This window comes from Lynx rufus, unplaced genomic scaffold (assembly GCF_022079265.1).
Source record: "Lynx rufus isolate CCGP_SWC_20201006 ecotype Redwood Valley unplaced genomic scaffold, mLynRuf1.p SCAF_4, whole genome shotgun sequence".
Taxonomy (NCBI): Eukaryota; Metazoa; Chordata; class Mammalia; order Carnivora; family Felidae; genus Lynx; species Lynx rufus.
The window spans coordinates 15,296,149-15,408,713 of record NW_025814856.1 but is presented as its reverse complement, the minus strand read 5'-3'; the positions used below and the strand labels follow the sequence as shown (position 1 = coordinate 15,408,713).

Below are 112,565 nucleotides of genomic sequence, written 5' to 3'. Positions count from 1 at the left end.
ATATGCAGGTATGGTCAAATAACTTTTGACAAGGGTACCAAGTCCATTCAGTATAGACAGGTCAGTATTTTCAACATGGTGTTGGGAAAACTGGATCTCCACATGCAAAAGAATAAATTGGGACCTTTATCTTACACCATATACAAAAATTAACTCAAAATGGATCAAAGACTTAAGTGTAAGAGCTAAAATCATAAAACTGTTAGAAGAAAACATGGGGAAAAAACTTCATGACATTGGACTTGGCAGTGACTTCTTGGATCTGACACAAAGCAAAAATTGATGAATTTGACTTCATCAAAATGAAAATCTTTGTTCCTCAAAGGACACCATGAACAGAATGAAAAGGCAACCCCCTAAGTGGGAGAAAATTTGTAAGTTGTATACCTGATAAGAGATTAATATCCAAAATATATGAAGAACTCCTATAATTCAACAACAAAAACCAAACAACCCAATTCAAAACAAGGCAAAGGACTTGAAAAGACATTTCTCCAGAAAAGAAAATGTCCAGTAAGTACCTGAAAAGATGTTCCACGTCACTAATAACTAGGGAAATGCAAATCAAAACCACAATGAGATACCACTCTATACCCATTAGGATGGTTTCATCAAAAAAAAAAACAAACAAACAAAAAAAAAAAACCAGAAAGGAGCACCTGGGTGGCTCCGTAGGTTAAGCGTCTGACTCTTGACTTCCGCTCAGGTCATGATCTCACAGTTCATGGGTTCAAGCCCTGCATTGAGCTCTGTGCTAACAGTGAAGAGCCTACTTAGGATTCTCTCTCTCCCTCTCTCTCTCTGCCCCTCCCTTGCTTGTGCTCTCTCTCTCACTCAAAATAAATAAATAAAACATTAAAAAAAAAACCCAGAAAATAGCTTGCGTTGATAAAGATGTAGAGAAATTGGAATCCTCGTGCATTGCTGCTGGGAATGTAAGATGCTCCAACCACTGCAGAAAACAATATGGTGGCTCCTTAAAAAGTTGAATATAGAATTACCATATGATCCAGCAATTCCACGTCTAGGTGTATACTCAAAAGAATTGAGAGTAGAACTCGCCCAAACAGATGTTTTACACCCATGTTCATAGCAGCGTCATTCACAGTAGCCAAGGGAGGAAGCAACCAAAGTGTTCATCAGTAGATGAATGGATAAGCAAAATGCGGTATATACATACAGTGGAATATCATTCGGTCTTAATAAGGAAGGAAATTCTGGGGCGCCCGCGTGGCTCAGTCGGGGAGGCATCTGACTCTTGGTTTTGGCTCAGGTCATGATCTCGAGGTTTTGTGAGTTCAAGCCTTGTGTCGGGCTCTGTGCTGGCAGTGTGGAGCCTGCTTGGGATTCTCTCTCTCCCTCTCTCTCTGCCCCTGCCCCGCTCACACTGTCTCTGTATCTCTCAAAGTAAATAAACGAACTTTTTTTTAAAAAAAAAAAAGGAAGGAAATTCTATAACATGGATGCTATGAGACGGATGAACCTTGAAGTCTTTATATTATGCAATAAGCCCGTTACAAAAGGACAGATACTATATGATTCTACTTCATATGAGTTACCCAGAGTAGTCAGATTCCTAGAGACAGGAAGTAGAAAGGTGGGTGCCAGGGGGGCAGGAGAAGCAGGGAATGGGGACTTGGTGCTTCGTGGGGACAGATTGGCAGTTTGGGAAGATGAGAAAGTTCTGGAGATGGATGGTGGGGATGGCTATACAGCAGCGTGAATGTACTTGTGCCCCTGAACTGTGCACTTAGAAATGGCTAACACGGTAAATTTTACAGTATGTCTATTTTACCACACACACACACATACACACACACACAAGTGTCTCTCAGACTGAATTTCACCACATTGTGGCCCAGGAGAGCTGGGAGTGACCTCTCCGGTTCCATGATGTAACCCGCCGGGTTACAGCGAAAGAGACCGAGGTCCTGAGAAATGGCACCGCTAGATCCAGGCTATGGAGCCACTGGTGACAGAGCCAGGTCGTGATGGCTTTCCTTCTGTTACACTGCACTGAACTCCCATGTGACTTCTCCAATCAGCCTCTTTGCACTTGACTCCCCTCTTACCTCACGTCCTCTGCAAAACCTCCAGGCGGCTCCTTTGATACCAGAGTTCAGATCCATATTCCCCAGATTAAAATCTTCTCATCCTCCCATGCCCTCCCATGCCCTCCCAGGCCCTCCCATCCCCTCCCATGCCCTCCCATGCCCTCCCATGCCCTATTATGTGTTTAAAATCAAATTCTCCAGTGTGGCGTAGCAGACCTTCTGAGATCAGCCCCTCTGCCTCCCCACCCTCTCTTCTTGCCGCTACACGACATGCGCCCCGGCCACACCAAGTCCATTCTAGGTCCCTGAAGCGATTATGCAGCCTCGCACTGTGTCTCCTGCCTGAGTGTTTTCCGCCCCTCATCTACCCACAAAACACCATTGCAGGTGTCCTCTCCTCCAGGAGGCTGCCCTGGTTCAGCCCCACCCAGGCTGATGTCAACACTGTGCTGAGTGACACGTCCCCCACCTTCCTGTATCTCTGCTGGGCCTCGAGGATCCAAAAGACAGGGGTCAAGTCTCTGATCTTGTGAACAAGGGACACAGATGGTTGGTGTGGGGTGGTATGTGCTATGAACTTGGAGGATAAGAAGCTGCGGGCAGAGGGTTGAGTGAGGATCCGGAACGTTGTTTCACATTTGTATTTCTGGAGCCTAGTGTACGTTTTTGCCTGGTACAGAATAGGCACTCAATGAATGAGTGAGTGAATGAACGAACCAAAGTCATGGTAGCAGGAAGGGAGCAGAGAGTTTTGTCCCGGGTGTCATCTCAACAGCAGACAGTGTGCTTTAGGGTCAGTATGACATTTTCTTCAGCATCTTTTAGAAGTTTGAGTTTTTTAAAACATCCAAGACTGTTCTCCTTACACTCTGGCTCAATGGTGCCCTGACGGAAAAGGAACATGCACATATGCGCGCGCGCGCGCACACACACACACACACACACACACACACACGCGCACACACGCGCACGCACACACACACAAAACGGTGATTGGAGCTGACCTCAGCAGATTTCTACCCCACCACCCCTGCTTCTCTGAGTCAACTACAGGGAGAGAGAGTCATGCCTTTTCCTGGACACACATACGTTTCGTGTAGGGCAGAGAGGATTGGAGTTTCGAGGTTAAGGGTGTTAAAAGGAGTGCTTCTCCATCTTGGATGTGCACATGAATCATCAGGAGATGTTGTCGGAATGCGGGTTCCGCTTCAGCGAGTCTGGGGGAGAGCCCGAGATTCACATTTGTAACAAGCTCTTGGCTGAAGCTGCTGGTCCCCAACCACTGCTTGAGTATCAAGGTCTATGATGGTACTTCATGGAAAAGGTCGAGAAGCATTGCGCAAAAGCATTGGTTCTCCACTGCGGGTAGGTACTAGAATCACCTGCGGAACTTGGTAAGACTACAATGGCCCAGGCCCTATCCTGCTTCAAAGAACCTGATAGACCTGAATTCTGATAGACACCAAAGTTTGAGAGCCACTGCACTAATAGATGACTTTAGATGCTCCAGGGGTTGAGCTCTGGCCCGTAAGAAAATAGCAAAACAACTATCTACTGGTTAGAAATAAGGTGGCTCATTACCCCCACCCCAGCTTTATTGAGGTATAATTGACAAAATTTAGGGAAGCTCATTATTGTTCATTGGTTCACTCATGCTTCCAGTCATTCAACAAACACGTACTGAGTACTTACCATGTATCAGGCATGATCTTGAATACAAGGAGCATGGGGGTACATAGATTCTGCTCTCAAGTTCATAGTTTAGTGGGGGAGACAGATGCTAAACAGGTCCTTGGAATATTGTTAACAATACCTGGAGCTCATACTGTGGAAGAAATGAGGTAAGACATGCATGTTTATAATTCACCAAACCTTCAGGGAACAGCTATTCTGAATCACGTGTTAAGTTGACAAAGCTGAGTAGGACAGACTCCTGCCCTCTAGAAACTCCCAGGCTATTGGCAAAAAAAAAAAGGAATATGAAAACGTTAGCCTGTGGGGTCCCCTGGAGTCCCCGCGGATAACTCAGAGAAGACAAGAACTCGTCTGGCCCATGGATTGCTGGAATCAATGCCTAGGGGGTCACTGTGGAAATAGGATAGGTTTTCATTCAAAGAAGCTAGCTCTCACAGATATTTCGAAATGCCTACTTAATAACAGTTTCTCCAGCTCCGTCCCAGTTATGGCCATCTATGACCATAATCCACATCCCACAGGGAACTGGAGGAGGGGAGGGTTTTGATGTTTAATCTTAGCAGGGTTTCACTTTCTTGTGACATTCCGTGGCCAACGATGCCACCAGCATTGTCCCCAAGTACTCCAGCTCCAATGCTTGATTATGGATTTCAAATCCTTACAGATCCTAAGTCCTAAGTTAAATTGACTCTACACACCAGAGCAGGGAGATGTGCATTTTGCTTTTCCTCTTTAGAAGGTTGCAACTCACTTCAAGCAGAAATGAATCACTTCCTGTGGCTCCCCTCTGCTTTGGGGTTAAGGACCTGAACTACATGGTCAAAGTCAAGGTTGTGAGCAGAGTTCTGGTGGTAGGACTCTGGTGCCTTCAGCTGCAGTCTCTCGTGTGACAGGCCCAGTTGTAAGCTCACACACCTGAAATAGCACGTGTTTCAATCTCAGTCTTTGATTGTTTCACCAAACATAACCGAATGGAAAGAGGAAGTCATCATCTCCAACCTCAGGGATGAGGAACCAGTGTATGTTACACATTCAATACAGATTGAATACCAAGCCCTGGAATAGTTGTCATTTTTAAAAGAGAATGAAATCATTTTTATATGTGAGGTACCAAAGACACCATTTTACACATTCTTTCTTTTCATACTATAATTTTCCCTTGGCCCTTTCTGTACAAAGCCCGCAAGAATGCCGTCCCTCTTCTCCCGTAAATTTTTTTTTCCTCTTCTTACTTTTTCTCTAACATAATTCATGAAATTATTCTACGTTGTATCTATGTAGCGATGGGTCAGCAAGTGCTGAGGACTGAGGGAGAAGCAGTGGGGAGAGACATATTGAAGTCCTGTGTCCTCAAGAAGGATGTCTTCCAATGAAAGAGGCAGGACTTAACATACCGGGAAGGGTATCCAACAATGTTGACTTGCTTGCATTTCGTAGAAGAGTAAAGTCCCAAACTATGCATGGTGCTAGATCGTTTTTTTTATTTACACTCATGAAAAAATATTAATGGGCCATTTTCTTTTGCTATCTCTGTATGGGTTTGGTCTCAGAGTAATGTTAGTCTCGTAGAATGAATTGGGAAGTACTGCTTCCTCTTCAGTTTTATGGAGGAGTTTATTAAGAATTGTTATTATTTTTTTCTTTAATTGTCTAGTAGATTTGAAGTCGTCTGGGTCCAGAGTTTTCTTTTCTTTTCTTTTCTTTTTTAATGTGTATTTATTTTTGAGAGAGAGAGAGAGAGAAAGCATGAGCAGGGAAGGGGCAGAGAGAGAGGGAGGCACAGAATCCAAAGCAGGCTCCGGGCTCTGAGCTCTCAGCACAGAGCCCGATGAGGGGCTTGAACCCATGAGCCGTGAGATCGTGACCTCATCTGAAGCTGGGTGCTTAACCGCCTGAGTCCCAGGTGCCCCTGGGTCTAGAGTTTTCTTTATTGGGTGGGGATTAACTACAGTTTCAATTCCTCTCATAGTTATGGGGATATTCAGTCTATCTGTTTCTTTTGGATGATCTCCAATTGTCTGTGTCTTTCAAGCAATTTTTTTCATTTAATTTGTTTAATTTACTGCCATAAAATTGTTCATAATATTCCCTTATTATCTGTGGGATCTGTAGTGATATTGCCTCTCTCATTCTAGATATTGGTAATTTGTGTCTTCTTTCTTTTTTTCTTAATCAGTCTGGCTAGTTTTATTAATCTTGTTGATCTTCTCAAAGAACTAGATTTTCATTGATGTTTTGGTTTTCTAGTACAATGATTTAGGTTCTTATCTTTATTTTCTTTCTTATGTTTACTTTGGGTTTAGCTTGTTCAACTTTTTCTAGCTTCTTAAGGTGTAGGCTGAGGTCATTGATTGTAGTCCTTTCTTCTTTTCTTTTCTATTCTTTTTCTAAAGTTTATTTTGAGAGAGAGAGAGAGAGAAAGAGAGAGAGAGAGAGAGAGGGAACAGACCTGCATGAGTGGGGGAGGGGCAGAGAGAGAGGGAAAGAGAGAATCCCAAGCAGGCTCTGTGCTGTCAGTGCAGAGCCCAACGTGGGGCTTGATCTCAAGGAACCATGAGATCGTGACCTGAGCTGAAATCAAGAGTTGGACACTGAACTGACTGAGCCATCCAGGTGCCCCTTTTTTCTTTTCTAATGTGAGAGTTTCATGCTATCAATTTCCCTCTAAGCACTACTTTAGCTGCATCCCACAGATAGAGTGCAATGTAGAATAAGACCAAAACTAAACAAAAGTGAAGAAACGTTATCTTTGAAAATCCTCGGGAAGACTAAAAGAAAAATTGTTTTTCCTGTACCCCGCTCACAACACTTCATATAAAGGAAAACCTTATTTCCTCTTCCCACAGAATACTTTTCACACCAAATGTGTGGGAGTTTTCCCCACACCAGCCAATTCTCCAGTACTCTCCAGACACCAGTCCGGTGTCCTACAATCCAATTCTGACACTATCTACCTGGAGTGAGCACAGACCCCACAGGTGAAGTGCTCAGTCTATTGGATTGCTCCCACTTCAAGCACCAACTGCAAATTGGGTTCAATAATTTGCTAGAACAGCTCACAAAACTTTGGAAAATGAATTAGTTACTAGATTACTGGTTCATTATAAAAGGATACAACTCAGGAACAGCCAGATGGAAGAGACGCATGGGGCAAGGTAGGGGGAAAGGGTGTGGAGATGCCACGCCCTCTTGGGGTGCGCCATCCTCCAGGCAACTCAATGTATTCACCAATGGAAGCTCTCCGAACCCCTTTGGTTAGGGTTTTTATGGAGTCTGTCTTACACAGGCATGATTCATTAGATTGTTGGCTCTTGGTGACTGAACTCAATCTCCAGCCCGTCTCCTTCCAAAAGTTGAAATGTGAAGAACAGAGAGGTACGGTACGTGGAAGGTTGGGCAAAAAGTTCCAACCTTCTGATCCAGGGAATCATGGTTGGTTCCCTGGCAACCATCACCCCACCCTCAGAGGCTTTCCAAAAGTCACCTCATCACCATAAACTCAGGTGTGGGCAAAAGGGGTTTGTCATGAATAACGAAAGACGCTCCTTTCAGCTTTATCCTGCCTGTGCTATTTCAGAACCTGCGAACAAAAACCCAGTGTTATAGCAAAAGGTACTTTCTTCAGTCTTATCACTTAGGAAATTACAAGGGTTTTAGGACCTGTGGCCAGAAGTCGGGAGGAAGCCCAAGTATCTATATTCTTATTATGTCACAGTATCGCAGAAGACAAACAGAACGATTTATTGGTAAATACAACGTCGTCATTCAGGACCTTCGAGGATGGTTGTGTGGCCGTGGTGCTACTGGATGGAGGCTGAGATACAGCCCGAACTCTGCTCATCGAACGCAATGCCAACCATGGCTCCTTAGAAGAAATACGTTTTTCTGACTGGCCGGAAGTTGCCCTAAGGATGCTCCATCAATGTTTTCCTTTTCCTTCGCTATCGGAACAGATTTTTTTTTTTTTAATTTTGCTTAAAACTTGCTTTCATTTTGCAAAATTTGCTTTCATTTTGCGAAGTAATCGGCTTGCTCTGAGTAGCCATGTGGGACAAAATTAAAGAGGCATCTTTATGCTGACGTGTTCTTTTTTTTTTTTTTTAATTTTTTTTTTTCAAAGTTTATTTATTTTTTTGGGACAGAGAGAGACGGAGCATGAACGGGGGAAGGGCAGAGAGAGAGGGAGACACAGAATCGGAAACAGGCTCCAGGCTCTGAGCCATCAGCACAGAGCCTGACGCGGGGCTCGAACTCGCGGACCGCGAGATCGTGACCTGGCTGAAGTCGGACGCTCAACCGACTGCGCCACCCAGGCGCCCCAATGCTGACGTGTTCTTATCCTATGAGGCTGGATAAGAGTCTTCGGTCTGTTAAATATAAATATTTCCTTCTGCTCTGTTGCCTTTTAAATTGGTTTATTGTGTTTCACTGTCTTCCTTTATTGCTATGATTTTACGTTTTACTTACGAGGGCTCTCCCTCCTCCAAAGGAATGAAAACATTCTTCTATGTTTTTCCTAGTGTTTGTAGAGTTTTATTTTATACATTTCGATATTTAAGCCATCTGGAATTTGTTTCTTCTATATGGTACGGATAGTTGAACTTTATTTCTTTCCGAGGTATAACCAACTTTCCCAGCACCATTTGTTGAATAACCTATCCTTTCTCAACTGATTCGAAATACTGCTTTTATTATGTACTAGATCCCTATACGCACATGAGTTTGTTTAGACTATTTCATTTCATTCATTCGCCTACTTCTGCACCTGCATCCCATCTTAAATAAAATCATTTCCATCTCATTTGCCGCGAGCGCACTATAAAGGCACGTACCCGAGTTGTGTCTTTCCGCATCGTCAGCTTTATTCAGTCATGAAGCAAGGTTAACATAATTGTCAAGCAGGTTCACGATTCCAAACTCAATGACATTTCACTGCGCATTTACCTTGCCTTCCTACACGTCACGCAAAACAAAGCACAAGACAAAGTCACACAACGAACAAGATACAATGAGGGGTAAAAAGGTAACCAACAAACGCAAAGTCAGTCGGTGAGCGCGCCCTTATGATGAGGCCTCGTTTGTGCCCGCAGCTTATCACGTTCAAGCAGTGCAGGACCTCTGTTATGTTTAGAGATTAGTCAGGCAGAGGCCTCATGGCAGTTGCCTTCTCCTTCTTCTTCTTCTTCTTCTTCTTCTTCTCCTTCTTCTTTTTTTTAAGTAGGCTTTGCGCCCAGCGCAGGATCCCAAGATCAAGACCTAAGCTGAGATCAAGAGTTGGTTGCTTAACTGACTGAGCCACCCAGGTGCCCCATGCGAGTGGCCTTTTTAGGTGGTCAGGCCTGGGAGTGTCAGTGGCTGACGAGTCTGACAGTTGGCTCCAAAATCCTTCCTTTTTATTTACTTTTTTAATTATTTTTTAAATGCTTGTTTATTTTTGAAAGAGAGAGAGAGAGAGCGAGTGGGGGAGGAGCAGAGAGAGAGGGAGACACAGAATTGGAAACAGGTTCTGGGCTCTGAGCTGTCAGCACAGATCCTGGTGCGGGGCTCGAACTCATGAACTGCAAGATCATGACCTGAGCCGAAGTTGGACGCTTAACCGACTGAGCCAGCCAGGCGCCCCCAAATCCTTCCTTTTTAAAGTGGTTTAATCAGTCTTCGGACTTAACAGGACCCCTTTGGTTCTAGTGATTATCAGCTCCTGGTTTTCCCAGGTTCACATGGCCTTGCTGATGATCAGTGCTTAGCATTGCCAGTCTGTGCTGGTTTGGGTGATATCTGGTCTTGGCTGCAATGCCCTTGGCTGCTGGCGTCACTGCTTGACGTGAGTGACTCTGTCTTGCTCTGTACCCTGTTGCTTCCGTGTATGTTTTGATCTCCGGAAAGGTGAGACTTGATTCTTCTGTTTCAAATATAGTTTGGTGTGTCATATTTTATTTTCTATGGGAACTTGGGATCATTTTCTCCAGTTAAAATAAAACTATTACGGGGCGCCTGGATGGCTCAGTCCGTTGAACATCTGACTTCAGCTCCGGTCACCATCTCACGGTTTGTGAGTTCGAGCCCCGCGTCGGGCTCTGTGCTGACGGCTCAGAGCCGGGAGCCTGCTTTGGATTCCGTGTCTCCCTTTCTCTCTGCCCCACCCCTGCTTGTGCTCTGTCTCTCAAAGAATGAATAAACATTAAAAAAAATTCAAATGCCACTATTACGAATACTGTATTGATTTATAGTTCAACTTGAGGAGAATGGGCATCTTAACAACAGTAGTCTCTTTATCCAGAAACATGGTAGGGCTGTACATTTATTCAGGTCCTATATTCTGCCCTTCATATAATAAGCATTTCAGATAAATTGTGACATTTTGACTTTTTGCAACAACCCCCTGAGGTGAGTGATGCTATTCTCATTTTAAGTACGAGGAACCAAAGGCTCAGATAGTTTTTGTGATTTTTCTGAGGCCACATACTACCAGAAGCAAGCTCTATCAGAAACCAGTACCTTTTCCACTGTACCTTGTTATTAGCCATGCGTCCTTCACATTACAAATATTAATCAGACACTTTCCTGAATATTGATTTTGACCTGGGGAGAAAGAAGAGAACGTGACCTCGTTCGAGACTTGGGGAGAAAAGAAGATATATAATTGATGGGGTCGAAAGAACATTTATTAATATGGCTTCCTCTTTCCCTTTTCAGAAATAACTCAGATCCCACTCGGGAAGCCAAAGCGGGGAGAAATGTCGTCCTCTTACTTTCCGACACCTTGTGGATGAGCATGTCATCTAGGCTGAACCGTAGGCTGCCATCTGGACGCTTCCATCTGCAGGGAGTGGGGGTTGGGTGGCGCCCACTGAGGAGCCGGTGCTGGGCAGCAGCAGAAATAGAGTATTCATGTCACCAGGATAATGGGTGAGCCCTGGCTACTGCCCAAGTCTGGATCCCCAGTCCCCTCGTATTATGGCAGCCGCTGCTAGCCTTTCAGTGACATTCCTCGTCCCTATGTCAATTACCGTTGTTCCTGTTGCTGGCAAGTAAGACCCTTGACTAGTATAGACATTGGTGTCTGGAAAGGCACGGGCCACAGACCCTCAGGGCAATGGGGAGACTGGGATTGGTTGGTTTCCTGGCCTGGCTGGGGCCAAAGCTGGTGAGAAGCCAGCTGGCGGTAAGGGATGGGTGTCTGAAACAGCTAATGAAAGTATCCCCTGTGGTCACTGGTAATAAAATGCTGTGATGTCATCTGGAATTCACTTCATAACACTTTGGCTTTAAGACATGTAATACAGAGGCGTGTGATTTCGCTTTAAGCCCCGGTATCCTGGGGGCATCAGCTAACTTTTGAAATACCCCAATCAGAAATGCACCCTCCTGGGGTTAGTTAACTTTGGAAGAATTTAGTGAAGAGCCTTACTCCAAAAAATTATGCGCTTTCCCTCCACTGATTTCCAAGGCCACACTTACCAGGTAGTAAATGACTTTATTTTTGTGCATCTATTACAATCCTTTGTATTTTATTTTATTGGTGTATTCATTTACTTTTGTACCAATACTGCAGTTCTGTTTTTGTTTTTTTTTTAATGACTAGTGTTTTTTTTTTGTTTTTCTTTTAATTTTTTTTTTAATGTTTATTTATTTATTTATTTTTGAGACAGAGAGAGACAGAGCATGAACAGGGGAGGGGCAGAGAGAGAGGGAGACACAGAATCTGAAACAGGCTCCAGGCTCTGAGCAGTCAGCACAGAGCCCGACGCGGGGCTCGAACTCACGGACCGTGAGATCATGACTTGAGCCGAAGTAGGACGCTTAACCGACCGAGCCACCCAGGCGCCCCTAAATGACTAGTGTTTTGATATATAGTAGGAGAATACCCTTGTATTGTTTTAATTTGGGGGTGGACTGAACTGGTTCTGGAAGTCAGATTCTGATTCCAGAGTGGGCAGAAGGGAGAAACCACACGTCTTACAGAGTGTCATCAAGGGTCAGCCCTGCAGAGATGTTCTGCATTTGATGATGGCCCCTAGAGTCGCACACAGTGTTCTACACATGACCAAGGCAAAGTAGGAGACTTTTTACCTTATTTGCTTCGGGCTCTCTTTGCATAGAAGTCTATCAGAGTAATTCCTATCTTTAGGGATCGACTCTTCTTCCAACTAAACATGCACTTTGCAGCCAATGAAGGGTGTTGGGTATTTCACAAGCATAAACGGATGCAAGGTTAGATCTCCCCCATCTTGCCTTGTGCAGTTAAAAATCGTTAATTCAGGGGCGCCTGGGTGGCTCAGTCGGTTGAGCGTCCGACTTCGGCTCAGGTCATGATCTCGAGGTCTGTGAGTTCGAGATCCACGTCGGGCTCTGTGCTGACAGCTCGGAGCCTGCTTTGCATTCTGTGTCTCCCTCTCTCTTTGACCCTTCCCCATTCATGCTCTGTCTCTCTCTGTCTCAAAAATAAACACAAATTAAAAAAAAATTTTTTTAAATCGTTAATTTATACTTTACTGTAATAATAGGTATTAGGCAAGAAAAATCACACAATATTCTAACAGGGAGATTTCTGTCATTTTTCTGTATTTGTGCAATTCTCGTTTGTAATTCCTGTTCAAAATATACATAAGCACGTCTAACTTTACGATTGTACTCAGACTAGGAAACAATTATTTTTATGTTTTTATCGCATACCATGAGATCTTTTTCTCTTGCTATGTTGTCTTTAGAATAACACCAAATTTCCTCCCTTTTTAAAAGCTGCATAACGTAGTTGATATATATATCAAATTACTAAATATTATCACTATTTAGTGATAGTGATAGTGATAGTGATAGTGATTTTGTCTCCAGATTTTTGCTATTATAAACAGTGCTCTCATGAGCCTCTTTTTGCATTTGGCATTTTTCTCTTTTTAGATTTTCTTCCCCCAGAATAAAGCCATAGGAATGGAATTACTATGTCAAAGAGGAAAAATCATTTGTGACTGTTGAAACATTTGTCCATTAACTTTCTAACAGTGTTATGCCAATTTGTGAAATACCGATGGGTCATGTTCACTACAAACTTATAAACATTAGCTATTATCATCACGTAACATTTTTGAGAGATTCGTTCTTTTTTAAAATATTTATTTATTTTGAAAGAGAGAGGGTGCACACGCGAGTGTGTGTGAGCGAGGGAGGGGGAGAGAGACTTCCAAGCGGGCTCGGCGCTCTCACTGCAGAGCTTGATCTCACGAACTGTGAGATCATGACCTGAGCCAAAATCGAGAGTTGGACCCTTAACCAACTGAGCCACTCAGGTGCCCTGAGAGGTTAGTTCTTATGCCTCTAAAACAAAATTTTATACTTATTTCTATTAAATTTTATCCTCTTATCCTGAAATAACTAGGTTAGTTATTTCAGTCTGTCAAGATGTTTTTGAATCTGGTTCTGTTCTTTATTTATTTTTTTAAAAAATGTTTTAAAATGTTTATTTTTGAGAGAGAGAGAGAGTTGGGGAGGAGCAGCGAGAGAGAGAGAGACACAGAATCCAAAGCAGGCTCCAGGCCCCAAGCTGTCCGCACAGAGCCCGACGCGGGGCTCGAACTCACAAACCACGAGATCGTGACCTGAGCTGAAGTCGACGCTTAACCGACTGAGCTCCCCAGGCGCCCCAGAAATCTGATTCTGTTATTTAACTCATTAGCTGTCATTCCCAACTTTGTGCCAATTACTTCTCCAAATAAGGCATAGCTTCAGTGTTCTCATTCAAGGAACTAACAAATCATTGACTAGAAAATAGTTCAATATGATGCATTTTAACTTACCCCTAAACACCTTCTTCGACGGTAAGGTTAGCCTATTAATCACCTATTGTTAGATACCGGTGTTGACCCAGTCAGTCTTCTTTTCTCCTGTAAGCTATTCCATAGCCTCTACTCAACCCAATCCAATTAAATTTATTTCTCGGGGTGCCTGGGTGGCTCAGTCGGTCGAGCGTCCGACTTCGGCTCGGGTCACGATCTCGCGGTCCGTGGGTTCGAGCCCCGCGTCGGGCTCTGGGCTGACGGCTCGGAGCCTGGAGCCTGCTTCGGATTCTGTGTCTCCCTCTCTCTCTGCCCCTCCCCGCTCACGCCCTGTCTCTCTCTGTCTGAAAAATAAAATAAAACGTTAAAAAAAATTTTTAAAAAATGATGTCTCGTGAGCCTCCAGATGCCAAGATACATGGTCGGCAGCAGAAAGTTTACCAGATACCTTGTTGTCATGGAGGTGCGTCAGGCATTCCTGGATTTAACAATTGAGTAACTTCGCTGAAAAAGGGAAATGGGGCTGGTGTGGCGTGAATTGTCGTTAGTGGATTTGCATCGTCTTGTAGTAGAACAGCTGGCTGCTCTGCCAGAGGAGGGGGGTGGCGACGGGCCAAGGGATTAAGCAATGACAAAACCAGGGGTGGGCAAGTGGGGTGGAACTGAGAAGTTATTGCCTAAGCATGCACAAGAGGGGCTAAACCAGAAGTTTATAAGCATGGTGAACTCATTGCAGGGAGATTAGGTCAGAGGGTAGGGGCAGAAATGAAAAAGTCTACAAAAACTTACAGTCTAGCCTTACAGTCTAGCCGTGGGAAAGAGGCGTAAAAGTAAACAAGCAGAAAGTTCCAAGGAGATGAAGAAAAAGTCTTGTTCCCTGTTCCTCCCCCTAAGTACGAGGAAAACCCCAATCGTCATATATTAAACAAGCATCGGGAAACTCCGAAAGGTGGAGAGAAGACAGCGGGCCAGCCTGAGACCTTCGAACTTGCAAGGAATAATACAGTGGAGAGTTCTCTGGCTTTTCTTTGTGTCTCCTGTGTCCCCGGGTGCTGAGGAAGCTAGAAACCTGGAGATGACAACAGATGCAGACAAAAAATAGCTCCAACAAAAGCTGGCTCTCTCGAGCCAAAGGACTAGAAAGACAAAAAACGTTTAGACATTTAAATGCTCTACTCCAGCCAAACACCACAGAAAAGGCTGCGGTCTCAACCCCAGCCGTACCCTCCAAGGCCGGTGGGGACCATACACTTTCACCCTCCACAGGTTGTAACAAGACTGGCCAAACCTCTTCCCATAGTGGTATGGTGACAGAGAAGGTCAGGTAGAAAGCAGGGACTTCCACCACCACCACGTGGTAATGAAGTTCACCCCCTCCTCCCTGCAGTGTCAATGGAGACTATGTGAAAAGCCTGGACTTCAGCTCCCACCCAGCAGTGAAAAAGCACACCTCCCACTCCCCGCTGGGGTGGTGTCAGAGGAAAGCTAGTGGGAAGGCAGTACGTTTACCACCATCCATCACTAACAAGGTCCAGCGATAATGTGATGTCAGTGGGAGAACAGTACCGAGGCACACCCACCCCTCCCATCTAGAACAGTATTAGCAGAAACCTAGTAGGAACTCCCAGTTCCACCTAGAAGTACAAGAGTCCCCCTTCCCCCTTGTGTGTCAATGGAGACCAACCAAGTGGAAAATTTAGATTTCTACCTTGTCAGTAGATCTTACCTTTAGATCTTACCTTGTCAGTAACAAGGCAGCCCTCTTTCCTACCAGAGCAGTGTCAAAGGAAGATAGCGAACACACATGGTTGAAATAAGATTCAGCGTCTGATATTACACGACTTAAAATGTCCAGCTTTCAATAGGCAGTCCCTTGTACCACAAAGCGGTAAAACCTCTGCTTGAATGAAAAGAAGATAGTCAATAGCTTCCAACACCAAAATGGCAGTGATGTTAGAAATGCAAATATTGGGGCGCCTGGGTGGCGCAGTCGGTTGAGCGTCCGACTTCAGCCAGGTCACGATCTCGCGGTCCGTGAGTTTGAGCCCCGCGTCGGGCTCTGGGCTGATGGCTCGGAGCCTGGAGCCTGTTTCTGATTCTGTGTCTCCCTCTCTCTCTGCCCCTCCCCCGTTCATGCTCTGTCTCTCTCTGTCCCCAAAAAAATAAACGTTGAAAAAAAAAAAGAAATGCAAATATTTACAAGCAGCCATCATATAAAGGCTTCAATAAATAAGCAATGATGAACACACTTGAAGCGTATGAATAAGTCAAATAACTCAGGAAAGAAACAGCAGATACAGAGAAGAGCCACAAGAAAATTTTAGAACTGAGAAATACAACAACAATGAAATCTTGCTGGGAGGGCTCAACAGCATAATGGAAGGAACAAGGCAGGTCGGGGGTGGGGGGGGATCAGTGAATCTGAAGAATTAGCAATAGAAATAACCTATACTGAACAACAAAAAGAAAAAAATATTTAGAAAAAAGGAAAAAAGAACCAAGCTTCGGGAACCTGTGGGGCAAAAAAAAAAAAAAAAGAAAAAGAAAAGAAAAAAAATCTAACTTTCATGTCATCAGAGTCCCAAAAGGAGAGGACAAAGAGGATGAGGCTGAAAAAGTACTCAAAGACATAATGGGTGAAAGCTTTATAAACTTGGCAAGAGGCCTAGTTTGAAACCCACAGATTCAGGAAGCTGAGAAAATTGCAAACAAGATAAACTCCCCCAAGTCCACACTAAACCACATTATTGTCAAACTTCTGAAAATTAAAGACAATGAAAATATCTTGAAAACAGCTGTGAGACTTATTAACCTATAAGAGGCAAACAATTAGAATGATAGTGAAGTTTTCATCAGAAATCAGAAAAGCCCAAGTTAGTGGCACGACATTTTCACGCGCTAAACACACATGCCCACACACACACCACCACCACCACCACCAACAACAACAACAACAACTATTACTCCAGAATTCTATACCCAGTGGAAATAGCCTTCAGGCATGAAGGAAAAATCAAGACATTATCAGATGAGAGTAAAGAGAGATTCTGTTACCAGCAAACCACCTAAACAGAAAGGAAATAATAAAATAAATCTTAGAATGTCAAAAAGGGCAAGAACAATGAAGAGTAAAAATATGGGTAAAAGAAATACATTTTCCTTTCGATCTTGAGTTTCCTAAATGTTTGATGCTTGCAGCAGACATTGAACCACTGTTTGATGTGGCTTGAAATAATATGTAGAGGAAATATTTAAGACAATTTAAATATAAATGGGGAAGGATAAAGGGAAGTAGAAGGAAGTTTCTACATGTCATTTAAATTGCTGAAATGTCAGTACCAGTAAACTCTGCTGTTATGCATATAACGGGTAATAACTAGAATGACTACCAAAAAACAAAAAAAAAGAAACTATACAAAAAGAGATCTCTTCGGGGCACCTGGGTGGCTCAGTCAGTTGGGCGTCCGACTTCAGCTCAGGTCATGATTTTACGGTTTGTGGGTTTGAGTCCCACGTCGGGCTCTGTGCTGACAGCTCAGAGCCTGGAGCCTGCTTCAGATTCTGTGTCTGCCTCTCTCTGCCCCACCCCCACTTGCAATCTGTCTCTCAAAAACGAATAAACGTTAAAAAAAAAAAAGAGAGATCTCATCAGAAACGCTATGGCTAAATCAGAATGGAATTCTAAAAAAAAAAAAATGTACAAATGTCTCACAGAAAGGCAGATTAAAAAATAGAGAAATGACAAAGAGGAAAATCCAGAAAATAAAAATAAATGGTAGATGTAACACGTTAATAATTACATTAAATGTAAATGGTGTAAACACACCTATTAAAACACAACGATAGACATGATTTAAAAAATATGATCCAACTATCTGCTCTCATAAGAATCTCACTTTAAATACAACAATACATGTATATTGAAAGTAAAAGGATGGAAATGTATATATCGTGCAAACATTAGTCAAAAGAAACAATAATGGCTATCTTAATCAGTCAAAGCCGAGTTCAGAGAAAGAAAATTAACCAGGACAGAGGAGGACGTTAACAGACCAAGAGGGACAGAGAGGACAGAATGATAAAAGGGACACTACACCAAGAAGACACAGAAGTCCTAAATGTGTATGTGCTAAATCAGAGCCACAAAATAAGTGAAGCAAAGACTGATAGAACTGAAAGGAGAAATAGGTCAATTCACAGTTATAGGTGGAGATTTCAACATCCTTCTTTCAACACTTGATAGAGCAACCAGACAGAAAATCAGCAAGTTTATGGAAGAACTTAATAACACCACTCACTACTAGGAGATAATTGACATTTAGAGAACTGATGGGATACAATTTTTTTAAAGCATCGACACGACACATACGAAGGTAGACTACGTCCTAGGCCGTAGGACAAATTTAAAAGAGTTGAAATAATGTAGAATGTGTTTTTCAGACCACAGTGGAATCAAAATAGGAAGATAACAGGAAAATCAACGAATATTTGGAAACTAAGCAATGTACTTCCACAAAATCCATGCATCAAAAAGGAAGTCTCAAGGAAAATAAAAAATATACTGAGCTCAATGAAAAAGAAACACAACATATCAAAATCTGTGGGACGCTGCTAAAGGAGGGTCAAGAGAGAAATCTACAGCACTAAATGCTTATCTTAGAAAAGAGGAGTGGGGCGCCTGGGTGGCGCAGTCGGTTGAGCGTCCGACTTCAGCCAGGTCACGATCTCGCGGTCCGTGAGTTCGAGCCCCGCGTCGGGCTCTGGGCTGATGGCTCAGAGCCTGGAGCCTGTTTCCGATTCTGTGTCTCCCTCTCTCTCTGCCCCTCGCCCGTTCATGCTCTGTCTCTCTCTGTCCCAAAAATAAATAAACGTTGTAAAAAAGAAAAGAAAAGAGGAGAAATCTCGTATCACTTGTCTAAGCTTCCACTACAGGAAGCTAGAAAAAGAGCTAAGTAAACCCAAAGCAAGAAGAAACAAGAAAATAGTCGAAATAAGAGTAGAAATCAGAGAAATTGAAAAGAGAAACACAATAAAGAAAATCTTTGAGACAAAAGCTAGTTCTTCTAAAAGATCAATAACATTGACAGCCTCCAGTAAGACTAACAAAAAGCAAAAATAGCACAGAAGATTCTACAAACATCAATTTCATAGCTTAAATAAAATGGACTAGTTCTTTCAAAAGCACAAACTATGACAACTCACCCAGGGTGAACATGATAATTTGAATTTCCCTATAACTATGAAGGAAATCGAATGAATAATTTTAAAACTTCCCCAGAAAAGAAACTTCTGGGTCCATATGACTTCAGTGGAGAATTAAAACCAATTCTATGCATTCTCTGTCAAAAAATAGAAAGGGAGGGAACACCTATAATCTTATATTGCTAGAATTACCTTTATACCCAAACCGGGGAAAAGTCAATACAATAAAAGATAACTATGGACCAATATCTCTAATGATTATAGACGTAAAAAATCCTTAACAAAATATTAACAAATAGAATTCAGCAATATTTAAAAACAATTCTACATTTTCTAACCTGTTAACATAGTGGATTGCACTGATTGATTTTCAAAGATTAAGCCAGCCTTGCATCCCTGGAATAAACCCCACAGGACTAAGTGGGGTTTATTCCAGGGATGCAAGGCTGGCTTAATCTTTGAAAATCAATCAGTGCAATCCACTATGTTAACAGGTTAGAAAAAGAAAAAGCACATGACCATATCAATAGATTCACAAAAGCACTTAACAAAATTCAACACACATATGTGGAAAAAAATTCTCAGAAAAGCAGGAATAGGGTAAAACTTTCTCAACTAACGAAGGGCTGCTACAAAAGACCTACAGTTCGCATCATACTTAATGGTGGATAGCTTAATGCTTTTCCAATAAAGTCAGGAACAAAAGGCATTCTTGAGAAGCCCACTCATACCACTCCTACTCAGCACTGCACTGTATCTTTTTACCCAGTGCAATAAAGCAAGAAAAGGAAATAAAAAATATACAGATCCAAAAGTAAGAAATAAACTGTCCCTATTTGCCGACGATTTGATTGTCTACTAGGAAATCTCAAGGAACCTATTAAAGAAACTCCTGGAAGTAATGAGTGAGTTCAGCAAGGTTGCAGGATACCGGATAAGCAAATAAATTTCAATTGTGTTTCTATATACTAACAACGAACATGTGGACACAAAAGTTAAAAGCACCATACCATTTTACAATTGTTCAAAAGTGAGATGTTTAGGTGGAAGTAACCAAACGTGTACAGGGTGTATATGCTGAAAACAAGAAGATGCTGATGAAAGAGATCAAAAAAAGATCTTTATAAATGAACTGGGTTCATGGATTAGAAGATTCAACATAGTAATGACCTCGATCAGCCCCAAAATGACTTACAGGGTTAATGCAATTCCTTTCGAAATCCCAGTCAGGTTATTTGTAGATATAAACAAGATTATCCTATACCTTATATGAAAAGATTAAAGACCTGGACTAACTGGGAAGCTTTTGCAAATGAAAAATAAAGAGGGAGGAATCAGTCTCCTAGATTCAAGGCTAATTATACACCTACAGTATCACTGCCGTATGGAATTAGCAAAAACGTAGTCACCTAGATAAATGACACAACAGGGAATCCAGGAATAGACCCCATAAATATGACCAACTAATTGTTGACAAAGGCATGAGAGCAATTCAATGGAGGAAGAACAAACTTTTCAAGAAATAATGCTCAAAAAGTCCAAAAATAAATAAATAAAAGACCTTCCTACCTTATGCAAAAATCAACTCAAAATGGATCATAGACTTAAATGTTAAACATAAAACAATGCGGCTTCTATTAAACACATCTTTGGGATCTAGGGTTAGGCAGAGTTCTTAGACTTGACACTGAAAGCATAATCCATAGAAGAAGAAAAACTTGGTAAATTGAACTTTATTGAAATTAAAAACTTTTGGTCTGCAAAAGACTCTCTTAAGGGGATGAAAAGTCAAGTTACAGGGTGGAGAAAATATTTGCAGCTCACGTACCTGACAAAGGACTAGCATCTAGAATATGCAAAGAATTTTCAAAAGTCAGTGGTAGAAAACCAAACAATCCAATTTGAAAAAGAACAGAAGTTGGGGCGCCTGGGTGGCTCAGTCCGTTGGGTGTCCGACCTCAGCTCAGGTCATGATCTCACAGCCCGTGAGTTCGAGCCCCGTGTCGGGCTCCGTGCTGACAGCTCAGAGCCTGGAGCCTGCTTTGGATTCTGTGTCTCCCTCTCTCTCTGCCCCTCCCCTGCTCATACTCTGTCTCTCTCTGTCTCAAAAATAAAATAAAAACATTTAAAAAAAGAAAAAAGAAAAAAGAACAGAAGGTATTAATGGACATTTCACCGAAGAGGATATTCAGATGGCAAAAAAAAAAAAAGCACATGGAAAGATGTTCAATATTGCTTCCCATTAGGGAAATGCAAATTAAGTCACAATGAGCTACCATTAAATACCTATCAGATCGGCCCAAATCAAATGCTGGTGACACTACAGTAAAATGTCACAGCCATCCTGAAAAAAGTTTGGAAGTTTCTTAACAAAGAAACAAAGAAAACCCAACAAAGGGTTGATGGAGGGGAGGTGGGGGGGGATGGGCTAAATGGGTGATGGGAATTAAAGAAGGCACTTGTTGGGATGAGCACTGGGTGTTGTATGTAAGTGATGAATCACTGGGTTCTACTCCTGAAACTATACTGCTCTGTGTGTTAACTAACTTGAATTACAAAAAAAAATAAATTTAAAATAAAAAAATAGGTGGTTTTACTGCAAAAAAATAGAAACATAAGAGGAACTGCAAAGAGAATTAAGTATCGTATCTAGCTTCCAAAAACATCAGAGGAGAAAGAAACAAACTCTAAAGATGGGGAAGGGGATTTAAGAATGAGCTAAAAGGGAAAAGCTGGCGAACGGGAACAAAATAGGATGGGTAGAGTCAGTCTGATCATATCAATACTCATAAAAAAATGGCAAAAAGTAAATAGGTTGGCATCACTATCAAAAGACATAAATTAGGATACCTGGGTAGCTCAGTTGGTTGAGCGTCTGATTCTTGACCTCAGTTCGGGTCTCGGTCTCAGGGTCGTGAGTTCAAGCCCCAAGCGGAGCTCCGTGCTGGGTGGGAAGCCTACTTAAAAAAAAAAAAAAAAAAAGAGTCATAAATTATCAGGCACTGCTTACCCTGGAAAAAAAGTAACCAGAAGAAAAGAAAAAACGCTGAGGTAGAAGATCAAAATAGAATTTAAGGCAAAATCATTAAGAAAAGAAGAACACTAAATAATATTACAGGAATGACCCATTAAGAAAGCAATTTTCATTTTGTTGATATTAGAGTTACAATGAGCAATGTAAAATTCACAATTATATAATTGATTAGAAGGTATTCTTCTAATTTTATTTTATAATTTTTATTACTTGATTTCTACACTGTAAAAATGATCTTATTATAATCATTGGGTGTAAGTATTATGAAGTATTAAATATTAACTTTTTATAAGTTTTATAAACAAAGTATCTTCCCATTTTTATTTTTTTTTTTCAGATAAGTATATGAAAATGAATTTATTTAGTGAAACCTTATACTAAAGCACCCCAACATGATGCAAATTCAGTAAATTGATTGGTGATTGGCTATCTCACAGTAGGATCACATGATTGTTTCATTAACCCACAATAACATGACTCTTACCTTGTTTTTTTTACAGGATTGTTTTCTATTCCATCCATACACTAAATGAGAAATGAGGTTGCTCCCATAGACATAAGCTTTTCTCATCATTTCTGCTTGAGGCTGCTAGACGCATTGCAGAGCAGGATTTTTGATGACAATAATCACAAATTCTTATCATCACCATCAGTGAGAAACTTTCTTCACTCGAGCAGGTAAGAAGAATGAAAGCAGGGGCGCCTGGGTGGCTCAATCGGTTGGGTGTTCGACTTCGGCTCAGGTCATGATCTCGCGGTCCGTGAGTTCGAGCCCCACGTGGGGCTCCGTGCTGACAGCTAGGAGCCTGGAGCCTGCTTCGGATTCTGTGTCTCCCTCTCTCTCTATGCCCCTCCCCTGCCCACCCTCTGTCTCTCTGTCTCTCTCAAAAAAATATTAAAAAAGAACGAAAGCAAAATGTTCACAACGATGCAAACTTTTGCAACAGCTGAAATTATACCTGAGGACTCTAGTCGTTCTTTGGCTTTCGTTAACAAATGTCATGTTGACATTTCTTGTCATACTGAGATACACACAACTGTCAAAGGCAGCCAGATGCTTTATACTACGAGTTTAAAACCTGGTGCAACTCCGCTTTACGAATCACGCATTCGCTGTCAGAACAGTCACCCCTGCAGCCGGTTCGGATGCCACAAATAAGCAGATGGAGCCTGCCTGGCCCCTGACCTCTACCAACCAGAGGCCTTGGCTGTTCCCCATATCCTGGGCTGTCCTGCAATTCCACAGACCCCCATGCCCTTGATGGGGAGCCAGGAGCTCTGCAGCTGGCTGGAGTCGTGGATGGCCCCCAGAGATGTCTCCTGGCGGGGGCCCAGCCCATGACCACAGAATGCAAAGGCTGTGCGGAGGTCGTGTTCTTGCTGCCCATGGGGGTTACCAGGCGAGCTTCCTGGATGAGGGGCTGTCTGCCAGGAACCCCAGGGGAGATTGCTCATGATAAGGCCCCACCCATCTGTGTCGAGCACTGAAGAAATCCACGTGTTGAGACACATACACAACCCATTCATGGTTCACCGGCTGGGGAGCTCTGAAGCTGAGAATATAACAGGGAACTTTGATAAAAGTTGACCACATACAAGTTCATAATAGAGTTATTAGCAAATATGAACAAAATGGTATCGCACAGACCGCATTCCCTGACTGCAGTTTATTAAATTAATTTTAATTATTAAATCTTGGGGCACCTGGGTGGCTCAGTCGGTTAAGCATCCGACTTCAGCTCAGATCTCATGGTTCGTGAGTTCAAGTCCTGCCTCGGGCTCTGTGCTGACAACTCAGAGCCTGGAGTCTGCTTTAGATTCTGTCTCCCTCTCTCTCTGCCCCTCTCCCCCCGCCTCTCTCTCTCAAAAATAAACAAACATTTAAAAAAAAATTTAAAGGGGGCACCTGGGTGGTTCAGCAGGTTAAGCGTCTGACTCTCGATTTTGGCTCAGGTCATGATCTCATGGTTCATGAGTTCAAGCCCCACATCGGGCTCTGTGCTGACAGTGCAGAGCCTGCTTGGGATCCTCTCTCTCTCTCTCTCTCTCTCTCCTTCTCTGCCCCTCCTGCACTCTCTCTCTCAAATAAATACACTTAAAAAATTTTTTTAATCTTTATATAAATTCAAAAAAAACACACAAAAGCAGGTTTTTGGAACCCCCAAAATATGTTTCTAAATGTACCATGATTTAAAAATAAAAGCAGAACAAAAGTCACCAAGTAATAAGAGTTGCATGAAAATGAAAGCAACCATGAGGTCTCCAATTCTGAAATCCAAAAGATTCTGAAAACTGAAACTTGAGTTCATAACTCATTTGGTGGCAAATCTGACCTGAGGCTATTTGGTTTTAATTTTCCGACCTCTAGCAAGACAATGAAGTGGGGTGGGGGGGGGAGAAGAAAAGGCACAAATTAGCAATATTAGCAACCACCACGAAATATATAACTACATAGAACAGAGAAAAACCATCATAAGACAATAACCTGGAGTGCCTTTATGCCAATACATTTGGAAATATGGACAAAACGGATGGTTTCCTAGAAAATCATAGCATTGCCAGAATTAACTCCTGAAAAATATAAAAACAGAATAATCTTTTTAAGAAACGGAATTATTAAAATATCCCCTCTACCCAGTGGATTTCCAGACTGATATATAAATGGTCAATAAACACGCAACTATGCTAAGTTTCCATCATAGTCAAGAAAATATAAACTGAAACAGTATTGGGCTGACATTTCCCACCCATCTGATTAGTAAAGATTAAAAATCCTCTTAAAAATTTTTTTTTGGTTTATTTGTTTTTTGAGAGAGAGAGAGAGAGAGGGAGAGAGAGAACCCCAAGCGGACTCCGTGCTGCCAGTGCAGAGCCCGGTGTGGGGATCAAACCCACAAACTGTGAAATCATGACCTGAGCCAAAGTCACACGTCTAACTAACTGAGCCACCCAGGCGCCCCGGGACTGATGTTTTGATGGCGTCGCTCTGGCAACCGCATTGGGCATAGCCTGTTAAGGCACACAGAAGTGGAGAAACAAGTTAGGGGAAAGTAACAACGGAGGTGGGGTGAAGGGGTCAAATCCCGGATGCCGCAGGCCACATGACTGATATTAACTAAGCAGGTGCATAGCCCTGGCCTCACCCCCACGCACTGCCAATGGGGTAGGTGAGAGATTTTCCAACAGCAAACAGGTCGCCTCCCTTCAGTGTGTACTTGTGGGAAACCAACTTCTCCCGGGGCCAGCAGCCTTCCTTCCCTGTCCCTTGTGGAAGTGAGGAGGCCGCTTTTTCTGTTTGCTTAATTTTTTTTTAATGTTTGTATTTATTTTTGAGAGAGAGACACACACCCAGAGCACAAGCGAGGGAGGAGCAGAGAGAGAGGGAGACACAGAATCCTAAACAGGTTCTAGGTTCTGGGCTGTCAGCACAGAGCCTGATGTGGGGCTCGAACTCACGAGCCGTGAGATCATGACCTGAGCTGAAGTTGGGCACTTAACCGGCTGAGCCACCCAGGGGCCCCTGAGAAGGATTTCTAAGAGTGAAGTGGTCTGACCATACCGCATCACGTAGAGCTTGGAGGTATCTTGGAATGAGGTTAAAAGAAAAAAAAAAAAAAGCAAATCCAGAGATCTTGAGAATATTAGTTGCAGAAATAAACAAGATGAAATTTAAAAATATCTTTTTTATTAATGCCTATTTATTTTTGAGAGACAGAGAGAGACACACAGAGAGAGAGAGAGAGAGAGAGAGAGACAGAGTGCAAGCAGGGGTGGGGCACAGAGGGAGACACAGAATCTGAAGCAGGCTCCAGGCTCAGAGCTGTCAACACAAAGCCTGATGTGGGACTCAAACTCATGAACTGTGAGATCATGACCCGAGCCGAAGTCGGACGCTTCACCAACGGAGCCACCCAGTCACCCCAACAAAATGAAATTTTTAAAAATCATAATAATAGTAAGGAGAGTTTTGACTCCAGCTCCAGAAGTAGAAAAATGCTGCCGTATAGTTGGTACCTCTTCCTGAGAGCAGATCTGGTCACTCACAATGTTCTATCACTTCCTGGCAGCAAGATAGTGAGTCTAAATGGTTGGTTGTATCTCCTAAGTTAAGGACTTTATAAAGAAAATACAGGAATTATTTGGAAAGAACCCAAGTCATTTTTTTTAAATAAAAGAGGTGCCAGGTAGTTACAATAAACATATACACCAAGTTCCAGCATTGCTCAGGGCACAACCTGTGCAACTGTCCTTGCCCACCCCTTTTCCTCTGCTAAAACCCAGAGCTGAGAGCAGCCAAAGATGTCTTTGCTTCGGTTCAGTCTGCTTCCTCTTTTATCCTTGTTAAACTTTTTTGTTTGTTTTTTGTTTGTTCACCTCTTTCTGCACCCCACACAGGCCACATTGAGCCACCCTAATTCAAGCTTGACTTGCTATTTCCTTTTACTGAGGCTGACACATTAACTGCTGAGAATATTTTTCTTTCTGCAGTTTCACAAAGGTCAGCCTGTAAAGCAGATCATTTTGACATCTCTCTCTGCAGCGTTTTAGCTATTTTCCTCCGTTGGATATTTTACAGATCCATTTAAATCGAAAAGCTTCGGGGCTGCCGTTTTCTTTGGCTGTGGCTCTGCAAAATGCCTCCTTCTCTCCTTCCCTTTCTCATCAAAGCCTTATGAATATTCTAATCTTGAGGTCGCCATGGGTTTAGGCTCGCCCGTGGATCTTGTGCATGAAAAGCCCTTAATAATTATAACGGTGGGATCTAAGGCTTGAGAGTGGATGTCGGTTGACAATTCTGGTTGGGGATTCCACATAATGACACGGTAGACACAACCCTCATGCTAACGCCACTGGCTGCTTCTGTATCGCTCTCTATTCTTCGCACAGGCCTCGCGAGGGCTGGCTTCTTCTGATCTACCTTCTCAGTGACTTCTCTCGTTGACCGAGAAAAGTTCCATTTTTCACCAAGAGAAGTTGAAGCCCGGAGGCCTGAGCTTCGGCCCTGCCTCTGTCACAATGAATGCGAGACATCGGCCATGGCCTGTGACCCCTGGGGGCCTCGGTTTCCCCGAAAGTGCAGAGGAAAGATCAGGCTCTATCCCAGCCCTGCTGGTCGGAGGGTGGAATTGGGAAGTCGGCTCGTGCTTTGCACACGGCGTTAAGGCGAGAAAAGTGAAGGGGGAGTCACCACCCGGGATGTTTTTTCTTCTGGTTTCTCTTCTGCCAATTTCGTTATGACTCTAAGGAAGTGGGGTGAAAGATGGACAAGGTTATAGAAATGATTCGTCTCTCTCATCCACGGGGGTTTTTGCACCTTTTCTGAGCCCGCTCTGACAGCGGTTCTCTGACTTGTCTTTGCTGTAAAGCACAACCCGGCAGGCCCACTGGAGAGTTTCTGGTTCCGTGGGTCTGGGGTGGGGCAGGGGGGAGGCCCAGACTGGTTTTCTAACAGCATGTGGCTGATACCCCTGCTCGGTAGCACTGGGCGCAAAGCCTGTAACTCCTAAATTTCCCTCCCTCGCCTTGACCTCTTCCCCATGCACCTGCCTGGCATTCCCAGCACCGGAGACCCCGTGGACTCACACTTACTCCCATCCACTTGGGTGGGGGGTGGGGAGTGGGGAAGGGGCACTGTGCTCGGATCCAGTGCCTCAGTCGGCCTCTGGCGGGGCCGGTGAGGTGTTTCCATAGTGACCTAGAACCCCAGGCTAAGCGGTGAGCCTCTTTCAGCCTGGCCGCTCTGTGTGGCAGAAACCCTCAGCCGGTGGAAGGAGACACACAGGATCCTCCTTTGCAGCTACAGGAGGAGTGGAGTGGAGGGTGAGAGGAGAGCGGAGGTGCCTGTTGCCCTGGGCTCCCGTCTTGGCTACCCGTTTTATTTTAAGTTTATTTTGAGAGAGACAGAGAGAGCGTGAGTGGGGGAGGAGCAGAGAGAGAGGGAGAGAGAGAATCCAAAGCTCGATGTGGGGCTCGAACCCACGAACCGAGAGATCATGACCTGAGCGGAAATCAAGAGTCGGACGCCTAACCGGCTGGGCCACCCAGGCGCCCCTTCGAGGTCCTGTTTTACCTCTGCCCTCGGATCCCCCGAAGGGCCCCCCCATATCCTTAAAATCTATTCCTCTGTTGGCTCAAACCAGCAGGTTTCAAGTTCTGAGCGCACCTCAGTTTCCCCGGAGGGCTGATTAAAATACACTACCGGGTGCTGCCTCTAAAATTTCTGACTCAGTAGGTCTGGGGTGGGAGCCCGAGAATCTGCGTCTCTGAACAAGCCCCCTGTTATCAGGGGGCTGCTGCTGTGGGAACCTAACTTTGAGAACCACTGGCTTAAATGGCCACGTCCTCAGTATTTCTGCTTGTACGATCATCAGTGAGGCCAATGCTGTTCCAGGCATCTATGCACTGCTCTACAGATTATAACTACTTGATCCCCACAAGAACCCCTTGGGGACAAGGGGACGCGCCGGAGACCGGCTCCAGCAACCAGGGGTTCCCGAAGGAAGAACGGCGTCGGTGAAAATAAAACAAAAGTAAAATAAAAAAACTAAAAATCAAAAAACTAAAATCAAAAACCAAAACTAAAATAGAAATGAACACAGACCACAGCAGTGTGTTGAACTGGCCGATTTCTTGTAGCGAACGTGGCATTACATTTGCCAGTGATTTCCTCGTCGCATACGTCATCTATGTTTTTCTAACATTACCTGATTTTAAAAACGTTCCTGTGGGTCATCAACCTTTAAGAGGTAACATGGCGATTTACTCCTAATGTTCCCGCATGCCCTTTGATTATTGATTAATTTCTCTCATTATTCCATTATGCATCTGCGTGTATCTGTAATTATCTACAGTCTATAAAGCACTTGCTTTGCGGTTCGCAGGAAAGGCCCTCCATTTCTCAGGTCAGTTACAGGGACATGACCTCCTAACCACATGAGGCCAGAAGAACAATGTGTTTGCCTCGGTCCGAGGTGCCAGGAAGGGGCCGAAAAAGCCTTAGAAACCCATGCCTCATACATTCTCAGAGAGACAGTGCACCTAGGAATTAATGAACCATTCTGTACCTTAACCGACTGGGTTCAGTCATCATCTGGAATGCCTCCGGGGGGGCCAGGTGGGTCTAGGGGTTGAAGTCACCTGTGCCCAGAGATACACTCCTTAGTTGCCGGAGTGAGGCTTTCAAAATCCATACGTCTCTCCGGCCCTCTTTGCTGGCAAATGCATGAGGCTATCCTTCCTGTAAGTAGAGGAGTGTCCATAGGGGATGGCAAGGGCTAAACGTAAGGCCGCACAATTTCTTGCGGAACCTTCTTTTCTTTCCTAATGGTTCTTCTCCCAGGGGGTCTGTCGAGGGCGATTCCCCAACAGACAATACCCCAGGTAGTTTTAAGGCCAAATTACCTAAAAGCGGGACTACAAGAAGCTTCACTGTCAGCGGACCACCCTGCAGTCACCAATCCATCCACAGCCCGGGCCTTGCCCTCAGGCTGGGATGGCTCGGCTTCCAGCAGGGACGTGTCCTTGCTATTTTGCAGATGACAGAGTCGTGGTCGTCAGAAGTAAGTAACCCTCCCCATGTCCCTCTCTCAGAGGCCGCAGAGCTGGGAGGCGAGCCCCCCGGCCGTCTGACTCAGAAGCTCGTGTTCTTAACTGGTGCTCAATTTCACTTCCCACTCTGGCCCGACTGGATCTGTCGCCACCCTCCGGGCACGGCCCTGTCTGGAGTGCTGTTCTGCCCTGTCTTCCTCCGATGCCGTTTCCAAGGCTCCCTCCCCCGTGAAGCACCTCCCGATTTCCTAATCCCTGTCCCCGCACAGTCCACACTGGCGATAACACCTTCCCCAGAGCGTCCGCCGGACCTTATGTTTGTCCTACGGTGTTTTGTGTGGTATCTTTCCCGCATGTTTTCGCAGCCCCGTTGCATGAGCTTGAGCCTGTGGGCTCCTTGAGTGGGAAGAGGGGGTGGTGACACTTGGTGTTTGTATCCGCCCACCCCCTGCACTCCCAGCACCAGCTCGGGGCCTCAGAAATGTGCCCTGACTTCGGCAGAGAGGCCTGTTAGGTTGAATGAAAAGGAAAGACGTGGCTTGTTCCTGGTTCAGGCTGTGCCTCCCCTCCCGCTCCCCAGGGCTAACCTGGGGGGAAGGAAGGGCAGGAAGCAGGACTGGGAGGAGGGAGAGCCTGGGCTGCCGGAGGGGTCTCAGAAACACCCCTGAAGAGCAAAGGCAGTGGATGAGCTCTGTCCTGGGAAGGGGGCGTGACTCTTTACGGCCAAGGAGATGTGCCAAGAAGTCTGACAGCTGAGGCTGTGTCGGCAGCTCCGCCTAACCCTTGGGCTCTGCCACCCTCTGGGCCCTGCTGCTCCCCTTCCTGTCCGTCCACCTGCTTTCTGCATCTTGGACTCAACTCGGGCATTAGAGGCGGTCCCTGATACGGCAGATCTCCCACCCCAGCTGACTGCCCAAACCCACCGTCCTTCCTGGCTAACCGTGATTCTGGTCAGGACGCGGCCATAACCAGTCAAGCCACCCCTTGTGGCTGGGATTCTGTCGTGTACAGGTGGGAGGGACTCAGGTGGAGCAGGGCGGGGTGCTTGGTCCCGTTGTGGCCGGTGTCTGGCCCCCAACGTTCTGGGCATTGTTCTGGTACATCTTGGTTATCTAGAAACAAAGGCCTGGAGCTGTGAGTCACAGATTATGGGGCCCGGGCTTGCGGTGCTGTCGTTTTCTGGTGCGTGTTGTGTTTGCAAAAAGAGCTGAGGTGACCTGCGGATCACAGAGGGTATTTGCGGGCCACAGAGGGTGTGTGCTCCGAGGTTCCACACCCTTGCTAGCGGTGCTCTGACAGTTTGGGTCCCGGTCCTGCAGCCAAGAGAAACGAGCGAAATGCCTCTGGTTTCAGATTCTCAGGACTCACCAATATCAGGCAAGGTTGTACCGGATTCAAGGCGAGGAATGTCTCCACGGGTTTTCTTTGAGAAGATGTGGGCATGGGGAAGTAGGTTTCGAAGTACTTTACAGAAGAACGTCGTTACAAAAAAATGAGGCTAAGTAAGCTTGGGAAGCCCCGTCCACCAGCCCTCCTCCTCGGAGAGTCCCCCATCAACGTACTGAAGGCTCCGTAAATCTCACGGCAAACCACTGGCTTCCAGAGCTTCTAGGGTACCGGAGAGTCCCTTTGTCTTCCTCCTGTTCTGCTTTTCTTGCAGCACCTGTTAACTACTGCCTCATGGCGCCCACCACAGGAGCTACTGGGGCAATGTCAACGTCATCAACCCCCTCAAACAAAATCTACGGAGGACCTAACGGCCATGAGCCGGAAGGAGCCATTCTAGAATGAAACACTCCTCCGCGTAGGTTGGCCATGCCCCGTGGACGCACAATTCAGGACTGGGTGTTCCGAGTGGGGGAGGTGGGGAAGGAGGGCAGCACCCACCTCACCTGCCTCGTTCAATGTGTGCAGATTAATCTCCCCTTTCTGGACCCAGAGGACCGTCCCCTGCTAAGGGAGTAGGGCTGTTCTTAGTGTATGTGTGGAAGGCAACTTCTTTCAGAATTACATGGCTGAAATTTGTCTTTTAGGAGTTTTCTAAAAGCAAAAGTAACAGTCTGGGACACCTTTGCAGAGAGGAAGTATATTACTTACAACCACACTCACCAATTTCCCCGACAGGAAGGTCACGTGAGTAGGAGAAAGATAGGCCTGGTGCAGCGAGGTCATTCCTATGGCCTCTTGGAGAAACCCTGGGCATGCTTCTGGGATGTGGACGGCCAGCACAGCATGGCAGTCTGAAGCCTTGACCTTGGCAGCCCAGGCCAGTTTCTGTGTATGTGTGTGTGTGTGTGGGGGGGGAGGGGTCAGTTCTGTAGTTTCTATAGAAACAAGAGGCTGCCTCTCGAGGTCACCCCACTTTCCAGCTCCTTGTCTTTCTGAGCTTGAGCCACGGCTCTCCTTCCATCCCCGGAGGGTGAGGCTGGGGTGGAAGTCATGTGACCCTCAGGTGGGAGAGGAGCCGGGCAGGTGTCTCCTGGGAGCTCAATGACATGTCCCGTCCAAGGCATGAATGGAAGATTTAAAAGACAGTAGTGCCTGCAAGTATGAAATTCCTGGGGCTCCTGATAAAAACTCGGATGGAAGGCCACACACCAAACCTCTCTGAATCTGAATTTTCGGGGGAAGATTTCGGGAATCTGTATTTTAGTAAGTCTTGGGTGATTGATTTCTTGTGACTGGGCAGGGCTGGGGGGCTTGATATCCTGCTCCTTATCTGTGCTGTGAAGATGGCTCCCCAGTATTGCTTCACGTCTGATAACCAGAGCCGTTTCCTGCCTTCAAACATCTCAGAGAAGTTTGCAGGGTGTGTGTGTGGCTGGGGGGGGGGGGGTGGGGGTGGGGGCGGGGGTAGGGCAGGCCGGACGGAGCTGTCCCCCTGGGTTCAAACGTGTGAAGCGTGCAAACGGGCCTTGAGGGCGGCCTCCACTCTCTCAATCCAGCACTACTCAGTTTATTCGACCTCCAGATCCGAGGTTCGCCCACCCAGTTTGTCCACGGAGCTTTCGGTGGGACCTCAACCCCAGGCACTCTGCCTTAGCGCCTATCCGTGTTTCTCGAACCTTAACGTGCCTGCCTGCAGTCTGGGGATCTTGCTAAAGTGCTGATTCCGATTCAGTAGGTCTGGGGCGGCCCTTGAGATGCAGCCTTTCCGAGAAGCTCCCAGGGGACGTGGATGGTGCTGGGCCGCCGACCTCACGCTGAAGAGTGAGGCCCTGGCCAGTTAGCACTGTTGTTTATTGCTTTCTGATGGTTTCACGTGGGAGAGTAGCTCTTTTCCCCAGTGCGTCTCATAATGCGTAGCTCAGCGGACATCGCTTGCTAATGTCTGGTGGGCACCAGGAGAGCTATCAGAAAACCATAAAACCAGCCCAGTGGATCTTCAGGGTCTCACGGCCTGGAGCCGGGAGCAAGGGCACTTCGAAGAAAGCATCTTTGCCCCAGGCGGCCTCAGTTTCAATTCCTGAGTCTAAATCCCCTCACCCCGCTTGGTCTTCGCCTTTCTGTCTTATCTTCTATAGAACGATTGAAACTAACAACCTTTGATTTTAAGCGCTTGAAGTCGTTTCCTTCTTGCAGGTTTTGAATGATCTCTGTGACTCATCTCCCTCCCTGCTGTCTGAAAGTCTACTTCTCCCTGTCCCCTGTCAGTCTCCACGCCCACTCACTCCCAGGATATGTCACCTGGCTTTGTCAGTTTTCCTGAGAGACTCCCCACCTTCCTTTGTCATGGCACCCCCCCCTCCAGGGCACAGAGGCTGTTCATGCCTTCCCCATCCCCCCCTTGTTAACGCCCTTCCGTTGTTACCACACCTGGCCTCTGCCGTCCCTCTTGTCACCTTCTGGGCTTTCTGCGGAAGACCCACCCAGCCTCCAGGAGGAAGGGGACTGGTCATGGAGGTTCTCCACATGGGCTGGGACCGGGACGCAGCTTAAAAACTCACGGATTCTTACCCTTTCACTTCACCCCATGTCAACAGGCAGTGTCCAGGTTGCCCCAGTTGGCATCTGTGGATCAACCCATAATGGCAGGAAGTGGGGACTGGCCTGGAGCAGGGGCCCCTGAGCTGCACCTGAAACAATGTCACGTGGGGCATCTCACGCAGTGTCCACGAGGATGTCCTGACCCAGGTTCCGATTCCACCCAAATGGCTGGTGACCAAGGTTACTGACACCACCTAAATGTGTATCCCAAATCCAGATGATCTGTCCTTTGGGGCCACACCAAAGGATTGTGAGTATCAAGAAAGCTGGGGACACCCAGGGCAAGCTGGGGGGAGCGTCCTCCATGGCTCAGCAGAATCGCAGGGCCCCATGTGGATGAACTGGAATTCACAGGGGGTGTTATCAAGCCAGAGCCAGAAAACACTGCTCCAGAGACCTAACGGGTGGTCCCCAGAGTTTCTCATTTTCCTTCACAGTGAAGACAGACTGGTACAAGATAGGAGACCGGCATTGGAGGGCATCTCATTTCAGGTGGTGCGGGCGGGGTTTAAAGGAGGTACATACACTTTCCCCTTTATATTGTTATTTTTGATATTATTTATTTACTATTTATTATGATATCACATTAGTGTTTTTTAAAACGCGTTGAGGGGCGCCTGGGTGGCGCAGTCGGTTAAGCGTCCGACTTCAGCCAGGTCACGATCTCGCGGTCTGGGAGTTCGAGCCCCGCGTCAGGCTCTGGGCTGATGGCTCAGAGCCTGGAGCGTGTTTCCGATTCTGTGTCTCCCTCTCTCTCTCTGCCCCTCCCCCGTTCATGCTCTGTCTCTCTCTGTCCCAAAAATAAATAAACGTTGAAAAAAAAAAATTCTTAAAACGCGTTGAAAGCAGAGTTGTAATCTAAGAGATGATCTAGCACAGTTGCTTTGCTAGAAGCCACCATTTGGCGGGGGGTGGGGGGCACCTGCTAACTGTGGTATAAAGACTAATTCCTTATCTCATCAAGGTGTGACTTTTAACACATGTTTCTGTGGGTTGTTTGTCTTTCTTTTACAAATTTTTTAGAACGCTCTACAGTGTTGATTTTAATGCTTTATTGGCCATGTCAGTGCAAATATAATGTTTTTCCAAACAATTATTGTGACATTGACTTTGCTGTGGCCTACTTTGTTCTACAAAAATTTGAAAGACTTCTATAATCAAATAGGCTTATCTTTCTCTTAAAGCTTCTGAATTCCTGGGCCACTATGGCTAGCATAAAGAAAAGCTATTGGTTTTCGTGTGTTCTAGAAGTTGTTTTTTTTTTTCTCTTGGGTTTTCTGGGTATATGAACATGCAAAGGGTTACCCATGTTTTTTCTTGTTGTACTTACTGTATTTGTTAGACCCTCTAAGATAATACTAAATTATTTTATTTATTTATTAAAATTTTTTTCATTTTATTTATTTTAGAGAAAGAGCAGAGGAGAGGGGCAGAAGGAAAGAGAGAGAGAATCTCAAGCAGGCTCCACACTCAGCATGAAGCCTGATGCAGGGCTTGATCCCATGATGCTGGGATCATGACCTGAGCTGAAATTAAGAGTGGACACTCAACTGACTGAGCCACCCAGGCCCCCAAGATAATCTTAAATTATAATGATAGTGGCAGACATCTATATGTGGTTTTTGAACCTTATTGGCTTAGTTTTAATATTTTACCATTTGGGATGTGGGATGATATACACACACACACACATATAATTTGTCATCAAATTGGCCAACATACAGAGTGTAAAGTGTGCTCTTGGTTTTTGGGGTAGATTTCCCTGGTTCATGGCTTACATACAATACCCAATGCTCAGCCCAATAAGTGCCCTCCTCAATGCCCATCACCCGTTTTCCCCTCTCCCCCACTCCCCCATCAACCCTCAGTTTGTTCTCTGTATTCACGAGTCTCTTATGGTTTGCCTCCCTCCCTCTCTGTTTGTAACCATTTTTTCTCCCTTCCCTCCCCCCATGGTCTTCTACTAAGTGTCTCAAGATCCACATATGAGTGAAAACATAGCTATCTGTCTTTCTCTGACTGACTTATTTCACCTAGCATAATACCCTCCAGTTCCATCCATGTGGTTGCAAATGGCAAGATTTCATTCTTTCTCATTGCCAAGTAGTATCCCATTGTATATATAAACCACATCTTCTTTATCCATTCATCAGTTGATAGACAGAAATGGGCAGAAGACATGAACAGACACTTTTCCAAAGAAGACATCCAGATGGCCGACAGACGCATGAAAAGATGCTCCACATCACTCATCATCAGGGAAATACAAGTCAAAACCACAATGAGATACCACCTCACACCGGTCAGAGTGACTAACATTAACAACTCAGGCAACAACAGACGTTGGTGAGGATGCGGAGAGAGAGGATCTCTTTTGCACTGCTGGTGGGAATGCAAACTGGTGCAGCCACTCTGGAAAACAGGAGGGAGGTTCCTCACAAAATTAAAAATAGAATTACCCTATGACCCGGCAATAGCACTACTAGGAATTTATCCAAAGGACACAGGAGTGCTGATTCATAGGGGCACACGTGCCCCAGTGTTTATAGCAGCACTTCCAGCAATAGCCAAATTTGGTAAGTTTTTATTTATATACTCATTTAAGTAATCTCCACACCCAGTGTGGGGGCTTGAACTCATGCCCCTGAGGTCAAGGGCTACACACTCCGCCACCTGAGCCAGCCAGGGGCCCCTGGTTTTTGTTCTTTAGTTTGCCAATCGAATGCATTAAGAGAAGAGGGGTCCTAATTTGGGCCACCTTTTCATGTTTACATAACATCACTGTTATTATTATTCATTTTCTGCACTGCTGAATTTTCTTTAGTCACGTTTTGGACCATTACGAACTTGAAAGTGACACTCATACATAGGTGACTCTATAACAGGCGGACTTCACAAAATTAATTAGGAAGTTTCCCATCTATTTCTATGAGCTGCAAAAATGGCAATATCATAAAAAATCTATTCTTTAAAGGTTAGGCAAACACCTAGCTGTGAAAACATTGGGTTCCTTTTTTTTTTTTCTTTAAGTAGATATTACTTTCCCTTTTTAATTTTCTATTCATTGATCTATTTGTATCTCCCTCTTCTTGGCTGAGTTTTCATAATTTAAAACTTTCCGGGTTTCTAATTTAAAACTTTTCTCCTACTTCCTCAAAGTTTTCGAATGCTCTGCCTTGGTGCTGCATGCAGAATTCACCTGTAACTGTGCAATCCCTTCCACATTTGGGAGTATGTCTCCTTTCTTATCCCTAACGAATGGGCAGTTCACAGAGGGGCAAGTCCAAATGGCTAAAAAATACACAAACATGCACAAACACACAAATGACATTAAAAGGGAAATACCACTTTATGCCCATCCGACTAACCACTTTGGCGAGGGTGGGGATGCGTGGGTAAGGAGCTGGTGAGGGGAGGCAGGTGTGAGGGATTTCCTCAGACACAGTCTGTGGAAAAGTAAACTGCTGTCATTGTTTCAGAGAACAATGGGGCAGGGTGTGTCCAACTGGGAGTGTATTTCCTGGGTTGTCCCCCACCCCAACCCCACTCCTGGGGATAGATGCCGTAGAGATAAAATTTCCAGTGACTGGTGTGTAAGGATGTTTAAGTAGTGGGGGAAAAGCCTGGGGGGGGGCGCCTGGGTGGCTCAGTCGGTTAAAGCGTCTGACTCCTGATTCCGGCTCAGGTCATGATGTCCCTGTTCGTGAGTTCGAGCCCCACATTGGGCTCTGCGCTGACAGTGTGGAGCCTGCTTGGGATTCTCTCTCCCTCTCTCTCTGTTCCTCCCCTACTCGTGCTCTGTCTCTCTCTCTTTCTCTCTCAAAATGAATTAAACACACACACACACACACACACACACACACACCTCGAAAGTGATTAATTCTAAATACTAGAAAGGTTTAATAAATTATGGCCTGCCCACACCCTAGAATTACTAGCGTGCCATTAAAAGGAGGGAACTGGAACCAAACCAGCTGAACTGGGAAAATTTAGGTATTGTTGGACGAGGAAGCCAGTTGCAAAGAGCTAGGTGTTATGTGTTGCGCACAATGACAAAACCAGACCAAGAGAAAGCACCCAACCTCGTGCACGGATGCGGCGTACCGGGACGGAGAACGTGGTCATCCGTGAGACCTGGGGACTCTAGGCAGGAAGACCAGGCATGGAGAGACTGGTAGGAAAAAAGAGAGAAACAAAAACTATATGAAAAAGAAAAACCTACCTTCACCCATGCATGTATACTATGACCATAAATGGAAAATCGCATGTGCAAATGTGTACTTTTGCATAAAGAAACTAGAAGAAAGATGGAGGGAGCTAAGTATCTGTTCAATGGGGGGATGCCGGTAATTTACAATAAAGTGCAAAATTAGCAGGTTGAAGAGAAATGAGCGTCTATCATCCGATGATCTATCCGTGCGAGCAGGCAAAGGAAACTCTGCATGTGCGGATGTGCTCGTGTTTCTTTTTGTGTGAGGAAGGGGAAGGCGGAAGGAGAGATGATCACCTGGCTTTTACACGTCTGTATATCTAAAGATGTCCCTCGCTACAACATGTATGTATTATTTTTGTAATCTGAAAACCGTCAAAAATGGGAAAGAAAAGCACACACACAAAAGAGAAAGAGACACCAACATGTAACGATTATTAACATTTTAAAATATATGCTTCTGGTCTTTCCTCCGTAAAAGGCTTTCAGATACTAATTTTTTTATGTTTATTTACTTTGAGAGAGAGAGAGACAGGGACAGAGAGAGAGAGAGAGACGGGGGCCGGGGGAGAGAGAGACAGAGAGAGAGAGAGGGAGGGAGCCCAAGACAGGGTTCAGATCATGACCTGAGTGGATATCAAGCGTTGGATGCTTAACCACTTAACCGACTGAACCACCCAGGCTTCCCTCAGATACTCATTGATAGGAGCAGATAGTCCCTCCTCTTGTGATGTTAGCAGCCACGGATGATCGTTGCCTGCATGTACGGATTCACTGCGGGTTACAGAGTGGAGATGTTATCATTCTACTGTTTCTTCTCTATTTATTAGCCGGACTACTTCTATAAAGAGACGTATCCTCTCGTCTACTATTTGATTGCAGTCGAGATTTTAAGGAGTCTACTGGTTAGCTAATCTTGCTGCAGCAGAAGTCAGTATTCACACGCGCGCGCGCACGCACACACACACACACACACCCCACAACCACGGCAGATACGGTGACTGCAGATGTTTTGGCATTTCTCCCATTGAGACACGAACTCTACGTCCCCTCCGGTGAATCTGAGTGGGCTCTGTCACTGCTTTGAGCAATAGCTTGTGACAGAAGGGATACCGTTCCAGCTCCTGGCCTAGGCCTTAGGAACTGGAGGCTTACGTCTTGGAACGTTTGCTCTCGGAGCCGTGGGCAGTTATATAAGCAGTCTGGCTGTCCTGCTGGGGATGCCAGGTATAGCAGACCCCTGGGGGCCGGGGAGGACGGCCAGCCGTGCCTGGCCTCTCAGCAGGCCCTTAGCAGGATCCAGACTGGGAGTGAAGCCGTCCTGGGTCCTCCAAACCAGCCTCCCCACCAGCTGACCGTCACTGGCTCATCCCAGCCGGTGCCCCACAGGGAAGAATTGCTCAGCCAAGCCTTTACCAAACTCCTGACCCACAAAGTTGTGAGGCACAATACAGACTTTGTGGTCCTCATCCGGTAAGTTCTGGGGTTTCGACGTGCAACCTGGAGCACATCACAGACACACACACACACACGCATGCACCCCACTCAACACTCCTTCCTCAGAACATATACATCCGGAAATCGCTCCTGTCTGAGTACCGTGTTTGTTTCTTCTCCCACGATAATTCTTCATACTTTTCTCTGAACCCACCGTCTCCAGTCCAACTCAGTGTCCTCTGGTACCAGATCGATCTTCCTAAAATAACCCATGTTTCATGTCCACGTCAGTTAAGTTTCTTCGGAAAACTACCGACACTGACCCTTCCATTCCCGATGGATTTGCTGGAAGGAGGCATGGGAAGTTTACGGAGTGGAGGCATGAGCTGGGCGGCCCGGCAGTGAAAACTCCGGGGGCCTCGGCAGCAGGGGTTCATGGACATGCCCTCTGGGGCCTTGAGATAACTCAGTTCTACCCACCGTTGGCCCCGGAATGGTTTCATTCACATGTTCAAAATTATTTTGTTTGACATTTTCCAAAAGTGATCACGCAGCATGAGTCAGCACCCCTGCCAGGGAGCAGAGTGGGTGGCACAGCCATGGTCACTGCGGGAATTTCTGTGAGCTCGCTGACACCTTTCTGGAAGTTTCTAAGGGTGCACCCATTGGCCACGTGCAAACACACACCTGACCTGTCTTCCTGATTATCCAAAGGTGACCCTGGATATAGTCAGTCAACTGCAAAAGCACTCAGCCCCTCATGGGGGTGGGGAGCAGCCCAAAGGTGTTACCCACGACCGCACCTGGAAACACGTTCTTGAGTTCACTGTCCCGCTCTCCCGGAAATGTCCATTTCTACCGGACTTTCACTGTGAGCCTGTCGATAATCTGCAGCCCGGGAACCAAATGTTAAATTTCACCATGACTGGGGTGCCTGGGTGGCTCAGTCAGTTAAGTCCGACTTCAGCTCAGGTCATGATCTTGCAGTTTGTGGGTTCGAGCCCCACATTGGGGCTCTGTGCCGACAGCTCAGAGCCCGGAGCCTGCTTCGGATTCTGTGTCTCCCTCTCTGTCTGCTCCTCCCCTGCTCACGCTCTGTCTCTGTCTCTCTCTCTCTCTCTCTCTCAAAAATAAAGATTAAATTTAACCACGACCAACATATCTGATACACAATACTGTGAGAAGTCAAGAGGAACAGAAGGATAGGCAGAAACAACACTTATTTTTGCAACTGGTGTTTAAGACCCTCCTCCACGACTGTTTCATGTTCCCCTTTCCTTTGACCACCACCTCCGTGCGTGGAGTCCTTTGGAGTGGCCCAATCTGTCATTTCTCAGCCATCTGAGACATCCGTAGACCTGTCTGTATAGGACATTTGGGGGTATAATAATACAAGATGCATAAAATGTTCCCCCAGATTTCACATATGTAATCTTCCAGAATATCTTTGGCAGGGAGGGGCATTTCTCTAATTGTACAAGGAAATGACAAGGAGGTCAGGTGGCATTCTCAGTTTCCAATGAGGGGACCTTTTTTGGGTCACTTGAGCACTAACACCCTGGAGGTATGGGGACAGGAAGTCGTATTTATGAGTGGATCATTAGGTAAAAACACGAGCTGTGTCACTATCTCCCACTTCTCTCCACCTGTCACCACCTTGTGGTTCCTGGACCCGTACGGTCTGGCTCTGCTTCAGAAGCTAGATCATCTCGGTCTTCGAGATAGGGTCTCAGCTGCTTCCCTTAGCTGAATGTTTATAGAAGTTAAAAAAAAAAAAACAAACCTGATTTTTCAGGCACAGTAGGAAAAAGAAAAGCATTCTACCAATGCACCTTTAGGCTTCTTTTAAGACTGGGGTGCCCGGGTGGCTCAAGTTTTCTAAGCATCCGACTTGGGCTCGGGTCATGATCTCACGGTTTGTGAGTTCGAGCCCCTCATTGGGCTCTGTGCTGACAGCTCAGAGCCTGGAGCCCGCTTCCGATTCTGTGTCTCCTTCTCTCTCTGCCCCTTCCCCGTTCGCGCTCTGTCTCTCTCTTTCTAAAAAACAAATAAACATTAAAAAAAAAAAAAAGACTTCCCGATACATCTATAGTTCTTGAAATAACCACACAGGTGTTGCTCTCCTTTTTTCTATTTTAACCCCTTATGAGTCACAAGAAACAAAACAGCACACAGAGATTTTGGCACGTACCCAGTATGGATATAGTGTATTCGAGAATTCAGTGCCATTCAAAAATGTGGTTGAGGTAATATGGGATGGGTAAAGAGCATGGTTAAAAGAATCTAATTTTGGCTCGAGCTTTGACCTTAGGCACTAGAAGGGCAAAAGTCGAAATGCCAGTGTCATCTGGGGATTTGTGAATTTATGGCTGCTCAGCGGTCATGGGATCATGCCAGGCCCCCTTGGAGAAATGCATGCGACAGATGCACAAATTCATTGTAAATAGTCGGATATTCACTTCCAACGTAGGGAAGCATTTCAGGGTCACTGAGAGTGAAAACACTCCTTACCTGCTTCTTGTGTTGAAGTCCTATCAACCAGTTGAAATATAAATGAACGTCGACTGGGGCGCCTGGGTGGCTCAGTCAGCTGAGCGTCCGGCTTCGGCTCAGGTCTTGATCTCACAGCTTGTGAGTTTGAGCCCCGCGGCGGGCTCTGTGCTGACGGCTCAGAGCCTGGAGCCTACTTCGGATTCTGTGTCTCCCTCTCTTTCTCTCTCTGCCCCACCTCTGCTTGTGCTCTGTCTCTCAAAAACGAATAAATGTTAAAAAAAATTTTTTTTAATAGTAAGAAAGACAGGGGCACCTGGGTGGCTCAGTCGGTTAGGCGTTCCAACTCTTGATCTCATGGTTTGGTGAGTTCGAGCCCCGAGTCGGGCTCCATGCTGACAGTGTGGAGCCTGCTTTGGATTCTGTCTCCCTTTTTCTCTGCCCCTCCTCTGCTCATGCTCTGTCTCTCTCTCTCTCTCTCTCAAAAATAAATAAGCATTAAAAAAAATTATAAATGTACGTTGACTATGGCAAGAGGGAAATGTGGCAAAAACTAAAGATGATACCAGCTGTCAACTTAAGGTGTGAAAAGTAAGATGTTTCAAACGGTTAAACAGATAGGAGAAATAAAAGGAAGTTAAAACCAGTAATAAGAGAGAGTGTGTGTTATCTGGACGATATGCAAAATACACTGTGTCGGCATTGGGCAGAGAGATGTTTATAAGCATACAAATTACTTTAAAAGGCAGACAAGAAAGGATGGAGATCATGGAGATTCAGTGGGATAACACTGAACTCTATTATGCTTTTACTTCACTTGCCTGTCAAGAGATTTCTGGGTTTTGTATACAGATCACAAAAAGCAAATCTTAAGGGGAAAAAATATGTATTTAGTGGAAGACCTTTCTTGGTGCCAAGGTTGTGTAACTGTCATTGAAAACAGAAAACATGTGGCAGGGCTCTGAGTGATTTAGGGATCACAGACATGCAAAGTTCTGCTCACACCTTTCAGAAAGTGCCTACAGCACAGCATCATGCGTCAGAATTGCTGGCCAGAAGCAGGAAGGTAGACGGCCACTCGGATTATTCCGTGGTCAGCCGAGGGTAAACTGTACGGGCATCTCCAACACGGTGGAGCCACTTTGGTACGTGTTTATTCCAAGCACTGAAACAAATGCCATAGCCTCCATGATGTGTTAGGAAGGCTGACTGATCAGAAGAAAGTGTAATTATACACTTTACAGATAATGATACTGGCGTAGTAGAACTTGCTAACAACCAACAGCTGTTTGTGGAAAAATAGCTGATTTACTGGAAGCCACCAAAGAAGTCATCTTGAAAGCACAAGTATTTCGGACTCGATTTGCTTGTAAGGTCCTGCTATCCCTTTGCCTCTGGAGCTGCGTGTGTGCAATGAGAGCTCAGATGCAATGGACTCTGAGATACAAAATGTTGAATGCCGGCCACGTTGCTTCATGGCATTTTATTAGACTCAAGTGTTAAGCACAAAGTTTTCTCAAGTGCTTGTACGGAGCCCCGAGTGCATGGGAAAATGTTAGAAATGTAAAGATGAAAGGGAAGGCGATGCTCGTAGTCCTGTGACTTCGCTCGGGTTCTCCGGAAAGCGGAGCCCAAGGTCCAGGCTTTTGTGCCAGAACTTCAGCATGGTATGTGACCTCGGGTCGTAGAGGCGAGAGGTGGGATGGGAAAGCAGGGAAGGAGCGAGCCGCACAAGGGTGTGCTGTGACTACTGCCACTCAGGTAGAAGCTGAGATGCTTCTCAGGATTGGGAAATAGAGGCAGACACGTTTCTCCACCAGCTCCTCTCTCCCATTGGTCAAAGCTCTGGCCTGCTGGACCTTGAGTCCTATGCACTTCCAGCTGGGACATATTCGGGTGCCTTGTGTGATGGAGGCGTCCTGGGATAGGGGTAAGAGGCATGGCCCTAGCCCCGACCAGGTGCCACCAGGCCGCACCTGTCGTGAGACAGACCGGAGCCCCCAGCAGAAAAAGCTCAGAAGATTGGACTTGACTCTTCGGGGGTTTTCAGATAGTCGGCTTCTGAGAAGACTGTTCTGAAGGCCTTCTCTTCAAACTGCATGATGAAATTGCATTATCACCAGCGATGGTATCTTTAATTCCAGGAGTTGAGGAAGAGACAAACCTCGGTTGATGACCACGGGAGATAAAGAAGGGAAAGCTTAGTAATTCGGTGACGATAGCCCGTCCACAAGCCCTCCCCCAAACTGGCAAACAGAAAACCTTGTTCCTCCACCAACCTCGGTTGGGAGGCTTAAGTCTGCATTGTCTTACATGTGCCACGTTAGTGACCACAGGAGCCACCGAAGGCTGACGGTGTGGAGGAGTGATCGATCATCTCTGCACCATGATGTCAAACGTTAAGATTTAGAGCACTCACTCTGAAGAATACAACTGCAGTTTTAATCACACATTTCAGTTTGTTCTTAAATCCCAGAAAAGTCTTTTTCTAGGGCCGTGATCATCCTTTCGGGCCTTAGACGTGGCCAAGTATTGAGTCCTCCCAAACATTGGACCGTTCAGCATTTCCCTAAAATGTGTAGTTGGTTGGCCTCTGGTTTCATAGTATTCTGATAATCCAATAATATTTGAGTGGCCATGTCGGGCACTGTGTGCTCTGTGTTCGGACTTGCTAAGAAGCTCATGGTCAAGTTTGTGTTCATCTCTTTCAACGGTCATGGCCTTAGAGCGTCCAATCAGAAATTCTGCTGTGGTTTACTCTCACCCTTCTATTTTTATTCTCTTTTTGCCTTTCTTTCCTCATCTGAGAACAGCAGAGCGTTTCAAGATACGCTTCGTGAAAGTTAAGGCAGCCGTGCTTGAGAAATCCCTCTCCCGACCCCTGCGCACCCCTCCAAGGCGACCGCCGCCATTCCTCCTGGCCATTTCTCCTGGTGCTTCTACTTGTTATATCATGGTGTATCGATTTTAGACATTTTTGATGGATTTCCTGTTCTTGTAGTGGAGGGTTTCGCTCCCTCACACTTCCTTCCCCCCCCCCTCCCCCCCCCCGCATCTTCTCAGTGGGGTTATTTTCCAGTTTCTGGTTGAGTCGACACTTAGCATTCATGTTATTATGACTACAGTAACATCATCCACTGTGGAGTCAACGTGCTGTGTTCCTGGCACTGAGAGAGGATTCTTCCCCACGCCTTTCCCCATCCGCTTAGGGTTTTTCTTTCTTTAACATTTATTTATTTTTGAGACAGAGAGACAGTGCATGAACAGGGGAGGGTCAGAGAGAGAGAGGGAGACACAGAATCTGAAACGGGCTCCAGGCTCTGAGCTGTCAGCACAGAGCCCGACGCGGGGCTTGAACTCACGAACCGCGAGATCATGACCTGAGCCGAAGTCGGACGCTTAGCCGACTGAGCCATCCAGGCGCCCCCGCTTAGGGTTTTTTTAATACCTATCACCGATTCCCCCAAAATATTCTAATTTGACCCATCAATTATTGCCTAGCAAAACTTTTTCAAAAGGCTCAAACCTCATGAACTCTATGTTCTTTCTCAAGACGGGTCCGGGCTGACCGCTCTGGGGGGGAGGTGTGGGGGTCCTGAAGTTCCCTTGGCTGCTCTTCTGTGTTGAACCCCATTTCCAGGATCCTAGGAACCGCTCTTTCTTGCTTACTCCCTCATTTGGTGGAAGTGTGAATGCCGTCTCTTCTTGAGAAGGGGTAAGTTGGAGGCAAATGTTAAAGTCCTCACATGTCTAAAAGTATCCATACTGTCCCTGCATACTTGGTCCACACGTTGACTTCAAGTACATTTCCAGGTTGTGTCTTCCATCAGTCAGTGTTGTTGAGGGTCTGGTCCATTTTGGTTCCTTTTTGTTGACCATTTTTTTCTTCTTGTCTATCCCTGCTGTTCTAGAAGTTCATAAGAGTGTGCTTTGGAGAGAGTCTGTGTCCAATTACTGAGCTGAACCCCTGTACCCCTTCATGCGAGAGAGTGATGTACTTCCGTCCTGGAAACTTCTGGATCACTACCGCTGCTATTACGTGATAATACCCTTTCCAACATTTCCCCCCTAGTCTGTTCCAAAGTCCTTTGGTCAAATTTTGGACACCGTCCTACACGCCACTCCCCTTCTTTCCTCCGACCAGACTCTGATTTTTCTCTTCTCTCTCCCATTGCACAGTGGCTAAGCCACAGTGTGGTTTCTAAAGCCAGGTCCTGGTTTTGATGATTACTATTGTCTGTTGACAGTTCGTTTTTCTACTCAGCTTCGTCTTTCAAACCTTCTGTTAACTTTTCTTATACAGTTTCTGGCATCATATTTTTAATTTCCAAGAATGTTCTCCAATTTCTACCTATGTGCCTACCTATTTATCGCTCTTTCTCTCTCTCTCTCTCTCCCCCTTTTCTCTTTGCTTCAGAGATCCACACGCTTCTTTTGTTTGTCTGAGAATGTATATGTGGTTGTTGTTTTTGTGTTTAGTTTTTTTATGCCGTCATCTTTCTCTTTTCTGAGTTCCTTTTCTCCCAGATGTTATTCCAGTCACGACCTTCCACAAAGATAGTTGTCCTCAAATGTCTGGCAATCCTTGGCATTCCATTTATATTTAATAGGACACACCACAGCTGATTGGAAGCACTGAGTGGGCGGGGCTTGTCCCCATGGCGGTCTTTGCCATAGGTGATAGGGTGCTGGTCTTTATGCTGGGGGACCCCTTGAACATCAGTACCTGTAGGTGTTTTTTCCTTCCTTCCTTCCTTCCTTCCTTCCTTCCTTCCTCCCTCCCTCCCTCCCTCTCTCTCTCCCTTTCTTTCTTTCTTTCTTTCTTTCTTTCTTAATCCAAGTTAGTTAACATATAGTGTAATAATGATTTCAGGAGTAGAATTTAGTGATTCATCACCTACATATAACCCAGTGCTCATCCCAACAAGTGCCCTCCTTAGTACCCATCATCCATTTAGCCCATCCCCCCCAGCTCCCCTCTAGCAACCCTCAGTTTGTTTTCTGTAGTTAAGAATCTCTTATGGTTTGCCTCCTTCTCTGTTTTTATTTTATTTTATTTTTTTTGCTTCCCTGCCCCTATGTTCATCTGTTGTGTTTCCTAAATTCCACATATGAGTGAAATCGTGTGATATTTGCCTTTGACTTATTTCGCTTAGCATAAGATAATCTAGTTCCATCCCCATTGTTGTTGTGTGTGTTTTTCTCTGGGGTCATCTGTTTCTGCAGAGAAGAATCTTCCGATCTCCTGCCTGGGGGACTATTGCCTGACTGCAGAGTGTTTGAAGCTGGGGCTGAGGAAGGGTGCTGACGTTCTCGGTATTTGGCACAAGGTTCATTTGGAAAGCCTGGGGCTGTGTGACAATATTATAAAGTTCTTCCTCAAAGATGTGTGGCTTCAAGAGGCCCTGGGTTTATGAAATGACTCACTTCTGAGAATTTGGAGAGAGGCCATATTGTCTCCTAAAGCAACTCAAGATTGGTCTGGTTGGTTTTGTTGTTGTTGTTGTTTTGTTTTGTTTTGTTTTGTTTTGTTTTGTTTTTTACCAGACCTGAAAATTTCTTATGTAAGACATGAGTCAATTTCTGGAGTTCCCATAATGAATGAACACAAAGGTCTCTGGGTGTCAGATCACCCCTTGAGTTCTGATTATCATCCTTCTTCAAGAGGCTTTTCTACTGGCCACACCCATTGTTTCTGGCAGGTAACAAGGCATGCTTAGTGTGCCCTCTCCCTCGTCAAGGTCAAAAGTCATATTTCAGTTATAGCCCCTCCCACTACCATTCCAGGTGCATTCCTTCTCTTATCTTGTATTCCTTGCTCTAGAGGGAAAGAGTGAAGTAGATTGGCCAGAACCCACATGGCAGAGGTAATAGAATGTTCCAGCCTCCTTCCAGATTATTCCAATGGATCCCTGACCTTTCACATTCACCTAGCGTAGACCAGCATTTGGTCCACATCTGTCTTCGTCCAATCAGCAAACTCTTCGAACCTTTGCCACTGAGTTCAATATTTCTGACGAGCACGCGTATCTGGAAATTTAGCCCAAGCCAAAACGCTGTTTTGCCTACTTTTATCACTCCCCAAACCCAAACCCAGATCTTTGATAACTGCACAATTAAATGGAACAATTTCTGTCATTTCTTCTGGAATTTTCCCCCCTACTCTGACTCTGCATTTTATCTTCTGGCCCATGTGAAATTAAACTCCTACTTACTAGGTGCACAACCGTGAGGAGGGGGCCATGAGGCGAACGGTTAGCTCTCTCATGTTCGGGAAAAATGGCTTCCTGCGGGGAGAGAGGCGTAGGAGGCAGCGTGCCAGAAGGTGATGGAAGATGGGGTGTTCCCCGGTCCTCTACATCCTACCAGATATCCCCGTTCTGCACGTTCTCAGTCTGTCCCGGTTCATGCTCTAATATTCACATGTGCTTTTTGGCCAATGTGTGCATTCAACTCACGTTATAATTAAGACGCCTGCCGATTTAAGCTCTGATTGGTTTCCAACGGCCTTAACTTGGCAGCTGTTAAGTAATAAAGAGGTTTTTTTTTCCCAACATGGTCACAGAAAGGCTCTAAGTTTTACTCTGACTTGAAGATGAAAATTTCAGGGGCGCCTGGGTGGCGCAGTCGGTTAAGCGTCCGACTTCAGCCAGGTCACGATCTCGCGGTCCGTGAGTTCGAGCCCCGTGTCAGGCTCTGGGCTGATGGCTCGGAGCCTGGAGCCTGCTTCCGATTCTGTGTCTCCCTCTCTCTCTGCCCCTCCCCCGTTCATGCTCTGTCTCTCTCTGTCTCAAAAATAAATAAACATTTAAAAAAAAAAAAAGAAAATTTCAGTATTTGGGTTCTTCCCCCTTCCTCCCCCGCCTTAATTTAAGTCGCTTGGCACCTTCAGAGGCATCCGTCCCACCCTCTGGGTCTGCCAGGCCTCCGCCTCTGTAGACTGGTGAATAACAGCATCTTCCTGCCACCCACCATCCACTGCTGGCCAGGCTCTGCTGTCACCAGTGGACGACGAATTGTTTCATCACGGGTCACCTGGGCTACCACCTTCCCACTCGGGAACGTGAGGTCTGAGCCTCACCCCCGTGGAAGTCTGACGCCTGCAACCTGCTCTCACTTCCACGTCAGTTAACCTTGGTTTATAAACAACCCCAGCTTCAGCTAAGAATGGCTGCGTGGGCGTGGTCTGGACAGCACCTGGAATGGAAGAAGGAAGGGCCACCCGAGCTCAGGAGGTCATGCAGCCTCTCTCTAGGCCACGGCCATTACAGGGTCGACACCTTATACCCATCTCTGTGTGTCTTCATTTGAGTTTTCAAATTCCAAGGGGCCTAGCTCTTGTCAGGCTAAGGTCAGTCGCCCTTGGATCAAACAAGTCAAGGGACCTGGGAGGGGCCTGGTGATGGTCACTGGTGGGAATCATCACGAGCCAGGCAGCCCCACGTCCCACCCCGCACTGTGTCTGGAGCAGGGTCACTCCCCATTGCCGACAGGGCACGTTCAAACCTGTGGCTTTAAGGTTCTTAATTCAGGTCTCAAAGTGTCCTTGCTTCCAGACCCTTCACTTCTAATCTTCCCAATTTCTCCATTCCACACCTACTGCTAGTCTCTGCTCCCCGAACATTCTCCCCCATCCCAAGGCTGCTCTGCATAGCCCCTTTCCACAGCTCTCCTTAGAGGTATAGCTTCCTGCCTTTAAGACCCGGCCTCCGGGGCGCCGGGGTGGCTCAGTCGGTTGAGCGTCCGACTCCGCTCAGGTCACAATCTCGCGGTCCGTGAGTTCGAGCCCCGCATCGGGCTCTGTGCTGACAGCTCGGAGCCTGGAGCCTGCTTCAGATTCTGTGTCTCCCTCTCTCTCTGGCCCTCCCCCCATTCATGCTCTGTCTCTCTCTGTCTCAAAAATAAATAAATGTTAAAAAAAAAAATTAAAAAAAAAAAAAAAAAGACCCAGCCCCCTGCCTCCTTCTCCAGGAAGTCTTCCCGGAATGCTTACGTAACATCCCATTTTTGTCTTTTTTTCGCCAGCTTCTTTTCCTGTGCTATATATCGTCTCCTTGTGTCACTCGGGGTCCCTATGGGAAATGACTGACACACTCAAATTGGGCACTTTGAGGCGAGTTTAATAAAGGGGCCAACCAAGGTGAGAGCAGGATGAAGGGGCACAGCAGCCCCCTGATGAGTAGCAGCTGGGTTTGTTAGCGGCCCTGAAGGGGTGAGGGGTGGGCGAAGCAGAGTAGAGAGGCCCACCGCAGTCGGGGTGCTCCCGGCCCCCGGTGCTGCCTCAGGAAGGGCTGGGGGAATCCACACTGACCCTACTCTCCCCCTTTCTTCCAACCTCCTCCAGGAGCTCCCTACGGGCTCCATCCCGAGAGCAAGAGAGAATCCTGGCGGCATCCGTGCAGGGCAGCTGTTCACGGGCAGGGCAGGGTGGAGAAGGGCAGGGAGCGGATCCGAGCGCGTTGGCCAGGATGTCCTAGATATACACTCTTTGATTAGATCAAGTGTCACCTTGTGGCCAGCAACCAAGGTTTGGTTTTACCTTTCCCTTCGCTGCCCCCCCCCCCCCCCCCCCCCCCCCCCCCCCCCGCCAACCCTCATAAAGACCAGGACAGTTGTAAGTCATCAGCAAGTGTGATCAGCTGGGGTTTGACAGATGAAAAGCCTCCCGACTGCGCAACACAGGATGGGCTCATTCGCACTTGCTCTGGGTCAGAGGAGTTCTCGTTCCGATTGCCAGGCTTCCGAGTCCGGATGGGGTCACACACACTGGCAGCCGGGGCGTCTGTATATTAGAAGGTCCCCCGCGGGCACTAACGAGTCTGTCTATTTCCACCACCCGCCCCCGACGCCCACCTCCCCACCCCAAGCAGCTGTATGTTGAATCAGGGTGTGCCTCACAAGGGCCCGGCCCACCCCCCCCCCCGATCTTGTTTTCCTCTGTTCTCCTTTATTCACGCGTGTTTTCAGTGCCCCCCCCTCCCCCATTGCTTTGGGCTTGGTTGGGCATGGGCCTCTGGAATAAGATTTGAATTTTGGTTTAGGAGGAGGTCGTGGAATTTCATAGGCCTTGAGCTATAACCAGTTTACCAAAATCCCACATCCCCGAACTAGGAATTGGCCCAGATGATAATAAATCCAACCTGTGTTTCCCGCCTTCCATTGCGCCTTCTTGGGCACGGCGTCGCACGATCCCTGGGGATAAAAATGGCATCCCCTCAAGTTTTGCAACACAGCTGGACCACACCGGATACAGGCAAGCTTGAGTGTCTTGCTGTGACCTCAAAACCTCACCTCCCAGTTACCACGTGGGCTGGCTGCCTGAGGGACCCCTGGGCCCTGGTGTGGGCGAGTGCCCTCTAGCGTCCACGTTTCACGTTGCAACTGTGACAGAAGCCGGTGCCCGCAGGTCAGGCATGAGCTTCCGCCTGTTGGGGTCCATTTTCCAGGACCTCAAACTAAGTCAGGAAAAATCTCGCCCCGTCTGAAAATGCAGAGGCTTCGCTCAGGGCCAAAAGTCTAGACCGCAGGAGGAAGCTCTTTTTCTGATGGCATAGGACAGTGGCCAGCAGACTAGCTTCCCCTTGGCCCATCAGAGCCTGTGCACAACGCCTCTTTGTCCAGGGCGACTCGTTATCGAGCTCCCAGGGGAGGCCAGTGGCGTCGTTCTCGCCAGGCTTGAGGTGAGAGACAAGCACCCACCTGCCATTTCCTTCCCGCCCAGGGCACATGGCACCCGCAGTTTTCTACAAAGGACCCCTTTTCAAATACCTCCCTATTTTCCTCAATGCACTCATGTCCCCAATATAGATGAGGCGGTCTCCAGAGTCAGAAAACCTGTTTTTCAAGTTCCTGTGGAAGTTCTGCTTATAGTCTACTTTGGAATACAGAATCTATGGGATTGACCACAGACTCATGGTCTGTGCTTATTGTTCATAAGCAAAAGAGCTCAGCTGCGTTCCAGTGAAACTTTATTTGTAGAGTGGGCCATGGGCCGTTTTCGGCTCGTGGGTCCGAATTCACAGATCCCTAGAAGAGATCAGCGGATGGAGAAAGATGACTGTAACTATACCGGGGATTTAAACTGGGCAGAAGTGGAAGAAAACCCGAATGAAGTTGTTGAAAGCCCACGGCTATGGAGGACAGGAACCGGGTTTGTTAAGAACTAGACTTTAGAATTTTCATTCTGGAATTTGAAGAAACCCTCAGAAACTCAAGCTGGGAACGGATCATCTTTATTATTTTTTTAAATTTTTTTATTTATTTTTGAGAGATAGAGAGACAGAGCATGAACTGGGGAGGGGCAGAGAGAGAGGGAGACACAGAATCCGAAGCGGGGTCCGGGCTCCGTGCTGTCAGCACAGAGCTCAATGTGGGGCTCGAACCCGTGAACCGTGAGATTGTGACCTGGGCTGAAGTCAGATGCTTAACCGACTGAGCCACCCAGGCACCCCAAGGATCATCTTTTTTAAACTAGCAGAGTGTGGGGCACCTGGGTGGTTCAGTCGGTTAAGCATCCCACTCTTGGTTTCGACTCAGGTCGAACTCAAGGTTTGTGAGTTTAAGCCCCGCATCGGGCACGATGCTGAAATTGAGGAGGCTGCCTGGGATTCTTTCTCTCTCTGCCCTTCCCCTGATCCTGCTTTCTCTCTGTCTCAAAATACACAAATAGACTTAATTACAGTTTTTTTTTTTAATTTTTTTTTTTCAACGTTTATTTATTTTTGGGACAGAGAAAGACAGAGCATGAACGGGGGAGGGGCAGAGAGAGAGGGAGACCCAGAATCGGAAACAGGCTCCAGGCTCTGAGCCATCAGCCCAGAGCCCGACGCGGGGCTCGAACTCACGGACCGCGAGATCGTGACCTGGCTGAAGTCGGACGCTTAACCGACTGTGCCACCCAGGCGCCCCATACAAATAGACTTAAAAAAAAAAAACAAAAACTAGCAGACTGTGATGCTCAACGGAGAGAAGGAGGAGCAAGGAGTCAAAGCTGAGGCCTGTTCAAGGCCACCTGCCACTGTCTGGGCGACTCCTAGGCTTGCCACAGCGGGCTCTCTGTAGTGCCCTTTTGTGCCTTTGTGCCTTCTGACACATTGACCCACCTGCCTGGACACCACTCTCACGTCCACCCTTGGCTTCACCAGAAAGTTGTTCACAAACATGTTCAAATATGCGGCCGATGCGTTATCCCTGAAGCCTTAACTGAGTGTGCCCGGCTGGCTTCCAACATCCAGCATCTACATCGTGTTGCCTGGGAGCTCTCCCCCCAGCTGGAAAAAAGCATCTGCCAGAGCCAGTCAGGCCGGAAGTGCTGGGGAATTAACATCCCCTGGGAGCAGCCATCAGCCAGTGACTGACAGGGCAGAATATAAATACCCTGACTCCCCCCTCCAGCGGGATAGCTGAGTAGGAGTTACGCTGTGGCCACGGGTCTTCCAGTGGTTTGGCGCTCCAGTCACCCCCCCCCCCCCGGCAGAAGGTACTTCAAAATGAACCCTCTGCTAGCACCCCTTCCTGTCTTCCTTCCCCGCTCCCCACCGGAGTTCCCAGCACTTTCCAAATAAACTCTTTGCTCTCAAATCATCGCTCAGGAACTGCTCTTGGGGGAACCCCACCGAAGCAGAAGGTGACTTTCCGTGCGCACCTGGCTTCACGTCACCCTTCCGCTTTCTGTTACAGGAGAAATACCCACCATGTTCCATTATCACCATTGGATTCAGATGGGTGTCTTCCACTGAACAGTGAGTGAGTTTCCTAGAAGTGGGTCCTATTCGTCTTTACAGCCCCTGGTATTTTCCCTGATCTGTCACACAGTGTTGAAGATGAGTGTTAGCTGGCTCCCAGAAGCTTGATGTGTAGGTGGAATAGATACAAAGAGACAAGGTGGCAGGGGTGAAAAATTCAGGGACGCCTGGTTGTCTCAGTTGATTAAGCATCCAACTTCGGCTCAGGTCACGATCTCATGGTTTGTGGGTTCGAGCCCCACGTCAGTCTCTCTGCTGTCGGCATGGAGCCTGCTTCGGGTCCTCTGTACCCCTCTCTCTCTGTCCTCCCCTTCCCTCTCAGTCTCTCTGTGTCTCTCAAAAGTAAATAAACCTTAACAAATTAAAAATTCAGTATTTCAAAGACTGGTGGCCCTATTGGGCAACGCAGGTTGAGAACATTTCTATCGCCGTAGTTAGTTCTGGTGGACAGTGTTGGGGCTGGGGGGCCAAACGGAGCATGCTGGGCCCATGATTTGGTTATGTGCGGTCCCGTGTAGGTCACAGGGCTCCTAAAAGCTCTCAGGGGTCTGGGGATATGAACCAACACCTATATTCCGCACCTGTGCTTACCTAAGGACAGATGTCACTTCCCAATGTGAGAGGAAACCCTGTGATGTGTAGTTAAGTCTTCACATGATTGCTCTTTATGGTACATTCTGGCTGAACCACAAAAGAGATCAAAGGTACTTCAAAGTTCCCAATGCCCTCGTGGCTGGTGGAATGGATACCACATCTGAAGAGCAGCCTAGCTTTTCTTCTTCTTCTTCTTCTTCTTCTTCTTCTTCTTCTTTTTCTTCTTCTTCTTCTTCTTCTTCTTCTTCTTCTTCTTTTTCTTCTTCTTCTTTTTCTTCTTCTTCTTCTTCTTCTTCTTCTTCTTCTTAATATATAATTCTAAAGGTTTGTGTCTATCTTTCATTGGTAATGTGGTTCCACAGTCCACAAGCCAAAAGGCACAAGCGGTTTTGGAGGAAAGTCACGCTTGTGTTCTGCACTCACATTTCTTCCCAAAGACACCCAAGGCTACCCCTGCTTCCTTTCCCATCCTTTAAGAGATGGGCAGCCCACCCGAGCCCAGCAAATAATCCGCATGTGTCTTTCTTTCTTTCTTTCTTTCTTTCTTTCTTTCTTTCTCTCTTTCTTTCTTTCTCTTTCCTTTTTGACATATGGTACATTCTGTTTGGTCTTTGCTTTCTTCTTTTCAATCAGTCTTCTATTGCTCCCGGTGCTTTGACTCCTCTGTCATGGTGCCTCTTGGCCAAATTCCTCTCTGGGTTCTTCTGGCCCCTCTCTTAGTAGCCATTGATCTCGCTTTGCCTCACACGTACCCTTGTCTTCTAACCCACGTCCCTGCGTGATTCTGGGGTCTTTACTCCATCCTGTATCACTGGATTTATCTTCCTAACGCACCACGAGGATCGCTCTTCTCCCCTTTGTCTTCCCAGAAAAGCCCAAGATGCTTTGCCTGAAATCCATGGCCCATCGCAACCTTCCCACCCCGCCCTACAGTCCACGTGAGTTTGTGCCCTCCCCTCTCACCTTTGTACTGGGCATTCTGTTGGCTCCGGCTGTCTCCCCCATGTCCCTTCCCTTTCCAAATCCTGTCCTTTTTTCAAAGACCTGCTCAAAAGCCGCTTCCTCCGTGAAGTCTTTGTGCCTCAGATTCCAGCTAGAAATGGTCTCTCCCTCCCTGGCCCAGGCAGAGGCCTGAGTGTGTTCCTCTTCGTTCTGGAGTCATCTGTCTCTGTCTCACACCCCCAACCAGATGGGAGAGTTCACAGGTCAGGGATTGTTTGTCTCACACCCTTTTTTCGTCCTTCACTTAACCGAGAGCAATGTTAGCGCGTCCTGTCCGCCTCACCTTAAGCACAGTTGCCGGACGAACGGTGAGCTTGGTGTTGAAGAGGACAGTGTCTGCACATTGCAGGGCTCTGAGAAGTTTCTACCAGCAGGGCCTTTATTCTCTACCCTGAACATATCAAATCACAATTCTTCTGTTGAGTCGCTCATGGGAAATTTGGTCATTCAGTGTAAACAGGAAATCCATTCACTATTAAGAATACTCAGGGCAGGAGTGGAGGGGCGCCTGGCTGGCTCAGTCGGTAGAATGCGCGACTGGATCTCAGGGTTGTGAGTGCAAATCCCGTGTTAGGTGTGGAGATTACTTAAAAATAAAATCTTAAAAAAAAATAAAAAGAAGGAAGAAGGCTATCTGGGTGACTCAGTGGGTTACATTTCTGACTCTTGGTTTTGGCTCAAGCCATGATCTCATGGTTCGTGAGTTTGAGCCCCGCGTCGGGCTCTGTGCTGACAGTGAGGAGCCTGCGTCGGAGTTTCTCTCTCTCTCTTAAAATAAATAAATAAACTTCAAAAAAAAAAAAAAAGAATACTCGGAACAAAGGTGACGTGCCATTATGCTGCTGGAGAGTACATATACAGAAGCTAAAAAAAGAAGGAAAAGCCTTTTCATCAAGCAAGGAGAGAGCTAGGCACATTAAAAGTATTGTGACTGATTTATTGTATTTTGTGAAATACGTTTCATTTATGCAACAGCTGGCTAAAGTTAAGGTTTAAACTATAAAACGATTTACCTGCTCATAGCTGCATATAGTGACTAGCTAACACTTGGGTACATTACACTGGATATAACTCTTCCGAGAACGGAGCAAACTTCTGTGTGGACGGCAAGTGAACTGACTAACTAGTGACCCCCGTTAACGCCCGGGGCACACGGGTCTGCTGACCCCATTGTGTATACGCTTTAATGTCTTTACAAGTTTCGGCATCGAGCTAGAAGTTCAAAGGGCTGGCGCTAAGGTCAACGCGATGGACTTAATGTGTTTCCTTCATCTGCCCGGCTCATCCGCTTTAGGTAATTTTCCGCATCTGGCCTAAAAGACAAAAGAGAGCTCCTGTTCCCCCGTTGATGGGGAGACAGAGCTGGCCCGGTCTGATTTCTCGCTGGGAAGGAACGGGATGTATTTGCCCAGGTTGGTGGCCACGTGCCTGCGGAAGAAGTGGCTGAGGTGCTCCCGGAACCTCTCCCCGACGAAGGCGTAGATGACGGGGTTAACGCAGCAGTGCGTGTAGGCGATCACCTCTGTCACCTGCATGGCCACATCGAGCCATTTGCTCTGCTCACAACTGACCTCAAAGAAGATCGTTTGGAAAGCAGAGAGAAGGAGGACCAGGTTGTAGGGGGTCCAGAACATGAAAAAGACCACCATGATGACAAAAATGAGCCGGATGGCCTTGTACTTGGTTTTATTGGGGCATCTCAGCAGTGTCCTAATAATTCCCGCGTAGCAGACGGCCATGATGACCAGAGGCAGGGCCAGACTGAGGATGTTCATGCTCAGAGCATGGAAACGCTTCCAGTTATCCTCTTGGCCTCCTGGATAAAGAGGCAAACAGATGTACTGTTCAGCATCATTTTGGGACTGATGGAAGATAAATTCAGGGAGGGCTGCTATCCCTGCCAGGCCCCAGGTGAGGACGCTCATGATGATACCGAAAGCGACGGTCCGGGTCCGCAGGGCGAACACGGCGTGGACGATGGCCAGGTACCGGTCTATGGTCAGCAGGATGATGAAGAAAATCTCGCTGTACAAGCCCATGTAGTAAAGCCCGGAGAGGAGCTTACACATGAAGTGGCCGAACACCCACTCGTTCCACCTGCTGTAGTGAATCCAGAACAGCAGCGTGAACAGGAAGAGCAAGTCAGAAATGGCCAAATTGAGCAGGAAGATGTTGGTCATGATCCGGAGCCTCCTGTATTTTGTGAGGATCACCACCACCATCGCGTTGCCCAGCAGACCAACCACGAACACCAGGGAGTACAGCGGGGGCAAGAGGCGGGACCCCAGCTCCTTGACGTTGATTTTTTCACATGGCAGCGAGAACTCATAGTCGAACAGTGTGGTCCTGACAGACGCATCCGCTGTCACCGGCTCAGTTCCGGCCATCAAAGCCTCCATTGTCCCTATGATAGAAAGACAACGACGACGACGACAAACAAAAACAAAAACAAAAAACAACCCCACAATTAGGTACGGTCACCCTTGGCGAGCCTCGCCCATTGATTTATCCATTTACCCACAAAACCACATATGATTAAACAACCTAGATACAACCTAGATACTTAAATGATCTTTAGCGCGTGTTTAGAAGTATGTCCGGGATGCTGTGCGGGGAGGCGTCAGGCATGAAAGATGTGAAGTTTTGAAAGTCAGCGCGATTCACCAAGGGAAAAGAAACAGAAAGGTGGTGGATGGGGTGAAGAAAGAAGGCGTTCATTTCTGCAAGTGTTTGAAGAAACACAAAACAGGAAAAAGCAGGCTGGAGAGTGATAATAATAATATTATACTGATTATTGTCGCCATATCTTTTCAGGCATTTTGAATTCTATGTTTTACAGTTTATATACGACTTTTGAAATCATCTCGCCTGTTTCAAAACCAAATGGTTGCAATCATAGCGATTGTTATCAGTACAAAGAACTACCCCTCTCTGTGGCTCCTTAACAATGCGCCGTTCATCAGAGCTGATGGGGAAACTCTCGAAGCAGTTTAGTAATTTACCCCAAATCCTCTAACAAGTAAATATAAAAGTTCAGGCTAGATTTTCAGTTTCATTGTCCAGTTTTCTCCTCACTAGATTCAAAAACAAAAAATCACTAAGTTTAACTTTTGGGGCACCCGGGTGACTCAGTTGGCTGGGCGTCCGACTCTGACTTAGGTCACGATCTCGCGGTCCATGAGTTCGAGCCCGTGTCGGGCTCTGTGCTGACAGCTCAGAGCCTGGAGCCTGCTTCGGGTTCTGTGTCTCCTCTCTCTGCCCCTCCCCTGCTTATGCTCTGTCTCTCAATAATATATAAGTGTCAAAAAAGTTTTTCTAATAAAAAATAAAATAAAATAAATACACATTAAAAAAACTGTTTAACTTTGAAAGACCTCACCATTCTAGTTGTTACCAACTATTATAGCCATTACAGTTATAAGCAATAAACAAAGGCTGCTTCCCTTTTCCTGCTTCTCATAATGCTGAGATAATCCAGTCATATGCCAACAGCAGACCCCCTAGAGTCCCTGCTTCATAAAGTCCCTGCCGAGTAGGAGGGTTAGGCTAACGGAATTTCTTAGCAGATTTGATGTTTTTTAAACAAGGATCCCTAAAGCCAGTGCCTGCTTTTAAGATCACAGACTTCACTGGAGAAGAAGGAAAGACAGATGAGGAAGGAGTTCCTGTTCATCTCTGCCCTGTCTCCTTGGAAGAAGTCCTACTGACTTTCTCCTTTCTCTGAGGAAGGGACAAGTATAAGGATGTGACCATAGGTCAGTGGCATTTCTCAAGGTAAATCTCAGGAGTGCAATAATTAGAGCCAATGGCGAGGCACTGTCTTTGCTTCTTAATAACATAATGGGACCCCAAAGGTCAGCGCCTGTCAAGGTCCTGGGTAGTCAAAGCGAGATTGGACACGGGCAGGAGGCATCCCTGGCCGTTCCTGCCACCAGCTGTAGGACTTGGGGGCGAGAGCTGAACTTCGAGCCTCATTTACTCATCCCGCACGTAAGAATCATGATACCACTTGAAGTTATGTTCAGGATCAAGTAAGATCAAAAAAGCTGTAAAATTCGTAGAAGCAGAACCAAAAGGAAGGCAATGAGAAGATGTTTCGTATCAATGTAGGAAGAAATAGGGTCTCTTAGAACTTAATCTATTTTCATGGCTCTGTCCTAGGGCAGCACACTGATAAGTAACACACTCAGGCTTTTAGGTGGAAAACGGCACTGAAAAATAGCTGATTGTATGATCTTTTCGGCATTCTTACCCCTAATGGCACAATCCACAGCCTCTGAGGGAAAAAAATACCCATTATTTTGTCCATCACGCATTTATAATCACAGAGAGCATGCCTGTAAACTTTAATGCCGAAAGCAAAAAATAAACAGAGTCACTTGCTCCCAAGAGCAAAAGTATAGAAGCCTCTACTTAATATTTCTATTATCTTTCCTTTTCTCTGAGGCTGATCTAAAAACAAGTCAAATTAAAAAAAAAAAATTCACTGGGGTTTTGTTCAACTCGATGATCATAACTTTAATTTGTGTGTCACTTTCAACATGACCACGATCAGACTGTAGAATCTTTTGGGGGTTCTGGGGTGCAAGGCACAGGGAGGAATGCAGGTTCTCTGGAGTCAGAAGCCAAGTCCTTTGACGACTAATTACATGGGGTCAGAGATACGAAAACTGAAATGGTTTTCATCTGTCTCCATAGTCCAGAGCAAAATGAATATTTAGGTCTGAAACTGTCAAGAGGTTTGAATTAGGCTTTCAAAAATGTCTTTTTGGGGGCACCCGGGTGGCTCAGTTGGTTGAGCATCCGACTCTTGATTTCAGCTCAGGTCATGATCTCAGGGTCGTGGGATCGAGCCCCATGTCCGGCTCAACGTTGGGTGTGGATCCTACTTAAGATTCTCTCTCTCTCCCTTTCCCTCTGCCCCTCCCCTGCTTGCGCTCTGTCTCCCAAAATAAATAAATAAATAAATAAACAAACATTTTTTAAAAAAGGTCTTTTTGCATTTTTGGAAGGATGGTACAGTAACAGCCAACAGGCAGCAACAGTAAAGAAAAGCAAAAACACAAAAGTAAAAACCACCCCAGATTTCACCACTACGAGCATTTCTTGATGCAGATATGCATGCACGGGTGCGAGTTTTACCAAAAACTGCATTCCCACTGCCGTAGCTGGTTCTCTAAAACTGCTCACAGGGCACCTCAGCTACGCAACGCAAATGAAGTTTCTTCAGTCTCCAAAAACGATTTGGACCTTACCAGCTTTCCACCGGGCAGCAGGAAGAAGGATTCACAAATTGCAGTCCAGAGTGGTTTAAACTTAGCCTGACCCATTCATTTGAAGGACGGCTTTAGTTTTTCTCATCCTGTTTACGTTGCCAGCTTATTAATTTTGGCTTCTCATCTCCTCTCATTGGGCCTTTCGAAGATGGCAGTGGAGATGTGGAGGAGGGGACTGCATGGGGGGAGTGGGAAGAGGGCGCCCTGGTCTTCTGTCAGTCCTAGTCATGTGGCTGGTGTCTGCTGAGGAAGGGCCACCTGGTCCCGACCCTGAACTTTCTGCCGGCACCTGCTGTTTTGTGGCTCATGGCCTCAAGATCCATTCATTCTCAGTCATCCCTGGGCATAGTGACCTCTGCAGCCCTGGCTGGCGTGGGGGGCCCTCTGTGGCCTGCCACGTCATCAGGCTTCTGGCACCTTCTCCTGAACTGACAGGCACTGAGCAGACACACTGCTCCTTGACTCCGTGTCCGTGCCATGGACAAGCCCAAGGACACTCGAGGGTACAGATGAAAGGATTTTTCCCCCTGACCACCAGCTTAACTGTGCCGGCCACCCATGTGAATAAGAAAGCGACTTGCAGAGAGGAGGGTCTGCGAGGGCCCCCTCCCCAATTTATCAAACAGCCCTTCACACCCTCTAACTCTGGTCAAAGCCCGGATGGGGGAGACAGGAACCCCCGAGCACAACTGCTTCCTTCGGTGACCTTGGACTCTTCCTCTCGCAATTCCTGGAGTCAGAAGGAGAGGAGCCCTCCCCCTCCCCCCGTCATCTAGAATTAGAGACTCTTCTTTAGAAAATATATTGAAGTTTGGAATGTCAAAAAAAAAAAAAAAAAAAAAGGAGGGGCGCCTGGGCGGCTCAGTCAGTTGAGCCTCCGACTTCAGCCCGAGTCATGATCTCGCCGTTAGTGAGTTCGAGCCCCACATCAGGCTCTCTGCTGTCAGCTCCGTGCTTTGGAACCTCGGTTCCCCTTTCTCGCTGCCCCTCCCTCGCTTGCACTCTCTCTCAAAAATAAACATTAAAAAAAAAAAAAAAGTAAGTGATGTCACTCCATCAATGCTGGTGAGGTTGGGGCAAGCCGAGAACAATAAGACATTGCTGATGTAATGTAACTTGGTTCAACAAGTTTTTGAAATGTTATAAACAACAAGAATCAACTACTCTGAGGAATTTACCCCAAGGGGAAGAAATCCGCCGAATCAAATCACAAGGTACAGATGTTCCTTGTGGCCTCGTTTCGTAACAGAAAGAAACAAGAGAAATGGAAACTGTTGAAAGGTTTGACACATGAAGGAGATTTTGAACAACTCGTAGTCCACTGATGCAATAGATTATTCTACAGTCACTAAAACTAGTTCACTAAAACCAGGTGGGATCACCAACAAGTGGTCGTGGGAAATGAAGAGAATATAAAGTGCGTGTAGTAAGACCGCGACATCGTGAAACTGTGTGCATATAAAAAGCAATGAGCAAATAACGAAAATAGTTGTAGAAGGGGGGGACGGTAATTTTTAAAAACTTTTTAAATGCTCATTTATTTTTGAGAGAGAGACAGAGCATGAACAGTGGAGGGGCAGAGAGAGAGGGAGACACAGAATCCGAAGCAGGCTCCGGGTTCTGAGCTGTCAGCGCAGAGCCCGACACGGGGCTCGAACTCACCTTAAGATCGTGACCTGAACCGAAGTCGGATGCTTAACCGACTGAGCCACCCAGGTGTCCCAGGTAATTTTTAAAGTTGTAAGATGTGGAAGTTGTCTAAATTCCCTTACCAATTAAACTGTCACTAACGGCAGATGCCTTCTTCTAGCAAGGACAGCTGGAAGATTTGGCAAACACGCTTTCTCAAGGTAAGTGGGTTGAAAACGTGGGCAAATTATAAGCTGAAGCACGTACTCATCAGCACCTGAAACCACAACCTGAGATCTAAGAAACTTGACGTGGAAGTCACATGAGGTAGAGAGCATTTGAATTTTGTTTTAAAGATCTTAATGTTTGGTTTTCCTCTTTGAGCTTGGTGGAGTTAACATACAACCACCAGACTGGGGGAAGGGAGATTTTTCTTAGAAATTTCTCTTTAGGGGGCACCCGGGTGGCTCAGACGGTTGAGCAGCCGACTCTTGATTTCAGATCAGGTCATGATCTCCCGGCTCGTGAGTTGGAGCCCTGCGTCAGGCTCTCTGCTGTCAGCCAGGAGCCTGCTTGGGATCCTTTTTCTCTCTCTCCCTCTCTTTCTCTCTCTGCCCCTCCTCCACTCTCTCTCTCTCTCTCTCAAAAATAAATAAACATTAAAAAAAAGTCTATGATAATTGAACCTTCCTTAGGCCAAACATTTCACATAGTTTGCTTGATCTCACAACTTTGCAAGGTAGGTTTTCCCATCCCCACTTTATAGATGAGCAAACAGAGGCTTGGCAAAGCTTGGTCAGTTGCCTGAGGCTATTCTGTGCACAGCAGAACTGGGACTTGATCCTGTGCCCTTTTGCTCTAAAACCCACGCTATTATCGCATTGGGGTTCCATTCAGTGAGGACATCCACATCCCAGATGTCACGAATGTTTGTATATATCTTAGTATCTTTGCGGTTCAACATTTCATACCTACGCATCCCTAACCCACTGTGAATTTAGTTTGATATGTGGCACGAAGTGCCATCTGTTTTCCTTCTCTGTAAATGGGTGAATAACCACCCTCTCCTCCTCAGGCTTCAAACATCACCTTTGTCACATATTCTTCAATATTCCTGATTCCATTTGCATGCATTCCACTAAACCATTGGACCTAAGCCGGAAAAAGATAAAAACAGGAGACTTTCTGAATACGTGTGGTCTTGAAGGGATTAGAAAATGAACGTTTCGGGGCGCCTGGGTGGCTCAGTCGGTTAAGCGTCCGACTTCGGCTCAGGTCACGATCTCACGGTTCTGTGGGTTCGAGCCCCGCGTCGGGCTCTGCGCGGACAGCTCAGAGCCCGGAGCCTGCTTCGGATTCCGTGTCTCCCTCTCAGAGAAATTCCCTAACTTATGATCACACAGAGAGCAAACGGCTAAGTTGGGACTTGATCCCCAGTGTTCTTGACTCAAAGAAACCTGGGCTCTCTATAGCCTCACCTGCCCGTCAGCATCTGCCCACAGGACAGGGACCTTTGGCGTGATGGTGGGCTCCTTTCTCTGGGCATCACCTCCTCACTGTGGGTGTCTACTGTATGTGGAAGTCATGACTCTCCACAATATTAGAGCTACAGTCTATGGCAGCCAAAGCCAGAGATATACCCTGAGCTAATCGTTTGCAATGTTTCTCGGACTTGTCTGAATGCTTTTTTTGCTTTTAAGATTTATTTATTTTTGAGAGAGAGAGAGCGCAAGCAGGGAAGGGGCAGACGGGGGCGGGGGGGGGGGTGTGGACAGAAGATCCGAAGCAGGCTCCGTGCTGACAGCACAGAGCCCAACCGGGGCTCGAACTCGCAAGCTGTGAGATCATGACCTGAGCCCAAGTGAGATGCTCAACCGAACTGAGCCCCCCCCCAGGCACCCCCTGAATGCTTTTAGAAGTAAAGGCGAACGAGTTCTTGTCGGCTGGGTGAAAAACGATACGGCTAATGTGAAACCCGTTTTGTAGGGGCGCCTGGGTGGCTCAGTCGGTTAAGTGTCCGACTTCGGCTCAGGTCACGATCTCGCGGTCCTTGAGTTCGAGCCCCGCGTCGGGCTCTGGGCTGTTGGCTCGGAGCCTGGAGCCTGCTTCCGATTCTGTGTCTCCCTCTCTCTCTGCCCCTCCCCCGTTCATGCTCTGTCTCTCTCTGTCTCAAAAATAAAGAAACATTAAAAAAATTTTTTTTTAAAAATCCATTTTGTAATGAAACTTCACTGAAGGGGAAATCTGCTGTGCCTACTGATGAAGAGTGCTAATCCTTGACAGCAGGGGGAGTTTGCTTAAAACCAGGAACGGCAGGTAGAAGGCCGCAGGCCGAATGATTACGTCAGTTTAGTAAAGTCACTACTCTGGCTTGTGGGTGTGTAAGTGCTTTGTCTCTTAACTCTCTCAAAAAAAAAAAAAATCAGAGTTCAGAAGAACAAGGAGGACGCAGCACGAGAGACTCAGAAGGAGTGGACGGTGAGGTAGGAACCAAACCAGGAGAGCTGGCGTCCCAGAAACCAAGCAAAGAATGTATTCCGTGGACTGAGGAGTGAGGTGAGGATTATCTGAACTAACATGTTCGAGAGCATCTAGAACACTGGCCCAGCGTGTATGTTAATACACGCCTAGAACTGTATATGAACTCTCCTCCCCTCCACCCGTTGACCTTTGTTTTTCAAGTTCTTGGGCCCTTCCAAAATGTCTAAGATCTTGTCCAAGGTAGTAAAATATGACTTCAGAAGAGCAAACATTTCTTCCATCTGAACAGAAATGCTTCTCTTTCCACAAATATCCGGTCTGTGGTCCATGACCCAAGGTTCTAGAAAACTTACAATGATTGGTATCCAATGGTTTCAACCAGACATTTCAGCCTTCGTTAACATCTTTAGTTATACTAAATGAGGACTTTGGATTTCTACGAATAAGTTTGGACCTCAACCAAATTAAATAACCTGATGGGAACACCAGATTATATTAATCCATTTCCTTACCGACAGAGAGGTATCAGAGGTCAGATTATCTCTCACAAAGATGACAGGTAGGGGATAGAGACAGAGACAGATGATTGATAGATAGATAGATAGATAGATAATAGATTAATCCCTGGCAAATTATGGAACCAGGAATCAGGAGAGTCCTGCTGGGCACTTAATTCTGCCCACCTTGGGGATGCCAAGAAATCATCACTTCCCATAATCTGCAGACAACTTCCATTAACTTAATCTAAATTTACATGACAAAGGTTGTGTTTTTTTTTTACAAGAGTAACATTTTTATTTCAAATGTCATGATATTTATGACTGAGTAGGTAATAGACACAATCATATGGTTCAAAACCTAATGCTATGAGAAGATACACAATAAAAAGTCCCATCCTACAGCACATCCCCATGTGTCTCTTCCCCGTCAAGAACTGTGAAGGGTCTAAGATCTTATCCTACCTGTAGGCGAACAAGTAAGCCTGCCACTTCCTCGCGGATACCAGCAGAAGGCACGTGCCCATTAGATAAAGGACACAGGATGTATTGCTCATGGCACAGCAGACACGTGAACTTGAAGTTCACGGTTCTCCCTGCCCCCAAGTCGCACGGGGCCCACGTACAGCAGATTTGCCTCACAGCCGAGGAATCTGAGTCCAGCAACCTCCAATCGTTCATACGGGCCTGACAACAAGCCTGCCCGGTCTTTGCCCAGGAGGGAAACATTATTTGAATTCCACCAGATAGCAACCAAAACTCTTTGTCTGCCCTGGAGAGAGATGTTCTGTCTTCCGAGGCCGTTTCTACAAACCATCCTTGAAAAGGTAATCTACAACAAACACTGCCGGGCCTCGGCTCCGAAGGCACGCAGAAAATTGCCCCCCAACACCCCCGCTCAACCGTGTGGGTAACTGCTCTTCCTTCCCAGGGCTTCCATACACAAGCGTAAGCAGGTAGATATTTTCTAATCTTACCCTGTTGGCTGCATAAAAGCAGAACACTACATTCATCATCACGCACCTTGCTTTTTTCACTTAGCAGTGGAAGGTTCTCTTTGTTCCTGCTGCAGAGAATCCACTGTGTGGATAAACCAGTTTATTTAGCCAGTCTGCTATCAACAGATACGCTTTGCTGTTTCAGACATGCTGCCTGTTGCTGATCTTAGGCAGGAAGTTTTGGGTTTGGCTTGGTTTTCAAAGCCCATCACATGCTAACCTTATGGTCAGCTAGAATGACAGGTTAGCATGTGATGGGATTTTAAAGTGGTCTGAGACTACATCCAGAGCCCTGTGCTAGGTCCCAGGCAAGACACTGAATGTGAACATTGCCCAAACTGGAATGCGGTGGAGAAGAAACCCTACCTGGTAAGGATGAGTTGAAGGAGCCAGAGGTATCCATCCACCTAGGAGAAAAGACACTTTGGGTAGGAAAGAGAACGAGGTACTGGTGTGTAGATAAGAACCTAAATGTGATTCACCGTCAACCACAGGAGGTCGTTCCAAGAGGCAAAGTCAAACACCACATAAGAAAGAGATTGAGGGGCGCCCGGGTGGCTCAGTTGGTTAAGCGTCCAACTTCGGCTCACGTCATGATCTCACAGGCCATGTGTTCAAGCCCCGCGTCGGGCTCTGGGCTGACGGCTCGGAGCCTGGAGCCTGCTTCGGGTTCTGTGTCTCCCTCTCTCTCTGCCCCTCCCCTGCTCACGCTCTGTCTCTCTCTGTCTCTCTCTTTCTCTCTCTTTCGAAAAAATAAACATCCAAAAAATTTTTAAAAAAAGAAACGAAGAGCTTGAGGGGGATCATCCCAAATGACCTGTGAGGTGCTGAGCAAACTGTAACTAGAGACACCTAATGCCTGATAGGGACATTATGAGAGGGGATTTCCACAGAGAGAAGAAGTTGGCTACGGCAACTGTTCTCAAATCCCAATGCCGGGCTGTACCCCTGAATAGTTAAACCAGAATTTCTGGAGGTAGGATTCCTTTTTCTTTTCTTTTTTTTAAGTAGGCTTCGCGTTCAGTGCGGAGCCCAAAGCGGGGCTTGAACTCGAGAACCCTGAGATCAAGACCTGAGCCGAGATCAAGGGTCAGACACTTAACTGACTGAGCCACGCAGACGCTCCTGGGCCACCCTGATTCTTACGGCTCCCCTACTCTTAGGGGACATGAAATCTCTCCTAAATTTTATGAACCTGTTTTCTGTCCCTCAGTTACATACCCTCCAACCTCCTCGAGCTTAGGCAAGAAGCAAAATAAAGAATGTCAACGCGGTGACACAGCGACCCTGAGAGCGAACTCAATTTTAATCTGTATTAATAGATCACCCAGAAGAAAGGAAATCCACGTACCTGATTCTCCATCGACGTCTCCACCCAGCTGCCCCTTCATTTATTCATCCAATTACCTCTCCAACTAGCTACTTGGATTGCTTCCCACTCTACAGTGCAGCCAGGCCTCCCAACCTTTCACTTTTTTTTTTTTTTAATTTTTTTACAGAGAACCTGGAATAGTCAAAAGAATTATCTGGTGTGGTGCTACCCAACAGAACTCTTCTGCAATGATGGACATGTTCTGGGTCTGTGTTGTCCAACGGGGCACCCCTCGCCAAATGGCTGTTGAGCGCTCGAAATGTGGCTGACCTTTTCATTTTATTTAAATGTAGTGAATTTACATTGAAGTCACCGCATGTGCAAGTCGTCACCAGAGTGGACAGTGCAGAACTAGCGACTGGTCACTGTGCCCGTAGGACTCCTGACAAGTGACAGCTGCTTACTGAACACTTCCGGACTGAATCGAATAATTTTCGCCCTGCTTCTCACGGTTCAGACTACACATTTGAAATATGATGTTCTGTCCCAGGTACCCCATGTTAAGAGGGTTAATGTCAATCTGGAGTACAGGACAGGCTAGGGTGAGAAAGGTCCAGAAACATCAGCCGTGGCTGACAGAACTCAGAATGTTTTGTATGAAAAATAAGAGGCTTCAAATCCTCAGATTAATTTTAGTTTTTGTTTCTTTGTTTGTTGTTTGTTTTTGTTTTTGTTTTTGCCAGTATTTGTCTTTGGTCTGGACCCAAGTTTTCTAATCTTTTTTTTTTTTTAAGATTCTTTTTAAATTTATTTATTTTGAAAGAGATTGAGAAAGAGAGAGAGAGAGAGAGAGAATCCCAAGCAGGTTCCACACTGTCAGCACAGAGCCCAAGGTGGGCTTGAATGCACAAAGCATGAGATCATGACCTGAGCAAAACCAAGAGTGAGAAGCTCAGCGGACTGAACCTCCCAGGCGTCCCTCTAATCTTTTTTACGAAAGGTCTGGATTAGGCAATGTTTTAGGTCCCTTTGAGATGGACTGACGTGATAGCTTTTCCTGCAGAAGAGGGAGCAGACTCCCAGAGCGCAGAAACTTGATGGCATCGGAGGAGACTACAGTCAGGCCCACCTGGGGAAGGACATGTGGGAACTACCAGGTTGTGTGGGGACAGAACGGGCTGCCTGGCGAGCCAGGAAGCTCCCTCCCCGGAAACACACAAGAACCTCTCAGCACTGTATTTTAGGGCAGCACAAGGACTTCCACATCTGCTGATCATTATCATTAGTTACTAGAGCAAAGGCTACACTCCGTGCTGGAGTGTGGTCAGTTCATTTTAAGTGACTTGGTTTTATCCACCTGCCAAGTGATTTGGGATATTCTTTTTTATTTGATTTTTTTTTTTTTTACATTTATTGATTTTTGAGAGAGAGCACAAGCAGGGGAGGGGCAGAGAGAGAAGGAGAGAGAATCCGAAGCAGGCTCCAGGCTCCGAGCCGTCAGCATAGAGCCGGATGCGGGGCTCGAACTCACAGACTACGAGATCATGACCCGAGCCGAAGTCGGACGCTTAATCGACCGAGCCACCCGGGCGCCCCAGTGATTTTGGATATTCTTACCAACTTTCTTGCCCAAAGATTAGATTGACTCTTTATATTTCAACATGGGGTGTTTCAAGTGTGGTTGAATTTTAATTGTATTGCAGGTTGATCTGCCATTTAGTTGAAAGAGATCATTGTGAGGAATATGTTTTCATAGGGAAGGCATGACTGTGTAGTCAAAATAGCATGGTTGGGGTAAAACCACGTAAAACGGAGAAAGAACGTCTGCCCCAGATCTCCTTTCTAGGTGCCATATCACACTTTTATATCGTTTCTGTATTCTGATATTGTTTTTTAACATTTCTTCAATTTTGAGAGACCGGGAGAGACAGAGTGTGAGTGGGGGAGGGGTAGAGAGAGGGGGAGACACGAAATGCAAGGCAGGCTCCAGGCTCGTGAGCTGTCCACACGGAGCCTGTCGCAGGGCTTGAACTCATGAACCACGAGATTGTGACCTGAGCCAACGTCAACCGCTCAACCGACTGAGCCACCCAGGTGACCCTCTGTATTCTGACATTTTAAATGTTATATCTTGCACCCTGTTCCATGTGGCTGGTAATTATTTGAAAATATAATTTGTAGGGGCCCCTGGGTGGCTCAGTCGGTTAAGCGTCCGACTTCAGCTCAGATCATGGTCTCATGGTTCGTAAGTTTGAGCCCCACATCGGGCTCTCTGCCATCAGCGTGGAGCCTGCTTCAGATCCTCTGCCTCCCTCTCTCTCTCTCTCTGTCCCTCACCTGCTTGTCCTCTCTCTCTCTCTCAAAAATAAATAAACATTAAAAATTTTTTTAAATAAAGGAAATATAACTTGAAAAGACACCAACATATTGTATAGATATTCATGGCTATTTAATCATTGTCTTATTGGTGTGCGATTAAGTTGTTCCAGATTTACACTTTTATAAATAATACTGTAATAAACAACTTTGTATTTTTTTAAATTATTTCCTTAGAGTAGGTTTCCCAAAGCACAATTTCTACCTGTTTTCTAAGTCTCTTGATGCGTTTTGTCAAATTGCTTCCAGAAAGTGTTCAGCGATGTATATATTCTGGGCAGTAGTAGGTGATGGCTCTAATCTCAGCAAGCATCCATCAACACCAAGAAGACAGAAAAGAGAAAAAAATTGGCCACGTATATGGGCAAAAGAGACGTCATTACTGTGTAACTAATATTTGTTTAATTACTGAGCATTTTTTAAAACTGTAATTGGTAATCATCCATAGTTCCTTTTCTGTGAATTATCTGGCGGTGCCCTTTACCCATTTTATGCTGGGTACATCTGCTTTTTTCTTGTTGAGTCATACGATTCTTGCCCCAAGAGAAATAACTCAGCCTACCTGGTTCAATGTAATCATCACCACCGTCTGAAAAGAGCTACAAATACCCCTATCACTTCCGTGTACCAAAGTCCCCATACTCCCATCACCCTCCCTCTAAACACCGGTCAAACAACTGTTAACTTCCACCCGCATCAATCCAAGGTTTCCCAAAAGATTAGGAGGGATTTCTACCCCTATCCTCTAGGACAGGTCTAGGAAAAACAAACAGTCAACCTTGTCGATCCAGACACGAAGACCAAATCATTTGATTCACTGATTCATCATCATAGCCTGACTTAGGGTGGATTTTCAATGAACACTTAAAATACACATGTATATATACAACTGCACTATGTAGATGTATGTACACATGTATATGCAAGTTCTATTTTCACGGACTGTTTCTTACGAAGTCAACATCGATACACGTGAAATGGCTAACTTGGAGCGGTCATGTCCTCAGTAGTTGAGAATTTATGAAGGCACGGAGAACACACGATGGGCCCAGCCGTGGGCATGCTGACTGATGAGGTACAAAAGGCCAAGTGTGGATGACTGGGAGAGGCAAGGGTATCACAGCATGGGTGGGGGAAAGAAGGAAAGTGGGAGAAAGCAAGAAGAAAATGGACATGTGTCACAACAAACTCTCCTACTTTGGCCCCATACCACCTACTAAATCACCCTCTCCTCTGCCTCCGCAATCCAAGAGCGCTCTGGAGAGGCACCGCTTGCCCTGCCTGGACCCCTCTCTCCATCTCCTTGTTCCTGGAAACCTGGCGGTCTACCCGGAAATCACTTTTAAGCGAGCGACTTCTATCGCAATGTAGTAAGTTCTTGCCCGGAAGAGAACAGAAAGAAGGCAAATGGTACCTGTGACTTTAGCAAAGTCCTTTATGCACCCGGGGACAGCTTAGGTCTTGCCACGCACGAAATGGAGAAGCCGTCTGATCAGAGGCATTGGGAAGGTAGGACACAAGACGGCTTCCCCTTTTAAACAGGCTCGCTGCTCTGCAAGTTTTCAGAAAGTTCTCAAGTTCAGTACAGTTCTTCTTTTCTGCTGCTGGAATTACATACTAAACCCTCAGTTGAGTAATCTTTGAGATGAACACTGCTAATGTTCAGCAGCCGTTTCGGGGTTCTGCATTCTCTTGGCATTGTCCTCTCTCTCTCTTTTTCTCTTTTTGGAGGGGGGCAGATAATTCTTGAATAAACATTGCTTTGACCCGGGGTACGGGGCAGGGCAAAAAGTAAAATCGAGTGGCAGGCGGTAACTACGTTTATCGTGGTGAGCATGAAATAAGGTAGGGAATGTAGTTCGAATCACTAGGCTGTGCACTTGCAACGGATATAACGTTGTATGTCAATTATACTTCAATACCAAAGGGAGTTTTTAAATTAAATCAGAACTTTCCCGCGAAGGCAAGATGAGGACCGCGGGATAACCTAGCTATTCCCCAGAGCTCTAGAGGAGACCTTGATGAGTCGAGGTGGGGCGCAGGGTTAGGCGTCCCCAGAAGACCCGAGAAGTGCCTTTCCGTGTGACCGAATAGCTCCATAACCTTCATCAGCAGATCGTGCTGGACCTCAGCCTTCTCACCTGTAAATCATCAGGTTGCCATGGAATCGACTAAGATAAATACGGAAGAAAGACTCTGTAGGATATACAGGGCTAAGCAAACATGAGCTGTGGCTAAGCTACCACCGTGACACGTGTGCGGGCTCTATGTGCCAATGGGTCCGGGGCGCCTGTCGCGACGCTGGGCACCGCGCAGGCATCACCCAACATTTGTGGGAAGAGCTCTGACCTTAGAGGCGCGACCTTTGACAAACTGGCCGCGTGGACGACGTCAAAGCAGTTGGCCAAGCGTCTATCAAACATCTCTTATGTACGCGGGACTGTGACACCCACTGCCAATGGCAAAGAAAAGATGGGGGGAGAAAGGAAGGAGTCTGTCGGGAGGGCTCATGGACATCCCGGAGGCTCGAGTTTGAGCCAGCCGGGTAGCCAGGCTTCAGTGTCAGGGGGGTCAGCAGAAGCCTTGCCAGAGAAGAGTTAGAGAAACCGGAAACGTCTGGTAGGAAGAAAGAGATAGGAAGTTGTGCTATATTATGATAGAGTCGGCCTTTCCCTTGGGCTCTGTGGGGCATCCCCGGGTGGGGAGAGGCTGCCACGAGGCAGATTTCTGCCCCAGAGAACAAGAAGTCTCTGCAACGTGTCCCACAAGGGGGACCATCCTGGGAGCCCCCTGATGGAGCTGGGGACGCATGGCCTGAGTGGCCTTCGTATTCAGCCCTGCGAGGGCAGCTCCCGGGGGCCAGGGACCACAGCCACAGGGACCAGAGAATAAGGAAAACTCTCTCCACAGGTGAGAGGGTGGGTTAGAAAATGCCAGAGCCCTTGCCTAACTCCAAGGCTTCCTGCTGCGTTTCTGGGGACCCTCTTTCCGCCCCAAGTCTCCCATTCAAGCCTCACGGGGGACTCACTGGTCCAGACACGCCTCGGGCAGTCTCACCCCCTCCCCTCTCTGCTGGTCTGCACCCCGTCCGCAGTGAAGGCCCAGCTTCCCCGTGAGGACATCCTTTTCTGCTTAGAAAGACTGGACTCCTGGGTCCAGGCAGCTGGAATGGTGCTTGGCTTCCTCATCTGCAAACGGAGGTAAGCACAACACCTCCATCTATGGGAGGGTCAGGTGAGGTGGCCCATGAAACCCGCCTGCTTGTGGGAAAGGCCCAACCAGGGCCCCACCACGATGACGGTGTCTTAACGTAGCAGGTGCTTGGAACTGCCCGCCCCTCCTCTAAACTTCCGTGGCATTTCTGGCCGACCTTAGTTTTCTGGTGCTCAGTATCATCGGAAGAGCAAAAAGCACCCCTGCCCTCCCCACCTGTCCCCTTATCTTCTCTGGTTCTGAGGATGTTAAGAAATTAAGGGGCCACACATGACCCCGTTCACTAAACCGCAGAACTGGATGCTTTATCTACGGAGCCAAAGGCAACCCCAAGGGCCGCGGGCAGCTCCCTTTCCTGGCGAAGAGGACAGGGCTGAGCGAAGCCTTCCCCGTTATCCTTTCCAAACTCCCCAAGTTCAAAAGTCACCGCACCTCCAGCAGCGGGGAGGGTGGAAGCCTGGTGTGGACACTGAGTGTCCTTCATGAGAAGGAGGGTGGCCGGCAGGGACGGGGCTGGGACTTCTGTCTGATAAGTGGCCACCCGCCCCTGAGCTCAGTCTCCACCCCCTCGCTGGGGACTTAGAATTCTCCCGGAGTGATTTCAGCAACCGAAGAATTTCTTTACCTTGTGGAACACGCCAGCTGTTGGCGATGGCGATAGAGGGAATTCAGCATGGAGAGGCCTAAAAAGGTGACGGTTCCGGAATCACCTCGGGGTACGTCGACGGGGAATGTGGAATTCAGCAGAGGCTTGGATCTTCCCGGGAGGGACCCCAGAGCGTTCTCCACGTGCAAGCAATGAACCATGGGAGCCCTTCCTGGGTGCTCTGGTCAGGGCAACGTCTTCCTACCAATTGAGAGATTAAGCTTTAGAGAAGCTTACGATGGGGGCTGATCTATGTGAGGGTAAACACAACCACCTATGATTCTTCTTCCCTTTTTTTAGTTTTTTTTTTAATGTTTATTTATTTTTGAGAGAGAGACAGAGACAGAGCATAAGCAGGGGAGGGGCAGAGAGAGAGGAAGACAGAATCTGCAGCGGGCTCCAGGCTCTGAGCTGTCTGCCCAGAGCCCTACGTGGAGCTCGAACTCACGAACTATGAGTTCATGACCTGAGCCGAAGTCAAACGCTTAACCGACCGAACCACCCGGGCGCCCCTCCCAATCCTATTTTTAACGTAGAAAAAAGAAATGTGTTCTTTCAAATAGCACCTGTTAACATTCTTTAAGACCAGGATTCCTTAGAACTCTGGGAGATGCCGGTCTGATGACTGCAGTTGCAAACTGCTTTCTGGCCCATTCTATCATCTATCTATCGTGCAGCCCGCGAGGTCAGCAGGGATGCTCACATCGCAGACGACAAAATGGAGAGTCCGCGAGGGACTTGGCAAAAGCCACAGAGAGGGTGAAGGGCAGGGCTACTCTCCACCCCCGAGTGTAGACTATCCACTGAGTTCCTCTTTTCTCCTGCACTATCCCACCAGCTGAGGGACCCGTGCCTGCCGAGTTTCAGCTGATGATGAGGACGCCCTTGGGGCCAAATGTACAGGCAGAGCCCAAAGAGGTTTCCCCGAGGTCCCGAGCGGCTCGTTCAGCCTTGGGAGGGCCAGGAGATTTGGGGTGCTTCTTCCCTGCTCCTCGAGGTGCTAAGCTCACAGGAAAACCTGACCCCAAACACCAATACCCTGTGACCAGATTCTCAAGGTCACATACACGAATGCAGAAACATTTCAGAGGAACAGCCACAAACCAAACTGAACAGAAGGCAGCTTGGGAATATAGGGGCATCGGCAGGAGAAACAAACACAGAACCTTCAGAAGCTCCGGGGCGGGGGGGTGGGGGGGGTGGCTCTTGCAGGAGAGCTCAGGTCAACCTCAGCCTTGCATGTGTGAAAGGAAGTGATTGCAGAGCAGTAGAGCGTCCGAGCTTCCTTGAGGGTCACCCATCTTCCGGTCACCAGCTCCTGGGCCCCGGGTCTCGGGGCCCAGCCGGGGCGCAGAGACTGAGCTCGGACCACACGCTTCCACTCACCCACATTTTCCCAGGGGGGTCGTGGGAGGGCTTCTGCAGCCGGCACGGCCTGCTTCTGGCTCGCTGGGGGTCCAGGGTGTTTCTGGGTTCCCTCTGTCCACTGCACACTGCCCTCCTGTGAAGCCCAAAGGCCTACAGAAACAATGGGGCGCCTGGCTGGCTCAGTCGGTTAAGCCTCGACTTCAGCGCAGGTCGTGATCTCGCTGTTTGTGGGTTCGAGCCCCGGGTCGGGCTCTGTGCTGACAGCCCGGAGCCCGGAGCCTGCTTCGGATTCTGTGTCTCCCTCTCGCTCTGCCCCTCCCCTGCTCGCACTCTGTCTCTCTCAAAAACAAATAGACATTAACAAAAATAGACAAGAGAGACAGGAAATAGAAGGGACGGCAGATAACAGATCTTTAAGCTCATTTCTCCTTCGCCCAAATAGCAGCCAGAAATGTTTCTCCCCTGAGAGAAAATTTCACTTCTGCTTTGTGCACGACTCAGGAGCATAGCGTTTGGGAGGCTTCTGCGACCCCCAGTGGTTGGAAGGACACCCAGAAGTGTGACATTGGGGTGGACAGGCCTGAGGGTTCATTGTCACAGAGGAAGATTAATCGGGATACGTTTTGTCTATTGTTTTTAAGTTATTTATTTATTTTGAGAGAGAGAGAGAGAGAGAGAGAGAGAGAGAAAGAGAGGCAGAGAGAGAGAGAGAGAATCCCGAGCAGCTTCCTCACTGTCAGCGCAGAACTCGACGCGGGGCTTGAACTCACAAACCACGACATCATGACCTGAGCCGAAATCAAGAGCGGGAGGCTTAACCCACTGAGCCGCCCAGGCGCCCCAGTCTGGATACTTTTTAAACGTGTCAAGCCTCTGCCTGTGTTGCACAGCACGAATCCTGAACGAATCACAAAATGCGCCTAAGTCTCCACTGTGGAAAAGATCAAAGAGCCGTCAGCCCCCAGCACGAGGGGACAGAAAGGACTTGGACAGTTGCAGGAGTGACAGGGGGTGGGGGCTGCCTCCGCGGTGTGGAAGTTGCAGGAGGAGACGAGGGGCAGAGAAATGACTGTTTAATAATCAAAACAGCTTTTCCTGAGCACTTTTATCACAGCAGGGCCTCTGCTAAAGGCTTTCCGTGTTTCGTGCGGAGTAAACCTCTCTCGGCGAGTCTGCGAGGTAAGTGCACTTGTGTTTTACCATCTCTCGGAGGAGGAACTGAGGCAAGTTGGTTAAGCAATGAGTCCAAGATCACATCACCAGAACACGGTGGGGCTGGGCTGGGATCCCCCTTCTGCCTGATTCTAGCCCCACTGTGCGGCCACCTCCCTACAGGTCTGGATGTGACTCACGGCTGGGCTGGGGGCCCCCTCGTCCCTCTCCAGCAGCCCATACCCAAACCCCAGCAGCCGACTTTTAGATCAGGACACCTGTGCTTTGATGCTACATTTCTTTACTATTTTTTTTTAATGTTTTATTTATTTTTGAGACAGAGAGAGACAGAGCATGAACAGGGGAGGGGCAGAGAGAGAGGGAGACACAGAATCTGAAGCAGGCTCCAGGCTCTGAGCTGTCAGCACAGAGCCTGACGCGGGGCTCGAACTCACGAACTGCGAGATCATGACCTGAGCCCCCCAGGCGCCCCTGCATTTCTTAAAACAACAACCTGAAGAAAATGTGCACATGATGGCTCCTTATAACAAGGAGCGAGTCAGGGCAGAGGGGGGACTTCTCCTGAGTTCACAGTCCTGCTGGATTCCTCCCTCCCTGTCCTGCTGACTCATCCCCTTGCTTGCTGGTTTCTCCTGAGAGGCTCAATGAATCCTCCCCCCACCGGGTCTGAGAACCTGATATTAGACGGGGAGTTTACCAGAGATGACAGCTGCTTTTTCGCATCAGCTTGTTTTTTGTTTTTTTTTTTTAATTTTTTTTTCAACGTTTTTTATTTATTTTTGGGACAGAGAGAGACAGAGCATGAACGGGGGAGGGGCAGAGAGAGAGGGAGACACAGAATCGGAAACAGGCTCCAGGCTCTGAGCCATCAGCCCAGAGCCTGACGCGGGGCTCGAACTCACGGACCGAGAGATCGTGACCTGGCTGAAGTCGGACGCTTAACCGACTGCGCCACCCAGGCGCCCCTCGCATCAGCTTGTTAAGATACAGGTTCTGGATGATAAATTGCATCTGTTTAATGTCTACAATTTGATGGATTTTGGCACTCGTACGTATCCGGGGAAACAACGGCCACAATCATGGTATAAACGTTTCCATCACCCCAAAGAGATTCTTTGTGCCCCTTTGCTGGCCACCCCTCCCGCTGCCCCCAACGCCAGAAACCACGTCTTCACGGTTCTTCAGATCAGTCTCTTTGCCCACTGCCTGAACATTAAGCCGAAACTATGGTTTTTGTATGGCACCACTTCAAGGTACCAACTTTTACATCAGTTAAGAAGATGCTAGCATTTTCTACCAGGGTGCCTGGGTGGCTCGGTCGATTAAGTGGCGGACTCTTGATTTTGGCTCAAGTCACGATCTCACGGTTCATGGGTCTGAGCCCCACATCGGGCTCAGCACTGACAGTGCATGAGCCTGCTTCTGATTCTCTCTCTCTCTCTCTCTCTCTCTCTCTCTGCCCCTCCCCTGCTCGCATTTGCACTCTCTCAAAATAAATAAATAAACTTAAAAAAAATTTTTTTTAAAGAAAATGCTATCTACCAACAAACAAATTTCAAAATGCATGATGAACTTAAACATGCATTTCTGGATCATGCATAGCTAATCAGGATCACTAATTAGTGGCCGTCTGCCTCCCATCCTTAATTTAGGGAGCAAGGCACCCTGCATATCGTTGAGTCTGATATCACTAAAGTCGGCACCATGATCAAAATATATAAAGTCGTATCGCCCAAGAGGTGGGGCAAAGGGCACGAAAGGGTTTTGTGAGCAGGCCTAGAGATTGCTCACATCACGTTCGGCCAGTTCCATGGGCTAGAACTCACTGATCCAACCACACGTAAACGCAAGAGAGGCTCAACAGACCACTGTCAGTGTGCCCAGGAATTACTCATGCTCTCAGGTATGCAAGCAGCTCTCTGAACGGAAGAGGAAAGCTAGGAAGAGGGAGAAGCAAGGGATACCGACATGCAATGTCATAGCAACAACATAACGACGAAACAGCACACGATGAGAGTGACTATCATCTTTTGAACAGTCTCATGCCCAGCGTTCATCATGGCGTATCAGGTGACTCTCACGATTGTGCAGGCGTCCAAGTTACAGGTAAGGATTAAAGCAGTGTGAGATTACATGACACACCACGGTTGCGCGGCCATCCGGTGGCGGAGAATAGATTTGTATCCTGATCCTTCTTGACTCCTTCATGTCTGAGGTTAGTATCAGGAAGAACAACTCAACAACAGCATGGTCCCTACTCCCATGAGAGAGCTATGGAATATGAGCAGCAGGTTTCAAAATAACCCAGGGCATCAAGAACACCAAGATTCTGCTGTTGTTGTCCAAGGAGTCTAGAAGGATTATAGACTCTAGAATACACTTCCCACAACTTAGATCTCAGAACAGATGCTGAAGAAGACACGTGCACCATCGATCCGAGGGTGGGGTCAGCTCAGCCCCAGGAAGTGGAGAGAGTTATTTGCTACTTATAGTCCCCTCTGCATTCTAAGGAGGACGGATCACAAAGAAGGTTCTTAATGAGACGACGGGGGTGAGGAGGAGGGCACACATTTTTTTAATTTGAGAGAGGGAAATTTTCCGTAGGTAAGAAAAGAATTGATTGTCATGGGGAGTGGGTGTGATGTGAGGTCTGGGAACAAAGATAAGGTAGGCACCAGGGGGACTGACAAGGTCGTGAGGGGCCAAAAGGGAAGACACTCAGCAATGCGGCAGCCGATGAGAAAGAGTTTGGGAACAGACAGTGCGGTGTGGGATGGAACTGTCCTGTATCACTCAGAGTTTGGTCATGATAAAGGCTTCTCCAAGTATCTTTCGCCAGGAAGGGAATTAATACAGGATTTCAATCCCTTCACAACTAGTAAATATTTTCGAGTTCTGATGGAACTCTCACCAAGATAAAGCACATCCAGGGCTTCAAAAATATTTTTAAAAAATTGAAATGACACAGAATATGTTCTCAGACCAAAATGGAATCAACTGAAAATCACAGAGAGATGACAGGAATGTTTGCAAACACTTGAAAATTTAAAAACACGCTTCTAAATCATCCATGGGTCAAAGAGGAAGTCTCCAAGGAAATAGAAAATACATAGAACTAGATGAAAACAAAAACATAATGAGTCAAGGTCGGTGGGGTGTAACTAAGGCAGGTCTAATAGGACAACATGCAGCACTTAATGCTTAGTTAGAAAGGAACGGTCTCACATAAGTAATCTAAATTTCTTTCTCAAGAAACTAGAAAAAAGGCAAAATAAACCTAATAAGCAGAAAGAAGGAAAAAAGCAAATCAACAAAATGAAAACAAAAGCAACACACAAAATCAATGAAATGAACAGCTGGTTTTTCCCAAAAATCATCAAAAGTGGTAAACCTCTAGCAAGACATGAGAGAGAGAGAGAGAGAGAGAACACCAATTAATGTCAGGATTGAAACAGGGGACATCACTACAGACTCTTCAGTAAAAAAAAGGATAACAAAAGAATACTAGGAACATATGATCCTAAGTGCAAAATCTTACAAGAAATGGAGCCATTTATCGAATAGTGACAGAGAAAGCATTTGACAAAACCGTTCACCCATTCATAATAAACATTCTCAGTGAACTATGAATGTCAACTTCCTCAAAGTGATAAACAACAACTACAGAGAGCCACTGACCCCATCACACTGATGAAAGTCAGGGCTTTGCTCCACAATCAGGAATGAGGCAAGATGTCCATTATTTCTTCCTTACCACTCCTACCACAGAGGTTAACCAGTGGCAAGGAAGAAAAAGAAATAAAAGGCATACAAATTGGAACAGAGGAAGTAAAATTTAGTGCCTATTTGAGGAAGACATGGTCACCTGCAGAGAAAATCCCAAAGAATCTACTAAAAAAATTCAGAACCAATAACTGAGTTTAGCTAGGTTGCAGGGGGGAAAAACCCAACAAACAAAAAGCAACCACATTTTTATGTATTAATGAACCCAAAACTAAAAACACAATACCATTTACAATTGCTCCAAAAAGCTTTTAGATTATACTTCTGTACCACTTTACCAACACATTTGCAGGACTTGGTGCTAGGACTTGCAAAATGCTGGTGAAGGAAGTCAAAGCCCTAAATAAATGTAGAGAGACAGCCTACGGACATGGGTTGCAAGACTCAGCATAGGAAAGATATCAGTTTATCCCCCAATTGATCAACAGGTTTAAAACAATTTAGATTAAAATCCCATCAAAGGTCTTTTTGTACAAAAAGACCTAGACACGCTGATTATTCTTACATTTATATGGAAAGTCATAGGACTTTGAATTGCTAAAACATTTCTTTTAATGTTTATTTAATTTCGAGAGAGAGACAGACAGAGAAGGAGCAGGGAGAGAGAGGGAGACACAGAACCCAAAGCAGGCTCCAGGTTCTGAGCTGTCAGCACAGAGCCCGACACGGGCTTGAACTCATGAACGGTAAGATCATGACCTGAGCCAAGGTCAGCCGCTTAACTGACTGAGCCACCCAGGAGCCCCTGCTAAAACAATTTTGAAAATGAGGAATAAAGGCAGAGGAATCACTTCATCTGATTTCACGACATCATCTACGGTAATCCAGGCAGTGTGGTTTTGGCAGAGGGATAGACAGATCAACGGGACAAAACAGAAAATGTAGAACTGGATTCTCAAAGACGCCCACCTGCCTTTTGACGAAGAGGCCGTGACAGCCTTTTCAACGAACGGTGCTGAAGCAAGTAGATAGCCACAGGCGGGAAGAAACTAACGGCCGTCAGCCTCAACCTCACATCTCACGCAAAAATTAACTCAAATCGATCACAGCCTTAATTATAAAATGTCAAATACAAGACCCCAGAAGATGACAAAGCAGAGATCTTTGGTCACTGCGTCAAGGCCACGTGTTCCTAGACTTGAGGCCAAAGCGCCATCCATAAAAAGAAAAATTGCTAAATTAACCTTCTTCGAAACAGAAATCTTTCCTCTTCGAAATCCTCTACTCAGCTGATGAAAATACAAGCTACAGACTCAGCAAATATTTGTAAGCAACATCTCCAGCAAAACATGTGTATCTAAAATGGACAACACTCTTCAAACTCAAGAGCAAAAAATCCAGTTAGAAAACGGGCAAAGACATGGGGCATCTGGGTGGTTCAGTTTGTTAAGCGTCCGACATTGGCTCAGGTCATGATCTCGCGGTCCGTGAGTTCGAGCCCCGCGTCGGGCTCTGTGCTGAGGGCTCGGAGCCTGGAGCCTGCTTCGGATTCTGTCTCCCTCTCTCTCCCTGCCCCTCCCTTGCTCATGCTCTGTCTCTCTTTCTGTCTCAAAAATAAAGATTCTTTTTTTTTTTAATTAAAAAAAGAAAGAAAGAAAATGGGCAAAGACATACACGGACATCTCCCCGAAGGAGACATACTAATGGCAGCCAAGTGCATGAACACATCTTCAATATCATTAGTCATTAGAAAATGTAAATAGCAACTACCACGACACCTATCAGAATGCCCGAAACACAAAACACAGCGACAAAACCAAATGCTGGTGAGGATGGGGAGAAATGGGATCCCTCGCACATTGCTGTTGTGGATAGAAAATAATACAGCTGCTCTGGAAAAGAGTACGGCTGTTTCTTCCAAAACTAAGCCATGTCCTTACAGTACAACTCGGCAGTCACATATCTGGGCGATTTATCTTAAAAAAAAAAAATTAAGATTTTTAAATTGAAATGCAGCCTGAAGTACACTCATCTTAAGTTTTTGCATATGTATACACCCGTGTAACCGCTAGTCAGGACATTGCCAGAAGCCAGAACATTCCCTGACCAGGTACTTCCCAGTCCGTACCCACGGGGTAACTGCTGTTTTGTTTCTATTTCCATGCATTAGTTTTTTTTTTTTCTTTCAACTTTTTTTTTTTTTTTTGGGGGGGGGACAGAGAGAGACAGAGCATGAATGGGGGAGGGGCAGAGAGAGAGGGAGACACAGAATCGGAAACAGGCTCCAGGCTCCGAGCCATCAGCCCAGAGCCCGACGCGGGGCTCGAACTCACGGACCACGAGATCGTGACCTGGCTGAAGTCGGATGCTTAACCGACTGCGCCACCCAGGCGCCCCTCCATGCATTAGTTTTGACTGTTCTTGAACTCAATAGAAATGGACTAATGTAGTATATAGTAGCAGCTGATTATCCTTTTATGCTGTTGTGTAGTATTCCATCGTATGGATATCCCGCAATTTACCCATGTTATTGTTGATAGGAATTTGGGATTTTCAGTCTGGGACTATTCTGAATAAAGTTACTAGCACCACTCTTGTGCACGTCTTTTGGGTCCACCCGTACTTCTCTGTCTTGAGTGTAGAGCTTGCAGTAGCATTTCCGGGTCAAAGAGAAGGCGTGTGTTTCACTTTACATTTTGCTTAACGGTCTTCTAAGCGGTTGTACCAATTTATACTTTCCGGCGGTGCGTGAGAGTTCTGGTTGATCCACATTTTCGCCAACACTTGGTATTGACTATTGTTAGGAATCTTTCTTTCTTCCTCCCTCCCTTTCTTTCTTTCTTTCTTTCTTTCTTTCCTCCCTCGCTTCCTTCCTCCTTTCTTGCTTGCTTTCTTGATGTCTTGTTTTCTTTCTTGCTTTCTTTCTCTTTTCTCTTTCTTTCCCTTTTTTCTTCCTTCCTCCCTCCCTTCCCCCCTTCCCTCCTTCCTTCCTTCCTTTCTTCCTTCCTCACTCAGCCATCCCAGTGGGTATGTGCTGCAATCCCTACCTATCTCAAACTGTGGTTTCCATTTGCATTTCTCAAATGATTAGTGATATTGAGTACTTTTTCACGTACGTGCTGGTTCATTGGATATCCTCTTTTATGAAGTCTTTTGCCTATCTAAAAGAAAATTAGGTTGTCGTTTCCATATTGACTTCCTGGGGCAGGTGGGGGCGGTTTAATCTATTCTGTATATAAGCCCTTCATCCGAGAGAGGTATCTTGACCTGGTTCTGGCTACGGGCATTCCTGCCCTTTTCTACTCAGCTCCTATTATCCCCGGTCACACCTAACACCGATTCAGTTGCAACAATGCCCAGGCTGTAGCTTCTGGACCCCACTGGAGAGACCAGCCATCCCCCAATACCACCGCCAGGATCTCGGCCTCATGCCAGCCCCTGCCCGGCCAGATTCTGGACCAGCCACGGGACACGGGTCTCTACCATTTGTCCCTTCTCCCCTCACCTCTTTCTCAGGAGCAGGAAGATTTCGCACTCCCGGCACTAAGGCAGGATGGAAAGGGAAAATGAGTTTATTCAGGCAGGTGCCTGACAATGTCGCTCTGAACAAAAGATGTCACACGTCACCCTCACCTGTGGTCACACGCACACCTCAGTGCACAGGTGTGGACCCCCAGCACCTTGCGTTCGTGTAGCTCTGTGCAGGGTGCTGTGGAAACCGTGCACGAGACGGTGGGGCCCGGGTCCAGCTGCGGAGAAGCTTCCAGTCAAGTTGGAGAGAAAAGAGGTAACACAGGTTCCATGATATCCCGGAACAGCGTGTGGTGGTCAGCACATAAATAGGGCACCTCCTTGAGATAGTCTCTCCTTCCCTTTTCAGCGCGGAGGTGGGGGGTGGGGGTCCTTGGATGGCTTTTTTGTGTTTTGCACGCAGGAGGCACTTTTGCCACACCTTTGCCACTTCGATGGAGGCTTGGGCGAAAGAAATAGACTGCCACTTGGTTCCCATCGGCTGGACACCTGCCGGCTGCCAGGCACAAGCCAGAGAAAGAAAGGTTATTATCCTGGTTTTATAGGTGGGGAAACTGAAGCTCGAGGCAAGTGGCGGAGAAAATTGCCCGAGACTGCACGTCGCACGGTGGGCGTCCGAGGGAGCCGTAATTGGGACCCAAGCGTGACAGGCCGGGGGAATTATTCTTTGCTGGGAGACGCACGGACAACGAGGGGAGGAGGGGACGGTGCCAGAGGGTAAAGCCGGGGCCCTGGGGAGCCAGCTCTCCGAGGCAGGGCCCAGGAGAAGGGCCCCCTGCAGGCTTTCCTCCCGACCTCTCTGCCGGCCTGGTGGTACCTTCGATGGGAAGCCTAAGGCCGCCTGGCTGGTGCCCTGGACAGTAAGGTGGCAGCGGGAGAGGAGCGAACGACACAAGAGAGAGTGGCACAGCCAGGCTGTCAGCCCCTCTCCCTGAAACGTCCCCAGCCTGGAAAGCGGGATCCCTCACGCACCCAACTGCTCTTGAAGCCCGTGTGTCCCCGGGAAGCCTCCGTGCCTCCCCCCACCTCGCCCACCCACGAATGCCCGGGGCCACACCCTGGGGCTGCGGGCAGGGGGCGGACCGCTTGTTGATGGGATCCCTAGTGGCGGCTGGTGGCCTGGCCCGTGGTCCTGCGTCCTCTGGCCTCGCTGTGCTGAAACGGGAATTCTACCGCCCAGACAGCAGGAGGACCTTCGACATCAGGCCCTGGATGATGCCTCTGCCACGGTCCAAGAGTGCCCTCTAAAGGACCGGGTCGTGGTGAGCGCAGGAGGTCACGGCCTTCGAGCCACAGCCATTGTCCTCTCTACTCTTGGGAGCAGGCCCTGGGAGGGGCGGTCCACCGACTCTGTCTCTGTCCCCCAGTGGTAATTGGTTTAGACCCCTGTGGGCCATACTGCCACACCTCCCTCCTTGAGCGTCAGGAGGAAGGATGGGGGTTCTTGGTCTCTTCTCCCAGGGACAGTCCCTCCCCGGTGCTCTGTGTAACTAAGGCCACTGAAAATGCAAGCCCGGGGCAGGGAGGCCCAACTGGCCTCAGGTTCGCCCGACCTGGGGAGGCCCCCCCAACAGCCATCTTTGGAAAGGCCTTTGAAGGGACTCTGGGTCCTCTTTACAGAGACGTCATGAAACAGGCATGATTGGAAGCATCAGAAAGAGGACAGGAGGCTCAAAATGGGAACTCAAGATGAGAAAGTAGCACTGTGTGGACAGCAGTGAAGCGGCGTTGAGGGGGGGAGGTCCCGGAGCAGGGGGAGGGGGGCTCCCTGGGGGGAGGGGGGCCCTGGAGCAGGGGGAGGGGGGCTCCCTGGGGGAGAGGGGGGGCCCTGGAGCAGGGGGAGGGGGGCACGCTGGGGGCACTTTAGGGAAGGAAATGCTGATGCAGGACAAAGGGAATTGGAAGAAATTTCTGTTCCTAGACCTTCCTCTCCAGCCCGGTCTGTAGGAGCTAAAAGAGCACAAGATTATCAGATGAAAACTTTGAACAGGATCTTCAGTGACAGGCACGCGGCCAGCTGGTGCTTGGGGGGTGGGGGCAAACACCAAAAACGAAGGCCAGTAAACAGAACTAAATACCCCATCCTCCTCCTCACGCCCCGGTGAAAATCCACAGAAAGAAAAGGAAGACAGCCGGGAGACCAGAAAGTCCAGAAAAAGGGAAGGACGAAGTGGGTCCGAGACGCCTGGACCGAAGGCACGAACCCGAAGGTGCAGACCCCTGGCTAGAGCCCGTGTTTGGGTGCCCTGAACCTGAGCCCCACCCGCCCCCACCCAGGGCAGCGGGCAAGGCCTGGGCCTCGCTCGGTGGAGAGAACTGGGCCGAGCAGCCGCGGACTCGTGAGCGGGCGCCCCTCCGGCGTGAGGGGATCCCCCTGAAATCAGGCAGCTGGGCCCCCGGCTAGTTGTGCAAAGGGCGGGCACTCAAATAAAAGCTAGTTTCTGCCCAGACCCGAGGTTCGTATACACTGAGAGGCAAACTTTCTCATTAGGTCCCTTTGGCCACACAGATTTACCACTGAGGCCCTGTGCACTCACGGCCTGCGGTCGCCCGGCAGTGTGAGTTGGCAAAGGATCTCTATAAGCCCTCCGGGAGGAAAGAACGAAAAAGGCATCAACTCGTGGCATTTGCTGATCCCCCGGGGGGGGGGGGGGAAGGCTCTTCCCGTGGCCAAGTTCCGGCTACCGACTTAATGTCGCTGACGGTGTAGTTGGGTCGCCTGAGTCTGCCGTAGGGGTTAGGGAGCCGTAATAACACTGAGTAACACTACATACTAAAGGTCTTAGGCGCATCCCTTCCTTTAAGGCTCACAGAAGGGAAAAGTGAGGCTCAGGAACATAGTGAGCTTGCCCTGGGTCACCAGCGACTATTCGGTAGAACCGGGTGTTTGCAAGAATGTAGCTATATCAGTCTGCCTCAAACCAGCAGTTCTCAAGATTTAGTCTCAGGAATGTGTATGTCTACAGTACCATTGCACACACCAACGAGCCTTTGTTTATGTGGATTATTAATATTTACTGTGGCAGAGTCGGTTACGCGTCCGACTTCGGCTGGGGTCATGATCTCATGGTCCGTGAGTTCGAGCCCCGCGTCGGGCACTGTGCTGACAGCTCGGAGCCTGGAGCCTGCTTCGGATTCTGTGTCTCCCTCTCTCTCTCTGCCCTTCCCCCACTAGCGCTCACACGCTCTCTCTCTCTCTCTCTCCCTCAAAAATAAACATTAAAAACATTTTAATAAAAAAGATACGTACCGTAGCAGGAACTAACACTGAGCCCTGAACACAAATTCAGCGATTCCCTTAAAATAACAGGAATGAGGGGCGCCTGGGTGGCGCAGTCGGTTAAGTGTCCGACTTCAGCCAGGTCACGATCTCGCGGTCCGTGAGTTCGAGCCCCGCGTCGGGCTCTGGGCTGATGGCTCGGAGCCTGGAGCCTGTTTCCGATTCTGTGTCTCCCTCTCTTTCTGCCTCTCCCCCGTTCATGCTCTGTCTCTCTCTGTCCCCAAAATAAATAAAAAATGTTGAAAAAAAAATTAAAAAAAAAAATAACAGGAATGAAACTGTTACATCATAACATAAATAACACTTTCGGGAAAATAATTTTGTTTTCCCCGGATGCAAACAATGTCAGTGCAAAGAGTGGCCGGATCCCCAAAGCTGCTTCTGTCCCACCGCCCGCCCCGCACCCCCTCCTCCCCCACCCACCGCCCCGTCTGTTGTGATCGTTTTGGCTGAAGTCTGTGAAGGAAAACCAGCCGCACACAGGGACGTAGCTGGAAAAGGGAAGACGTCAGGGACCCCTGGCATGGGTGTGGGAGACCCCTTGGACCCCATTTTGAAAACCGCCAGGCGACCGAGAACAAACTGAGGGTTGATGGGGGGTGGGAGGGACAGGGGGGTGGGGGATGGGTACTGAGGAGGGCACCTTTTGGGATGAGCACTGGGTGTCGTATGGAAACCAATCTGACAATAAATTTCATACATTGAAAAAAAAAAAAAAAAGGAAAGAAAACCACCAGGCGGGTAACAGTTGTACTTGGTACAAAAGCCAAGCGGTACAAAGTAACAGACAGTGAAAACTCGGGCTTGGTGTCTCCCCCAGGCGCACCTGCTTCCCTCCCCAGGGACCAGGAATATTAGCCGTTCATCCTGCTTCCTTCCAGAGACATTGTACCTTCCCCACCAGGGCCTTCCTGCTGGCGGCATCCAGGGCACACGGCCTTTGCTCTGTCCGTCCAGCCTGGGGCGCGGCAGACATGGCCAAAGAGCCCTCCGGGGAGGGGGACCGGATTTCTACCCCCACCGGCGACGGGTAGGCGCGACTCTCCCTCAGCCTCGCTAATACAGCGTAGGGACCAGATGCGAGGTCGGGCCCCAGGGCGTCCCCGCTGAGCCTCAGCGTGGGCCCGGGAAGTGGAACCTATCTGGGCAGCCCGGCGAGGGTGCTCCTTCTGTGCGACAACCAGTCACCCAGGGCTTCCTGAGCGTCTACGCCCTGGGACGCGTCCTTCGGCCACCTCCAGCCCCTGGGCCCGTGACAGATCCCTGGGGGGCCCCGATGAAAAAGCAGTTTCTCTTTCAGGGGGCCCGCGGTGAGGTCCCAGGGCCTGCCGTTTTGGACGAGCGCCCGGGTCTTGGTGTCACACACTAATCGGCAAGTGTCTCGACACGATCCTCAAACTCCAGCATAAATAAGAGGCACCAGAGGGCTTGCCCCAAACACAGCTTCCGGGTCCGACACCCGCCCCCGGGGATTCTGATTCTGCAGGTCCGGGGTGAGGCCCTGAGAACCTTTCTTCTCAACAAGCTCCCACGTGATGCGGGTGCGGCCAGCCCCCAGACCACCCCTGGAGTTCGCGCTGGTTCTGGGCCCTGCCTAGCTCCGCTGAGCCCCGTAACTGCCCAGTGCGCGACCGAGATCGGGGGTACTTCGTGGACATGTGGTGAATGTGGTGGGAGGGAAGAGCCAGCGCAAGCCAGTGCCCGGATTCGGCTCTCGGACTAGAAGGAGGAGGGGAGGGGTCCGCACGCCTAACTGTCCACAGCTCAGATCTGAGGTCTGAAGGGTTGTTATCGCCTCTTCGTTCCTCCCCGCCTTCCGACGGTGGGTTACAACTCAGTTCTCGCAGGACGCCTGCGGGGTTCCCTCCAGCCGCATTCAACTTCGTGGGTGCGGGCGTGGGGCTGGCTGTGCCCGAGGCCGGATTTTGCTGGGTGGACACCACGAGGTCAGAAAAGAGCCTGAGAGCTGAGGGTGGAGGTAAGGGGGTGGGGGACGGAGACCGGAGCAATGGCCCGTGGGGTCAGGCTGGTGGGCAGTATAAGGAGGCTGACGGTCTGTAGAAAATTGACATACCCACAGCCCCACTGGGGTCAAGGACCTGTTGGTGCCGAATGGCAGGAGAGGTGGGAGTGGGGTCAGAGGCTGGGGTGCCGGGAGCCAAGGTATGAGGGGCCGCGGTTGCTCTGATGGCGAGATCCGGGAGTTAGGGTCACGGGCGTGAGTGGCCGAGGAGCACGGAAGACATGGCCATGGGGGAGAGGGTTCAAGGAAGCCCTTGGCCAGAGACTGGAGGAGACCTGTACTTCGGTGGAGGGTAAAATACAGTTTCAAGGCCCCCCCACCACCCCATCCTGGGGCACATGGCCTTCCACAGCGTGACTGCACCACTCCAACTAAACCAACGTGTCCTATCTCCCGACTCCTTGGCTGTGGCTGGGCTCGGTGACGTGCTTCGACCCTCACAACGCAGCAGAGGTGACACGAGGTGACTTCTGAGGCCAGGCCTTAAGACGCTCCGCAGCTTTTGCTCACGCCCGAGCCCCACCCCTGCAAAACACAAAACAAAGCAAAACAAAACAAAAAAAACCCATAAGCCCCTCAGAGCCCCCGCACCTGCCTCTCCCGGATGATTTCTGGCTGCAGAGAGTGGAGTGGGAAGGGCTGCAGGGAGGAGGTGGCCTCTTGGGTGATCCAGGCAGGGTGGCTTCTCGTCTGTCCTGGGTCATGGTCGTGCCCAACATCCTCATTCACGACGGGACATGACCCAGCACAAGAGGGCAGCTGGGCAGAATGCAGGGGACAGATTACTGGACCTACTTCCTCTGGTTTGCCAGGCTGGGTTGGCAGCACTTTGTGGGGCAAGACAGCCTGGGAGCTACCAGGCGTGAGAGCAGAGGTGGAGATTAAGGAGGAGAAAAGACTGCCTGGGGAAGAAGGGGTGGTGGAGAGAGAGGCTAGGGAAGGAGATTAGACGAGGTGGGGATAAAAGGCAGTGGTGTGGAGGGGGCAAGGGTAGGCTACTGCCTAGGGGCCACCAGAGTCCCCCAAAGGCCCTCGTGTCCATCTGTGAGACGCCCGTCAATCTGTCTTTGGTGTCCCCAGAGGGGCCCGGGGTCGGAAGCAATCTCTTCTGCCAAGTAGGCAGACAGCGTGGCCCGGGACTGGGTGGCAGAGAGAGCACTGCCAGCCCCTCCCCTCCCCCGGAAATTCACCTACAGGTGTAGCACTTGACCCTGAAAGGCATACCTCCACGCAGGCAAGGAGCCTGGCCTTACCGCGTCCCGGTCAAACAGAACATAAGATTTCGGGATGTTGAGGTTGAGACAGGAAAGGAGAAGTGGGAACGGCTGCGTCAGCATCAGATGTCGCGGATGAGACCCAGAAAGGCAGCATGGGACATGAAGGAGGAGGGTCAGCAGGCCAGATCGGGGGTTGACGCTGCAGGGGGCGCCCCATTAAGGAAACAGAGGCCGAGGCAAAGTCAAGGTTAGAAGACCGTGGTGTGCACCTTCCTGACACTCCTGTCTGTTCCCACTACATCTAGGGCCACGGCCACTGCCTAAATGCCCAGCCCTGTGCGCTGGTGGAGAATCTCCTGGGGATGATATCCAGCCACAAAAGCCAAAGAGAAGCGGCCCTCAGCCAGTGGCGGGCAGGCAGAGATGTGATGGATACGTGCCCGGTTTCCTCAACCCTCTGGCCCCACAGTTGGGGTGACTCTGAGGGGCTCCCTGGGTTCCCCAGGGGGCCTGGGTGCCACTTACCTTCTGCAGGAGTGGCTCTATAATGCTCCCTTTCCTGGCCCCCTTTCCCCTGCCCTGCAGTGTCTCCTGGGATCCGCTGCAAATACATTACTTGCATCTGTGTTCCGTTCCAGGGTTTGCACCTAAAAGGGAAACCCAAATTAAGGCAGGCGTTGGTAATGCTTGCCAAGCTCAGCACCAAATCATTCATTCATATGCATGTATTCATTTAACCTTCTATAAAGTGGGAATTATTAGCCTCGTTTTACAGAAGAGGAAAGAGACAATCGAATGCATAAATAATACACCCAAAGTCACCTCTTTGTCAGCTTAGTTGCCTTTTGCCTCCCTCTTCCCCCATCTGTCTGTGGACGGGCTGCCAGAGAGGGGAGGCCCGACCCCAGAAGACTCCTGGAGTGTTCCTTTGAAGGGCACACGGGGCACCTTGTCTAAAGTCTTCATTCTACGGATGAAGAAACAGAGCCTTGAAGGGACAAGTGACATTTGCAAATCACATTCGCATTCATTTCTGAAATGGTGCTTTGCAGCAATCCTGTGAAGGCCACTAGAGTCCCATTTTACAGAAAAGGAGTGGAGCCCAGAGTGGCGGGCAGGGGGGAAGCCAGCACGGTGGCAGAGCAGGTGCTGGCGGCTGTGGGGAGAGTCGTGGGAAGCATCCTTCGTCACTCCTCCTTAGGCCAGGTGCTCTGTGACACTTTTCACCTCCAAGCTGACCTTGTGCATCCTGCAGCAAGCAAGAGTGCTTGGCGATCTCATGCGATGGAGTGGGAGCCAAGACTTGTCAAGGCGTGGTTACCCGCCCTTGTGTCAGGGGAGAGCTGGGATTTGGCCGCAGCCTCGGTTGGACCATCGCATTAAACAGGAACCTGCGATCAGAAAGAAATGGCTGAAACTCAGCCTACAGACCTGTACTCACTTCGGGCTGGAGGTTCCTTGAGATGAAACTGTTCAGTGGGGTCTGCAGGGGTGGAGACCGGGAGCAGAAAGGGACAGCAAACAGAGGTGGAGGACACAGGGGGCGCCAAAGAGGACCTGTCACGTCTCTCGCGCTATCAGCCGGTTCATTTGGAGAACCAGGATCCAGCGTTGGGGTTTAAATCCTTCCATTTGCAAACTCTAAAAAAAAAAAAAAAGGCTAGTCACTGACCACAAACCCTCTATGCCCTGCCCTCCCTCACCACCCCTCAATACACACACACACACACACACACACACACACACACACACACACTATCTCAGCCTTTGATTGCTTCACAAATTCTGGGAACAGCTCATACTACCTCTCCCCCACTCAACTCCACCCAACCCTACCCTACCCAATCCCCTTAAGGCAGAGCTCCCTAGGGAGAAGCACAGCCGAGTGAGCAGAGAAAATCCTTAGAGTGAGCCCAGCCTTGAGGAACCGGCCACTAGCGCGTGTCGCGGCCACTCATGGACACCCGACCATACAAAAGGAAGAACTCTGTCCCCTTCTCGTCATTCTGAAAGACTGTGAACCCTGGAGTCCTAAATCATCACACAGGAAGCTGAGGACTTCCTGTTCAATCAGGACGCTGAGCCTTGAGTTCATCAAAACTCGAAAAGCTCCAGAAACAAAGACTTCGTGGACAAAACCCCTGAGACCAGAGTAAGTGGCACTTGTTTTTTCTCCTGTCTTGCCAGTTACCACTGAGGGCAATCTTGTTAGAAGACATATATGCAGCCAGGACTGTCGTCCTCGCACCGTAGGACATTCCTGAAAGGTGAGGAATTCTTCGAGGGCCAAGCGAATGTCTAATTAGCCCCTAGATGCATCTACAAGGCAATTAATTATATAGCAATACTGACAAGGGGTGAATTTATGAGACTGTGTGCTCAGATGTAAAACAGGGGTTTTCTTGCTAAAAAAGGAAAGCCTTTCTTGAATGATTGGTTGTTGGTAACCGATTGAGAAAATCAGCCTTTCTAAAGTCTGTTAAGAAACAAGAGGCTCTCTGCGGAAAAACTATTCAGGAGGAAATCACTTGCCAAATTTCCCTATGTAAACAAAACCCAAACATGGTATATGAAGAAGTTGTAGCAAAAGGGAAATATTAATTACAAAAAACACTGCAGGTGCTAGTGACCAATTTCTCGAGAAGACTAGAACCAAGGAGCCTCACAGTCAGGACTGCTGATTTGTCTCTGGAGGAGGTAGGATTTTACCCTCCCGGAGACAGGGAGATGTCCTCTTGGGATGCATCCATTCCGTTCTACTAACAAAGAGGCAGGTCAGACTGTGTTCCGAAGGTGGAGGGGCATGGGAGGGGTGGGGTGGGGGCTACTTGGAGGTATCTATTCCAACTGTTCCTTCATAGAAGAATCTGGAGTGCCCCGATTTTCCGAGTCAGAAGCTCTCAGAAGTTTGCATAGCTTGTCAGCCAGGCGGTCTACTACTCACTGACGCTTGAGTCCCCGCTCCGACTGGGGGGACAGCTCTAGACTATTCAGCCTGTGGGCGGTGAAGGGCCGGTAAAGGTTTAGCCACTGGCCCTCATGGGAAAAAAAGAGCCTTGATTTCTAGTGTTTGTGGATTTCTGTGGCATCGATATCCCCACTGTGGTTGATTTCAAAGCCACCAAACCCCTGAATGCCGAGCTGGGGAGAGGTGGGCACGATCGGTTTTTACGAACCAGCGTAAGCCAGCCCCGGCATGCTACCAGGCTTGGGCGCCTTAGCCCCCCAGACTGCCCTTTCTCTACTCAAAGCCCTCACCAGCTCCCAGGCTAGAGGATCCTGCTGACCACCTCGGGGCTGAGGTCTTGCCGGCCTCAGTTGCACCACGGGCCTTCTGTCTCCCTGCAAGGCCCCTTCCTCCCCACCCCCACCCCATCCCTCTCCCGGACTTGCTTGCGGATTGTTGCCTGGCGCCTGGCAAGTTGGGAAAATAGCCAACGAAGTTGGAGGGGGTGGTGGTGAAGGCGGGTCTCTGTTCAAATGGCCCGGGGGCAATGCTGACTCGGTTTGGCCTCATCTTCGCCCAAATTCCCCAGGACCCCCGGGCTCACGGGCTCAGGCTTGCAGCAGCGGCTCCTTGCGCTGCCAAGCTTCTGGTCGCTTCTGCCGTAAATCTGCCGGCCTACCCAAAAGTGCTGTCTGCCAAGCCCACCTGCCCGTACTGGCAGTGGCGGCAGAAGTCAGAAATTGCCCACACAGCCTGGTTAGTGACTGCCAGCCTGGGTCCCTCCAGAAGGAGAGCCGGTCGGGTATAGGCAAGTCCAGAGCCGGACGAGTGAGCCACACGGACGGATTTGACGGGAAATGACAGCTCCCCAGCCAGGATGCCGGACACCCCCCTGCCCTGTCCCGTGTGCCTTATTTTCCAACGGCCGCTGCAGAAATGTGAATTTTGTAAGCTGGAAACATTCGCTAAGCAATTTAGAAGACTAGAGACTCCAGATTCAGGATGGGAGTGATGATGTGGGCACCGGCTACTTGACTGAGGCCAGCCTGGGACTGGCCTCAGAGAGGGGCCGGTGCAGGGAAGGAGGAACCCCAATATTTACCGAGGGCCCGAAAAATACCGAGGTGTCGCTTTTCTCATACATGCATTACCTTACAGCAGCCCTGCAAGGTAGGTGCTACTTTCCCACAGTACAGAGGAGAACCTAAGGCTCAGAGAGGTAGATTAACTTATCCCAAGTCACACAGCCGGTAGGTTACGCCAAAGCCCATCCATGCTCCCTTTGGGGAAGTGTCTTCAGGAAGTGATTGGAACAGACTGAAAGAGCCTGCTGACCATCAGGAACTGGGGGAAGTCCCACGAAGGCAAGCGATCCAGTGGCCGTTGCGTGTTTTTGTTTGTTTCAAGACAACCCTGGGTGCAAATATCTAAGAGCCAGACTGCACTTTCCTCTGAATCTTCCTCACGGCTCTCACAGGTGGTCTACCGAGTTGCCTGTAGACCCACCTGTGCCACATGTGGGCTGTGTGACATGAGCCAGGCTGACCCACTCTGCGTCCTCAGCGTCCTCATCCACTAAGGGATGGAGCTGGCCTTCTAGAATTTCACTACGGCAGCGCTGTGGGTAGGATAATTTTTGCGTGGCAGGACATCCTTGGCCCTGCCTAACGAATGGCCAGACAGCAGCATCCCTCGTCTCCGGGGCACCACCCCCCCCTCAGAAAAAAAAAAAAAAAGGCCACACATTTTCATGTGCCCCCGGGGCGCTATGTCACCCCTGACTAAGAACCTTTTAGGCCCCCGGAGCCATGAAAATCCCTCTGTAAGTTTTGGACTCTCAGCATCCTTCTGGGGACCCCAAGGCGCAAAATCATTGCTCTGAGATTGGAGGCAGGAGCCCCAGTGATTTCAGGAATGGGCGTGAGAGCCACTCACGCCCGAGTTTGAACTCCACCGTTCGTTCTCATAAATACGTGTCCTTCCCACTTTGAACGTCCGCATCATCGCCTCCAGACAGGGGGACAATAGCGGCACCTGCTTGGGGGCGAGGGGGTTGCCTAGCACTGAGTCCAATGCCAAGACCGCGGGAAGCACCGGTTAGGGGCAGTGGGGCGAGACCTCCCTCCGTCTGCGCTCTGTCTCCAGCCACCAGACTTTTCCTGCACGACACTTACCGTCAAAGCGATGGAATGAACCACTCGTGCGCTCATTTATTTACTGCCTACCCCCCCACCCCCCGCCCCGACCCCGTTAGGCTCCAGGTTCCACCAGGGCAGAGTCGACCCGGGTCCCCCTTACTCCGTGCTGTGTCCCGGGGTCTGGTACACGGTAGGCACTCCGTAAAACAGCTGTCAGGTGGTTGAAGGCTTCTAATCATCCCTGCCTCGTCTTTGTTGTCCAGGGCCCGCCGCCCTCTGACGGCAAAGAAAACAGAGACTCGCTCCAGGATGACAGAGGCCAGCACGGAAATCACAGTCCCGGCAGAGAACTTTGACGTGACGACAGAATATGACTATGAGGGCATAACCCCGTGCCAGAAGGGGGAGGAGAGGGCCTTCGGGGCCCAGCTGCTGCCCCCCTTGTACTCGCTGGTGTTCGTCGTCGGCCTGGTGGGCAACATCCTGGTGCTCCTGGTCCTGATGCAGTACAAGAGGCTCAAGAGTATGACCAGCATCTACCTCCTCAACCTGGCCGTCTCTGACCTGCTTTTCCTCTTCACGCTGCCCTTCTGGATTGACTACAAGCTGAGGGATGACTGGATTTTCAGCGACGGCACCTGTAAGCTGCTCTCGGGGCTCTATTACATAGGCTTGTACAGCGAGATCTTTTTCATCATCTTGCTGACGGTGGACAGGTACCTGGCCATCGTCCACGCCGTGTTCGCCCTGCAGGTTCGCACCGTCCTCTTCGGCATCCTCAGCAGTGCCGTGGCCTGGGGCCTGGCCGTCTCGGCCTCCATCCCGGGCTTTTACTTTTCCAAGACCCAGCGGGAGTTCTCCCACATCACCTGCAGCCTCCACTTCCCTCACGAAAACCTAAAAGCCTGGAAACGGTTCCAGGCTCTGAAGCTGAACACGTTGGGGCTGGTGTTGCCTCTGCTGGTCATGATCGTCTGCTACACCGAGATCGTAAGGATTCTGCTCAGGCGACCCAACGAGAAGAAGGCCAAAGCCGTCCGCCTGATTTTCGTCATCATGATCGTCTTCTTTCTCTTCTGGACCCCTTACAACCTGGCCATGCTGGTCTCTGCCTTCCAAGACACATTTTTCACCGACGAGTGTCGGCAGAGCAAACAGCTGGACGTGGCCATGCAGGTGACGGAGGTGATCGCCTACACGCACTGCTGCGTCAACCCCGTCATCTACGCCTTCGTGGGAGAGAGGTTCCGCAGGTACCTGCGCCAGCTGTTCCACGGGGTCCTGGCCACGCGCCTGGCCAAGTGGCTCCCCTTCCTCTCCGCGGAGAGGCTGGAGAGGACCAGCTCGATGTCGCCCTCCACGGCGGAGCAAGAACTCTCTGCGGGGTTCTGACTCGGGCCCCTGGGAGCCGATCGGGGACCCAGCCGGGGTGACGTGCCAGGCGCGCCGACCCGAGCCCAGGCAGGTTGGGGCTCGTGGCCAGATCCGGACACGTGACCACCACGGAATGTGCAGCCACGTGGGGGTGAGCGAGTTTAAAGGCGGTGCGGGCTGAGTTCCCTCCGGGCCTTGAACCTTCTCCAAGAACTTCTCCCTGGTGGGAAGGAGACGAATGAGCCAAATGGGACATTCCAGAAGACCGGGACCGAGTTTACCTGTGAAGGCCTTGGGCCCAGGCAGGATTTCAGATTCATTCGTGAGCATTAGCATTTGTAAACAGAGCCCCTTGACCCCAGGCAGCCCCTGCCCCTGCTCCCACCACCAGTGAACTTGGAAGCAGTGATTTCCGCTGCTGACTTCGCTCCGAGGGGAGAGCCAATCAGCAGCCAGCAGCCCCTCCCCACCTTCCCCTCCCCTCCCCTCCCCTCCCCTCCTGACCGCTGCAGGGCTTAGGTGCTTGGAAACCCTGAGGAACAGAGAACTCAGTGTGGGACAGGCAGAGCCCTGGTGGCGAAATAGGATTGGGGAACTGCTGTTGGCAGTAGAACTGAGATCTCTGCCCCTCCCCTGCTCAGGCTCTGTCTCTCAAAAATACTAAATAAAAAAAAAATTTTTTTTAAATAGCTTAAAAACACAAAGGGAAAAAGGAAATACCAAAATCACCCATAATCTCACCACCCAAAGACAACTACTGTGCATTCTTCGATGTATTTTCTTAGTTTGCTTTTTTTTTCCCCGTATGTATTTACGATGGTGACAAAGGTGGACTTCAGCTGTTTTCCTGTCGTTGTTGTTGTTTCCCAGGTGAATAGATCAGTTTAAAGCATTGTTTCTGATGGCTGCACTGAACCCCACAGCAGGGATACACCCAATTTACTCCACACGTTTCCCCAGATTTGCTTGCGGGAATCAATTCAATCCGGCAGTGGTGACTGAGGACGTGCTTTTTTCAAAGCGAGTTCTCTGAGCTCTGGGAGGCACACAGGCACAGGGGTGCCCTGGGGCCCGTGGTGCTTGGGCAGCAAAGGGGAGGAAGGCATCCACCAGTCAGAAAACATCCTAAGGTGGGGAGGGGGGGGACGGCAGTGGGGAGCGCCTGGGTGGCTCAGTCATAAGCAGCTGACGTCAGCTCAGGTCATGATCTCACAGTTCGTGGGTTCAAGCTCCACATCGGGCTTTGTGCTGACAGCCCAGAGCCTGCTTGGATTCTCCGTCTCCCTCTCTCTCTGCCCCTCCCTTGCTTGCGCGCTCTCTCAAAAATAAACATTAGAAAATAAAAATAAAAGACAGTACCCTGAGTAAATGGGTGTCCCACCTGGCGACACAGTGACGCCATCGGGCTGGCCACTCTTTTTTTGGACCCTAGAGTTGTCCCTTCAATCAGGGACCTACTCTGTGCACACGCTTCCTTTATGCAAAGCGACTGGTATCATGGAGGTTTGGAAAATGTTTGTCTGGGGAGGAGGAGGTCCCCCTGCCCTGGGCTTACGTTTCCACACAGAAAATATGGCGAATTCCAGGCTTTGAGAGTCAAGGGAGGAGTCAGCTTTCCATTTGTACACTTGCCGGTTCCTCTCTGCAGTGTGGAGAGAAGGAGGCGGAACGGAATTAAGAAACATTTGTCTGCCACTTTGGTAAAATGAGACTGCATCGAAAACCGTACTTGATCGCAAAAATATCACAGTGAGAAATGTTGTCATTCCAACATCCTCCAGTTCCATCTTTGAAATAAGACTTGTTTTGGGGCGCCTGGGTGGCTCAGTCGGTTAAGCGTCCGACTTCAGCTCAGGTCACGATCTCGCGGTCCGTGAGTTTAAGCCCCGCGTCGGGCTCTGTGCTGACCGCTCAGAGCCTGGAGCCTGTTTCCGATTCTGTGTCTCCCTCTCTCTCTGCCCCTCCCCCGTTCATGCTGTGTCTCTCTCTGTCTCAAAAATAAATAAACGTTAAAAAAAATTAAAAAAAAAATGAAATAAGACTTGTTTTTTTGACGTGTCAACAAGGCAGTGATGTGCACTGCAGAAAACTGGAAACATCTAGAAAGGCCAAAGAAGAAAACGGAAGCACTTGGACCCACTGCCTACAGACAGCCTCTCTTAGCACATTAATGTTGAAGTGCATCTCCTTCCTGGATTGTTTCCGAAATGTACACACACACGCGCAATCACGCTTAACATTTTTTCATGTAGCCGCGGTAAAATTGGACCATAGCAAGCACTCAGTAAATGCTGGTTGAATGGATGAATCTCTGAAACCCCCATTTCTGTATAAAGTGAGGATAAACCTAGTGTCTACCCCCATGGGGCTGTTAAATGAAACAAAGCAAGGAAAGCAGGTTGATCTCTTTTTTTCCTTTAAGTTTTTATTTTAGGGGCGCCTGAGTGGCTCAGTTGGTTAAGCGTCCAACTTCGGCTCATGATCTCGCTGTTTATGGGTTTGAGCCCCGCGTCGGGCTCTGGGCTGACAGCTCAGAACCTGGAGCCTGCTTCGGATTCTGTGTCTCCCTCTCTCTCTGCCCCTCCCCTGCTCTCTCTCTCTCTCTCTCTCTCTGTCTCTCAAAACTAAACATTAAAAAAATTTTTTTTAAGTTTTTACGTTAATTCCAGTTAGTTGACATACAGTGTAATATTAGATTCTGGAGTACGATGGCGTCATTCGGCACCGCCATACATCACGTGTTACTCATCACGACAAGTGCCCTCCTTCATCCCCATCACCTATTTCACCCATCCCCTCCCCCCACCGCCACCTGCCCTCCGGTCACCATCAGTTTGTTCTCTCTGGTTAGGAGTCCGTTTCTTGGGTGATCTTTCTCCAGGTCTCAGATAAGAAATCTAACACCCCCTGACGGTGCCCCTCCTCAGTTACTCATGGCACCTCTAGCCCTTCCTGTCCCTTGTCTTCCTGTCCCCCCCCCCTTCCCTCCTTGCTTCTGTGCGTGCCGGTCACGCCCCGCCTCCATGTTATTGCTGTTTCTATCATTTCATCCTTCGGAAAGGTGGCCAAAATAGCACAAAGAACTCCCACATTCCTCATCCAGATTCCCCAGCTATCGGCATTTTACTACATTTGTTTTAATTCGTCATTCTCTCTCTCCCTCCCTCCCTCTCTCTCTCTCTCTCTCTCTCTCTCAACAGATAGACAGGCGGATCGATGTATACAAACGTACTATTTTTCAGGACCATTTGAGGGCAGGTCGCAAATATGATGCCTTGTCAGCTTTTCATCCCTCGGAATGATTTTACCAGTGACAAGGATGCTCTCCCACATCATCGAAACAGGAAGCTCACCTGACTCACACAATATCATCATGGCACTGTAACCCTCTTTCCGATTTTGCCCGCTTTGCAAATATTGTCCTTCAGAGTCCCAGGGTCTAGAATCACTGTTTACTTAGCGGTGATGGCTTTCTACCCGTTCGTCAGACCTTTCTTGTCTTTACTGACCACGGCATTTTGAACGCTACAGTCACCCGGCAGACGGTTCCTTGTTGTGGGTTTCCTGATGTTTCCTCATGATTCCATTCGGGTTATGCCACTGGAGCAGGAATCTCCCAGAAGTGAGACGTGAGATAACGTGTCCTCGGGGCATCATATCGGAAGTCACGTGGTGCCACCGAGGATGTTGAACTTCACCACTTGATTTAGAAAGCTTCCACCAGGTTTCTCCACTGTGAAGTATGTGGTACTTATTTATCAATAAATGTCTATTATTAGTTGGCATTTCACTATATAGAAAAGGCACCTTTTCTCCTCCACTTACGTATTTATTCATTTATTTATATCATCATGACCTCACGGATTCCTTTTTTGTTCAGTGGGATACAATCTGATATTACCTTTCTTGTTTTGCTATACAAATCGTCCCAGATCTATCCAGTGGGAGCCCGTCCAGCTCGATCCGATGTCTTTTGCTTCTCTTCCCATCAGTCTTTGAGCCCTTTCTTACTTTTTTGGCCCATAAGGTGTCAGATTCTGCACAGTCCAAGCAACCATCGACAAAGGAAAAAGGCAATCTATGGGATAGGAGAAAATATTTGTAAGCCACCTATCCATAAGGGGTTCACATCCAACACATACGAGGAACTCGTACAACTCAACAGCCAAAATAACAAATAATCCAGTTTAAAAAGAAGCAAAAGACCTGCATAGACATTTTTCCAAAGAAGATACACAAATAGCCAACGGACACGTGACAAGGTGCTCAACATCACTCCTCATCGGGGAAATGGCAACTGAAACCACAGTGAAATATCACCTCACACCTGTTAGAATGTCTATTATCAAAAAGACAAGAGAACAAATTCTGGTGATAACATGGGGGATAGGGAACCCTGTACTCCGGTGGTGGGAATGTCAGCTCAGTGGGTTGAGCGTCCGACTTCGGCTCAGGTCACGATCTGGCAGTTGGTGAGTTCGAGCCCCACGTCGGGCTCTGGGCTGACGGCTCGGAGCCTGGAGCCTGCTTCGGATCCCGTGTCTCCCTCTCTCTCTGCCCCTCCCCCGCTTGTGTGTGCGTGCACGCACACTCTCTCTCTCTCTCAGAAATAATAAATGAATCTTTTATTTAAAAAAAAAAAAGGAGGTTCCTCAAGAAACTAAAGATAGAGCTTCCATTTGATCCAGCAATCCCACTTCGGGGTACATATCCAAAAGAAATAAAATAATTATCTCAAAGAGATGTCTGTATTCCCATGGTCACTGCAGCACTTTCCCCAATAGCCGAGGCATAGAAACATCACAAGTCTCCATCAACAGATGAGTGAAAACAAAATGGAATGACCAAAAGAGGCGCCTGGGTGGCTCAGTCGGCTAAGCATCTTACTCTTGATCTCAGCTCAGGTCATGATCTCACGGTCTGTGGGCTTGAGCCCTGCATCGGGGCTCTGTGCTGACAGTGTGGAGCCTGCCTGGGATTCTTGCCCTCCCCCTCTCTCAGCCCCTCCCCTCCTCTCTAAATAAATAAATAAATAAGTAAATAAACATTAAAAAAATGGAGTGACCAAAAGCAGAAGTCCTATTCTAAGGATTTCCCCCAGTCAACATATAATCACTCTACATGTTTAAGGCACACAGCATGCTGCCTTGATTTACGTATATTGGGAGATGATTACCACCATAGGTTCAGCTAACATCTGCCTCCTCATTTACAATTAAAAAAAAGAAGAAGAAGAAAAGAGGAAAAAGTTTTTCTCCTCGTGATGAGAACTCCTCTCTTAACACCTTTCCTATATATCACACGGCAGCGTTGTCTGTGGTCATCAGGTCACACATCACGTCCCTAGGACTTACTAATCCTTTGCAAGTTTGTACCTTCTGACCCCTTTCCTCCAATTCTCTCTCCTCCACCCTCTGCCTCTGGTGACTACAGATCTTGTCTCATTTTCTCTGAGTTTGTTGTCGCTGTTGTGTTTTTAGATCCCACATACAGATGAGATCACAGAGTATTTGTCTTTCTCTGACTTATTTCACTTGGCATAATGCCTTCAAGGTCCATCCAGGTTGGCACACATGGTAGGATTTCCTTGTTTTTAATGGCTGAGTAATATCCCATTGTGTATATATATATTCTTTATCCATTCATCCACCGATGAACACTTAACGTGGTTTCCATGCTGTGGCTATTATAAATAACGCTGCTCTGAACATGGAGGTGCAGATATCTTTTCAAGTGAGTGCTCTCATTTCCTTTGGACATATTCTGAGGAGCGGAATTGCTGGATCAGGGGATTGTTCTATTTTTAGTTCTTTGAGGAAACCCCATACTGTTTTCTATAATGGCTCTTCCCATTTACAATCTCAACAGTGCACAAGTGTTCTCTTTGTCCACATCCACACCGGCATTTGTTACCTCTTTGTCTTTTCGAGGACGGTCTTTAAAACAGGTGTGAGGTGATACCTCATTGTGACTTGAATTTGCATCTCCCTGATGACAAGTGATGACAAGTGAGCATCTTTTCATATACCTGTTGGCCTTGCGTCCATCTTCTTTGGAGAAATACCTATTCAGGTACTTTGCCCATTTTTTATTTGGGTTACTTGTTGTTTGTTGTCTTTGTTTGTTTCAGCTTGTTTTTTTGTTTTGTTTTGTTTTGTTTTGTTTGTGATTGAGTTCCACGAGTTATTTACCTATTTGGGATGTTAACCCCTTATCGGACATATGGTTGGCAAATTTTTTTTTCCATTCCAAAGCTTGTCCTTTCACTTTGTTGATAGTTTCTTCTGCTGTGCAGAATCTTTTTAGTTTGATGTGGACTCACTTGATTATTTTTTATTTTGTTGCCTATGCTTAAGGTATCACACTCAAAAAAAAATCATTATCAAGGCCCATGTCAAGGAGCTCTATTCCAGTGTTTTCTTCTAGGAGTTTCATGTTTCAGGTCTAATATGGAAGTCTTTAATCCATTTTGAGTTAATTTTTGTGAGCGGTATAAGATACGGGTTCAGTTTCATCCTTTTATGTGTAATATCCAATAAGTTCTGGTATGTTGTTTTCATTTTTGTTTGTCCCGGGGAACTTTTGTATCTCCCCCTTTCATTTCTTCTTTGGTTCATCAAATGTTCAGAAGGGTGTTGTTTAATTTCCCTATGTTTGTGATTTGTGTAGCTTTCTTTTTGTTGCTGACTTCTAGTTTCATGCCATTGTGGTCTGAGAAGATACTTGGTATGATTTCAGTCTTGTCGCATTTGCTAAGACTTGTTTTGTGGCCTAACATATGGTCTGTCCTGGGGAATGTTTCATGTATCCTTAAGGGGATTATGTATTCCGCTCTTGTCAGATGGGATTATTATTAAAAAGGTGATTCTAATAACTTACGCTTGAGAAACTCCGACCAGACGGAATGGATTTTGATTTTTCCACATGTAGTGGACCCTATATCGGCAGGCATGAATAGACACCCTGATATTGGCTGACTTCTACGTTTCCTTCCCTGTCACACTCATTCCTCCTCTCAGTCAGGCACTCTGAACTCAGTGCCATCACGAGCACCTTCTACCTTGACATTTGCTGGGTAAAATTTTGAAGAAAGAAAAGTGATTTTGAAGTCCGTGGCTGTCACTCTGTTCAGACGTAGTTCGGTGCAATCGAATCTCTGTGTTGTGCAAGAATTTGGACGCGGTAGGGTTTTCCTGCTCTGAAGTTGTCCAATATTTATTCTGGTCCTTCATTTCCCATTCCTCCTTTCCGTGGCAGGAGTTCAAGAACGGTGTAAAGACTGATACCTGGATGGCAGGAAAGGAACAAGGGTCATGTCTAAGGAGAGCTGGTAGGGCTCTCATTCTGTCTCCACCCCTGGGCACTGTGCCTCCTGGAAGCAGGAGAGGGTTATTCAGGTTACCTCCATCCCCCTGCCATGCCCCATGGTAGGGAGCACTTGCTTAACTAGAGTTTCCCTCCAGATTTAGCCTCACACCTGTTACCCTGCCCCCACCCCCCTGGAGCATCTCCATCGTCCCGCTGCCATGGGTGGGTGGGCTTGCTTGCCTTGGGCCAAGGCTTTGGGATCACTTAACGCACAGGGACCCTGGAAGCCTGGAGCTATGAGATGTTCTGAAGCCATCAACATAAGTTTCAGACACAACTAAATTATAGAAACCCTGTAAGTCTCTTTTGCTACCTGGCCTTGTAGGAAAGCAAGGGGAAACAGTCCTTGGGACAGGGCACTGAAAGGGGAAAAGTAGGGTTGCTAGTAAATTTCATTTATCCGTTCATGTGTTTATTCATCCCAAATGGCACTACCCACTCACCCATTCATCCATCCCTTCATTCAGGACAAGCTCCTTGAGCCAGAGACCTGGGGTATGTAGACCACTGGGAGAAACACTTGCCACGCCCACGGGCACTGGAGCCTTCCATGTGCCAGGATGGGGCAGGAGCCACCATAAGATGGTCAATGGGGGGAAATACGCCCAATGAGTTGATTTTGAGCATAGACTTGGAAGGCCAGCACCAAATTACTTTGCAGCTTTTGTTCAACCTCCAGAGCATTTTGTCTCGGCCCTTAATTCAACAAATCTAAAACTCACTTGCAGAAACCAGGTGAGACATTCTAAGCAAATTTCAAAAAAGAAAAGAATTCTACTAAGGGGAAATGTGCCTGCGTTGTAGATCAACGCCCATTACAAAGTGGGCAATACAAAGATGTGATGCCAAACAACAACAACACAAACCCACTAAAACTACAAATTAAGACAAAGTGGCCAAAAGTCAACGCCTGTAATACATAAGGCAATCTTAGAAATCAATAGGAAAACCATCGGGATTTTCCTATCACACAGCTGTCCCGCGCGCCCAACTGGTTTATCAAATGAACGGAAGTGTAGACAGGTACAGAAGAGACACAATAGCCATTAACGTACTAATCACGATAGTAATGAAAGAAACACTCATGGAAACGAGATACTTCTTTGGCTTGATGAGAGGGTGGAGAGACTTGAATTCCATTAATGAAAATGCCCGCTGCAGCTAAGCACTTGGCAAACGATGTTTAACAACTATGGAAGGCGTCCCCTCCCAGGGCGAACCCCTCATTTTATTAGCCCTTCTTTCAAGTTTGCCTCCGAAGAAAGCTTTGGTGCATTTTGTCTGAAACGGTGTCACACTCCAGCGATTTCCTCCCACTACTCTGACGCCCAGATACCTTCAGGAAGCTGACACATTGTAACGTTCACACTTGACCTCACCCCGGGGGCTTGTCCACACAGCTATTTTGCCCTGCGGCATTTGTTTAACTCAATATTTGGTTCCCAAGAGGAAGACTAAAAAGGAGAAGTCACCCCCGTAATTTGAATTTTGAATGCGTGTCTTTGTAAAACTGCAGAGTTCAAGCAGCTATGTACTTCTCCTGTTTTGTCAAAACTCGATTTGCTGCATCGTCTCCAGGAAGCAAGGCTGCGCTGTCCCGAAAGTAAGTAACAATAGGCATCACTAAATGTGACCACGGAAAGGCTGCAAGGATGTTGTCCACATGAGGAGGGAGAACCAGAAAGGCCCTGGAGGGCCAGCATTCATTTAAAGCAGTGGATAAAATAGCTTCTTCCTGCTTTGAGGAAACACCTTTTGTACACTGAGGACAAACAGAGGGGCAAACAAACAACAACAACAACAACAACAACAAAATGACCAGTAAGATGCTACAGCCAGCTTGTAACAGTCTCCAAACACCAACTGTGTGATCCAATTCCATGATGAGTTATGTAACATCGGTACCTTGAAATTGGAGGTGGTCCGGAATATTTGCACCAGGGAAATTGGCGAACGCTACAAATCCGGGCTTGTTCTGAAGGAGAGTTGTAAACACCTAACCAGGATCCCAGTATTGATAGTACGTTTGCGAAATGGAGTATTAAGCTGACATCAATATTAATGTAGGAAAAAATGTTTCATCATAAAACAGTATGTGCCTGCAAAAAAAAAAAAAAAAAACAAATGAACTTAGACCCTCATCTCACACCAAGAAAAGATTAATTCAAATGAATCACAGACTTAAAAAAATAGTTACAAACAGAGAGGGAAGGAGGCAAACCACAAGAGACTCTTAAATACAGAGAACAAACTGAGGGTTGATGGGGGTGGGGGTGGGGGAGAGGGGAAAGTGGGTGATGGGCATTGAGGAGAGCACCTGTTGGGATGAGCACTGGGTGTTGTATGGAAGCCAATTTGACAATAAATTATATTAAAAAATAATAAAGTGGGACTTAAAAAAATGAAACATAGACTTAGATGTAAGAGCTAAAACAATAAACTTGTAGAAGAAAACACAGAAGGAAGTCTTCAGACTTTGGGCTAGGTCAAGAAAACAATCCCATTTATACAATGGCATCAAAAAAGAATGAAATACCTCGGAATAAATTTAACCAAGGAGGTGAAAGATCTGTACTTTGAAAATAGCAAGAAATTGAAGACACAAATAAATGGAAAGACTGTGTTCGCGGATCAGAAGACTTTAACATTGTCAAAAACGTTCGTTCCACCCAAAGTCATCTGCCGATTGGTCAAACCAACCCCTATCCAAATCCCAATGGCGCTGTTCACGGAAACAGAAAAACAAAAGTTTCTTTGCAATTTGTGTGGAACCGTAAAAATCCCTGAATAGCCAATGCAATCCCGAGAAAGCAGAATAAAGCTGGAGGCATCACAATTCCCGATTTCAAACTTCATTACAGAGCCAGCGATCAGAACGGTACAGGAACGGCACAAAAACAGACGCACAGACCAACAGAACAGAACCCAGAAATAAGCCCCCACACACGCCATCAACTCATATTTGACAAAGGAGCTGAGAGTAGTCTGTACTCAGCACTTCAGTAAGCAGAGCGGGGGACACTGGATATTCACACGCAAAAGAGGGAAACCGGACCCCTGCCTGACACCACTCACAAAAGCCAACTTGAAATGGAGTATAGACTTCAACATGAGACCTGACACTGTGAAACTGCTAGAAGAAAACAGAGGGAACAGCGCCCTGTCGTTAGTGTTGGCAACGATGTTTCGGAGGAGGTGTGAGCACGAGCAAGGAGGCAAAAATCAACAAGGAAGGAACTACATCAAACTCAGCGAGTTCCGCACAGCAAAGGAAACAGTCAGCAGAATGAAAAGGCATCCTGCTGAATGGGAGAAAATATTCGCAAGTCATGTAACCACTGAGGGGTTAATATCCAAAATATACAAGGAACCCGTGGCAACCAGAATATTCAGATGTTGGTGGGGTTGGCTCAGCACTGTTATCGACAGCAGCCTTCAGCCAAAAAGGGTAGAGTCCTTTGTTTCTCCCTCTATCCTGCTGTCTTCCTTTCTTTAATTTTTTTTTAACATTTATTTATTATTGAGAGAGCAAGAGAGAGAGAGACAGAGCACAAGCAGGGGGCGGGCAGAGAGAGAGGGAGACGCAGAATCCGAAGCAGGCTCCAGGCTCCGAGCTGTCAGCACAGAGCCCAACTCGGGGCTCAAACTCACCAACCGTGAGATCATGACCCGAGCCCAAGTCGGTCGCTCAGCAAACTGAGCCACCCAGGCTCCCCTTGCTGTCTTCCTTTCTGAGAAGAAAGCATCCTGTCTGTGCGGTCCAGGGACGGCTGGGCCAAAGGGTCTGAGCTGGCGGTCCTAGCGTCCCCTTCCTCCCTTGACTGAGTTGGATTTACCCACATCAACTTTCATGCCTCTGCCTTCCCTCCTCCCTGAGTTGATCTCTCTGCAAAAGACCTTAGAGTTGCAGAAGCTTCTCCTCGCCCTCACTCTACAGGACCTGAAAAACCACACAGACTCCTTTCCCAAGAATATCATGTATCAGAACACGAGGACACAGCAGGTAAAACTACCATTGTGGGTGATGAGCCGATAAACAAAATGTAAATGTGGTTATGTCCATGCAAAGCTGTATTATTCAGCAATAAAAAAAAAAATGAAGCACCGGGAGTGCCTGGGTGGCTCAGTGGGTTAAGCGCTGGACTTCGGCTCAGGTCACGATCTCACGGTTTGTTGAGTTCGAGCCCCGTGTCGGCTCTCTGCTGTCGGCACAGAGCCCACGTTGGATCCTCTGTCTCCCTCTCGCTCTCTCTGCCCCTCCCCCACCCTCTTTCAAAAGTAAACATTTTAAAAATTATAGAGAAAAAAGGGATTACTGGTACACGAGACCTTGAAATGTGCTAAGTGAAAGCAGCCAGTCACAAACAAACCACCTATCCTGGGATTCCCTCCATGCTCAATGCCTGGAACAGGCCAATCTATAGGGATAGAAAAGAAGACGAGGGGTTGCCTAAGGCTAGGGCAGTGGTGCAGGGTTGTTGGTGAGAAAGGAGGAGCGACCACTTAGAGGTACAGGGCTGGACGGGGTCCAGCAGGGACCTGACCACCAGAAGCCTTGGAGATCAACTGAAGGTTAGGATCTTACCCAACAGCAAACGGGTCTTAAGCTTGGGAGTGCCTTGACCGGATTTGCGATTTGCGTTTGAGAAAGATCATCTTGGCCGTGGCAAGGATTAGGAGAGGGTAAGACAGGAGATGGGGACTGTTTATTGGGAGGAGGTTCTCAAGGGGTGACAGGATGGTGGTCCGACACAGGGCGGTGGCACGGAGGACAGAGCCAGGTGGATAGGAATTCAGGAAGAAGGATGGGCCGCACTGTGCTGACGACGTGGGGGTGAAGGGCAAGGACTCCCAGCTGTCTGCCTCTAGTGGAGGGTGTTACCATTTGCTGAGTGTGTGAACTCAGCTTGGGCGGGGGGAGGGGCGTGATGACGACTTGGGTTCTGGGTGGACACGTTTCCGGTGACTACAAGATGCCCAGGGGGTACCTGGAGACAGGCGCTCCCGGAAGATCTGCTAAACGTCAGCGTTTAGGAACCAAGAAATCTCAAACAGAATCTGGATTTCTGGCCAGAACATCTAGCCGCTCTGGACTTGGCATTCACTCTTTCCCAGGGGTCAGCAAACTGCAATCTGCACATGAGATCTGACCCTGGGCTTGTGTTTGTATGACCCCTAGAGCTAAGAACTTTTTTACATTCTTACGGGGTTCTTGAAACAAAGAAGAGTAAGTGACAGAGGTGACATGTGGCCCACAAGGCCTACAGTACTCGTGGCCGCTGGCCCTTTAGAAAAACGTTTGCCGCCCCTGCCCTTGGCAGTCACCTGCTCCTGCTGAGTTGTGGTCGCCACCTTTCTGAAGCTCTCTCGCTCCCTGGGTGCCCCAGTCCCCACCGCTCCCTATCACCCCCACCCAGCCTGCCTCACCCGTGTGCGGTTTCTCCCTGGCCCCCAGCTGGACCCCGCCTCAGGAAGTGTGACAAATGAGAATAGGGGAGAAGCCAAAGCAAACAACCTCCCAGAAACAGGCAGGGAGAAGCCTGCAAGGAACGAAGAACACTAGCAGGGTCATTTTCTAGGTGAGAAGACCGAGCATTCCAGGAAACGAGTGCCGGACAGGGTGTCTGGCCGGCTGAGTAGCTGGGGTGGGGGGGTGGGGCTTGCCGAGGGAGTGTGGGGGCCGTGAGCGTCCGCGGAACAGGGAACACAGGCATCAGATTGGAGTAGGTTGGGGACAGGTGGCTTGAAGTTTGGCTGTGAAGAGGAGGGGGCGAAACAGAGCAGTGGCTGGAGGGATCCAGGGAAAGACTTCATCAAACGGGAGAGGGAGAGGTGGAAGCCGATGGGGCGGTGTCTGCGGAGGGGACAGGGCGGGGCCGGACTCACCTTCACCGTGTGTCCCGTGAGGACAAGGCTGGGAGGGGTGAAGGAGTAGGCGAAATGCAAGGGTTTCTAGCAAGAGTGAAGACTGTTTCGTCCTGATGGCTTCTGTTTTCTTGGCGAAATTGCCTTGGTGACATTTTCTTGGGGCCACCTGCTGAGGAGGGCAGGGGGACAGCTGGGAGAATTCTAGAGTGAGGTTTGAAACACGTGTGGCGCAGAGTGGGGGGAAACTCAGAACTGTCGTCAGGTGGCCCCGAGAAGCCCACCAAGCCTTGCGGCTGTGGCTCGTGGGGACTCCTGCTGTTCTAGGCTTCGCGATGTCCCCTGAGCCCAGGTTGCAGCCTGGGCATGCTGGACCCGAGCCCGTGAGTCTCGAAGGGGGACCTGTCTCCCCCTCCCTCGCTGCCTCCAGGAACACCGTTTAACTGGCCGCAAGTTAACACTTGGCAAACACAAAAACATCCGAATCCACACCCTCCAACCGGAATTTTCAGCCGAGCAGGAAAGATGCGTCTCTTCGTGTGAAATGTGCTACGTTTACAATTTAAAACCCAAAGAGGGGCGCCGGGTGGCTCAGTCGGTTAGGCCTCGGGGTCTTGGTTTCACGATCTCGCGGAACATGGGTTCAAGCCCCGCGCTGGGCTCTGCGCTGACAGCACAGAGCCTCCTTGGGATTCTCTCTCTCTCCCTCTCTCTCTCTGCCCCTCCCCTGCTCATGCTCTCTCTCTCTCTCTCTCTCTCAAAATAAACTTAAAAAAAATTTTTTTTAATGCAGAAGAAAAGAAAAGCAGAAGGAGCCCTTCCTTAAAAATCTTGCCTTCAAAACCGATGCAACTAAACACGAGTCACCACTTAGCATCTGCCTCGTAGCCCGGCAGACTCACCTTGGGGCTGGGAGAAAAGACACAGACCCAAGGGTTCTGCATTTTGCTGCGACTTCTTTCCAACCAGGAACATGTGATTCTGCCAACACCATGCTTGTTCCCTTTTTTCTTTTTTTTTTTTGTTTACTTCAACCGCATTGGGTTGTAAAAGCAATGAGCTGGTCATGATGAAGGAAACTTCCTGAAAAGGAAAGAGAACCTAATCCTCTTTTATGAACCTGTTTGTTTATTTATTTATTTATTCATTTTATTTTATGTATTTATTTTTTTGCATGTGCCACTCTCGTCATGCACTTTATAGAGCTGGTCACTAGGCTTTTTTTTCCTTTTTTTTCTTTCTTTTGTCGTCTGTTCTCTCACATTTTCTAAATGTTAACTCCCCTCGGCACTCAGGCGAAGGGGCAGACACGACCCAGGGGGCTGGCGAGGGCCCTTCTGCTGCTCCTGTGGCCGCTGACCCGCGGTGCCCGCCGGGGAACGTCCCTCGGGTGACCTGAGCATCGCCTCCCAGCAGCGATTATTCCGTTCGGCTACCGTGCAGCTGCATGTGCTGCACGCCCGCCTCGCACCCGGGGCTGTGGGTTCCAGGCCCCGCGCCCACAGAGGTGCTGGGAGCGAACGAGGCAGGTGTGAGGTCCGGTGCCAGCATCGCCCAGATTTCACTCCCCGGCGCGGCCTACAGACACGCCTCTCTTTGGGGGCTCAGTCGGTTGAGCGTCCGGCCTCGGCTCGGGTCATGATCTTGCGGCTCGTGGGTTCGAGCCCCGCGGCCGGCTCTGCGCTGACGGCTCAGAGCCTGGTGCCTGCTTCGGATTCTCTGTCTCCCTCTCTCTCTGCTCCCACTCATGCTCGGCCTGTCTCTCCCTCAAAAATAAATAAAAATAAAAAATTTAAAAAATGCCCCTCTTTCGAGAATCTCCATCTGCTCTGCCTCCCTCCTGGCCCCCTATCATTCCCACCACTTTCCACCCCCGCCCCTCTTCACCCTTTGTCCGATGGCTTTCTTCTGGATTCTTAGTAGGGTTTACATCGAACAAAAACTCTCCCTCTCTCTCTCTCTCCCTCTCCGCTTGACCCAATTTTTTGTCAGACTCTTGAACCTTCTCCTAGGCCCATCAGCCCCCTTCCCTCTAAGATCCAGTTTTAGCAAGAACTGCAAAGTCATTTTAGTAAAGACCTCCACCCTCCATATCTCATAGAGCCCCCCTGCCCCATCCTTCCCCAGGAGGCATCTGATCACCCTGAACTGCCCCAGGGAGATCCCCCCCTTCACCTCCGTGTTTCCTGTTTGTCGCTTCCCACCCACGCACCCCTGCCCCTCCACGCCCACTTGCCCGTGCTGTTCGGACTTGAGACATCTTTCTCCCTCACTGCAGAATTCCATCCCGTGTATCTGGGTAGCCTCCCCTCGAATAAAGCCTGCCTCACAGTGCTTGAACAAGAGTCACCGAATGTTCTCTGTCCCCTCGAACCATGCCCACCTCTCCCAGTGAACAGCCGTGTCACCCCGGGCAAGCGACTTCTTACCCTCCACTCTTGAACTTCTTGACCTCAAATCCTTTGCCCCCCACCCTCCACCCCTGCCCCTCCCCCCCCCCCCCCCCGCTCTTAGACCTTGTCACCTCTGGGATCTGCCTTACCAAGAAATCTTTAACTTACCTTCTCCTCCTCTAACCACAACGTCCTACAGTTCCTGTTCTGTCACCCCGGTACTCGTATGCTCCCACCTCGTTTCCGCCCCCCCTCTGGCCTCTGGGTCCCGCCATCTTTCCTGATTCTTATCACCCCCTGGCTGCCTCGACTTAATTCTTGACCCAGGACACACGGTCACCGCCCCAGTCCATGTCTCGCCGATACCCTCTGCACACTGCCCTTCTGACCCATCTGCCTGGGAGAGGCCCAGCCTGGGTTCCATCCAGCAGTTCGCCTTCTGTTTTTACGCCCAGCCCTCCTAGAGAGGTATTCACCGAGCTGTGAGGACGCCACAGATTCACGGTCTCTAAGTTCAGCTGGGCCCTTGGCACCCAAGACGGCTCGATCTATCATTAGAAACCATGCGGTCAGGTCCTAGTTCCACGACTTCAAGGCCATGAAATGCTTGTTGCTCCGTGCCCGTGAGGCTTGGTTTCCTCACTGCGAACTGGGAAGCCCCCGAACCCTGTCCTCTCTGCAGAGCCTCCGGGAGGACCAGGGCTGGGCACACGGCCCGCCTTCGGTAATGCCAGCATCACCCGTTGTGACTGATCACTGTGGCGGGCCAGCCTTCTACCTGTGACCAAGCAGAGGTCTCCTTGAAACTACTCCCTGCCGTTCTAAGCCTCTGCCCCTCCTCCCTCGGCCCCTCGCCCTGCCCCGCCTCTTGCTTAACCCTCTGCCACCAGCGTCGGCCTTCCTAGAGGAGACAGAGTCACCAGGGCCAGGTTTGGCATTCCGTCTCGTTCCCATTTCTCCGCACCCGCTG

At 48.1% G+C, this 112,565-nt stretch overlaps 2 protein-coding genes and 1 long non-coding RNA gene across 31 annotated transcripts; 1 reads left to right on the top strand and 2 right to left on the bottom strand.

The window, feature by feature from the left end:
• Window positions 1–50,026: 50,026 nt before the first annotated feature.
• On the bottom strand, window positions 50,027–86,377 carry LOC124523162 (C-C chemokine receptor type 3-like). Of its 18 annotated transcripts, none has more exons than XR_006964936.1 (6): window positions 73,175–73,262; window positions 70,751–70,888; window positions 69,542–70,435; window positions 66,015–66,055; window positions 50,568–50,619; window positions 50,027–50,209 (listed from the first exon to the last, which is right to left on the bottom strand). XR_006964936.1 is itself a non-coding variant. In XM_047094979.1 (6 exons), the coding sequence occupies exons 5-6, from the start codon at window positions 66,049–66,051 to the stop codon at window positions 56,081–56,083; spliced, it is 1,128 nt and encodes a 375-aa protein (XP_046950935.1). In that variant the 5' UTR covers window positions 66,052–66,055; window positions 69,542–69,632; window positions 70,280–70,435; window positions 70,751–70,888; window positions 73,175–73,262; the 3' UTR covers window positions 55,684–56,080. The 18 variants fall into 18 exon arrangements, 15 of the variants coding, with proteins under 15 accessions (XP_046950935.1, XP_046950934.1, XP_046950936.1 ...); XM_047094979.1 differs by lacking the exons at window positions 50,027–50,209; window positions 50,568–50,619 and adding an exon at window positions 55,684–57,171 and having other exon boundaries at window positions 69,542–69,632; window positions 70,280–70,435; XM_047094978.1 differs by lacking the exons at window positions 50,027–50,209; window positions 50,568–50,619 and adding an exon at window positions 55,684–57,171 and having other exon boundaries at window positions 69,542–69,632; window positions 70,290–70,435.
• A 629-nt stretch (window positions 86,378–87,006) lies between these two features.
• On the bottom strand, window positions 87,007–109,914 carry LOC124525002 (uncharacterized). Of its 12 annotated transcripts, XR_006965365.1 has the most exons (6): window positions 109,224–109,914; window positions 105,243–105,436; window positions 99,323–100,047; window positions 90,952–91,151; window positions 90,333–90,477; window positions 87,007–90,157 (listed from the first exon to the last, which is right to left on the bottom strand). It is a non-coding gene; the product is annotated as an uncharacterized LOC124525002 (long non-coding RNA). The 12 variants fall into 12 exon arrangements; XR_006965366.1 differs by lacking the exon at window positions 99,323–100,047; XR_006965371.1 differs by lacking the exons at window positions 105,243–105,436; window positions 109,224–109,914 and adding an exon at window positions 101,998–102,244.
• On the top strand, window positions 94,905–96,861 carry LOC124525001 (C-C chemokine receptor type 1-like). Its single transcript, XM_047097447.1, has one exon. The coding sequence runs from the start codon at window positions 94,905–94,907 to the stop codon at window positions 95,985–95,987; it is 1,083 nt and encodes a 360-aa protein (XP_046953403.1). The 3' UTR covers window positions 95,988–96,861.
• Window positions 109,915–112,565: the final 2,651 nt, after the last annotated feature.

Excerpts from the sequence above, each read along its gene's own strand:
- LOC124523162 (XM_047094976.1), bottom strand. The coding sequence starts at position 73,356 with ATGGTTCATTGCTTGCACGTGGAGAACGCTCTGGGGTCCCTCCCGGGA. Across the intron at positions 66,056-73,174 it reads CAGCTGGCGTGTTCCACAAG|GTGGATGGATACCTCTGGCT; the intron begins GTAAAGAAATTC and ends CTTTTCTCCTAG. Across the intron at positions 57,172-66,014 it reads CTTCAACTCATCCTTACCAG|GGACAATGGAGGCTTTGATG; the intron begins GTAGGGTTTCTT and ends TTTCTATCATAG.
- LOC124525001 (XM_047097447.1), top strand. The coding sequence starts at position 94,905 with ATGACAGAGGCCAGCACGGAAATCACAGTCCCGGCAGAGAACTTTGAC.